The following is a 144,179-nucleotide window of genomic DNA, read 5'->3' as shown; positions in this document are numbered from 1 at the left end:
ATAAAGAGACAAAGACAAAAACATGTTCCACCAGTGAAGTGTGAGAACCCAACTATCACTCTGATTACCGCCGTACCCCCCCTTCTATCCGAGAGCAAAAGCAAACCTGATGCTGATTTCTACATCAAACAAGCGGTGGAACAAGCATGTCTGTCGAATGATGAAAGGTGGCAGCTCTCCCAGATGTTGGACATGAACAGTGAGGTCTGTACTCTTACACTCGGCCGTACAACCGTCCTCAAACACAAAATCTATACCCGGCATGAGGTCCCCATTAAGCAGCGTCCCTACAGGTTGTCCCCCGCCAAACTGGCAATTCTCAATGAACAGCTCAAAGGCATTTTGGAGAATGGAATTGTGGAACCTTCTTTTTCCGGATGGGCTTCTCCGGTTGTCCTGATTCCTAAGAAAGATGGTGGATATCGATTCTGTGTGGACTACAGGAAGCCGAATGCCATAACAGAAAGCGATGCTTACCCTCTACTAAACATAAATGACATACTGGAATCTCTGGCAGGAGCATCCATCTTTAGTAATCTTGATCTGAACAGTGGCTATTGGCAGGTGTCAATGGATCCTGCTAGTCAGGACAAGACTGCCTTTGTCACCCCTGCTGGTTTGTACTCCTTCAAAGTCATGCCTTTTGGTTTGAAGAATGCTCCAGCAACCTTCCAGCCGTGCAGGAATTCCCACATCCCTCAAGGCTGTTCAACGGTTTCTGGGTATGGCTGGATGGTACCACAGGTTTGTGCCTGACTTCTCAAAGGTCGCCGAACCCCTCAACCACCTTAAGAAGAAAGGTGTGAAATTCCAATGGACCCATGCATGCCAAAGTGCATTTGAAGCACTCAAAAACAGTCTTATTACTCCTCCAGTGCTTGGACATCCTAACCTGAATGCTAATTTCATTGTGTACACGGAAGCAAGTCAGACAGGACTTGGAGCAGTCTTGGCTCAACAAACAGGACTTGGAACAGAAGAAGTTCTTGCTTATGCAAGTCGCACCCTTAATTCAGCCGAGAGGAATTATTCAACGACTGAAAGGGAGTGCCTCGCTGTGGTCTGGGCTTTGGAGAAATGGAGCTACTACTTGGAGGCCAAGATCTTCACAGTTGTCACAGTCCACGCTGCTCTGCAGTGGGTTCTGGCATCAGGCAAGACCAACAGCCGTCTTATTTGCTGGCCTATCAGACTGCAGAAGTTTGACTTCATCATTGAGTATCGCAAAGGAAAACTGAACGTTGTACTAGATGCCCTTTCTCGGATTACAGAGACTGCCAATGTTTGTCCTCCCTTGTGCAGTACTTATACTACCGCTAAATGTCTGGATGATTCCTTTCCTCTGGATGATGAGCGTATGGAGAGCAAAGCAGAAGGATGCTGCCATCATGGCGATCCACAAGAGTCTGTCTGAAGAAGACTTCAAGAGTCGCTTCAATGATAAGTAGAACATAATTCAGGATAAAGTGTATCGAAAAACTCCAAGAGGAGATGGAATACACAGCACCCATCATTGCATCTTCATTCCTTCTACATTAAGTGACCAGATAATCCAAGTTTATCATGATAATCCCATGAGTGGCCCTCTTGGAGTTAAGACTTATCAAAGACTACAAGAGGTGGTTTACAGGCCAGGCATGTGGGTTGATACCTGGGAAGTTTGTACAGCACTGTGAAGTCTGCCAGAAATGCAAACCAGACATTGGCAGCAGACCGTGGTGAACCATCCAAATGAAATGTTGGGAAATTTCCTCCCAGCCGGGGGACCCGGAATTAATTTTTATTGGTGGTAGTGGACTACTACACACACTGGGTGGAGTTGTTTCCAATCCGCAAAGCCACTGCATCAGCCATTGCTCTAATTCTGCGAATGCAGGTCTTAACCAGATTCGGGATTCCAGACCAAATCCTCTCTGACCGAGGTCTGCAGTTCATATCAGGAATCTACAAAGAGCTCTGTACCTACTGGGGTGTAATTGCCAAGCTGACCACAGCCTACCATCCTCAGACCAACCTGACCGAGAGGGTAAACCGAACCCTGAAGGGGATGATTGCTTCATTCGTGGGGGATCAGCACACAAGGTGGGATCAGTATCTTCCAGATTTTCGCTTTGCACTGAACTCTGCCGTGCAGGAGACTTCTGGGGTCACTCCCGCCGATCTCCACCTGGGAAGACCACTAAAAGGTCCGATGGAAAGAGTCTTGCAAAGTTCGAATGTTTCACCTGACTGCCCAGCGTTTGATGCCGTACAACACCACCACACCTTGCTAGCCAGAGTGGAGGCCAGCAAAACCAAAGCCAAACAATGACAACTGAGAAACTATGACAAACATAGACGAGACGTGTGTTTTCCACCCCAGTCTCGTGTATGGGTACGGTCACATCATCTGTCAAAGGCGTCTAAGAAGTTCACTGCCAAGCTAGCTTCGAGATGGAAAGGTCCATACCGTATAGTGCAGCAGTTGGGACCAGTGAACTACTTGGTCTATTTGGAGGACACTGGGGAAGATGTCAGGACAGTGCATGTTGTTGACCTAAAGCCCTGCTACCCTACGGCAGAAGAGCTGGATCGCAGGCAAAAGCAAGACCTGCAGGACCTCTTCGTGGAGGACACTAATGAGGAGGCCTTCCCTGGTTTTGTGTAGCAGGAACATGAACCTGTCAAAGCCTGCATCCTCTCTGTTTCTGCAGGCTTCGTTTTTTCATGGGGGGAGGAGTGTGGTGAAATCCTGTACGGAGCCTTAAAGTGCGCTGCCACTTTAAGAGAGCATCAGCAGTAAGGAAGGAGGAAATAAAGACCGCTTTTTCAGCTCTTTGGGGAGGAGCTCTTGGTTGGCGCGACAGTTTGATTGTGTGTGCTATGTTGCAGAAGTTTGGTTTATTTTCAGCGTGTGTAGTTTATAAAGTATTTAACTCATTCATCGGTGTGACAGTTCTAGGTCGTGGTTGTTATCATTTGGTACCTCGCCGGTTATGGATCGCATGGATTAGTAGCAACATTGTTGCGAAGCTTTGACATACAAACCATCTGTTGATGACTGGGTTCTTTCTTGTATGAAGTTGCTGTTCAATTGCTCTGCCATTTATTATTATTGTATGAGGTATACTTGGTGGGGTTACCCCTGTGATGTGGGTTTTATAGGGTGTGTATTATCTTTTCTCTAAACTGGCTATCTGGTAAACAGGCTACACTCTAGGCAGTCTCTTCTGCTGAGTCTGGTAGTGGTACTCTCTCTATTCTACTCTTTTCCTTTCGGCATGGTTAATACCTGCCCGGCGCCCGAACAAAATCTTTATATTTACCCCTCTCAAATAATTACCGCGACAATAGTATCTCCTGTACTGTATCTCTTTATCTTCTGTATCTGTGTAGGAGTATTTCTGTCTGATACCCTTTGATCTCTGGGCTCGCTTTGCTGTCCTGTGATCTGTCCTACGATCTGACGAATTCTCCAGTCCCTATAGCACACGGAGAATTTATTTCAGTGCTACTGTAACAAGATATTATTTCATTCATCTCTTTCATTCTCTCTCCATCTCTCACTAGTCTCAGAACGCTGGAGCTCGACTTCTCTTCCTCCCTCACTCCCTTTTAACCATCTTTCTCCCGCTCTTTCCTCTCTCTCTCTCTCTCTCTCTCTCTCTCTCCTCTCTTTCCCAGCCCCCAGGTTTCCTCTCCTATGCGTCTCAGTGACGCTGATTGTAACTGGGCTGAACATGTCACCAAGTCAGTGTGAGAGATGAACATATTAAACAGGCGTTTAGATTCATGAGAGAGTGGAGAGATATCTACATCTCCCGTAGACTCCTGGCTGTAACAGCTCTACCGATGCCACTACATCTTTCTGTTGTGTCACAATCCATAACTGGAAACATTATTTAGCCACATCAGCGTTGTGTGAATATGTAGATTGATTGGTTTCTTGTGAAAGCACTACGTTTTGTGATACATATTTACTCATGTATGACTCGTCCTGTATATTTATAAGCAAGCTGTATGTCTATATCTAGATGACTCCTGATATCTCCAGGAGTGATAATTATAAATGTTGTCTTTATCTGTTGTCTAGTACTTGTCTTTTTGCTAGCTAGGGCCATCAACTTTTAGTGCTGCCTGTCTTCCCAGTGTCCTACTTGGTGTGTGAACTGCTGACTGCTTATAACTTCCATCTCATTGTTGACACATCGATCAGGATTAAGGGGCAGGGCAATTTGTGATTGTTGTTGTTTTCGTAATCAGTGGCTGTATTGGAGGGGGAGTGGTTTCTCCTCTCCTAGGCAATTAGCAATTAGTGTTTGTACTTCAGTCTCCCCTGTTTTCTCAGTGGCAGCTGTAAATGGCGGTCGTGTCGGCGGCGGTCTCGTGGTCAAAACTAAGATGGTTCTGCTGAGTTGCTCTGTGGAGTTATTTACAGAAGGAATGAGTGGAAGGCTCCACAACAGTCTCTGACTTGAATATCTTACAACAGTTATTTTCATATGATCTAATTTGGCAACTATGTGTGTGTTTTGTATACCTGTTCGCTCCTCTCCCTGTAGACTTTTTAATTTATTGATTTTTTTTTAATAGGCTTTAGACACTCACCACCCCTTGGCTGCAACCCTTCTAATTTAGTGAACCCTGCGCGCACAACCCATGTGGAAGTCCTGGTCTCCAGCGGTATTTGGAACTGTCAATCTGTGGCCAAGATCACCGAGTTCATCTCAGCCTATGCTGCCCTTCAGTCTGTATACTTTTTGGTCCTGATGGAGAGACATGGATCACCCCAGAGAACACTGCTTTTCCAGCGGTTCTCTCTTGATCTGAGTACGTGTTTTCTCATAGTCCGAGAGCACCTGGTCGTCGCTCCTAAGTGGAGATTTTCTCTTCTCCCTCACTCACCTGTACACCTCATTTGAATTCCATGCTATCACTGTGTCTGCACCACGTACTCTCACTGCTGGTGTCCCCTAGGGCTCGGTTCTAGGCCCTCTCTTCTTCTCTCTGTACCATTGGCTCTGTCATATCCTCACATGATCTCTCCTATCATTGCTATGCGGATGACACTTGACTACTTTTCTCCTTTCCCCCTTCTGACACTCAGGTGGTGACACGCATCTCTGTGTGCCTGACAGATATCTCAACTTGGACGTCAGCCCACCACCTCAAGCTCAACCTCGACAAGATGGAGCTGCTCTTCCTCCTGGGGAAGGCCTGCCCGCTCTATGACCTCTCCGTCATGGTTGACAACTCCAGTGTCCCCCTCCCAGAGTGCAAACCACATTGGCGTGACCCTGGACAACACCCTATCGATTTTCTGCAAATATCAAAGCTATGACTCGCTCCTGCAGGTTAATGATCTACAACATCCATAGAGTATGACCCTACCTCACACAGGAAGTGGTGCAGGTCCTAATCCAGTCACTTGTCCTCTCCCATCTGGACTACTGCAACTCGCTGTCAGTTGAGCTCCCCGGTTGTACCATCAAACCCCTGCAATTTATCCAGAATGCTGCAGCCCACCTGTTGTTCAGCCTTCCCAAGTTCTCCCATGTCACCCCAATCCTCCACACACTCGCATCCTCTACAAGACCATGGTACTTGCCTATGGAGCATACCCCCCCCCCCCATGACTGAGATTAATGTGGTTGTCCCACCTAGCTATCTTAAGATGAATGCAATAACTGTCAGTCGCTCTGGATAAGAGAGTCTGTTAAAATGTAAATGAATGTTTCCAACACGTGTGTATGTATGCATGTGACTGAGTGAACAAACGTGCACTCATTAGTGTGCATGTGAGCGTTTCTCCTCCTGTCGACTCCCTTCCACAGATTCTTTGTCTTCGGAAGAGGGGAGATTATTTCTGCAGATTCTCTTTTCCCATCAAAAGTGGTTATCGACAAAGCTAACATTAGTAAAGAATTGAAGGGAGGGAAGGTGGGAGGAGAGGGAGGGAGGGAAATATAATTATTCCCTAGGCGGAGGTGTCTGCAGAGCGGTGAGTAGCAGGGAGAGAGAGGCCCGGATCCTGTGGCTGTCTGAAAGAGTGTCAGATGATTATCTGGGAGACAGAAGAGATACCAGACACAGCCTTGGATCCCTCCACTATCCCCCCCAACCCCCTCCCGCCCTTTGTCCTCCTTGCTGCATCACACCCTTCCACCTCTCCCCTCATGCCCCCCTGTCTCCTGATTCAACTCCCATCTCCACTGTGTCATTCTCACTTAGTTTAGTCCTCAGTGCGTAGGACAGCGTCAGTCGTCCCAGCAGCTCTTCGCTCCCTCCACGCACAGCCGAGGTAATCAGCAGACTCATATTATTACTAACCAGGGAGAGTGATGGGAGAATCACTCAGGCCAATTTAAGTGTGGACACAGCCTGTTCATAAAGGAGAAACATATTAATACATTGTAATGAACAAACCACACTCGTATCAGGAGCTGGAACAAATTGTCAGAATGGGTCACGGGGGATTGGTGTGTGAGAGGGGGTGTGTGTGTTAGAGCGACTCCATTGTCCATGAAGGACTCCACTGTTCAATAAATATGATTTGCACATAAATCATTGGCGGCAGAGAAGGGAGAGGAGGGCAGATTGAATGTTATAATGATGAGTGTATAGTGGGGTCGTAGTCCACTTGAGTGTTTAGTCAGGGGAAGTAATCCTTTCCATTCGGCTCCTACAGTATATGAGGCTGCATGACTCCTTCCCTCTGTGGAACGGAATGTAGTAGGATCCTCCTTCATACCTCTCTCTCTCTCCTCTACCCCCTCTCTTCATTCTTCACCCTTCTCTTTCCATCCCCCCTCTCTCTCCTCTACCCCCTCTCTTCATTCTTCACCCTTCTCTTTCCATCCCCCCTCTCTCTCCTCTACCCCCTCTCGTCATTCTTCACCCTTCTCTTTCCATCCTTCTCTCTCTCTCCTCTACCCCCTCTTGTCATTCTTCACCCTTCTCTTTCCATCACCCTCTCTCTCACCTCTACCCCCTCTCGTCAATCTTCACCCTTCTCTTTCCATCCTTCTCTCTCTCTCTCTCTCTCTCTCTCCTCTACCCCCTCTCGTCATTCTTCACCCTTCTCTTTCCATCCCCCTCTCTCTCTCCCCCTCTCCTCCCTCTCTCCTTCCCCTCCTTCTCTCCCAACTCTCTCTCAGGATGATCAATGAATCCTGTCCCGTAGTATCGGCTGCTCGACAAACGCTGACATGGTTGTTATTCTGTCAGGATGAATCCAACATGGCAGCATTTCATGAACGCCCTGAACACATTTCATAAATCTTAGCTGGCCTCGCTGCTGACTAGATGTGAACTGCAGAGGAAGCAGAACCTTTGTGTGAGCAGAACAGGACTGTCTTTCTCTCTGTCTGACTGCTATGAGCCTCACCTAGGCTGAGTACAAAATGTCACCCTATGCCCTTTGAAGTGCACTACCTTTGATGAGAGCCCGGGTCAAAAATAGTACACTAAATAGGGAATAGGGTGCTATTTGGGACACAACCCTAGCCTCCTGTCGGTGGGTACGGAGCTGGGTTAAAAGACACTGGGCTGCTGAGAGCCTGGCTGGTGTTTTACTGCTATAGATGAAATACATAGCTAGAGATAGCAGGGAGCTGAAGGTGATAATGAATGCTGTCAGTCCGACAGCACTGGGCTGTTTGTCATTTGAACAGTACAGTATGTGCCGCAGTGGTTTATTCTAATAAATAGAAAAACTCCAGTGCCCCGTATGTATTGTATATCTGATTTGTTTGTGTACTAGATAGGGACTGGTTTACTCTGTGGCTGTAAGTGTAGGCCTGCAGTTGTGAATTGATGTGTTCAATGGTTTCCCACGGTTGCTTTTCAATAATTCAGCTCCAACCTAAGAAATAGAGAGGTGTAGTTTATCTGAATCTGCTGCAGGAATATACTCTGCACCACTAACTCTCGTCTTATTACTCAGACCATGTAAGGGGTGCTTAGCTGGTGGCAGGGAAGTCAGACGCAGGAGAGAAGAACAGGGTAATAACCGGCGCAGTTTAATTATCCAAACCAGCAGCATCCAGAATAACAAAATATGGGTAAAAAACCCATCGCGCACCAGTCAAAATGTGCACAAGCACTTACAACAAACAATTCCACACACAGACATGGGGGGAACAGAGGGTTAAATACACGACAAGTAATGAGGGAAATGTAAACCAGGTGTGTGGGAAGACAAGACAAAACAAATGGAAAATGAAAGGTGGATCGGTGATGGCTAGAAGACCGGTGACGTCGACCGCTGAACACCGCCCGAACAAGGAGAGGAACAGACTTCGGCGGAAGTCGTGACAGACCATTGTTTCACATACACTTCATGTATGTACATAGTAGCAGTAAAGACATTATACACAGACACACTATACATACACATATTCAAAAAAAAAATATATATGTACATACGAAAAGGTAGCACACACACACACACACTGTCAAAAACAGTGGTCCATTAATCCCACAGGGACATCAGACACCCTCTACTCCCATGTGTCTGTTCCTTCAACACGATGAAAGTGCTGTGAGGATGTTATGTGGAATCACTGATGGCTCTGCTAGCTGAATAAACTACAACCTGTTTCCTGGTGGTTGGATCTGGCCTACTGGGGTGTTGAGAAAGTACTTGGCTGAAGGGTGTGTTGGGTGTGTTTTCTGGTTCCCGTCCGTAGTGTCTGTGCTGCTTGGTGAGATGCTGGAGAGTTAATGAGGAACTGGGGATTTCAGGTGCTGGCTGGCCCTGTGAGAGAGGAGAGGAGAGGTGAGGATAGGAGAGGAGACGTGAGGAGAGGAGAGGTGACTGACAGGTCTCATGAATAGTGATGTTCAACAGCTGCTCATTAACCGCGAGACTGTCAGCTAGCAGACTGAAGGAGCACACAGACACACACACCTGTCCATAGTCCCTTCATCTCTGTCCCCTGTGCCTGCTCCACATCCTGGGTAGAACCATACCTGGGTAGAACCATACCCCCCCACCACCACCACCAGGGCAGGCCCCTCATTGAATATGGAACGGCCTATCATGCCAGCTGTAAATTCTTAATAAAACTCTCATTGCAATAGGTAAGGGTATGCCTGGAAACCATTCCACATTCCCCTGCTAAGAATACCAAGTTAGTGAGCTGGCTGCTATGGGACCATGCTTTCAGAGAGTAGTGTCTCTTCTCTGGTTAACAGACTCTGATGGAATGCACCTTTTGGTTGTAATCGATGTAGAAGCAGAGGCATCCACCACGTAATTAAAGGCCCATTTGATCTCTAATAAAGTGTCTGTTCCTCTCCCACCCAGGGGAGAGCAGAACCTGTCATGTATTGTCATGTTGTGTCTTTCTGTCCTTTCCTTTCACCCTGTCTCCCTCTGCTGGTCGTATTAGGTTACCTTTTCTCCCCCGCTTTCCCCCAGCTGTTCCTTGTCTCCTCTTGACTACCTCGTCACCCCTTCTCCCACCTGTTCCCCTTTTCCCTCTGATTAGTCCCCTATATCTCTCTCTGTTTTTGTTCCTGTCCTTGTCGGATTCTTGTTTGTTGTGTTTCATGCCTGAGCCAGACTATCGTCATGTTTGCTGTAACCTTGTCCTGTCCTGTCGGAATCTGCCGGTCTATCTGAGCCTACCTATGTTTGGTTATTAAAGAAGCTCTGTTTAAGTTAGTTCGCTTTTGGGTCCTCATTCACTCACCGTAACAGAAGAATCCGACCAAGAATGGACCCAGCGACTTCGGATCCTCTCCACTCAGCCGTCGAGATCCAGGGAGCGATGCTAGGCAGACACGAGCAGGAATTGTCTGCTGCTCGACATGCCGTTGAGACCCTGGCCACCCAAGTCTCCAACCTCACAGAACAGGTTCACCATCTCCGCCTCGATCCACCGGCCACTTCCAGGGCTTTCGAATCTCCGGAGCCCAGAATCAATAACCCGCCGTGTTACTCTGGGGAGCCCACTGAATGCCGCTCGTTCCTCACCCAGTGTGATATTGTGTTTTCTCTCCAGCCCAACACTTACTCCAGGAGCACTGCTCGTGTCGCCTACGTCATATCTCTCCTTATTGGACGGGCTCGTGAGTGGGGCACGGCAATCTGGGAGGCAAGGGCTGAGTGTACTAACCAGTATCAGGACTTTAAGGAGGAGATGATACGGGTTTTTGATCGATCTGTTTTTGGGGAGGAGGCTTCCAGGGCCCTGTCTTCCCTATGTCAAGGCAATCGATCCATAACAGACTACTCTATTGAGTTTCGCACTCTTGCTGCCTCCAGTGGCTGGAACGAGCCGGCTTTGCTCGCTCGTCTTCTGGAGGGTCTCCGCGCAGAGGTAAAGGATGAGATTCTCTCCCGGGAGGTTCCTTCCAGCGTGGATTCCTTGATTGAACTCGCTATTCGCATTGAGCGACGGGTTGATCTTCGTCACCGAGCTCGTGGAAAGGAGCTCGCGTTCTCCGTTGCCCCCCTCTCCGCATCACTACCATCTTCCTCTGCTGGCTCGGGAGCTGAGCCTATGCAGCTGGGAGGTATCCGCATCTCGACTAAGGAGAGGGAACGGAGAATCACCAACCGCCTCTGTCTCTATTGCGGTTCTGCTGGTCATTTTGTCACTTCATGTCCAGTAAAAGCCAGAGCTCATCAGTAAGCGGAGGGCTACTGGTGAGCGCTACTACTCCTGTCTCTCCTTCAAGATCCTGCACTACCTTGTCGGTCCATCTACGCTGGACCGGTTCGTCAGCTTCCTGCAGTGCCTTAATAGACTCTGGGGCGGAGGGCTGTTTTATGGACGAGACCTGGGCTCGGGAACATGACATTCCTCTCAGACAGTTAAGGGAGTCCACGGCCTTGTTCGCCCTGGATGGTAGCCCTCTCCCCAGGATTCAGCGTGAGACGCTACCTTTAACCCTCACTGTTTCTGGTAATCATAGCGAAACCATTTCTTTTTTGATTTTTCGTTCACCTTTTACACCTGTTGTTTTGGGCCATCCCTGGCTAGTTTGTCATAATCCTTCCATTAATTGGTCTAGTAATTCTATCCTCTCCTGGAACGTCTCTTGTCATGTGAAATGTTTAATGTCTGCTATCCCTCCTGTTTCCTCTGTCTCTTCTTCACAGGAGGAGCCTGGTGATTTGACAGGGGTGCCGGAGGAATATCACGATCTGCGCACGGTGTTCAGTCGGTCCAGGGCCACCTCTCTTCCTCCACACCGGTCGTATGATTGTAGTATTGATCTCCTTCCGGGAACCACTCCCCCCCGGGGTAGACTATACTCTCTGTCGGCTCCCGAACGTAAGGCTCTCGAGGATTATTTGTCTGTAGCTCTTGACGCCGGTACCATAGTCCCCTCCTCCTCTCCCGCCGGAGCGGGGTTTTTTTTTGTCAAGAAGAAGGACGGGTCTCTGCGCCCCTGCATAGATTATCGAGGGCTGAATGACATAACAGTGAAGAATCGTTATCCGCTTCCTCTTATGTCTTCAGCCTTCGAGATCCTGCAGGGAGCCAGGTTTTTCACTAAGTTGGACCTTCGTAACGCTTACCATCTCGTGCGCATCAGGGAGGGGGACGAGTGGAAGACGGCGTTTAACACTCCGTTAGGGCACTTTGAATACCGGGTTCTTCCTTTCGGCCTCGCTAACGCTCCAGCTGTCTTTCAGGCATTAGTCAATGATGTCCTGAGAGACATGCTGAACATCTTTGTTTTCGTTTACCTTGACGATATCCTGATTTTTTCACCGTCACTCCAGATTCATGTTCAGCACGTTCGACGTGTCCTCCAGTGCCTTTTAGAGAATTGTCTTTTTGTGAAGGCTGAGAAGTGCACTTTTCATGCCTCCTCCGTCACATTTCTCGGTTCTGTTATTTCCGCTGAAGGCATTAAGATGGATCCCGCTAAGGTCCAAGCTGTCATTGATTGGCCCGCCCCTAAGTCACGCGTCGAGCTGCAGCGCTTTCTCGGCTTCGCGAACTTCTATCGTCGTTTCATCCGTAATTTCGGTCAGGTGGCAGCTCCTCTCACAGCCCTTACTTCTGTCAAGACGTGCTTTAAGTGGTCCGTTTCCGCCCAGGGAGCTTTTGATCTCCTCAAGAATCGTTTTACATCCGCTCCTATCCTTGTTACACCTGACGTCTCTAGACAGTTCGTTGTCGAGGTTGACGCGTCAGAGGTGGGCGTGGGAGCCATTCTTTCTCAGCGCTCCCTCTCTGACGACAAGGTCCACCCATGCGCGTATTTTTCTCATCGCCTGTCGCCGTCGGAACGTAACTATGATGTGGGAAACCGCGAACTGCTCGCCATCCGGTTAGCCCTAGGCGAATGGCGACAGTGGTTGGAGGGGGCGACCGTTCCTTTTGTCGTTTGGACTGACCATAGGAACCTTGAGTACATCCGTTCTGCCAAACGACTTAATGCGCGTCAGGCGCGTTGGGCGCTGTTTTTCGCTCGTTTCGAGTTCGTGATTTCTTATCGTCCGGGCTCTAAGAACACCAAGCCTGATGCTTTATCTCGTCTCTTCAGTTCTTCAGTAGCCTCCACTGACCCCGAGGGGATTCTCCCTGAGGGGCGTGTTGTCGGGTTGACTGTCTGGGGAATTGAGAGGCAGGTAAAGCAAGCGCTCACTCACACTCCGTCGCCGCGCGCTTGTCCTAGGAACCTTCTTTTCGTTCCCGTTCCTACTCGTCTGGCCGTTCTTCAGTGGGCTCACTCTGCCAAGTTAGCCGGCCACCCTGGCGTTCGGGGTACGCTTGCTTCCATTCGCCAGCGTTTTTGGTGGCCCACCCGGGAGCATGACACGCGTCGTTTCGTGGCTGCTTGTTCGGTCTGCGCGCAGACTAAGTCCGGTAACTCTCCTCCTGCCGGCCGTCTCAGGCCGCTTCCTATTCCCTCTCGACCGTGGTCTCACATCGCCTTAGATTTTGTCACCGGACTGCCTTCGTCAGCGGGGAAGACTGTTATTCTTACGGTTGTCGATAGGTTCTCTAAGGCGGCTCATTTCATTCCCCTTGCTAAGCTTCCTTCTGCTAAAGAGACGGCACAAATCATCATCGAGAATGTTTTCAGAATTCATGGCCTTCCGTCAGACGTCGTTTCGGACAGAGGTCCGCAATTCACGTCTCAATTTTGGAGGGAGTTTTGCCGTTTGATTGGGGCTTCCGTCAGTCTCTCTTCCGGCTTTCACCCCCAGTCTAACGGTCAAGCAGAACGGGCCAATCAGACTATTGGTCGCATCTTACGCAGTCTTTCTTTTCGCAACCCTGCGTCTTGGTCAGAACAGCTCCCCTGGGCAGAATACGCCCACAACTCGCTTCCTTCGTCTGCGACCGGGCTATCTCCTTTTCAGAGTAGCCTCGGGTACCAGCCTCCGCTGTTCTCATCTCAGTTCGCCGAGTCCAGCGTCCCCTCCGCTCAGGCTTTTGTCCAACGTTGCGAGCGCACCTGGAAGAGGGTCAGGTCTGCACTTTGCCGTTATAGGACGCAGACTGTGAGGGCTGCTAATAAGCGTAGAACTAAGAGTCCTAGATATTGTCGCGGTCAGAGAGTTTGGCTCTCCACTCAGAACCTTCCCCTTAAGACGGCTTCTCGCAAGTTGACCCCGCGGTTCATTGGTCCGTTCCGTATTTCTCGGGTCATTAATCCTGTCGCAGTTCGACTTCTTCTTCCGCGATACCTTCGTCGCGTCCACCCGGTCTTCCATGTCTCCTGTATTAAGCCCGTTCTTCGCGCCCCCGCTCGTCTCCCCCCCCCCCCCCCCCCCCCATCCTTGTCGAGGGCGCACCCATCTACAGGGTCCGCAGGATTTTGGACATGCGTCCTCGGGGCCGTGGTCACCAGTACCTCGTTGATTGGGAGGGGTACGGTCCTGAGGAGAGGAGTTGGGTTCCCTCTCGGGACGTGCTGGACCGTGCGCTGATCGAGGATTTCCTCCGTTGCCGCCAGGTTTCCTCCTCGAGTGCGCCAGGAGGCGCTCGGTGAGTGGGGGGGTACTGTCATGTATTGTCATGTTGTGTCTTTCTGTCCTTTCCTTTCACCCTGTCTCCCTCTGCTGGTCGTATTAGGTTACCTTTTCTCCCCCGCTTTCCCCCAGCTGTTCCTTGTCTCCTCTTGACTACCTCGTCACCCCTTCTCCCACCTGTTCCCCTTTTCCCTCTGATTAGTCCCCTATATCTCTCTCTGTTTTTGTTCCTGTCCTTGTCGGATTCTTGTTTGTTGTGTTTCATGCCTGAGCCAGACTATCGTCATGTTTGCTGTAACCTTGTCCTGTCCTGTCGGAATCTGCCGGTCTATCTGAGCCTACCTATGTTTGGTTATTAAAGAAGCTCTGTTTAAGTTAGTTCGCTTTTGGGTCCTCATTCACTCACCGTAACAGAACCAGGGACAAGCATGCCTTCATTACTACACAGCATTCTCTGCCTTGACGTCTGCCTCCTACAAACACTCACAAACACACATACTCATGACCATTAACAGATACAGTAACGTGCGGAACACACTGTGAATCACCAGATCTCCATATCGCACATCTTCTCCAATCACACACACACACACACATATACACTCACATGAGAACACATACAGTGAAAGAGAGAAAGTGGCTCTCCTGCAATGAGGCTGGGATTGATTCTAGTCACACAGAGCTGGGGCGAGATGAGCAGTCACTCTGAATAGGCCCGGCAGTCAAATAATACAGATACGAACATCAGAGGAATAATTGAAGAAAGTGTTTTATATGTAAAAGACAGAGAGGGATGAAGTGGAATTGAATCCCAGAGGAAATGAGGAGGGAGGTGTGTCCCAGGAGACAGACTCACAAAGGCTCCGGCATGTTTGAAGAAAATAGAGGATAATTAAAGTGGTCACTGCCTTCCACAGGCCAGGACAACACTCAATCGCTCTCTTTTTTCTCTATCTACCTTTTTCTCTCTTTCTATTTTCTATCTGCACCCCTCTCTCCCCCTATCTTTTCCTACTTCCCATATCTCTCCTTCTGTTTCTCAATCTCTCTCTATGTGTCTCCCTCTATGTCTGTCTCTCTCTCTCCCCTCTTACTCTCCCACACATCCTCTACACACGCACAGCTGGTCCTAGCTCCAATGTCAACCCAGACCTCCACCTCCCTCGTTGCACACAGGATTTCACTCAGTCGTTCTACCACGTTCATCCTTATACGGCCCAATGCGTGAGCAGTGGCACTTCTCCTGACCCCTCCACTATCTGTCTCTGTGGAAGATGGGATGGAGAGAAGAGGCAACCGGTTTTCAAATGGGACTTGAACCCACAGGCACTCCATTGAGTAAACAATGGAAAAAAGTTTTCTGACTGAATCTCCCTTTTTCGCTCTCTCTCTCTCTCTCTCCCTCCCTCTCTCTCTCTCTCGTTCTTTCTTTCTCTCTCGCTACATTCTATCAAGCGTGTCGGCATGACAACAACAGGTCTCCATGGCGACGGTGTTCCCAGGCGATTCCTGTGCTGCTGGTCTGTCCCAGCGCTCCAGGCCTCCCCAGATCCTCTGCCTGGTGGGCTAGCCGCTCCAAATCAATAACTCACTCAAGGAACTCACTCATGGCCAGAATAATTCATACATGAATCCTGTATGGCTCTGCTTTTTAAAGAACCCAACCCATATAACCCATATTGCAAACAACCATTTGTGTAAATGCATGACTGGAAAGTCCCCAAGACATTTCAAACATAGAAAATAAATGTGAATTTAGAAAACCCACGTGCAATCCCAAATGGTAAACATTTCCTGCTCTTTCACAGACCATAATTTTAGCTGAAAACCAATCATCAACAAATAAACATTATCACTGACTAATCCATATTACTAAATCAATGCCTTACAAAACCAATAATCATTACAAAAGTCCTCCATGTGGTCCATTTAAACCCTTCAGATTCCCCAGCCTTCCTTTCCATTACCATAGCATGTCCATTACTCTCCCCCGTGCCGTGTGTGGCCGACGCAGCCTGACAGGAGAGCACAAATAAATCCCATGTTCCTCTCTGTCCTCTCTGCTCTGCTCAGTCGCCATAGATGATTTCTCCTCCGTCTCCCCCTCTCGCTCTCTCTCTCTCTCTCTCTCTCTCGCTCTTCCCCTCTCTGTCTCTCTTGGTCCCAGTGTATTGATTGGTCTCTGAGTGTACGGAGCAGGAAGATAGGATAAATACTGAGTCAGTGGCCATGAACAGCTCTCTCAGTCACCCTGACATGAAGGGAAGGATAATCATCTGCCAGCCATGAGAAAGAGCCCGTGCAGTCCTCCTAACCACAATGCACCTGACACACCTCCCCTGGTAAAAACACTGGCTCCTTCCTTCGGGCCCTAGACATCTCTGGTCTGAACCCTTTAAGACATGAGCCCCAGAGAGTTTTTCTCTTTCTGTTTATCTGTTGGCTTTGGAGATGGCTCGCCTGAGCTACACTAGGCTGGTTGTGGTTCCAGACCTTCAGAGGTGAATCATTTGGGAACTGAGAAATAAATGGTTGACGCAAGACATGTTGAATGGGGAGGAGTTGGCTGAAGTAGAAACAGATCTTCCACCAGTCTAAACCCCCCGACCTACATATTGCATCTTTTCTTGAACGTGACTATTATTTCTGAATTAAGCCTGTCTTATCCTGTCACTAACCCGTTAAGTTTGGTGTCTACACATCCTTGTATACAGTGATAATGTGCTTAAACAAGTGCTGTACTGTGTGCCCTCAGATGGAGAATCACAAGCCACAATGTATTGTAGCACATCAACATTCACACCATACAGAATACAAATGCACACACAAACACACATTTGCCTGCCAATCCACATTTACAGGCACACATGCATGGCCACCATCACTCAACAAACAGTTGAGCACACACACAGGGGCTAAATGAGGGCTGCTGGCATCTCTTGCGGCGTTAGGAGCACTGGCGCGGGTCTTCCTCTTCGATTCTGAAAGCCGTATCTGTATCAGGAACAGCAAGCTGAAAAAGCAATTTGCTTTGTCACACAGAGACATGCCTGACTACACTGAATAATTGCACTGTAGCTCTGGAAAGAGCAGATCTCCTTTTATCTAATGAAGGCCTTAAGGGGAGGGAGGGAGGTTGTGTGTGTGTGTGTGTGTGTGTGTGTGTGTGTGTGTGTGTGTGTGTGTGTGTGTGTGTGTGTGTGTGTGTGTGTGTGTGTGTGTGTGTGTGTAGGATAAGGTTAAGGAGCTGGTCCATATAATGGTCGCTGGTGATAATGGCTGACCCTGGCCACGACCCCACTCTCTGTCTCAGGGGGAGTTGGGATATGCAAAATCACATTTCCATTTCATGTGTATAATTCACACTTTTACATGTGTGAAATAGGACAATTATAAGCACTCACTTAATTTTGATTTGTGTGTTTGCATTTGTGTGTGTTTGTATTTGTGTGTGTGTGTGTAGGATAAGGGTTAAGGAGTTGGTCCATATAATGGTCGCTGGTGATAATGGCTGACCCTGGCCACGACCCCACTCTCTGTCTCAGGGGGAGTTGGGATATGCAAAATCACATTTCCATTTCATGTGTATCATTCACACTTTTACATGTGTGAAATAGGACAATTATAATCACTCACTTGATTTTGTGTGTGTGTGTGTGTGTGTGTGTGTGTAGGATAAGGTTAAGGAGCTGGTCCATATAATGGTCGCTGGTGATAATGGCTGACCCTGGCCACGACCCCACTCTCTGTCTCAGGGGGAGTTGGGATATGCAAAATCACATTTCCATTTCATGTGTATCATTCACACTTTTACATGTGTGAAATAGGACAATTATAAGCACTCACTTGATTTTGTGTGTGTGTGTGTGTGTGTGTGTGTGTGTGTGTGTGTGTGTGTGTGTGTGTGTGTGTGTGTGTGGGATAAGGGTTAAGGAGCTGGTCCATATAATGTGTGTGTGTGTGTGTGTGTGTGTGTGTGGGGGATAAGGGTTAAGGAGCTGGTCCATATAATGTGTGTGTGTGTGTGTGTGTGTGTGTGTGTGTGTGGGATAAGGGTTAAGGAGCTGGTCCATATAATGTGTGTGTGTGTGAACATAATCAAGAAAGAAGTGTGTAAAGGCAGATAAGGAAGCGAGGGAAGCAGCTCCATTGTATCGGTTCCAATCACGATAATGTCCCTTGCTGCACCCTCTCCTCTCCACACGGTTGCATTGTAATATTTTTGATTCATCAAATCTGCATGTTGCCTCTGGGCCAGGGCTGTCCAGTCGCAGGTTTGGAGAAGGGCCCTGATTCAATAATGCAAAAGTAGGCTGAAGAATAAAAGCCCTGGTGCGTGGTCTCAGACAGCTCCAGATAAGTGCTGAGTCCACACTCCACACTCTGTGGTCTAGCTGCTCCCTGTGTGGAGGCAGACAGCCAGCCAGATAGCCAGACAGCCAGCCAGGCAGGTTCTGGAGCACCTGCAGACTGGGACAACACTTCAGAGGCCAGGGCAGAGATAGGAGACCCACAGAGGGCACACACCCACGAGGGGCTGCAGGGAGAGGTTAAAGACACTGTAAGACTGGGTCACTCTCAGTTGTATGGCCAGTGTTCTTCTCCTGGCTTCCAACAGGGGAGGCACATTTTGTTACTGTAATCACCAACGTTTTAGCTCCAGGGCTGGAGAGGAGGGACATTTTGTCACTGTAATCACCAGCGTTTTAGCTCCAGGGCTGGAGAGGAGGGATTTTGTTACTGTAATCACCTGCGTTTTAGCTCCAGGGCTGGAGAGGAGGGATTTTGTTACTGTAATCACCTGCGTTTTAGCTCCAGGGCTGGAGAGGAGGGACATTTTGTTACTGTAATCACCAGCGTTTTAGCTCCAGGGCTGGAGAGTAGGGAGAGGGGGAGACAGAAGGAGCAAAGGCAGTGTGTTCTCTTCTTATTCAGTCATGTCTGTGTGTTTAGGAGCAGGTTTGTGGATGGTGGCTGTAAAGCTGTAAATCGATTGTTCCGGGAGGAGCGTAAGTAAGCCGTCAGTGACAGTTTGGAGTATTTAACTTCATAATGAGGCTGAATGTGAAGCAGTTCACTGCTCCGCAGCTAAGCTGCTGTAATCGCTTCTATCTGCTTCATTATGTAAAAAACATTCCTTATCCGCCGTCTGTCACTCCCTCTCTCTACTCCCTCCCCTCCCCTCTCTTGCTCTCTCCATAGGCCCCCTGCAATGTGACCGGCACGGTGCACGGAACTGCAGTGTAGAATGAGAGAATGAGAAGAGGAGACGTGCTGGGAGGAACCAACCTGAAAGACAGCTGCTGCTAGAGGGTTTCAGTCCAAATGGCTGAGAGAGGGAGAATCCTGAGAGATGGAGCACTGAGAGACGGAGCACTGAGAGACGGAGCACTGAGAGACGGAGCACTGAGAGACGGAGCACTGAGAGACGGAGCACTGAGAGAAAGAGCACTGAGAGGCGGAGCACTGAGAGACGGAGCACTGAGAGAGGGAGAATCCTGAGAGACGGAGCACTGAGAGACGGAGCACTGAGAGACGGAGCACTGAGAGAAAGAGCACTGAGAGGCGGAGCACTGAGAGGCGGAGCACTGAGAGAGTGTATGTTAGAAGCAGGAACTCAGTGTTCTTGGTACTGTGTGCTCTATATAGTAGCAGACAATGTAAGACTCACTCCTTCACCTTGCCCTTCCAAGGCCACTTATGTGACCTCGCATCAATGGTTCATGTTCATACCTATGTATAGGCTGTGTGTGTAGGTGACATACATTATATGGACCAGCTCCTTAACCCTTATCCTACACACACACACACACACACACACACACACACACACACACACACACACACACACACACACACACACACACACACACACACACACACACACAGAGAAGGGTATGCATGCATGCGCTGGTTGAGAAACACACTGTCATGCGCAGGAACTCTGCTCTGAGCTGGGAGAGGAAAAAGCTTCAGATACATGACAAACCATGAGGCTACTGCTGTTTCAATGGAGCAGGGAAAAACAGGGGAGAAAAATGCCAACAACAATTAGCTGCTGGTTTCTGTTGCCGTGGGCGACATGGACTTTGGTTCCTACATGTTTCTCTCTTCCTGCATTATGCATCATCTTTTCATCCAATTAAACACAAACACAGGCTACAGAGCACAACACAGGTAGCATCTCCCAGCTCTGCATATTCTGCAAGAATTTGTGTGTGTGTGTGTGTGTGTGTGTGTGTGTGTGTGTGTATATGTGTATATGTGTGTGTATATATGTGTGTGTGTGTATATATGTGTGTGTGTGTGTGTACTGTATAGTGTGTGTGTGTGTGTGTGTGTGTGTGTGTGTGTGTGTGTGTGTGTGTGTGTGTGTGTGTGTGTGTGTGTGTGTGTGTGTGTCTGGGATGTTTGAACTTGAGATGATGGACTGTTTGGCAGTCTGTGTCTCTCCTCATTTCTCCATGTGTCTGGGAGGTAGATGGTAGAGGACAACGTTTGGTTTTGATCCACAGCAGCTTAGCTCTGACCAGAATTCTGTCTTGACTGGTCTGGGCTGGACTCTGAGACAAAGCATTACAGCACCACTGTATTACACCTCCCTGTGAACCTGGCGTGTCCTTACCCCGGTTTCTGTGGTAACGTGCAGGTAGTGCATGACAAACAGCCGAGGGGAAGGTGTGAAACACCATGTTTAATTCTCTCTTCAGCCGGCCAATGAGCAATCCGGCTTTCACACCTTTCCCTTCCTGCCCCTTGCAGACCGCCATCGCTATGGCAACCAAGCACTCTATAACCTCCTGCCCCAGAAGATTTTGGAGAGACTTATGGACTCATTTCCGGTGCATTCAAGTTAATATCTCATACTCTGTATGTGAATATTATAATGGAACAACAGGGCTGATATGGCAGTATTCAGTATTTCAGCTGAGATACGAGCGGTGAGGAAAATAAATAAAATATCAAATAAAATAAATAAATACGCCCATTTTTCAATGGCTGTGTAGTAGGCACCCTAGAATGCCTGGAGAGGTACAGCCATAGATAGCGTGACCTTGTTCAGCTCTTTACACTGCTGGGTGAGTTTGACCTTGAAGTAAAGGACACGACTCTGGGGCTGAAGAATATGGCCTCAAGAAAACAATTACTAGGTCTGTAAGGAAACAATTTGAACTTAAGGGAAAATAGTAGAAGGGAGGTTTTGAATATCAATAATGTAACAGCAAACTATTTTCCTTCAGAAGGTGTGTGTCTGTGCGTGTGTGTGTGGCTGGCATCATGAGGCCATGTTATGTTGCATCCTGTTGGCAGCAGGATGACAGAAAATCCATGCCAAAGATTTGAGTTCTCCATCAGATTATCTTGATCCTCTTCATACCCATTGGAAAACTTAATAACGTTGATGGAACACTGTGGAAACTCTTAGCAGGCATATGGTTCTCTAGCTCCCATTGCGTAATGACTCCACAGTAGCCACATCACAATAGTGATTTAATATCAAAGGACAGACAGACTGATTCAGGGTTGGGATCAGTTCAGTTTTCCATTCAGTCAATTCCTGAATTCTCTCTCTGACACAGGAAAGCACAAATAAATCCCATTTCATGTCTGTCCTTGTGCTCTGCTCTGCTCTCTCTCAATCTCTCTCTCACTCTGTCTCTGTCACGCCCTGACCTTAGAGAGACGTTTTATTTCTCTATTTGGTTAGGTCGGGTGTGATTTGGGGTGGGCATTCTATGTTGTGTATTTCTATGTTGGCCTGATATGGTTCCCAATCAGAGACAGCTGGTTATAGTTGTCTCTGATTGGGGATCTTTTTTAGGCAGCCCTTTTTCCCACTTTCTGGTGTGGGATCTTGTCTACATTTAGTTGCCTGAGTGCACAACAGTAGCGTCACGGTTGGTTGTTGGTTGTTGGTTGTTGGTTGTTGGTTGTTGGTTGTTGGTTGTTGGTTGTTGGTTGTTGGTTGTTGGTTGTTGGTTGTTGGTTGTTGGTTGTTGGTTGTTGGTTGTTGGTCGTTGGTCGTTGGTCGTTGGTCGTTGGTTGTTTTTGTTTAGTGAGTTTTGGTTTATTAAAATTATGTGGAACTCTACTCACGCTGCACCTTGGTCTCATCATTACAACGAGCGTGACACAAGATCCCACCAAAAATGGACCAAGCAGCGTGTACAGAAGGAGTGGACTTGGGAGGAGATCCTGGATGGAAAAGGACCCTGGATGCAGGCCGGGGAGTATCGCCGTCCTCAGGAGGAGATGTAGGCAGCGAAAGCGGAATGGTGACATTACGAGGAGTAGTACCAACGAGGCAAGCACGAGGGGGGTGGGGGCACATGGGGAGATTGGCAGAGTCAGGGTTCAGACCTGAGCCAACTCCCTGTGCTTCCCGTGGGGAGCGTGTGACCGGTCGGGCACGGTGTTACGCGGTGATGCGCACCATGTCTCTAGTGCGCTATATTCCAGCTCCCCGCATTGGCCGGGCTAGACTGGGCATCCAGCCAGGGCGGATGGTGCCGGCTCAGCGCTCCTGGCCTCCAGTACGCCTCCTCGGATCAGGATATCCTGCGCCGGCTCTGCGCACTGTGTCTCCGGTGCGTCTGCACAGCCCAGTGCTCCTGTGCCAGCGCCCTGCATTTGCCGGGCGGAAATAAACATCCAGCCAGGACGGGTTGTGTCAGCTCTACGCTCCAGACCTCGAGTACGCCTCCACAGTCCAGTACGTCCTGTGCCTCCTCCCCGCACTCGTCCTGAGGTGCGTGTCATCAGCCCGGTGGCACCTGTACCGGTCCCACGCATCAGGTCTCCAGTGCGCCTCCCCAGTCCAGAGCTTCCGGCGACAGTTCCCAGTCCAGAGCTTCCGGCGACAGTTCCCAGTCCAGAGCTTCCGACGACAGTTCCCAGTCCGGAACCTCCAGCGACGGTCCACAGTCCGGAACCTCCAGCGACGGTCCACAGTCCGGAACCTCCAGCGACGGTCCACAGTCCGGAACCTCCAGCGACGGTCCGGAGCCTTCAGCGGCGGTCCCCGGTCCGGGGCCTCCAGCGGAGGTCCCCAATCCGGGGTCTCCAGCGACAAGCTGCAGTCCAGAGCCTCCAGCGGTGGTTCCCAGTTCTGAGCCTCTGGCGACGTTCCAGTTCCTCCGGCAACGATCTACGGTCCGGTTCCACAGAAGAGGCGGGATCAGTGTAGGGAGCGGGGACTACGCCCCGAGCCGCCACCGAGGGTAGATGCCCACCCGTACCCTCCCCTATAGGTTCAGGTTTGCGGCCGGGAGTCGGCACCTTTGGGGGGGGGGGGTACTGTCACGCCCTGACCTTAGAGAGCCGTTTTATTTTTCTATTTGGTTAAGTCAGGGTGTGATTTGGGGTGGGCATTATATGTTGTGTATTTCTATGTTGGCCTGATATGGTTCCCAATCAGAGACAGCTTTTTATTGTTGTCTCTGATTGGGGATCATATTTAGGCAGCCATTTTTCCCACTTTCTGGTGTAGGATCTTATCTACATTTAGTTGCCTGAGTGCACAACAGTAGCTTCGTTTGGTTGTTTATGTTCAGTGAGTTTTGTTTTATTAAAATTATGTGTAACTCTACTCACGCTGCGCCTTGGTCTCATCATTATGACGAGTGTGACAGTCTCTCTCTCTCTCTGGAGATCTATAGACCTCTCCCTTACTGACTCAATTCTCTAGTTTCTTCACCTCCTTTCCAGCTTATAGTACAGTCCCTAACCCTTCATTCTCCTGCTTCCGGTCATCCTTCTTATCCTCATAAGAGATTTTAAATTCTCCTCACTTTCCCATTTACAGAATATCAACTCCTAAAAATGTTAAATCTATATAATGATATGGTTGGCAGCGCTGGTTCAGTACAAATAGGCCCACCTGGACTGCTAAGTTTTAATGCTTGAGACCCATGGTTGTTGAGACCTATCGTTATACACAGGCACACACACACACACACACACACACACTCATAAACATGTTCACAGACTAAATTGACAAAATAACCATGATTCAAAATGAACATCAGAGGGTGATGCTATGGGTTAGTCATTTTAGACAAATTCAAAGAGCATGAACCTTCTGGCCAGAGGGAGAGAAGGGGAAAATGCCCATTTCAGCTCCGTATCTACTTCAGAGTGCAGCAGAGCATGAGAGGGAGAGAGAGAGGGATGGAAAAAGAGGTGGAGAGACACAGGCTGACCGACCAGCTCTATGCCTGAGGACTTCCGGTAACTGTTTTTTCCCTTCTCTTTTCTCTTGACTTGCCTAGTCTGGCTTGGAGATAAAACGGAAACATGCTGCCTCCTTGACAAATGGGTCATGTATTGTCTTCACCTCCCTCAGAAATATCCTCCAGCCCCCAGGACTGTGGATGGTGACAGGGGAGTGAGTGGAGAGATGGAGAGACGTGGAGAGAGAGAAGAGAGCCTTAGATGAATGTGTTAATACAGTATATTTCCTCAGCATTGCCATTAGCCACTTTGCTGCTGCCACTATGACCGCACTCAATGACTCAACATCACTTTGACTCTCCCTTTCAGGCAGGAAGGAGCCTAAGCTATTATTCACAACCACATGCCATACTGTATGTATCCAGGGTAAGGCTTGAAGGAGAACTGTACCGTACCCTGATGGTACTGTTACTTGGATGCATGGTTAATTGGGTAATGACAAAGAGACACAGTAACAATGACAGAGCTTCCTTGTGGTCTTTAATGCTCTGTTCTACTGTACACTCTCTCGATCACACTCTCTCTCCCTTTCTTTCTTTCTCTCTCTCTCTTAACCACAAGCTCTTTCCATGCCTCTGTGTGCTCCTGCTGGGTAAATGGAGGGGTGTGCACTGTGCATCTGAGGGCAACAGCAGCTCTGAGGAGGCCGGAACTCCAACTCTCCACTTTGCTGTAAGAGGGATGTCTTACACTGGTTTTACCCTATACAGTAACCTACTGTACCCTGTACATGGCACTCATAATGATAGGTATAATGTTCCACACACCATGTCATGTGTTGATATTGATGTATCATAAACAATTGGGGTTAGTGAAGAGGATACAGCATGTGCCAAGTGCAATAGACTGCCAAGGTTCCAGCCCTATCATATGCAGTTAAGTAACACTTGAGCCATTCATAGGTAATTATAGGCAAGGACGTGAAGTGGCTTGTTGTTGGATGTAACTTTGGAAAACGGTGAAATTTAAAACTGAAGTTGAGCGCTATTACCGAGGAGGAAGAGCGGAGCGGGTTCTATTATTCATACCGTGTTCAGGATGGCCAGAGGCCACTAGCTCTGGCTGTCAAAAACTAGGAGAATCCGAAGCGCGCACACTCATACACACACACACACACAATTAGCAACATAATTAAAATATTTGCATGCTTATTTCTCTAAACCCCAATTCTGGGAAATTCATTTAAATTACATTGGCACCTTAATTTACGATTTAGAAGCGGATGAGAGCTAAATTGATGGCATTATGTGGTTTTCACAATCACCATCCGGCTCTTACACAACGCAATATCAGCCCCAATCAGCGTTGGTGTGCAGATAACAAGGAAGTCGATTATGACAATGCCTTCCGTTAAATGTCACCCCTCTCTCGCGTTCCGTGTATCTGTCATTCTACTGAAAATCCATACAGAGTAGCAAACAACACAGTCTAGTCAATGAAGCCCCCCCCCCCTCTCTCTCTCTCTCTCTCTCTCTTTCTCTCTCTCTCTCTCTCTCTCACGCTTTCTCTCTCTCACGCACACATGCACGCACGGGCGAGCTGGGCTGCAGCAGAGTGGTAACTTCTTTGAATCAGTTGCCAACGCATCGATGTGCTGCTCCTAGCGTCGTCACCTTGCAAGTACAGAAGTCACCTTCCAACCTCTGCGACTTTCTGCCCCTGTCATTAGCTACTATACCATTGAGTCCCGTGTTCATTTACAGGTTAAAGGCATTGCCCTTTTCTAACAAACATATCGTGCGTGAAATATTTTGGATTTGATTCAGCGTTCACTGGCAAAAATCTGCGGTCCACTGATCTGTGTTGGTCATAAGGAGGAGGCGCAAGTCCAAACCGCACATCGCTGATCATTGTAGCCTACCGAGCTAGAGGGCTACTCTGCGTCCGTGTGTGGAATTAACCCAGCGCACAGACTGGCTGGTGATGAGGTTCGTCGTGTACACTCGACAGAGCATTGACAGAATCCCTCTCGAGCTGAAGAAACCGCCCCAATAAGGACACAGGCAAGAGGGGAAGAGCAACAGAGGAGCTTGTGTCGGCTGGAACGCTGTCATTTCGGCAAGAATGCATCTCTTCAGTGCCATGTTCCTACTAGTGATGTTAGCTGCCATGCCCTGTGAGGTAAGAACACGCGTACATCTCATATTTAAAGTGCTCTTTATTCGTTAACGTTGTATAAATGCCGCCCATTGGGGGTACAGAATACATATTCGAGGACTTGCTTGTGTCTATTAGACATATGCCAATGTGCTTAAAATCAATACTTGAGCAAGTGTGAAGAAAATCATGTTTAGTGGAATGAGTGTGAAATACACAAATGTGTTAGTGCGAACAATGACACAATGACTCCAAATATGATTTTAGATGATTCATCTGTATTATTATTATTCCCCAGTCCTAAGGAAAATGTGTAGGCTAGTCGAATCTCACATCTGCGGCCGTCTGGCCTGGAATACAGCAGCTTGGATTCAGAGGGGCAGGACAGAGAGAAAGTTGAGAGAGGAAGCGACAGAAAGGCTCTGGGGCTTCTCTGAGCAACAGAAGTCTATATTATGCCGGCACTGTACATCACGCTCGAGCGAGCTTCTGCACAATCCAAGTGTGATTTGCGAATGTGTGGACACACGTGTCAGGTTCAGTGTTAGTAAGAGGATTGTAATGAGTGCTTTTCTAATGCCCCTTCAAACGCTAACCCATGTTCCCTGGTGAGTGTACATATCTGTAGGCCTATGTCCTGGAGTCATGTATTTGCACCTACGTTGGACCAGAGAAGCACTAAGCACAGACCTTTCCATGAAACGATAAGCTCTGAAGTGACAGTTGTAAATTGAAGTGAAGGAAGGTAAATTATCTGACCCAGAAAACATTTGAAAGTCCAAGACACGTGAATAATTTGTTATTGCGTCTTCAGCTGTCAGACAAAATAAGTTCTAGAACATGTTTACATGCTTAATTCAAAAGTCAAATATTTAAAAAGGTGGACATTTCAAAAGTATGTCTGCTCTAACTGATACTGTAGCTCATTTAAAAAAAAACAGTTACGTTCGATTTGACGTTGAAGTCTATGCGGCCTGTTTCAGCCCCATGGACAGCGCTTCAAAGTGCCTCTGCCTAAAAACAGGGTTAGAGCTATTCGGTAATCCTCGGGTTGACCCTAAACCCTTAACCCCAACCCTTAACCCTTCATCTTAATAATAACCCCTACCTAACACTAATAGTTGGGACTTCCCAAGGATCCCGGGTTTTAGTTGGGACTTCCCAAGTATCCCAGTTGTACTGTGTAACAGTTTCCAAACCCTTTGTTTTCTTCTCACAATCACCGGGTAACACATTAATGGTCAATAATAAATTTTGGGATGGACCTACAGTTGAAATAATATTCTCTGGCATGCCAGGCCTGACCCCCAAGTGTAGAATGTTATGTGCATCGTTTTGCTGAATAGATATGCCCCCTGGGAGTATCCTGACAATCACTCATGTTTGGGCAGGATTGATCAAATATCTTTTGAGCCCCCAAGAATGTTCTGAGAATGATATGACTGTGTTAACCATATTGATCAATAGCTGCAGATTTATACAGTATTCTGACTGTGTGCAAACCATGAAATGAAAATGTCTGCTGTAGTTCATTTCTAATACACAGTAGCACTGAGAGAACATCCTGCTCTACAGAATGAGTATGTTGTCTACTACTGAAGTGTGCCATGTTTACTGCCATGTGCTACGTGCTGCGTTGAGACTTGAGCTGACCTTTTCCCAGAAATGGATACGATGCTACCTGTCCTGAGGCCATGCTCCTTTCAAACGGTGGCGGTGACAATGAGACCCTACTGAGAGGAGCAGGTGGTGCTGTCAGTGACAGGAATGAATGTGCAGAGCACAGCCAGTGGTATCTCAGTGTAACACAAGACTTCATCTCTGTCCTCGTGCTCTCTCTCTCTCACTCTCTGTCTGTCTGTCTGTCTGTATGTCTGTCTGTCTGTGTGTGTGTGACCTACTGATGGAGAACTCGGTCCTGTTCACTAGTGACAAAACGTTTAGAAAGAGACTGAAATGGGGACCTACTACCTGGACCTGTCCTAATTTCCTTTGGAAAAATATTTTGCTATGTTATGCCCCCCAGTACCAGGAAAACCCTGGTTTGCTTATCATATGAAACCACCTGCGGAGAGACTTATTTAGCCGTCTGTTTTGTCTGTCTAGCGCTGACGCTCATTGGAGTCACAGGGCAGGAGACAGTAGGCAGGTGAGCACCCAACCATAAGGCATAAGGACCTAGCCTCCCGGGAGGCGCAGTGGTTAAGGGCGCTGTACTGCAGCGCCAGCTGTGCCACCAGAGACTCTGGGTTTGCGCCCAGGTTCTGTCGTAACTGGCCGCGACCGGGAGGCCCGTGGGGCGACGCACAATTGGCCTAGCGTCGTCCGGGTTAGGGAGGGTTTGGCTGGTAGGGATATCCATGTCTCATTGCGCACCAGCAACTCCTGTGCGCGCTAACCAAGGTTGCCAGGTGCACAGTGTTTCCTCCAACACATTGGTGCGGCTGGCTTCCGGGTTGGATGCGCGCTGTGTTAAGAAGCAGTGCGGCTTGGTTGGCTTGTGTATCGGAGGACGCATGACTTTCAACCTTCGTCTCTCCCGAGCCCGTACGGGAGTTGTAGCGATGAGACAAGATAGTAGCTACTAACAATTGGATACCACGAAATTGGGGCATAAGGACCTGACGATGTGTGTGTGTCCCAGACTTACTCTCAAGAGATACAATCATCTCTCTATCAGTGGAGCTGTTTCCCCGCCTCCAATGGCTCATAATTGGCCTTGGGGGACAATTTGTTGTAAGTGTTTACATTAAATATTTATCAACCCTACAGAGGGAAAAAAATATGGCGCCACCCATTTCCCTAATGTAGCCTAGCTCTGCAGACATAAAGAATTTATGAACTCTTCTGGCCATATCTTCCGACTGATAGGACGTCTCTCTACACTGCAGGAGTTTGGATATCTCACTCATATGTACACATCTTCTCCACACACAGTCTGGGCACGGGCCCTACATTAAATATGCACTATGCTTTAATGAGACACATGCACTCGCTGGCATGTGTTTGTTAAGTACCCACAATACCCCAGGAGTCCTGACAGCCAGTGATACAGACGGACACCTGCTCGACCTTGGCGCCACCTCTGTATGTACGCCGTTGTTATGGGGTATGTTGCATCACAAGACGACTGACCCCATGCATGCACTTTGCAAATGTGCGTCTGTGTAGCAGTTCATATTTATGCATGATAATCTTTGAATTATACTTGTGGGCTGAGCAGAGAATACATGTGTATTTTAGTAGATAAAATGGATGGTAATTATGCTGTTTAGAGAAGATTTCACAGCAATGAAATATAATTGAAAATGACAGCACAATACATATATATTTAAGGTTTATTTTAAATTGGACACATTTGCAGCTAAAAGCTGAATAGGATACATAGGTCTACGTAAGTAAATCAAACAAAACATGTGAGATGCAGTACACAATATCACAGTTAAGGCAAGGCACCACACCCTAATAGGGTCATGTTTTCCCTTATTCATATCACAATGAACTTCTACCATTTTAAATAAAAACACCAATCTACATTTGTTTGTGTGTTACAACGTTTCTGAAATATTGTATTAAAATATGCAAACTGAGGCAATGTCTAATTAGATCTGCTCATATTTCCAGGACTGGACATTGAGCAGATTGTGGATATATACACTTTTTAAATTCTCTCTATTTGTAAATTACTAAACCATGTGGGTAAAAAGCATTTTTGGTGAAAAGGAAAGAAGAAAATGTTATCTAAAATCTATATTTGACAACATATGAACAATTCCCTCTGTACAAGTCTGGGGAATATATCTCAGTATAACCACACAACATTTGGTGAATGCAGGTGCGTCTAAAGCTGAGATGAACTAAGGCTGAGATAAATTACTTAGCGTGTGGGAAGAGTCTGACTTTCAGGAAATGGTAGTTCAAGAGAAGTACAAGGAATTTAGTCTACCAATCACCGAACACCTATTTAGAACTAATCATGATCTCTTCAAAGTAAGTTACTACATGTAAAAAAGTTTAGAACGTTCTCTATGAAATGGGCTTTTAAATTATGTGTGATGTCCATTTTAAATCTCAAAATGTACACTACCTTTCAAAAGGCTCTAACAAGAATAGAAAGGGGAGTGGGAGGCCCCAGTGCACAACTGAGCAAGATGACAAGTACTTTAGAGTGTCACAAGTCCTCAACTGGCAGCTTCATTAAATAGTATCCGCAAAACACTAGTCTCAACAGTGACGAGGCGACTCCGGGATGCTGGCCTTCTAGGCAGAGTTCCTCTGTCCAGTGTCTGTGTTCTTTTTCCCATCTTAATATTTTCTTTTTATTGGCCAGTCTGAGATATGGCTTTTTCTTTGCAACTCTGCCTAGAAGGCCAGCATCCCGGAGTCGCCTCTTCACTGTTGACGTTGAGACTAGTGTTTTGTGGGTACTATTTAATGTTTGTTTCTCAAACTGGACACTCTAATGTACTTGTCCTTTTGCTCAGTTGTGCACCGGGGCCTCCCACTCCTTATATTCTGGTTAGAGCCAGTTTGCGCTATTCTGTGAAGGGAGTAGTACACAGCGTTGTACGAAATCTTCAGTTTCTTGCCAATTTCTCGCATGGAAGAGCCTTTATTTCTCAGAACAAGAATAGACTGACACGTTTCAGAAGAAAGTTCTTTGTTTCTGTCCATTTTGAGCCTGTAATCGAGCCCACAAATGCTGATGCTCCAGATACTCAACTAGTCTAAAGAAAGCCAGTTTTATTGATTCTTTAATCAACACAACAGTTTTCAGCTGTGCTAACATAATTGCAAAAGGGTTTTCTAATTATCAATTAGCCTTTTAAAATGATAAACTTGGAAAGCTAACACAACGTGCCATTGGAACACAGGAGTGATGGTTGCTGACAATGGGCCTCTGCGAGCCTATGTAGATATTCCATAACAAATCAGCCGTTTCCAGCTACAATAGTCATTTACAACATTAACAATGTCTACACTGTATTTCTGATCAATTTGATGTTATTTTAATGGACAAAAAATGTTTTTCTTTCAAAAACAAGGACATTTCTAAGTGACCCCAAACTTTTGAATGGTAGTGAATCAGTTGATGGAAACATTTCATTTCAACATGTGGTGCCTCACCTTAAGCAGCATTAAGCAGTCTCACAAAGTAAGCCATAGGGCTGTTGTAGTACCTGTCAGGCAGAGTAGGGGGACGGTTCAGTTTGTGACTGGATCGGGTAGATCTGCCACTGACATGGCCTCTTGTCTGAGGCAGCCATTTGTTGTAATCCTGGAATTTTGCAAGCTTCTAGGCAAAGGATCTGGAAAGGTGGTTGTGGCGGGACTGCAAGGACAGGTCATTGCATCCAGAGTCGTAGGAGGTGTAGGTGGGGCCCATGATGATTTTGGTTGCATGTCATTGGATGTTCTCCAGTTGGTTGTGTTGGTGGGCTGTGAGACCTGGGTTCCATACTGGAGCGGCGTACTGGAGCACTGAATGGACAAAGCAGGTGTTTACTGTCAGAAGGCCTCAGAAGGCCATTGAAGTGGCAAAGATGATTCATCATGAAAAGCCTTTGGTGGAGATGTGGAGAAGTGTTTGTCCCGTTTTAGGTTTATTGTTATTATTATTATTTTTAAATGTTGTCCTTATTGTAGGTTAGCTTGGAATGTCACACCAAGCTCTTTGGCGCTGGACACCAACTCAAGTGTGTGGCCGGATATGGATAATGGTGGACGTGGGTCAGGATTGTGACATGTTTCCATGTAAAAATGTCAATTTATATAATAATGGGAATATTTTCTCAATTATATTTAATATTATGTAAATACTTTGTTCTAATTTGTATGGTTCTTTGATTTGCTAAATATCGTTTGACATTTGACCTTGGTCATTGCCAACAAAGGGTATATAACAAAGTATTGAGATAAACTTTTGTTATTGACCAAATACTTATTTTCCACCATAATTTGCAAATAGATTCATAAAAAATCCTACAATGTGATTTTCTGATTTTTTTCCCCTCATTTTGTCTGTCATAGTTGAAGTGTACCTATGATGAAAATTACAGGCCTCTCATCTTTTTAAGTGGGAGAACTTGCACAATTGATGGCTGACTAAATACTTTTTTGCCCCACTGTATGTGAAAACAGAGCGTTTTGTACAAAAATATTTAAAGTTCTATTCGATAACATCATTTAAAAAAAAGTGATTTTCAAACAATAGGAGATTCGTGGTGACGTGGGGCGCAAGAACATACAGTACCGTCCCTCTGGCTAGAAACTCCTATAATAAAAAATAAAAAAACTTTTAATCGGACCCTGTGAAGTCACAGAGAAGCATGTTTTTGTGACCTTGTCTTTTTATCCACAGACATTAGAAACGCACACGTATAAATGTAGGTGCTGGAGATAGTGAATATTGTAACGTGGATGCTGGGAGTCAAGAAGCAGGTGGTAAGTTTAATTTAACAAGAAACATGGAATGATCCAACGTAGGCGTAGCGTCTTGACATGAACAAAACCACACTACCGAGGGAAAGAACCTAAGGGAGTGCCAGATTAAGGGGAGGTAATGGAGTCTAGGTGTGCCTAATGAAGCGCAGGTGCGCGTGATGATGGTTCCCAGGACTGGTGGTTAGTACACCAGCGGACACCGAAGGGGAGGAGCAGGAGTAGACGTGACAAATATGAGGTTGAAAAGTGGCATAAATCACTCTGCCATTTCCTGGTTGCTAAAATTTGAGTTGTTTGGCTAATTTCAGTTTATGTAACAAAACAAGAAATGGATAGTATAGAGAATCATTGTACCATCTAAACTGTTGGGAAATATAGTTGAATTAAAACACAAATATTGTGTATTCAACTGTTTGAAACTTATGTACAAAATGTAAAGTAAAACTAAACCTAAGAACGGGAAGCATAGAAATAGAGTGCCTAGAACTTATATATCACTATTTAGACTGGCTTTCAATGAGAATGACAGAAAAATGATTTATAGATCCATGTGAATTTGGTCAGGTCTTCCAAAAAGTGACATATTGCAGCTTTAAGGCAGCAGCCATGATTTATGTTCCTATAGGTAATGCAGGTTTATGAATCATTTCGATAGCTATAGGTAAATGCAGGTTTAGGGATCATTTCAGTAGCTAGAGGCAATGAGTTTTAGCATAGTTTCTGTACCTAAAGATAATGTTGGTATAAGAATCATGTGTTTCTAGAGGCAATGCAGGTTTAAGGATCACTTCTGTTTCTAGAGGTAATGCAGGTTTAGGGATAATTTCATTAGCTAGAGTTAATGCAGGTCTAGGGATCATTTCAGTAGCTTGAGTTAATGCAGGTTTAGGGATCATTTCAGTAGCTTGAGTTAATGCAGGTTTAGGGATCATTTCAGAAGCTTGAGTTAATGCAGGTTTAGGGATAATTTCAGAGGCTAGAGTCAGGTTTTCAAGATAATTTCAGTAAATCAAATCAAATCAAATGTATTTATATAGCCATCAGCTGATATCTCTAAGTGCTGTACAGAAACCCAGCCTAAAACCCCAAACAGCAAGCAATGCAGGTGTAGAAGCACGGTGGCTAGGAAAAACTCCCTAGAAAGGCCAAAACCTACGAAGAAACCTAGAGAGGAACCAGGCTATGAGGGGTGGCCAGTCCTCTTCTGGCTGTGCCGGGTGGAGATTATAACAGAACATGGCCAAGATGTTCAAATGCTAAAACTCATTGCCTCTAGCAATAATAATAATCACAGTAGTTGTCGAGGGTCCAGCAAGTCAGCACCTCAGGAATAAATGTCAGTTGGCTTTTCATAGCTGATCATTAAGAGTATCTCTACCATTCCTACAACTCTCTAGAGAGTTGAAATCAGCAGGTCTGGGACAGGTAGCACGTCCGGTGAACAGGTCAGGATTCCATAGCCGCAGGCAGAACAGTTGAAACTGGAGCAGCAGCACGGCCAGGTGGACTGGGGACAGCAAGGAGTCATCATGCCGGGTAGTCCTGAGGCTTGGTCCTAGGGCTCAGGGCCTCCGAGAGAAAGAGAGAATTAAAGAGAGCATACTTAAATTCACACAGGACACCGGATAAGACAGGAGAAGTACTCAAGATATAACAAACTGACCCTAGCCCCCGACACAAACTACTGCAGCATAAATACTGGAGGCTGAGCCAGGAGGGGTCAGGAGACACTGTGGCCCCATCCAATGATACCCCCGGACAGGGCCAAACAGGAAGGATATAACCCCACCCACTTTGCCAAAGCACAACCCCCACACCACTAGAGGGATCTCTTCAACCACCAACTTACCATCCTGAGACAAGGCCGAGTATAGCCCACAAAGATCTCCGCCACGGCACAACCCAAAGGGGGGCGCCAACCCAGACAGGAAGATCACGTCAGTGACTCAACCCACTCAAGTGACGCACCGATCCTAGCGACGGCATGAAAGAGCACCAGTAAGCCAGTGACTCAGCCCCTGTGATAGGGTTAGAGGCAGAGAATCCCAGTGGAGAGAGGGGAACCGGCCAGGCAGAGACAGCAAAGGTGGTTCGTTGCTCCAGAGCTTTTCCGTTCACCTTCACACTCCTGGGCCAGACTACACTCAATCATATGACCCACTGAAGAGATGAGTCTTCAGTAAAGACTTAAAGGTTGAGACCGAGTCTGCATCTCTCACATGGGTAGGCAGACCATTCCATAAAAAATGGAGCTCTATAGGAGAAAGCTCTGCCTCCAGCTGTTTGCTTAGAAATTCTAGGGACAATTAGGAGGCCTGCGTCTTGTGACCGTAGCGTACGTGCAGGTATGTACGGCAGGACCAAGTCAGAAAGATAGGTAGGAGCAAGCCCATGTAATGCTTTGTAGGTTAGCAGTAAAACCTTGAAATCAGCCCTTGCCTTAACAGGAAGCAAGTGTAGGGAGGCTAGCACTGGAGTAATATGATCAATTCTTTTGGTTCTAGTCAGGATTCTAGCCTCTCTGGGATAGGGGGACGCAAAATGCAGAGCGCCAGATTCAAATAAAATACTATAAAATTCTAACTTTCATTAAATCACACATGCAAGATAGCAAATTAAAGCTACACTCGTTATGAATCCAGCCAAAGTGTCAGATTTCAAAAGGGCTTTTCGGCGAAAGCATAAGAAGCTATTATCTGATGATAGCACAGCAGTAAACAAAGAGGGTAGCACATTTCAACCTTGCAGGTGCTACACAAAATGCAGAAATAAAATATAAAACATTCCTTACCTTTGACGAGCTTCTTTTGTTGGCACTCCAATATGTCCCATAAACATCACAAATGGTCATTTTGTTCGATTAATTCCGTCCATATATATCCAAAATGTCAATTTATTTGGCGCGTTTGATCCAGATAAAAACAGCTTCCAATTTGCGTAAAGTCACTACAAAATATCTCAAAAGTTCCCTGTAAACTTTGCCAAAACATTTAAAAATACTTTTGTAATACAACTTTAGGTATTTTTAAACGTTAATAATCAATCAAATTGAAGACTGGTCTATCTGTTTTCAATAGAGGACGAGAGGAAACTAACGCTACTCTTCAAGTCTTGGCCAACTCTCAACAGCGTTACCCTTTTCCAGGATGGCCGTACTTCTTCATTGCACAAAGGAATAACCTCAACCAAATTCCAAAGACTGGTAACATCCAGTGGAAGCGGTAGGAATGGCAAACAAGTGCCTAAGAAATATCGTTTCCCCATGAGAACTCATTGAACAAGACAGCGACCTCAAAAATAAATCATTCTGAATGGTTAGTCTTCGGGGTTTTGCCTGCTACATAAGTTCTGTTATACTCACAGACATGATTCAAACAGTTTTGGAAACTTCAGAGTGTTTTCTATCCAAATCTATAATAATAATATGCATATCTTATATTCTTGGCATGAGTAGCAGGAAGTTGAAATTGGGCACGCTATTTATCCAAAAGTGAAAATGCTGCCTCCTATCAGAAAGTTTCTGATTTTTGCAATGTTACGTAGATGGAAAAAAGCTGAGAGTTAATGCTAGAGTTAATGCTAGAGTAAATGCTATAGTTAATGCAGGTTTAAATATGATTTTTGTTCCTAGAGGTTTTCAGCCAGTTCATGACACTTATCCAATTGAAACAATTAGGGGCTTGATTGGTGGACTGAGTGTACTGCTGACATTGGGGTGAGGTCTATGTGAGAAATATGATTGCATGGAAATGTACGACAACAGAAAGCCAAAAAATACACTGATCCCTTATTGTTGTCACTTATTATTGTTGTCACTTGTTAAATCCACTTAAGTCAGTGTAGATGAAGGGGAGGAGACGGGTTAAATAAGGATTGTTTAATCCTCGAGACAATTGAGACATGGATTGTGTATGTGTGCCATTCAGAGAGTGAATGGGCAAGACAAAAGTGCCTTAGAACAGGGAATGGTAGTAGGTACCAGGCGCACTGGTTTGAGTGTGACAAGAACTGCAATGATGCTGGGTTTTTCACAGTCAACAGTTTCCCGTGTGTATCAAGAATGGTCCACCACCCAAAGGACATCCAGCCAACTTGACACAACTGTGGGAAACATTGGAGTCAACATGGGCCAGCATCCCTGTGGAAAGCTTCCGACACCTCGAGTCCATGCCCCGACGAATTGAGGCTGTTCTGAGTGCAACTCAATATTTGGAAAGTGTTCCTAATGTTTGGTATACTCAGCTCAGTGTATGTTCCTTCATTAAAATGTTTCATTTGAAACGTTATCAAAAACACAGTAAGCACTTAGCAAGTCTTTGCAGATCTAAAATCCAGATCAGAGTCGTCGACACCACAATCAAATCTAAATATTACATTACTTTGAACTAAACAGAGGGCTTGGGAAGTAGAGCTTTGGGGGGTCTTGAGAGACTTCAGTGTTTCTATAATTATTTTTGTTTAATCAGTGGCTGTCTGCTGAGGGCAGGACATTTTACATGTACTTGAAACAACCTGTGAACACAACACTGCTTACTTACTGATATGAGAGCATGAGTGCAGTGCAGTGTTCCCATAGCAAAGACTGGTGCAGACAGTGGGGTGTACTTACTGTTTGAAACCGTCTGGCCTTGAAGGCTGTGAGTGATGGAAGTTACCACTTGCTTTGGTGTTTTTCCCTGTTCAAACGCCGAGCTCAGTGGGCGAGAACGCCTAATTGGTTGTCATTCTCAAAGAGGAAGACAAAACTTCTGTAAATAATTCAAAAGCTTTATTTCCATCTGTAATTTGTTCTATCCCCTTGCACCAGGGAGGCTGATAAACAATTGGCTGAAATAAACTGGCTGTTTGAGACTATTTAAAATGCTCCTCCTTGTTTGAGATGGAAATAATGTTTGCAACAGAAACTATACCCACAGTTGGAGTCATTTGATTGTAAATAGTTAGTTACACATTAGAGTGAAGATAGCAGTTCACAGAAATGTACAGTATGTCTCACTTTACTTCACAAATAAGTTGAGTTATTATATTTAAGAAGCCAATTTCAATTGAATTGAAATGCAGATTACGCTGCAAAGGAGTGGAAAAGCAGAGTAGAAAAGCAATGGTGATTTAGTGCAATTTTCTGTGTGCAGCCTTTGTCTGCAGAGTCACATTCAGGGTTTTCTATTACCCTGGCATTTTGAGCAGAGACAAAACTCACACAGAGCCAATCATAGCTGTACAGGACAATCTTTTGGTGTTAAATTGCTCCAACACAGACATTGAGAGGACACGCAGGACAGAACTTGGCCCAATCATAGGGCAGCAGGACAAACAGCTGGCATGGCTGTCGTCCAATCCCGATCAGCTCCCAGCTGACCTGGTAGTGGGACCCCGTGCCGGGAAATCTCCTTTTTTGGTGCTTGTCCAATGAGAGGAAGCAGCATGACGACCATTTAAACCCCTCCCTGGGCTCTGCGGAGGCTGCTGTGATTGAACCACTCACAGGCTAAATTCCTGTCCTTGTCCCCCGGCCAGGAGGCGACTACACAATCATCTTACCAAAACAACACGGACACATAAACCTTATAATACCACTCCTTTTTAACTTTCCTGGGCAATGAAATGGTTTACAATCAGTGAACCTGGGCTGTTAAAATTCCTATAAATTGAGGTGGAAGTGACAGAGGGAGGAGTTGGACAGCATTCAAATAGAGAGCGAGAGTGAGAGAGAGGGAAGGGGCATTGAAGTAAGAGAGAGAGTCCTCCTTGCATTGCTCTGGGGACCCAAGGACGCTGGTAGGCAGGCCGCGCAGGGCGGATGGACAGTACGTGCTCTGCCTAGCAGCAGCCTAAACCTCCCAGCCAGCCACACAGGGAATTAGACAAATGAAAAGCTGCGGGAGAGAGGGGTGTAAATCTCCCAGGGAGAGGAGAGGACACGCACAAGGCTCGGCCTGCATCATGGCTCCTCAACCTGGAGAAGACGACACCCCGGACACTGACACTGGACCCACACTGAATCCTCTCTCCATCCTCCATCCCCCTCTGTATGGGCTGTGCCAATGGAAGTGGATGGAGTGGAATAAAATGTCTAGTAGGCACATACACACAGACAATTAGAGAGACATATAGTATACAGCTAACACACATACTTACTGATTGGTGCCTCTTGTCCTGTGCAGTGGTACGTACACCTAATTATAATGTTGTGGTGGGTGACAGACAGAAACAATCATGTTGAGCAGCATGTGGGCGAACAAACAGGCAGTGATAGATTGATTAGTCTCACGCCCGCCACCACATTCACGTGCTCTCTCCATTTAGAGTCATATATGGAAGTATACCGCTTCACAGTCTGTGGCGGATAATGAGCTAGCATTGTGTTTGATTCATGGCTGCTTGAGGAGATTGAATAGTGTGTGTGTTTTAGTGTCCTAACTGATTACTGTAGAGCTTGAAGCAGCGCCAGCTAATGAGACTGTATTGTGTGTGTTGTAGTGTATGGAGGTTATGTCACAAGGAGAGTCTGTTCAAGGAGGGGTGGGAGGAGAAGGTGTTGTGCTGGCTACTCCTCCATTCCTCCTAATGTCTCAGGCTCTTTCATGTCTTCTTATCCACCCTGAGAGGAGTGTGTGTGTTTGTGTGCGTGCGTGCACGCTTGTGTATGTGTGTTCACTTGTGTGTCTGTGGGTGCACCTCTTCTACAAAGTAGGTCAGTAGACGGAATGGACACTGCTGACCAGGGTGTGATATCAGTGTGACGCTGGGCTGAGGTACAGGAAGGGCAGTGATATTAGTGTGACGCTAAGGTACAGGAAGGGGTGTGATATCAGTGTGACGCTGGGCTGAGGTACAGGAAGGGGAGTGATATCAATGTGATGCTGGGCTGAGGTACAGGAAGGGCAGTGATATCAGTGTGATGCTGGGCTGAGGTACAGTAAGTGCAGTGATATCAGTGTGATGCTGGACTGAGGTACAGGAAGGGGAGTGATATCAATGTGATGCTGGGCTGAGGTACAGAAAGGGGAATGATATCAGTGTGACGCTGGGCTGAGGTACAGGAAGGGTAGTGATATTAGTGTGACGGGGGGGCTGAGGTACAGGAAGGGGAGTGATATTAGTGTGACGGGGGGCTGAGGTACAGAAAGGGGAGTGATATCAGTGTGATGCTGGACTGAGGTACAGAAAGGGTAGTGATATTAGTGTGACGGGGGGCTGAGGTACAGGAAGGGTAGTGATATTAGTGTGACGTGGGGCTGAGGTACAGGAAGGGCAGGGATATTAGTGTGACGGGGGGCTGAGGTACAGGAAGGGCAGGGATATTAGTGTGACGGGGGGCTGAGGTACAGGAAGGGCAGGGATATTAGTGTGACGGGGGGCTGAGGTACAGGAAGGGCAGGGATATTAGTGTGACGGGGGGCTGAGGTACAGGAAGGGCAGTGATATTAGTGTGCCGGGGGGCTGAGGTACAGGAAGGGCAGTGATATTAGTGTGACGGGGGGCTGAGGTACAGGAAGGGCAGTGATATTAGTGTGACGGGGGGCTGAGGTACAGAAAGGGCAGTGATATTAGTGTGATGCTGGGCTGAGGTACAGGAAGGGCAGTGATATTAGTGTGGTCCTGGGTACAGGAAGGGCAGTGATATTAGTGTGATACTGGGCTGAGGTACAGGAAGGGCAGTGATATTAGTGTGGTCCTGGGTACAGGAAGGGCAGTGATATTAGTGTGGTCCTGGGTACAGGAAGGGGTGGGATTTTGCTGTGAGGCAGTGGTTAAACAGGTGAGGGATGGGCACTGAACAGCACAGGTCTTGGCAGGTCTTGACCACCAGAACTGATGGAATGCTGGGTGGAGTGTGCATGTGGTCATGAGCCTCCTCGTCCTTCACACTGACACACTGTCCCTGTATGGCGCTCCGAGACGGGGTTGTCCCACAATGTTTCTGCCTTTCTAACTGGTGGTCCAGTGTGGCTCAGTTGATAGAGCATAGTGCTTGAAATGCCAGGGTTGTGGCTTCAAATCCCACTGGGGACCGGTACCAAAGCGAATATGAAAATGTATGCACTCACTACTTACTGTAAGTCGCTCTGAATAAGTGACCAACATGCAAATGTAACTACCTGGAGAGAATGTGTCCTAAACTGACTGTCACACTCAGTATTCTAGATCCGTATCTATCTGGTCTACAGCAGCTCTGAGTTTAATATCATTTTTCAGTTATGCTTGATTGAACTTACCTGGCCACAATTGAGCAAATTAAGTAGTCTTAAAAGTGCAAACTCCACCCATCTGGCAAAGTATACACATTTAAAACCCAGGTCTGGTCCCCAGTATGTCCTGAGTTACCGGCTGTCTGGTCATTCTACAGACCAGATTGTTTGCTCCAGACTGACCACTACTGACCCCCTGGGAGTTTCTGAGCTCTCACTGACCTTTTGGTTGTTCGGTTACCGCCATGACAGTGCAGCTCAGAGGCCCACTGCTGGCTCCTGAGTGAACCACTGACCAATGACTTTACTGTGTGTCTCTGACCGTCTCCTCAGGGTGATCCTTATTGGGAGTTTAGCTTCAGAAGGGGTCTACATGCAAAACATGAAAACCAGAGCTGTATCTTACAGCACATACTGTCTCTTACAGCACATACTGTCTCTTACGTACTGTCTCTTACAACACGTACTGTCTCTTACAGCACATACTGTCTCTTACAGCACATACTGTCTCTTACAGCGCATACTGTCTCTTACAACACATACTGTCTCTTACAGCACGTACTGCCTCTTACAGCACGTACTGTCTCTTACAGCACGTACTGTCTCTTACTCTTAAAACACGTACTGTCTCTTAAAACACGTACTGTCTCTTACAGCTAATACTGTCTCTTACAGCGCGTACTGTCTCTTAAAACACGTACTGTCTCTTACAGCACATACTGTCTCTTACAGCACATACTGTCTCACAGCACGTACTGTGTCTTACAGCACGTACTGTCTCTTACAGCACGTACTGTCTCTTACAGCACGTACTGTCTCTTACAGCACGTACTGTCTCTTACAGCACGTACTGTCTCTTACAGCACGTACTGTCTCTTACAGCACGTACTGTCTCTTACAGCACGTACTGCCTCTTACAGCACGTACTGTCTCTTACAGCACGTACTGTCTCTTACAGCACGTACTGTCTCTTACAGAACGTACTGTCTCTTACAACACATACCTTCTCTTACAGCACGCACTTTCTCTTACAGCACATACTGTCTCTTACAGCACGTACTGTCTCTTACAGCACGTACTGTCTCTTACAGCACGTACTGTCTCTTACAGCGCGCACTTTCTCTTACAGCACGCACTTTCTCTTACAGCACGTACTGTCTCTTACAGCACGTACTGTCTCTTACAGCACGTACTGTCTCTTACAGCACGTACTGTCTCTTACAGCACGTACTGTCTCTTACAGCACATACTGTATCTTACAGCACGTACTGTCTCTTAAAACACGTACTGTATCTTACAACACATACTGTCTCTTACAGCACGTACTGGTCTCTTACAGCACGTACTGTCTCTTACAGCACGTACTATATCTTACAACGCGTACTGTCTCTTACAACACGTACTGTCTCTTACAGCACGTACTGTATATTACAACACGTACTTCCTCTTACAGTACGTACTGTCTCTTACAGGACGTACTGTCTCTTACAGGACGTACTGTCTCTTACAGCACGTACTGTCTCTTACAGCACGTACCGTCTCGTACAGCACGTACCGTCTCGTACAGCACGTACCGTCTCTTACAGCACGTACTGTCTCTTACAGCACGTACTGTCTCTTACAGCACGTACTGTCTCTTACAGCACGTACTATATCTTACAACGCGTACTGTCTCTTACAACACGTACTGTCTCTTACAGCACGTACTGTATATTACAACACGTACTTCCTCTTACAGCACGTACTGTATATTACAGCACGTACTGTCTCTTACAGGACGTACTGTCTCTTACAGGACGTACTGTCTCTTACAGCACGTACTGTCTCTTACAGCACGTACCGTCTCTTACAGCACGTACTGTATCTTACAACACGTACTGTCTCTTACAACACATACTGTATATTACAGCACGTACTGTCTCTTACAGCACGTACTGTATATTACAGCACGTACCGTCTCTTACAGCACGTACCGTCTCTTACAGCACGTACTATATATTACAACACATACTGTATATTACGGTATATACTGTCTTTAACAGCACGTACTGTATATTACAACACATGCTGTATATTACAACACATGCTGTATATTACAGCACATACTGTATATTACAACACATACTGTATAATACAACACATACTGTATAATACAACACATACTGTATAATACAACACATACTGTATAATACAACACATATGGTGTATTACAACACATGCTGTATATTACAACACGCTGTCTCTTACAGCACATACTATTTATTACAACACATACTGTGTATTACAGCACATACTGTATATTACAACACATACTGTATAATACAACACATACTGTATACTACAACACATATGGTGTATTACAACACATGCTGTATATTACAACACACTGTCTCTTACAGCACATACTATTTATTACAACACATACTGTGTATTACAGCACATACTGTATATTACAACACATACTGTATAATACAACACATACTGTATAATACAACACATACTGTATAATACAACACATATGGTGTATTACAACACATGCTGTATATTACAACACGCTGTCTCTTACAGCACATACTATTTATTACAACACATACTGTGTATTACAGCACATACTGTATATTACAACACATACTGTGTATTACAGCACATACTGTATATTACAACACATACTGTGTATTACAGCACATACTGCATGTTACAACACATACTGTGTATTACAGCACATACTGCAATATTTGGACCCATACTGCATATTACACTTAAAAATATATGTACAGTGATCTTTGGTGGTCCTTTTATTTTACATTATTTTGTGCATTTTTCACAGACACGTTTATAGCAGGCAATCCTTTTTACAGACAACCTTGCTTCTTGGACCACATTCAAATAACAAATGGTAAACTCTAGAAGTAATTCTGGCCAGTCCTGTATGGTTGGTGTCGACACAACAGCAACACCTAAAGAGGACTGTCATCATCATTCCATCATACTGTATATTACCTGTCATTGGTTTGTTTTTTCCAGGTGCAGTAACATAATGATTCTAGTCAGTGTAAGCGAATAATTTTTCCCACCCCAATTATATTGATTGAATATCGGCTTACAGAGGGGAGGTTGAGGTTGTGTAGTATCTTTATTCATATGCTCATGTCTCCCCTCAGCTTAGCTGACCAGGCAGGTCAGGCTGGCTGGTGCTGGTGGGATGATTATCAGCCTTACCAGATAGTCTCTCCCTCTGCGCTGCAGGCTGCACTGCTCTCAGAGGTCTGTGGAGGGTGACTCTAACCCAATGTGACATCCCTCTGACAACACCCTTCCAGAGCTGGGCTGGGCCTCGGCTACACGCCATACACACTGTGTCCTCTGCTATCTACTGCTAATACACAAATAGATGTGTTTCTCTGGAGACGCAGAGAGGATTTAACATGAATAGATGAATATTAACAAACGTTTGAGAGGCGTGCGGCGTAATAACAAGATGTTGTACTGTCACGTACGCTAGATAGGTGCCATTTTACATGGTCAACATAGTACAGAGCTCCTGGAGGAAATGAGGGTTAAGTGCCTTTCAGTTACTGGCCCAACGCTCTAACCGCTAGGCTACTTATACCTGTGTTGGGGTGAGAGTGACAGCTGATGGACAGACAGACAGACAGTCAGGGCGTGGAGGTGTGCGGTCAGCATCGTAGGACAGGCTGACGACCGTGAAAAGGGCAACGTGAGGAGTAACCGTAGTAACTACAGCCATGGGGATCACACAGCCTTTTTTTAATGTTGCGGTAAGCAGTAAGCACCTCCTGACCAGTTTTCTGTACGACCTTGCTTTCCCCTGCTCAATGAATCTTTTATGAGCTTGGCGATGTGGGTTTCTGTGAAGAAGATTGGAATATAAATATGGCAGTTGCGCCTAAAGCCCACAGCTTCCCTCTGTGATACAAAGCTTTCATACTCACTTGGAGACGGAGCAGATTGGGCTGCTGCTGTGTGTACCTGACTGCACTGCAGTGCTCTCCTACAAAAACCCTCCTCTTTTATCACAAGACACACATCAGAGTGCTCTCACATACCCAATCACAAGACAACGTTTCATTTTAAAGTGAAAAGATGTCATCATTGGAATGGATAGTAGACACACATTACATTCCAGACAGCTCATTCAGTACAGTTTTCCACAATGGGCACACATTCACAGTACACAGGTTCCATGTCAGAATGTCAGAGAGAAGCTGCTTGATATCAGGCAATTTGCAACCGGTACAATGGCCACCAGTCAGCTGAGGATGAGTTCTCTAGTGCTGTCTGACTCGGGAATCAAAAGAAATCAAAACGGTACATCCAGACACAAGGAGGAAATCTAAACTGAAACCCCCCGTGAATGCTGCCTCTCCTTTTCTTTCTCTTTCTCTCTCCCTCCATCCCTCCCTCTCATAGTACTTCTACCTTTCTTCCCTGGGATTTCTGTCTTCTTCACCTTCCATTGTGAGTGTGACAGCGCTTCCCCTCCTGCTGAAAGATAACTGTCGGAGAGCTTTCATCTTGTGGATGACCGGCGAGTGCTGCGTGGCGCTGCGGAGGCGGGCGGGTGGCGAGAGGAACCTTTTTATCAATGTGTTTCAGCAGCGGGCGCTCTGTCACAGCCACTCAGTAGGGTCATTGATGAGGGGAGCCTCCCTGACGGAGCCGTGGCCTGAAAGTCGCTAGTCAGGGGAGTTAGCGCCTGAGCTGTAGCCTGACGGCGCATATCAAGCAGCTCCTCCAGGCTCTTCTCTTCTCCTCTCTGTAGGCCCATGGTGGGGAAGGTAAAGTGGTAGCTAGTAGCTATACAGTCAAAGCATATGTTTGATATAGGCATAGAGATAACAAGATGTAGCCAGCAGCGTAAACACACTAGCCTATTCTCTCTGATTTCAACTCTTTGGGACTTCCTCAACATGATAAAACACAGATATTCCCATGTAGCGGTCACTGGCCATGCATACCATAACAGAGAATGCAGCAGCGACAGCCGACTTGTAATGATGAAGTGAGAACTATTTATCTGCACTGTGGTGTGTGGACAAAAGCTGGACGTTGGACCAAAACAAATACTGTACTAGACATTCATCATATCTTACAACTAGGGACTGCAAATATGAACAAAATGTTGTCCCCAGTGGTGTGTTTTCATGGATGCCAAAGGAAGCCAGGCTTCCCCCAAACAATTACTAACATGCTGACCAGACCGGACATGTCGAGTGCACGAGCGTTGCAAAATAAGAAATCCATGTTATTCAAAAAAAAAAATAATAATAATAATAATAATTCCTATTTCTGACGCAGATCGTGTTGCAAGTCCTGCCTCTCCCATCTCCTCTTTGGTTTATAGAAGCACGTGCTATCTCCTCATTGGTTATACCCACGTGGGGGATTGAAAGACGAACTGCTTTGCCGGTTGTCTTGGCAATACTATGAAAGTGTAGATGCAATCACCATATAAGTTCAAAGATGAAAAAGCCTGGAAGGAGGAGAGATGACTAGAAACAATTCGGTTGGCCGTTTTATGTGTGGATTAATTGTCGGAGTAGAGGACCTTGTGCATTTCAGGTAAAATAACAACTCAATGTTTATATCCGAGTACAAATTAGCTAGCATCAGCAAGTTAGCTAAATAGGACAAATTAGCTTGCACTTGCTAGCTAACTAGCTAAATTGCCATACATGTTAGATGCTTTTTGAAATGTCCCCAAATTAATGTCATTGATTCAGAGTTTGTTTTGACATTTTAACCTGCGTGTTGTGATCGCGTTTGGTGTAAGGGGACAAAATAAATGTATGCACGATGGCGCACGCGCGCTGCCGGTTTGGGTTCAGTGTAAGACTTTTTTTTTTAAACATAGACAATTATTTTTCTTTCGTCTCTCTGTTCCATAAATGGCCCTCAATTCACATGGAGAAAGTATCACAGCGAGTGAAACAGCGCCCCTCTGTCTCAGTATGTGTAGCCTGATGCTACCTGATGCTGTCTGGTCAAAAAGAGTATGACATTGTTGCCGCCCATAGCATTGATTGCAAGGGGAGCCAGGGAGCATTTGGCCTCCCTTGATAATAAAAAAATAAATAATATTAGCCAATCAGATAAACTGAGAGAGCTCAGCTGTGACTGGTCCTGGCACACCAAAAAAAAGCCTGTTTGGATTTGGCTTCACACCAATCACATCAGAAGTCAAACGTCATTGACAGAAAACTCATTGTCTCGTTGTCCTCTGGTGGCTAGCTAGCTAGCTAAAATCATCCCTTTCCTAAATTACTAAATTACCCATGGATGGAAATAGGGATTTGAACTTGGGGTTTTACTTAATTCTACGTACTGGACAATGATTATGACGGCAATTCTGATCCAATCATTAATTCACACTTGTCTGAGAGGATGGAAGTACAACATTTCGCTACATTAGACGTCGTAGGCTAATGTCAACTAGCTGGCCTGGCGCATCGTTGCCCATGAAAGGAAGCTGAGCTTGCGAGCAAGCATTGGTGTTTCTCTACAAGTAGGGTGAGATAACATGTTCTGTCTAATTGCACACACACACATCCACACACCCACACACACACACAGAGAGAGACAGAAATCAGTACCATGGACAGCCACATCATATTTAGCTTCTATTGATTGGACTAAATAGGTTTTGGTATCTTTTAGTTGTTACTGTATTAGACTAAGCAGAGGTGATTTGATGATGTTGAAGTTGATATGGTGCTGGATTAGTGGAGGCAGCTCCTGTTTTCTTAGTGACTTGCGATAACTGTCTGTGGTTCTAAATCAATAGTTGTTTAGCAGTCCAAAAATGTTACAAACATTAACTTGCTTGACCATGCTGTAGGTCATGTAACTGTTTGTTTCATGCAATATGCTTTGTGGACTTTATCGGACAGATATTGCTCTCCCGTTTTGTGATGAAACAAAGGTGTGGTTGAATTTATTCTGCCACTGTGTCTTCTTATTGTCTCGGCCTTTAGGCCTATATATCACAGTGGCAAGGCTTATGAACTAACTAACATGTTATAGAGCAAACATCACAATTATCACAACACATCGGTTGTTATATGGCTTTTTTTCCCCGGCTTGACTTCTCAGGGGATTTTACCCAAGCACCCCTACTGTTTGGCCCCGAGTTTAACCCGCCCCTCTAAAACCTCAACTCAGTTCCCTATTGACATTTCCATAGTCCTTGAGGCCCAGCAAACCTCCAGGAAGAAACACTTAACCTGCTCCACTGAGGGCATATTTGCTTCACTAACCAAGAGATAATACCTCACATTCTGGGCATTTATTTTACTCACTCTGACTCAATCCCTATCCCAGTCTGCTGTTCCCACATGCTTCAAGAGGGCCACCATTGTTCCTGTTCCCAAGAAAGCTAAGGTAACTGAGCTAAACGACTACCGCCCCGTAGCACTCACTTCCGTCATCATGAAGTGCTTTGAGAGACTAGTCAAGGACCATATCACCTCCACCCTACCTGACACCCTAGACCCACTCCAATTTGCTTACCGCCCAAATAGGTCCACAGACGATGCAATCTCAACCACACTGCACACTGCCCTAACCCACCTGGACAAGAGGAATACCTATGTGAGAATGCTGTTCATCGACTACAGCTCAGCATTTAACACCATAGTACCCTCCAAACTCGTCATCAAGCTCGAGACCCCGCCCTGTGCAACTGGGTACTGGACTTCCTGACGGGCCGCCCCCAGGTGGTGAGGGTAGGTAACAACATCTCCACCCCGCTGATCCTCAACACTGGGGCCCCACAAGGGTGCGTTCTGAGCCCTCTCCTGTACTCCCTGTTCACCCACGACTGCGTGGCCACGCACGCCTCCAACTCAATCATCAAGTTTGCGGACGACACAACAGTGGTAGGCTTGATTACCAACAACGACAAGAAGGCCTACAGGGAGGAGGGGAGGGCCCTCGGAGTGTGGTGTCAGGAAAATAACTTCACACTCAACGTCAACAAAACTAAGGAGATGATTGTGGACTTCAGGAAACAGCAGAGGGAACACCCCCCTATCCACATCGATGGAACAGTAGTGGAGAGGGTAGTAAGTTTTAAGTTCCTCGGCGTACACATCACAGACAAACTGAATTGGTCCACCCACACAGACAGCATCGTGAAGAAGGCGCAGCAGCGCCTCTTCAACCTCAGGAGGCTGAAGAAATTCGGCTTGTCACCAAAAGCACTCACAAACTTCTACAGATGCACAATCGAGAGCATCCTGTCGGGCTGTATCACCGCCTGGCACGGCAACTGCTCCGCCCACAACCGTAAGGCTCTCCAGAGGGTAGTGAGGTCTGCACAACGCATCACCGGGGGCAAGCTACCTGCCCTCCAGGACAACAACCACCCGAGCCACTGCCTGTTCACCCCGCTATCATCCAGAAGGTGAGGTCAGTACAGGTGCATCAAAGCTGGGACCGAGAGACTGGGACCATCAGTCTGTTAAACAGCCACCACTAACATTGAGTGGCTGCTGCCAACACACTGACTCAACTCCAGCCACTTTAATAATTGGAATTGATGTAAAATATATCACTAGCCACTTTAAACAATGCTACTTAATATAATGTTTACATACCCTAAATTATTCATCTCATATGTCTACGTATATACTGTACTCTATATCATCTACTTCATCTTTATGTAATACATGTATCACTAGCCACTTTAAACTATGCCACTTTGTTTATATACTCATCTCATATGTATATACTGTACTCGATACCATCTACTGCATCTTGCCTATGCCGTTCTGTACCATTACTCATTCATATATCTTTATGTACATATTCTTTATCCCTTTACACTTGTGTGTATAAGGTAGTCGTTTTGGAATTGTTAGTTAGATTACTCGTTGGTTATTACTGCATTGTCGGAACTAGAAGCACAAGCATTTCGCTACACTCGCATTAACATCTGCTAACCATGTGTATGTGACAAATCAAATTTGATTCGATTTGATTTGACACTCACTCACTCACTCACTCACTCACTCACTCACTCACACAGGAACCAACACAATGAGAGGCATGTTGTGGTATGAATAGCAATGATCAGTGGTGGTGTGCAGGCAGGCAGGATGAGGCAGAGTTCGAGTACACAGTGGGCGGATGTGCAGTGGGTTTGAATCAATGCCCAGTGGACTACTACTGAGAGACAGGGTGCAACGGAGAGCAGAAGGAGAGGCAGAGAAGGAAATTGGGGAGGGAGAGGGTGGGGTGGAAAGAGAGTGAGGAAGATAGACTGAGGGAGGGAGGGAGATATGTAAACTGCCTGGTGCTCTGCCTGCAGGGTTATTCTATTCTCCATCCTCTAATGACAAAGAAAGGAATAATTACCCCCCCATCGCTCCATCACTCTCATTCCATTCCCCTCATTCCCCTGACTGTCTGCCTGCCGCCTAGCTCACACTCCTCTCCTGACAGATTGGTTGTAATTAGGCCTCTAGTGTTAAATCAATATGGCCACAAGTATGGCCAAACAATGGCGTGTGAATCTGCCAACATACTGTATACCTGGGCAAGATGCACGCTAGTGTAGGAAACACCGTGCAGAGAGGAGGAAGTGGGAAAGATGTAGAGATGGAAGAGAGGGGAAGAGAATGTGATGGGTCTTGACTTTTTCTCTGATTGCTTCACACACTGATCCATCCGGTGCTTTCGATATAATTACAGCCCCCTCTCTTCTTCTCTCGTATGTGTGTGTGGAGAGTGTGAACTAGCCTCATGAGCGGTATGCAACTGTGCATGAGGAGAGGAATAATGTGGAATTGGCTAATTGGATTAAGGACATAACATGCCTGCCAACACATCATCTGCTATGAGAGAGAGGTGTAGCTAGTCTACCCATTACAGCATGGTCTGTCACATGGACCATGACAGATCCTTGATACTACAGTCACCAGCTAATAATGATGAGTTACAGTTTAGGATGCAATGGGACCTGGAGCAATAACCCTCACCTGTATTTAAGCTGGAGACATAGAGGCTAACATGCTGACCAGACCACCCGTGCGCGTGCGTCTGTGCGCGCATGTTGATTTTTGTACAGACGCAATCAGGACACGCAGGTCGAAATATCAAAACAAACTCTGAAGCAATTATATTAATTTGGGGACAGGTCGTAAAGTATTACGTCAATTTAGCTAGCTAGCTTAGTGTTGCTAGCTAATTTGACCTGTGATATAAACATTGGGTTGTTATTTTACCTGAAATGCACACGGTCCTCTACACTGACAATTAATCCACAGATAAACTGTCAACTGAGTTTGTTTCTAGTAATCTCTTCTCCTTCCTGAAGGCTTCTTCTTCTTTGGACTTTATATAACGGTTGGCAACCAACTTTAAGGCGCATTACCACAACCAACTGGAGTGTGGACCTCAGATCATCTTTTAATCACCCACGTGGGCATATGCTCCTAAAATCCAATGAGGAGATAGGAGAGGCAGGACTTGCAAGGGTGGTTGAGGGTAACAAATAGAACCAAGTTGTATTTTAGCGCCTGGCTACGCAGACGCTCGCTGACGCACACGAGCAGTGTGGGTGAACTGAGGTCCACACTCCAGTCAATCAAATTCAATCAAATATATTTATAAAGCACTGCTATACAGAAACCCAGCCTAAAACCCCAAACAGAAAGCAATGCAGATGTAGAAGTTGGTTGTAGTAATGCTGTAAAGTTGGTTGCCAACCATCATGTAAAGTCAAAAGAAGAATAAGACGCCTGAAGGAGGAGAGATTACTTGAAACAAACTCAGTTTACCCTTTTATCTGTGGATTAATTGTCGGAGTAGAGGACCTTGTGCACTTCAGGTAAAATAACAACCCAATGTTTATATCCCAGGTTAAATTAGCTAGCAACAGCAAGCTAGCAACAGCAAGCTAGCTAGCTCAATTGCCATGAATGTTTAATACTTTCGACCTGTCCCCAAATTAATATAGTTGGTTCAGAGTTCATTTTGATATTTCAACCTGATCGCGTCCGGTGTGGACAAAATCAACATGCGCGCGAAGGCAGACGCACGCACGTGTGCAGTCTGGTCAGCATGTAAAAGTCACTTACTGCCAATTGAATGAACAAATATTCAGGAAAGGTCCCTTTAAGCTACATTGCCCTAGGCTGCTGGTCTCGGTCTCCCTCTGGCTCTCTCTCGGTTCCTCCCTCTGTCCTGTCTCTCTCTCTCACTCCTTAGTGAGAGGTGGACTGGAAGAGACATAGCTGAGGGAGAGGAGTGCTTCTCACTTGTCAGACACATTTTTCTACTCGGTTTGTTGGCGATCGATATTTGCAGCCAGCCTGATATCTGTGTTGATCATAGTGAGACCGGGCTCTATTAAAAATGACTAGACAGACCCAGCTAGTGGGGACTGCACCTCTCTGTGTGCCTGGTGTTGTAATGATGGAGAGTTAGCTCTATATCAGATATGCTGGGGGGCTTTGGTACGTTGTCTAAGTATCAGAAATATCAGTCTTTAAAATTGTTCAGTCTTTAAAATTGTTCACCAATCAGAAATGATGCAGAATGGTATCCAAGTTGGATCACATCAATATCTACAAGATACAGTATATCTATATTGTCACGCCCTGACCATAGAGAGCCCTTGTTTCTATATGGTGTAGTGGGTCAGGGTGTGACTAGGGGGTGTTCTAGTTTAATATTTCTATGTTGGCGTTTTGTATGATTCCCAATTAGAGGCAGCTGGTAATCGTTGTCTCTAATTGGAGATCATATTTAAGTAGCTATTTTTCCCACCTGTGTTTGTGGGATATCGTTTTGTGTTTGTGCATGTGCACCACTTAGTCACGTTTCTGTTAGAGGAATTTAATTCCTATATGTTGATTTAACCAATTCAATTGTAACAAAGCAAAACACTTTGTCTGTTTTTAATCATTTGTAAGGTTCTTATTTGCATATAATAGACAAAGATCAGTCTCAAAATGAATCAATTAGCGTTTATTCCCGAGAGCTGTGGTCATAATACCATGTACATTGGTTTATATACCTCACATTTCGTCATAAATGTCTCTCCTCCTCTCAGATACAATGGCAATATAGTTGACAAGCATTGTCTGCCACCTGTTAAACAATCTACTACAAGCCCAAGGTCTTTCCCCTCCCTGGGTAGGGACAGAATGTCCTGGGTAGGGACAGAATGTCCTGGGTAGGGACAGAATGTCCTGGGTGGGGACAGAATGTCCTGGGTGGGGACAGAATGTCCTGGGTGGGGACAGAATGTCCTGGGTGGGGACAGAATGTCCTGGGTAGGGACAGAATGTCCTGGGTAGGGACAGAATGTCCTGGATAGGGACAGAATGTCCTTTAAGGAACACGGTATTACAGCTGGTCTGACGATAGCTCCATTCGTTTCTAACAAGGAACAGAAAGTCCTTGTTCTAATTCTTGACTAAAACTACACACATTATATTCAGTATTATGATTATAATAAGATTCATACATTCATACAGTAACATAGTAGTATTCAGTTTAGTTATAGTTCTAAGTTAAATGTCTACATAATTTAGTCATTATTCATAAAAATCCCATAACAGTTTCGTTGTTTGTTTATTGACTTATTGTTTTTGCTTTAAGTTTCACTTTTGAAATAAATATGTGGAACTCAACATCCGCTGCGCCTTGGTCCCGTTCTCACGACAACCGTGACAGAATATCCCACCAACCAAGGACCAAGCAGCGGACAGGAGACCCTTCCTTGGCAGGAGTCACAGAGGGCGCAAGAAGGACGGCGATGACGCCGGGGACCGCGGCCACAGAGACCCCAATCTTTTTGGGGGGGAGGCACATGGAGCTGGTGGCTGAGCAAGGTGAAGATCCAGAGAACATCTGGGAAGAGATAGAGAGGTGGTCGGTCAACCAAAGGAGAGTACCAGAGCCAGCCTGGGAGTCGATGGAACAGTGTGAGGAGGGATACCGGAGAATGGAGTTGACTAGGAGGTTGACTAGGTATACGGCAACGCAGGCGTTTGGAGGAGCGTGTCATCAGTCTGGTGAAACCTGGGCCGGCTCCACGCATCTGGCCTCCAGTGCACCTCCCCAGTCCGGTACGTCCTGTGTCTCCTCCTCGCACTCTCCCTGAAGTGCGTGTCCCCAGCCCGATACGTCCTGTGCCTGCTTCCTGCGCTCGCCCTGAAGTGCCAGAGACGGTCAGGGAGGCATTGGGGAAGTTAGGAGAGAGAGATGAGAGAGATGCAATTGTGTTCTGCTCAACATCCAACCAGGGGATCTGGTTAGCAGTCTGGTGCAACTTGGGCTGGCTCCACCCTTCTGGTCTCCAGTGCGCCTCCCCAGTCCGGTACGCCTGTATCTCCTCCTCGCACTAGCCCTGAAGTACAGGTCCCCAGCCCGGTACATCCTGTGCCTACTTCTCGCACTCGCCCTGAAGTGAGTGTCACCAGTCCGGTGCCACCTGTGCCGGCTCCTCGCACCAGGCCACCAGTGCGCTTCCCCAGTCCGGAACGTCCTCTGCCTGCTCCCCGCACTCGTCCTGAAGTGCGAGTCACCAGTCCGGTGCCCCCTGTACCGGCTCCATGCACTAGGCCTCCAGTGCCCATTCACAGTCAGGTATGTCCTGTGCCTGCTCCCCGCACTCGCCCTGAAGTGCGTGTCACCAGACCGGTGCCCCCTGTACCGTCTCCATGCACTAGGCCTCCAGTGCGCATTCATAGTCCAGAGCTTCCGGCGACAGTCCCCAGTCCCGAGCTTCCGGCGACGGTCCCCAGTCCAGAGCTTCCGGCGACGGTCCCCGGTCCAGAGCTTCCAGCGACAGTCCCCGGTCCAGAGCTTCCGGCGACGGTCCCCGGTCCAGAGCTTCCGGCGACGGTCCCCGGTCCAGAGCTTCTGGCGACGGTCCACAACCTCCTGCGACGGTCCACGGTCCGGAACCTCCTGCGAAGGGCCACGGTCCGGAACCTCCAGCGAGGGTCAACGGCCGGAGCTTCCAGGCAAGGCGTCCAGTCCAGCTCCAAGGCCGGAGTCTTCCTCTGCGCCGGGGCCCAGTCCAGGCACGGTGTCCAGTCCCGCTCCCTGGCAGGAGCCTCCCTCTGCGCCGGTGCCCAGTCTAGGCACGGTGTCCAGTCCCGCTCCATGGTAAGAGCCTCCCTCTGCGCCGGTGCCCTGTCCAGGCACGGCGTCCAGTCCCGCTCCAAGGCTGGTGCCCTCCTCTGCGCCGGTGCCCAGTCCAAGCACGGCGTTCAGTCCCGCTCCAAGGCCGGAGCCTTCCTCTGCGCTGGTGCTCAGTCCAGGCACGGCGTCCAGTCCCGCTCCAAGGCTGGTGCCCTCCTCTGCGCCGGTGCCCAGTCCAAGCACAGCGTTCAGTCCCGCTCCAAGGCTGGAGCCTTCCTCTGCGCCGGTTCCCGGTTCAGGCACGGCAGCCATTCCAGCTCCAAAGCCGGAGCCTTCCTCTGCGCCGGTTCCCAGTCCAGGCATGGCGTCCAACCCATCTCCATGGCCGGAGTCCTCCTTTGTGCCGATGCCCAGTCCAGGCACGGCGTTCAGCCCGACGCGATGGCAGGATACGGGGTCTTGGAGGGAGCTACAACCTACACCGGAGCCGCCACCGACACTAATCACCCCCCCTACCCTCCCCATTTTTCTATGTTGGTGTTTTGTATGATTCCCAATTAGAGGCAGCTGGTAATCATAGTCTCTAATTGGGGATCATAAGTAGCTATTTTTCCCACCTGTGTTTGTGAGATATTGTTTTGTGTTTGTGCATGTGCACCACTTAGTCACATTTTGTTGTGCGCTTATTGATTTCTTGTTTTTGCTTTAAGTTTCACTTTTGAAATAAATATGTGGAACTCAACATCCGCTGTACCTTGGTCCCATTCTTACGACAACCATGACATACATTTGATATTATTGTAATGCAGAGAAGGGTGGCTGTCATCAAGGTTTGCGTTGCTGTTTTGTATTGTTGGGAGGAAATATCCACCAGCTTTTTGACTTTCCATACATATTATTTCTAATAATGATATGAAATATCCTTTACAATGTAATCTCTCCCCCATCCTTAGGGGTTGAAACTATTCTCTAATTGGTTCCTTCCCGCTTCATTGTAACCTCTGGCCGTCATGCTATACACTCAACAGTGATGCGACCCAGGAGGTGAAAGCACTGCTGAGATGTCTTAGGGAGAGAAAATAGAGTGAATATTTATGTTAACGATTAGTATAGGAAGCATCTCCTTAAGGGACAAATCATTGTCCATTCCTGGCTCATGTATGAATGGAATATTCATTTGGAAGATGGTCTTTTCCGATTTCTCATGTCTTCAAGGCTCCTGCACAAATATCATCATTAAGGACTGTCGTTTTCCTTCGTGACAGGACTGGATAACAGACACACATATTGTAACTACAGAACATGCCTATAAACATTACACACACACACACACACACACACACACACACACACACTTGCAAAGAGGGAAAGGAACGTGGGCAGCAGGTAGCCTAGTGGTTAAGAGTATTGGGCCTGTAACAACTCCCCCTGAGCAGACTTAAGTGAAAGATCTGCCGATGTGCCCTTGAGCAAGGCAGTTAGCCCTAATTGCTCCAGGGTTGCTGTCAATAATGGCTGTGACCCCACTCTCAGGGGGAGTTGGATATGCTAAAAACTAATTTCCTATTCACATGTGTATAATACACACTTGTACATGTCTGAAATAGGACAAAAGGAAGCACCCACCTAATTATTATATCGTTATTACAGGTAGTGTAAATATCATGGAATGCTTAATTCCGACAAAATTTCATTTTTTTCGATGTCCACAACCTACTGTATGTAGTACATAATACTTCAGTCATACATCAGCTCAACCTATTAGCTATACTGTAGTATGTATCATTGAAAGGACAACTTGTGTCCTCTACCACTGTTTGATGATTCAAACAGATCCCCTGTTGTGTAAATGATAGAGTGCACAGTAGCCCCCGCTGTGGCCCCTGCTAGAGTCCCCGCTGTAGCCCCCGCTGTAGCTCCCCACTTTAGCCCCCTACTCCTCACACATGGCCAGCTCCCATTTCTACAGCTGAAAACTCATTTGATCCTGTTGGTGTGCTTGTTTTTCTCTGTGTGTTTGTGTAATAACTGAATGGCTCAATGACTCCACTCTGTTTCCATAAGTATAGTATTGCTGGCCCCAAACACAGCGGCTGTGAAGAGACTACCATGAGTCTATCCAGGAAACTACAGTAAGACTATGCTGTACAGTGTACTGCATATGAACCTGACTGGTGTGTGGTTCTAGGCCAGGCTTTTCACCCAGCAGCCTTCCCAAGCCCCTCCACAGGCTAAAAAGAGTCAAGACGCTATTACCCGGAAAAACAAATACATTAGGCAGTTAGGGGATGTGTTGGGACTGCTCTGCTCCATATTACAATAATAAACTCTAATTAAATGTAACAGCTTCCCTGAACACTAATGACCTGCAGCCGGAACACAACCACAGAGGCAGAGCTAGGAGACGGAACGCTCACTAGTATTCCTTAGTTAGAGCTACAGTATATAGCCCTCACAGAACCACATAGCCTATAGTCACAGAACTACAAAGCCCATAGTCACAGAACTACATAGCCCATAGTCACAGAACTACATAGCCCTTAGTCACAGAACTACATAGCCCTTAGTCACAGAACTACATAGCCCTTAGTCACAGAACTACATAGCCCTTAGTCACAGAACTACATAGCCCTTAGTCACAGAACTACATAGCCCTTAGTCACAGAACTACATAGCCCAGAGTCACAGAACTACATAGCCCAGAGTCACAGAACTGCAGTGAGCTCCAAAAGTATTGGGACAGTGACAAATTGTGGTTGTTGTGGTTCTGTACTCCAGCACTTTGGATTTGAAATAATACAATGACTATGACGTTCTAGTGGAGACAGTCAGCTTTAATGTGGGGTATTTTGGATAATCCTCAATGAATCGTGAATAATGATGAGTGAGAAAGTTACAGACGCACAAATATCATAGTACCCCCAAAATGCTAACCTCCCCTGTTATTGTAATGGTGAGAGGTTAGCATGTCTTGGGGGTATGATATTTGTGCATCTGTAAATTTCTCCCTCATCATTATTCACGATTCATTCAGGATTATCCATAATCATGGTAGCGTTCACATTAATGTACAGGTGTATATTTTATTCTGCACCACACTGGGGGTCTAAGCATTGCATCTCAGTGCTAGAGGCATCACTACAGACCCTGGTTCAATTCCAGGCTGTATCACAACCGGCCATGATTGGGAGTCCCATAGGGCGTTAAATAAAAGTGACTCCAAAATGACACAATACATTATTTACCATGTATTTATATTGGGCACAAAATAATCTGAAACACAACCAAAACAAACAGAAAATGCATCCAACAAATTTGTCGTTACAAGTTGGATGCAGTCATTGCGTTCTTGTAACGGTTGTCGTCGGGAGAAAGAGAGGAGGACCAAAGCGCAGCGTGGTAAGTGTTCACGATGATGTTTAATTAAAACTCAGAACACTAAACAATAAAGGACACCGTGAATTTACAAAAACCGAAACAGTACCGTGTGGCCCAAACACTCACACGGAAACAAACACCCACAAACCAAAAGTGAAACTCAGGCTACCTAAGTATGATTCTCAATCAGGGACAACAATTGACAGCTGCCTCTGATTGAGAACCATACTAGGTAACTCAAAAACCAACATAGAAAAACAAACATAGACTGCCCACCCCAACTCACGCCCTGACCATACTAAAACAAAGACAAAAACAAAGGAACTAAGGTCAGAACGTGACAGTTCTACTACTACTTACTACTTTAATACACATAAGGGAATTTGTTCCAATACTTTGGGTCGCCTAAAATGGGGGACTATGTACAGTACAAGAAGTGCTGTAATTTCACCCGATATGGAGGAAAAAACCCTCCAATGAAAGCTGACCGTCTCCACTTTAACCTCAGCCATTGTATCATTTCAAATCCAAAGTGCTGGAGTACAGAGCCACAACAACCATAAAATGTGTCACTGTCCCAATACTTTGAGCTCAGTGTACATAGCCTATAGTCAAAGAACTACATAGCCTATAGTACCAGAACCCCGTAGGCAACTAGAATAATCTGTAGGCCGATTTTTTTTGTCAGAATGGATGGTCGTGGAGCCAGAACATATTTAATAATTTGTACACTGCAAATTGACCACAACGAAGCCCAAAGAGTGATGGTATTTGAAAATAACATTCATTTCATATCTTGATTTACATTGAGACACGATCAAGTCTTTTTTTTATTTGTGGCAATACTTGGGAACAGATTTCCTAAACCAAACACATTTTTTGCTGAATTCCTGGTGAATTTAGTCTTTTTTTTACCCCCAATATAGCACATAGTCACAGAACTACAGTATATAGCACATAGTCACAGAAATACAGTACATAGCCCATAGTAACAGAACTATTGAGTAGTAGGTGACATCTAGATTATTGAGTAATAGGTGACATCTAGATGGTTATCAATATTAGTTATTTCTTGTGTAGGTTGCTATCCTACTTGAAATAAAATCATGTGAGAGAAAACAATTGCCACGTAGCTCCCGCCGGCGTACTATTGACTTGTAGTGCAGCCCAATCAGCCACGCAAAACGGTCTTGAGTGGCAACAAATCTGCCCAATTAGCTTTCCCATACACCCACTCCTTTCGACACACCCACTCACCCATACTCCGGTTGCCATATTGGATTGCCGATACACATACTTGCACTCTCCTTCCCTGTCTTTCTCTTTTATTTGCCTTCTCTGTGTAATGCCCCATAGTGATTAGCTAATCACTTCAATACCTTCACTTTGCTCTTGGTTGACATGTGTGAACATTGACTCAGGTGGAGAGGGAATGAGGTACTACAGACAGACAGGAAACCGTTGGCCCATCAGCTGTCTGAGGAGATGCCTGACTGGCACGGTGGTAGGCTTTTAAAATAATCCCCAGGCTTTTATATTAAATGTTCTGTATATGAAAAGGTTGCTGAAAGAAAGCTTCTAGTCATTACAGTACAATCGCCCTCTATTATAACGTTTTAGGGAAGACCCAGATGCAGACAGTGTCGAAGTAACAAGACTTTAGGCAGAGGTCAGTAATCCAGATAGGATGCAAAAGGTCCAGAACAGCAGGCAGTCTCAGGGTCAGGGCAGGCAGCGGTCAATAATCCAGATCAGAGTCAAAAGGTACCGAACGGCAGGCAGTCTCAGGGACAGGGCAGGCAGCGGTCAATAATCCAGATCAGAGTCAAAAGGTACCGAACGGCAGGCAGTCTCAGGGTCAGGGCAGGGAGCGGTCAATAATCCAGGGCGGTGTGACAAGGTACAGAGCGGCAGGCAGACTCAGGGCAGGCAGAATGGTAAAAATCGTGAAAACTATAGAAAAAGACAGGAGCAAGGGGAAACCCGCTGGTAGGCTTGACGGACAAAACGAACTGGCAACAGACAAACAGAGAATACAGGTATTAATACACTGGGGATAATGAGGAAGATGGGCGACACCTGGAGGGGGGTGGAGATTAGATAGGTGAAACAGATCAGGGTGTGACACTCTATGATATCCACGATTTCACAACAATAATGAACAGATACTTTGAAGAGTCCTCTCTGTAACAACACAGGTGGGTTGAGAGTATCGAGAGAGTATTGTAGGCCTATAAACATTAGCCGGGCGGGAGACGATGCACTTCAGATCGCGGATTGTCTAAAAAATGTCACACCATTTGGACTAGAGAAGCAAGCTGGGCCTCTCCTGAAAGAGGAAAGGAGTGATCTATCGTTGGGGCTTTGAATGGGAAAGACAATTATTCTGAGAGATAGCAGTGACAACGCCAGCGCCACAAGCGGTGAGCGGGAGTGAAGGGAGTTTTTGATGGGGCAGAGTGAGAGGCCATGGGGGGGCAGCCTCAATTATCAGCTTTTCTTTTCAGACTCAGCTACCTTTCAGTCAGTCAGGCTTAAGACTCCCAATTCGCTGCCAGTAATTACTACATTTACTAGAATATCCCCCCCCCCCCCCCCGACCAAACGCCACAGAGTCAGTGTTTGATTAGCTGGATGCAGGGAAAGGTCAGCACGTGCCACTGGCTTTTCTCCCTGTTCTGATGCGCCACAGCGAGTGTTCTGTGGTTCCGTGTCCCGGGCTGATGGCTGGATGGTAATTGGGTCATGGAGGTGCAGTGAATAGGGAGGTGATCCTGGTAATTGTGTGTGGGATGGATACATGCAGGCAGGGACATTAGCTGCTACAGTAAGTGGTTGCATTGAGCCTGCTCCAATGGGCATGGGGCATAAGTAGGTAGCTTATACAGGATGACGGGCAGTGCCACTGTAGCAAGTGAAGCAGGATACATGGCGGCTGATTGCATTGCCATGATTGCATCTCTTTTCATGGCTTACGTCATAGCTTTTCACTGGCTGATGCAGGGTTTGACACGTGAGTTCATGACACGTGAGTGACATGATTTCCCTGATAACCCACTGAAAACTCCCACTAATAGTAACCATGGAGTTATGAGCCTATCATGTGAATCCTACCCCACATTGGTCAGTAGGAGCAGTCATCAACAGACAGCAATACAAATCTGTCATAGTCAATAACACAATTCAGACACGTTTACTGATGACTCTCCCACAACCCACCTCAGTCTACTCTGTCTACAGTAGGCCTATATACAGATACAGAGACTATTGTGGTGATGTATGCTTGTATTGGCCAGCTCTCTCCTTCACACGCCACTGTGGCAACAATGATTACAGGATACATACTTCATAGCTCAATGGAGAGGCACAGACACTCATGCATGTGCATCAGAGGAGGCTGGTGGGATGATCTATAGGAGGACGGGCTTATTTTAATGGCTGGAATGGACTAAATGGAACGGTATCACGCACATCAAACATATGGGAACCACATCTGACTGTTCCATTTAATCCATTCCAGCCATTACAATGAGCCATTCTCCTATAGCTCCTCCAACCAGCCTCTTCTAGTGTGCACACACACACACACACACACACACGCGCACACATGGACACACACACGCGCACACGGACACGCACACGGACACACACGGACACACACATGGAAACGCAGACACATTCACATTCCAAACTAGGCATATCCATAAAATCTTTATGAGAACCTTTCAGGAGGACGGTCACGTGTGCTAGCAAGGCAGAGGTCCCAAGCTCTCGCCAGGTATGGGCTGAATCGTGAGGAAGTGGTACTTGCAAAGCAAGCATGACGTCCTTTACACACGCATACGCACACATACATGGTCATTCCAAACTAGGCATATCCATAGAACCTTTCCAGTCCTCCCTCGTCTTTTACCCTGCCTCTGATGCCTCTGAGAAATTGCTGATGCAGGCTGTACATACAGTACCTTGCGAAAGTATTCGGCCCCCTTGAAATTTGCGACCTTTTGCCACATTTCAGGCTTCAAACATAAAGATATAAAACTGTATTTTTTTGTGAAGAATCAACAACAAGTGGGACACAATCATGAAGTGGAACGACATTTAGTGGATATTTCAAACTTTTTTAACAAATCAAAAATTGAAAAATTGGGCGTGCAAAATTATTCAGCCCCCTTAAGTTAATACTTTGTAGTGCCACCTTTTGCTGCGATTACAGCTGTAAGTCGCTTGGGGTATGTCTATCAGTTTTGCACATCGAGAGACTGACATTTTTTCCCATTCCTCCTTGCAAAACAGCTCCAGCTCAGTGAGGTTGGATGGAGAGCATTTGTGAACAGCAGTTTTCAGTTCTTTCCACAGATTCTCGATTGGATTCAGGTCTGGACTTTGACTTGGCCATTCTAACACCTGGATATGTTTATTTTTGAACCATTCCATTGTAGATTTTGCTTTATGTTTTGGATCATTGTCTTGTTGGAAGACAAATCTCCGTCCCAGTCTCAGGTCTTTTGCAGACTCCATCAGGTTTTCTTCCAGAATGGTCCTGTATTTGGCTCCATCCATCTTCCCATCAATTTTAACCATCTTCCCTGTCCCTGCTGAAGAAAAGCAGGCCCAAACCATGATGCTGCCACCACCATGTTTGACAGTGGGGATGGTGTGTTCAGGGTGATGAGCTGTGTTGCTTTTACGCCAAACATAACGTTTTGCATTGTTGCCAAAAAGTTCAATTTTGGTTTCATCTGACCAGAGCACCTTCTTCCACATGTTTGGTGTGTCTCCCAGGTGGCTTGTGGCAAACTTTAAACTACATTTTTTATGGATATCTTTAAGAAATGGCTTTCTTCTTGCCACTCTTCCATAAAGGCCAGATTTGTGCAATATACGACTGATTGTTGTCCTATGGACAGAGTCTCCCACCTCAGCTGTAGATCTCTGCAGTTCATCCAGAGTGATCATGGGCCTCTTGGCTGCATCTCTGATCAGTCTTCTCCTTGTATGAGCTGAAAGTTTAGAGGGACGGCCAGGTCTTGGTAGATTTGCAGTGGTCTGATACTCCTTCCATTTCAATATTATCGCTTGCACAGTGCTCCTTGGGATGTTTAAAGCTTGGGAAATCTTTTTGTATCCAAATCCGGCTTTAAACTTCTTCACAACAGTGTCTCGGACCTGCCTGGTGTGTTCCTTGTTCTTCATGATGCTCTCTGAGCTTTTAACGGACCTCTGAGACTCACAGTGCAGGTGCATTTATACGGAGACTTGATTACACACAGGTGGATTGTATTTATCATCATTAGTCATTTAGGTCAACATTGGATCATTCAGAGATCCTCACTGAACTTCTGGAGAGAGTTTGCTGCACTGAAAGTAAAGGGGCTGAATAATTTTGCACCCCCAATTTTTCAGTTTTTGATTTGTTAAAAAAGTTTGAAATATCCAATAAATGTCGTTCCACTTCCTGATTGTGTCCCACTTGTTGTTGATTCTTCACAAAAAAATACAGTTTTATATCTTTATGTTTGAAGCCTGAAATGTGGCAAAAGGTCGCAAAGTTCAAGGGGGCCGAATACTTTCGCAAGGCACTGTATATACATGCATTCAATGTCTTGTCATATATCAGTTGATGCTTTGCGGTCTGCGTGTGACATGACTGCACTTCCTCTGTGGTGACATTTTGCTGCTTGCATTATTGAATGAGTTCAATATGATGTGGTTGCAGGGGTCAATGCATGATGCATGTAAGCATGGTCCCCTTGTGGTCCCTGTGTGGTTTTAAATGCCATGGTTGTTAAATAGGGATAGTTCACTATCCACTCTGTCTTAAAAACTCACCAAGCATGCCATCCTCTCTGAACTTTGGCTATATTTATGCCGTTTGAAACCGTTGCTATGGAAATGAGATCATGCTTAGTTTGGACTGATGTTGATCGTGATTTCGTAGGAAGGCAAGTAGGCCTCCATGGCTGTGATCAAATTAATGACTAGTAGGACTAGCTCCTTGCTATACTGTAGCTCCTAGCTATACTGTAGCTCTGTAGCTCCTTGCTATACTGTAGCTCCTTGCTATACTGTAGCTCATAGCTATACTGTAGCTCTGTAGCTCCTTGCTATACTGTAGCTCCTAGCTATACTGTAGCTCTGTAGCTCCTTGCTATACTGTGGCTCCTTGCTATACTGTAGCTCCTTGCTATACTGTAGCTCCTAGCTATACTGTAGCTCCTTGCTATACTGTAGCTCCTAGCTATACTGTACTGTACCTCCTTGCTGTACTGTAGCTCCTTGCTATACTGTAGCTCTGTAGCTCCTTGCTATACTGTAGCTCCTTGCTATACTGTTAGCTCCTAGCTATACTGTACTGTAGCTCCTTGCTATACTGTAGCTCCTTGCTATACTGTAGCACCTAGCTATACTGTAGCTCTGTAGCTCCTTGCTATACTGTAGCTCCTAGCTATACTGTAGCTCATAGCTATACTGTAGCTCTGTAGCTCCTTGCTATACTGTAGCTCCTTGCTATACTGTAGCTCCTAGCTATACTGTAGCTCTGTAGCTCCTTGCTATATGTAGCTCCTTGCTATACTGTAGCTTCTAGCTATACTGTAGCACCTAGCTATACTGTAGCTCTGTAGCTCCTTGCTATACTGTAGCTCCTAGCTATACTGTAGCTCCTAGTTATACTGTAGCTCTGTAGCTCCTTGCTATTCTGTAGCTCCTAGCTATACTGTAGCTCCTAGCTATACTGTAGCTCCTAGCTATACTGTAGCACTTAGCTATATTGTAGCTCTTAGCTATACTGTAGCTCCTAGATATACTGTAGCTCCTAGATATACTGTAGCTCCTAAATATACTGTATCTCCTAAATATACTGTAGCTCTTAGCTATACTGTAGCTCCTAGATATACTGTAGCTCCTTCCTATACTGTAGCTCCTTCCTATACTGTAACTCCTAGATATACTGTAGCTCCTAGATATACTGTAGCACGTAGCTCTTAGCTTTACTGTAGCTCCTAGATATACTGTAGCACTTAGCTATATTGTAGCTCTTAGCTATACTGTAGCTCCTAGATGTACTGTAGTGCCTAGATATACTGTAGCTTTTAGCTATACTGTAGCTCTTAGCTATATTGTAGCTCCTAGATATACTGTAGCTCTTAGCTATACTGTAGCCCCTAGATGTACTGTAGCTCCTAGCTATACTGTAGCTCTTAGCTATAGTGTAGCTCCTTGCTATACTGTAGCTCCTAGCTATACTGTAGCACCTAGCTATACTGTAGCTCCTTCCTATACTGTAGCGCCTAGATATACTGTAGCTCCTAGATATACTGTAGCTCTTAGCGATACTGTAGCTCCTTCCTATACTGTAGCTCCTAGATATACTGTAGCTCCTTAAAATACTGTAGCTCCTAAATATACTGTAGCTCCTAGCTATACTGTAGCTCTTAGCTATACTGTAGCTCCTAGTTATACTGTAGCTCCTAGATATACTGTAGCTCCTTCCTATAATGTAGCTCCTTCCTATAATGTAGCTCCTTCCTATAGTGTAGCTCCTAGATATACTGTGGCTCCTAGATATACTGTGGCACGTAGCTCTTAGCTCTACTGTAGCTCTTAGCTATACTGTAGCTCCTAGTTATACTGTAGCTCCTAGATATATTGCAGCTCCTAGATATACTGTAGCTCTTAGCTTTACTGTAGCTCCTAGATATGCTGTAGCACTTAGCTATATTGTAGCTCTTAGCTATACTGTAGCTCCTAGATATACTGTAGCTCCTAGATATACTGTAGCTCTTAGCTATATTGTAGCTCCTAGATATACTGTAGCTCTTAGCTATATTGTAGCTCCTAGCTATACTGTAACTCTTAGCTATACTGTAGCTCTTAGCTATAGTGTAGCTCCTAGCTATACTGTAGCACCTAGCGATACTGTAGCTCCTTCCTATACTGTGCGCCTAGATATACTGTAGCTCCTAGCTATACTGTAGCTCTTAGCTATAGTGTAGCTCCTTGCTATACTGTAGCTCCTAGATATACTGTAGCACCTAGCTATACTGTAGCTCCTTCCTATAATGTAGCGCCTAGATATACTGTAGCTCCTAGATATACTGTAGCTCTTAGCGATACTGTAGCTCCTTCCTATACTGTAGCTCCTAGATATACTGTAGCTCCTAAATATACTGTAGCTCCTAAATATACTGTAGCTCCTAAATATACTGTAGCTCTTAGCTATACTGTAGCTCCTAGTTATACTGTAGCTCCTAGATATACTGTAGCTCCTTCCTATAATGTAGCTCCTTCCTATACTGTAGCTCCTAGATATACTGTGGCTCCTAGATATACTGTGGCACATAGCTCTTAGCTCTACTGTAGCTCTTAGCTATACTGTAGCTCCTAGTTATACTGTAGCTCCTAGATATATTGCAGCTCCTAGATATACTGTAGCTCCTAAATATACTGTAGCTCCTAAATATACTGTAGCTCCTAGCTATACTGTAGCTCCTAAATATACTGTAGCTCTTAGCTATACTGTAGCTCCTAGTTATACTGTAGCTCCTAGATATATTGCAGCTCCTAGATATACTGTAGCTCTTAGCTTTACTGTAGCTCCTAGATATGCTGTAGCACTTAGCTATATTGTAGCTCTTAGCTATACTGTAGCTCCTAGATATACTGTAGTGCCTAGATATACTGTAGCTCTTAGCTATACTGTAGCTCCTAGATATACTGTAGTGCCTAGATATACTGTAGCTCTTAGCTATACTGTAGCTCTTAGCTATATTGTAGCTCCTAGATATACTGTAGCTCTTAGCTATATTGTAGCTCCTAGCTATACTGTAACTCTTAGCTATACTGTAGCTCTTAGCTATAGTGTAGCTCGCCTAGCTCCTAGATATACTGTAGCTCCTAGCTGGGGTAATGAGTCTTGGGATGTGGCCAAATGGCCACATTTGCATTACTTTTGATCAGGGCCCATAGGGAATAGGATTCCATTTTGGACAAAGCATTGGTCTCTAGTACTGTTGCTTGGATTGAGTTTGTTTCAACAGAAGAAGTGTGAGGTGATATTCAAGCTATGACTGACAGAGTGGAGCTGGACAGAAGCTGTGTTTATGGTGCATGTGTAACTAGTCAATATGTGTGATTGATGCAGTTGTCGGCAGTCTAAACCGCAGCGAGGCAGTAGTGAGTGTTGTTGTCTCAGAAAGTTTATAGCTCGGGGCTCAGCAGTGCTTTGCTGCCCTCCATGGGCGATACACAGAGACCGCCATTTCTGTTGTTGGTGGGCATTCTCACAGTAGGAACTGATTAAAAATGCCCTTTATAGAAAATCGCCATGGGCAACGACTACAATGTAATTTTCCATTAGATGTGTATCACCCTATTTAGTCTTGTTGCGTGTGGGAAGACATCAAAAGACATGAGTTGGCTGTCGTGGTATGTACATTAAGTATGTATGCAGACATGTATTGGAGGATGTAGATGTGAGAGAATATGGCTAATATCATTAATGAGAGTTTTAGAGCTCTGGACAGAAATAGAAGGAATGAGAGGCCTACAGGACACAAGCCGAATACAGGGATGTGATGCCATTTCACCATTGCCACAGGGCAGAGAGAGACAGGGAGGGAGAGAGGGAGGGAGCGAGAGGGGAGATTGCCTGATGACTCAAATATAATTATTCCTCTGCTCTGTGTTTGCTACATACTGTACTCCAGTCTGAGACTGCCATGGTTGAAGCCGTTTGTGCTGACGTCAAAATCAGGGGTGTTGTACAAACCAAAGTCCTCAGCGATTGGATCATCTCTTACCAGAGTATCAAAGCCAAAGACACATTTTCCAAACGTCGCTTTACCCATGTGTGTTCTGGCTCTGACTCAATCCACCGGTTTATGGGACCAATCAGAACGGTTAAAATGTGTTTGCGTTCTAGAAATTGTCAGTGGTGGTGGCGTTTGGCCTAGCAAGAAGTTTGGGTAGCCAGGCAAGGGGGGGAGGGAACAAGAGAGAGAAGGAGAGAGCGAAAGGTCAGTAGAGAAAGATAAAATCTGGGAAAAATATAGAGAAAGAAAGAAGAGAGATCGAGAGAAGGAGAGTACAAGAAATGGAGGAGAGTAGAGAAATGGAGAGAACGGGAGGAGAGGAGAGAAATGGAGAGAAAGGGAGAAGGGAGAGTAGAGAAATGGAGAGAAAGGTAAAAGGAGGTAAAATGTCAGATTGGCTTTACGTTACATTTAGAATACTTTTTTATCCAGAGCCACTGACAGTTAGTGCATTCATGTTAAGATACATTCATGTTAAGATACATTCATGTTAAGATAGCTTGATGGGACAACCAAGCACAGTCATAGTACATTTGTACTCAATCAAGTAGCTATCAGTAGAGATGGGTGGGATGGGCTGTCGGGTGCAAGTGTTATTTTACAAAAGGCACTGGGGGGATTATTTTAAGATGCCCTTTGAAGAGGTAGGGTTTCAAATGTTTTATGTTTTTGGGAGATGGGCAGGGACTCTCAGGAGGAAGCTGGTTCCACCATTGGGGTGCCAGGACAGAGAAGAGCTTGAACTGGGCAGCCCAGCCAACAGCGAGTTGCAGTAGTCCAGACGGGAGACAATATTTGCTTAAAGCTTGTCGGATCATAAAAGTGCCAACTTTAGTCTAACAGTGGGTTTACTGAAATGCATAGATTCTCCTCTAGTAGATATGGCAGATGTTATTGTGTTCCCAGTAAATCTTGCTTTCTCCAATACTGTCTCTAGTTCATCTTGCGTATCTGTTTTACAAACTAGAGATCAGTAGAGATTTGATAGATCAGTTCTGTAGAAACATGTACTAGTATCACAAGGTGAGATACTGTATGGTTGTCAGTGGTGATACATCCGTCACTTTATTTACATCATCTCTTTAAACCTCTGCTGCCATCCGGTGGCCATTGACGCTAACACATGTATGATGTGTTGCTTAAACATGCTGTATTACACACAATACATAACCCCAAAAATAGTGAGCCAACATGCTTTCAGCACTTTTATTTCCATTATTGATCAAAACTAATTTTATCATGCTCTCTCCTCTCTCTCTGCAGCCAGTGGAGGCTCCTCAGAGGAGGAAGGGGAGGACCATCCTCCTCAGAGAATTTCAGAAAAATGTAAAGTGAAACATTACAAAAGTTTAACTTTTTTGATAAAAATATATTAAAATATATTCACCAAATAATTTATTAAAACAAACTGTTTAGTAATGAAGGTCTACAGTAGCCTCAGCAGGGCTTTGTAGGGTAGCACCATGGTGTAGCCGGAGGACGGCTAGCTTCTGTCCTCCTCCGGGTACATTGACTTCAATAGGAAACCTAGGATGCTCATGGTTCTCATCCCTTTCCATAGACTTACACAGTAATTATGATAACTTCCGGAGGACATCCTTCAACGTATCAGAACTCTTGCAGCATGAACTGATATGTTGTCCACCCAATCAAAGGATCAGAGAATTAATCTAGTACTGAAAGCATAAGCTACAGGTAGGTAGCAGTGCAGTCCATAACATTCACCCAAAGAGAGAGAAAGACAATAGTTGAACAGTTTAACAAATTCATTTATTCTAAAATTAAGGAGAAGCAAAAGAGAGAGACTTATTTTTTAGTATATATTTTTTACTTTCACTTTCACTGACTTAGCTAGCGAATGCTAGTTTAGCCTACTCAAACACCCGGGTCAAACAAGGGGATGCTATGTTAGCTAGCTGGCTATGGCTTTCCAACAATGGAACTCTTCTAAGAGTTGCCACCAGGACCCCCAAGTTTAACTGCTAAACTGCTTGCTGTACACTGTACTGTATGATTGTAGCGGGTTTACTAACGAGTTAGTTCCAGTAGCTATGTTGACTATGACATTAATATGGTGACAATGATGTAGGCTATGTGTAGCGGATATGGTAGGAACGTTTGGCTTGTAAAGGTTTTTTTCGCCTGTTCACAGACAACTGTTGTATTGTGCACTGAAGTCCACAAGCGAAGGGAAAAGGTGAGAGGAGAGAAGGAATTATACTGAACAAAAATATAAATGCAACATGTAAAGTGTTGGTCCCATGTTTCATGAGCTGAAATAAAAGATCCCCAAAATTTTAGACAAGCACAAAAAGCTTATTTCTCTCAAATGTTATGCGCAAACTTGTTTACATCCCTGTTAGTGAGCTTTTCTCCTTTGCCAAGATAATCCAAAGCCACTCTCAAATGTGTAGTTTTGCCAAACAACACAATACCATCGATTTCTTAAGTTTTGAGGGTGAGTGTAATTGGCCTGCTGACTGCAGGAATGTCCACCAGAGCTGTTGCCAGATAATTGAAGGTTCATTTCTCTACCACAAGCCGCCTGCAACATTGTTTTATGGAATTTGGCAGTACGTACAACTGGCCTCACAACCTTAGACCACATGTAACCAGTCCAGCCCAGGACCTCCACATCCGGCTTCTTCACCTGTGGGATTGTCTGAGATCAGTCACCCGGACAGCTGATGAAACTGTGCATTTCCACAACCAAAGAATTTCTGCACAAACTGTCAGAAACTGTATGCTCGTCATCCTCACCAGGGTGTTGACCTGACTGGAGTTCAGCGTTGTAACCGACTTCCGTGGGCAAATGCTCACCTTCAATGGCAGCTGGCATGCTGGAAAAGTGTGCTCTACACAGATTAATCCTGGGTTTCAACTATACCGCCAGAAGGCAGACAGCGTGTGGGCGAGTGGTTTGCTGATGTCAACGTTGTGAACAGAGTGCCCCATGGTGGTGTTGGGGTTACGGTGTGGGCAGGCATAAGCTACGGACAACGGACACAATTGCATTTTATTGATTTGAATGCACAGATATACCTTGACGAGATCCTGAGGCCCATTGTCGTGCCATTCATTTGCCGCCATTTCAGCAGGATTATGCACGGCCCCATGTTGGAAGGAGCTGTACACAATTCCTGGAAGATGAAACATGCCCCAGTTTTTCCATGGCCTGCATACTCACGAGACATGTCACCCATTGAGCATGTTTGGGAATGCTGTGGATCGACGTGTTCCATTTCCCGCCAATATCCAGCAAGAAGAAGAAATGGCAGCAGTTTTACGGGCGCCTAACCAATTGTGCTATTATGTGGGGTGTTTTCGCGTTATTTGTAACTTATTTTGTACATATTGTTTCTGCAACCGTATCTTACGGCAGAAAAGAGCTGCTGGATATCAGGACAGCTGTCATGGCCCTTTTTGGAATGAGGATCGGACCAAAGCGCAGCGTGGTAAGTGTTCATGATATTTTACTACTCAAAAAACACTCGAACAAAATAACAAAGTGAAAGGGGGAAAAAAACTTCTGTCAGGTGCTGACACTAAACAGAAACTAACTACACACAAAACACAGGTGGGAAAAATGCTGCCTAAGTATGATTCCCAATCAGAGACAACGATAGACAGCTGCCTCTGATTGGGAACAACACTCGGCCAAAAACAAAGAAATAGAAAACAAAGAAATAAAGAACCTAGAATGCCCACCCTAGTCACACCCTGGCCTAACCAAAATAGAGAATAAAAGCCTCTCTATGACCAGGGCGTGACAACAGAGATCACTCACCTCGGATTAGAAGAAGATTTTTTTCAACAACAAGCAAGAATCACATGATATTCTCCAAACCAAAGAGTTATTCACAAGAGGAAGCGACGCAGGTACAGAGGACGAAGAGCCAGATGCCTCTTCAGGACCCGCAGAAGACGAGTAGGAAAGCTGCCGTTACCGTCAATATTACTCGCCAACATACAATCATTGGACAATAAATTAGACAAGGTACGATCATGAATATCCTACCAACAAGACATTAAAAACTGTAATATCCTATGTTTCACGGAATCGTGGCTGAATGACGACATGGATATTCAGCTAGCGGGATATACGCTGCACCGGCAGGATAGAACAGCACACTCCGGTAAAACGAGGGTTGGGCGGTCTGTGCATATTTGTAAACAACAGCTGGTGCACGAAATCTAAGGAAGTTTCTAGATTTTGCTCGCCTGAAGTAGAGGATATTGTGATAAATTGCAGGACACACTACTCGCCTCCACAAACAGATGCTGGCACGAAGACCGCACTCAGTCAGCTGTGTAAGGAAATAAGCAAACAGGAACCCACTCACCCAGTGGCGGCGCTCCTAGTGGCCGGAGACTTTAATGCAGGGAAACTTAAATCAGTTCTACCAAATCTCTATCAACATGTTAAATGTGCAACCAAAGGGAAAACAATTCTAGATCACCTATACTTCACACACAAAGTCGCGTACAAAGCTCTCCCTCCCCTCCATTTGGTAAATCTGACCACAACTCTATCCTCCTGATTCCTGCTTACAAGCAAAAATTTAATCAGGAAGCACCAGTGACTCGGTCTATAAAAAAAGTGGTCAGATGAAGCAGATGCTAAACTACAGGACTGTTTTGCTATCACAGACTGGAACATGTTCCGGGACTCTTCAGATGACATTGAGGAATACACCACATCAGTCACTGGCTTTATCAATAAGTACATCGAGGACGTTGCCCTCACAGTGACTGTACGTACATACCCCAACCAGAAGCCATGGATTACAGGCAACATTCGCACTGAGCTAAAGGGTAGAGCTGCCGCTTTCACGGTGCGGGACTCTAACCCGGAAACTTACAACAAATCCCGCTATGCCCTGCGACGAACCAGCAAACAGGCAAAGCGTCAATACAGGGCTAAGATTGAATCATACTACACCTGCTCCGACGCTCTTCGGATGTGGCAGGGCTTGCAAACTATTACAGACTACAAAGGGAAGCACAGCCATGAGCTGCCCAGTGACACGAGCCTACCAGACGAGCTAAATCACTTCTATGCTCGCTTCGAGGAAAGCAACACTGAGGCATGCATGAGAGCATCAGCTGTTCCGGACGACTGTGTAATCACGCTCTCCGTAGCCGACATGAGTAAGACCTTTAAACAGGTCAACGTACACAAGGCTGCGGGGCCTTTTAACAGGACGGGTGCTCCAGGCATGTGCTGACCAACTGGCAGGTGTCTTCACTGACATTTTCAACATGTCCCTGATTGAGTCTGCAATACCAACATGTTTCAAGCAGACCACCATAGTCCCTGAGCCCAAGAACATAAAGGAAACCTGCCTAAATGACTACAGACCCGTAGCACTCATGTCCGTAGCCATGAAGTGCTTTGAAATGCTGGTAATGGCTCACATCAACACCATTATCCCAGAAACCCTAGACCCAATCCAATTTGCATACAGCCCAAACAGATCCACAGATGATGCAATCTCTATTGCACTCCACACTGCCCTTTCCCACCTGGACAAAAGGAACAGCTACAGTGCCTTGCGAAAGTATTCGGCCCCCTTGAACTTTGTGACCTTTTGCCACATTTCAGTCTTCAAACATAAAGATATGAAACTGTATTTTTTTGTGAAGAATCAACAACAAGTGGGACACAATCATGAAGTGGAACGACATTTATTGGATACTTCAAACTTTAACAAATCAAAAACTGAAGAATTGGGCGTGCAAAATTATTCAGCCCCTTTACTTTCAGTGCAGCAAACTCTCTCCAGAAGTTCAGTGAGGATCTCTGAATGATCCAATGTTGACCTAAATGACTAATGATGATAAATACAATCCACCTGTGTGTAATCAAGTCTCCGTATAAATGCACCTGCACTGTGATAGTCTCAGAGGTCCGTTAAAAGCGCAGAGAGCATCATGAAGAACAAGAAACACACCAGGCAGGTCCGAGACACTGTTGTGAAGAAGTTTAAAGCTGGATGTGGATACAAAATTTTTTCCCAAGCTTTAAACATCCCAAGGAGCACTGTGCAAGCGATAATATTGAAATGGAAGGAGTATCAGACCACTGCAAATCTACCAAGACCTGGCCGTCCCTCTAAACTTTCAGCTCATACAAGGAGAAGACTGATCAGAGATGCAGCCAAGAGGCCCATGATCACTCTGGATGAACTGCAGAGATCTACAGCTGAGGTGGGAGACTCTGTCCATAGGACAACAATCAGTCGTATATTGCACAAATCTGGCCTTTATGGAAGAGTGGCAAGAAGAAAGCCATTTCTTAAAGATATCCATAAAAAGTGTCGGTTAAAGTTTGCCACAAGACACCTGGGAGACACACCAAACATGTGGAAGAAGGTGCTCTGGTCAGATGAAACCAAAATTGAACTTTTTGGCAACAATGCAAAACGTTATGTTTGGCGTAAAAGCAACACAGCTCATCACCCTGAACACACCATCTCCACTGTCAAACATGGTGGTGGCAGCATCATGGTTTGGGCCTGCTTTTCTTCAGCAGGGACAGGGAAGATGGTTAAAATTGATGGGAAGATGGATGGAGCCAAATACAGGACCATTCTGGAAGAAAACCTGATGGAGTCTGCAAAAGACCTGAGACTGGGACGGAGATTTGTCTTCCAACAAGACAATGATCCAAAACATAAAGCAAAATCTACAATGGAATGGTTCAAAAATAAACATATCCAGGTGTTAGAATGGCCAAGTCAAAGTCCAGACCTGAATCCAATCGAGAATCTGTGGAAAGAACTGAAAACTGCGGTCCACAAATGCTCTCCATCCAACCTCACTGAGCTCGAGCTGTTTTGCAAGGAGGAATGGGAAAAAATTTCAGTCTCTCGATGTGCAAAACTGATAGAGACATAACCCAAGCGACTTACAGCTGTAATCGCAGCAAAAGGTGGCGCTACAAAGTAATAACTTAAGGGGGCTGAATAATTTTGCACGCCCAATTTTTCAGTTTTTGATTTGTTAAAAAAGTTTGAAATATCCAATAAATGTCGTTCCACTTCATGATTGTGTCCCACTTGTTGTTGATTATTCACAAAAAAATACAGTTTTATATATTTATGTTTGAAGCCTGAAATGTGGCAAAAGGTCGCAAAGTTCAAGGGGGCCGAATACTTTCGCAAGGCACTGTATGTGAGAATGCTATTCATTGACTACAGCTCAGCGTTCAACACCATAGTACCCTCAAAGCTCATCACTAAGCTAAGGAACCTGGGACTAAACACCTCCCTCTGTAACTGGATCCTGGACATCCTGACGGGCCGCCCCCAGGTGGTGAGGGTAGGTGGTGGTGAGGTGGTGAGGGTAGGACCGAGCACGCTCCCATTCTCATCGACGGGGCTGTAGTTGGACAGGTTGAGAGCTTCAAGTTCCTTGGTGTCCCCATCAACAACATACTAGAATGGTCCAAACACACCAAGACAGTCGTGAAGAGGGCACGACAAAGCCTATTCCCCCTCAGGACACTAAAAAGATTTGGCATGGGTCCTGAGATCCTGAAAAGATTCTACAGCTGCAACATCGAGAGCATCCTGACCGGTTGCATCACTGCCTGGTACGGCAATTGCTCTGTCTCCGACCGCAAGGCACTTCAGAGGGTAGTGCGTACGGCCCAGTACATCACTGGGGCTAAGCTGCCTGCCATCCAGGACCTCTACACCAGGCGGTGTCAGAGGAAGGCCCTAAAAATTGTCAAAGACCCCAGCCACGCCAGTCATAGACTGTTCTCTCTACTACCGCATGGCAAGCGGTTCCGGAATGCCAAGTCTAAGACAAAAAGGCTTCTCAACAGATTTTACCCCCAGGCCATAAGAATCCTGAACAGGTAACCAAACGGCATGAGGGACAAGGTGGTCACACCAGATACTGACTGGTTTTCTGATCCACGCCCCTACCTTTTTTTTTTAAAGGTATCTGTGACCAACAGATGCATATCTGTATTCTCAGTCATGTGAAATCCATAGATTAGGGCCTAATGAATTTATTTAAATTGACTGATTTCAATGTATGAACTGTAACTCAGTAAAATCTTTGATATTGTTGCATGTTGCATTTTATATTTTTGTTCAGAGTATATATAGGCTACATCGAGCTAAGGGATCATGCGGTTTATATGTGGCTGTTAATTCTGTGTTTGCATGTGATCAGGGGTGTATTCATTCTGCCGATTCTGTTGAAAAGCCTTTCTTAAACAGAAACAAAACGGAAAGAAACGGGGATAAACATACCTGAATATGTCCAATAGAAACTCTCGTCTGCAACTGTTGGACTCATTTTTACAACCTAGATCAGCTAGATGCAGGCAAGAGTGTGCATGGCGGTGTTGAATGTGTCACTGTCTGTCACCTTCATTACTCTGATTTCTCTGGACCTGTGCGCCTACATGTAGTAGCCTAAGCCTCTCCATGTTACATTGAGCAGGGTGAAGTATGAATGACAGTTATCCAATATGCTGTAATAGAAATAAGGCCACGCTCATAAAAACATTGAAATAAAGTCCTCCCTCATCATAAATGGCATCTACCGCCACTGTCTGCACATGGTGAGCAATATTTTTGTAACATCAAAGCACAATATCGAATCACATGCATATCGTGTCGGCACCTAAGTAATAATCATTTAATGGGTGCTTAGTCTTGTTCCACACATGTTCAAGTGTGTATTAGTGTGTATGAAATGGAAATGTGATTATTGCATTTCCCGCTCTCCCTGAGATAGTGGGTTCATAGCCATTATCAACGGCAACATTGGAAAGGTAAGGATTGAGTGCCTTTCTCAAGGGCACATCAACAGATGTTTTACCTCGTCGGCTCAGGGATTTGAACTAGCGACCGTTGGGTTACAGGCCCAACACTCTAACATCTAGGCTACCTGCCAACGTATCAGGACAATATCGTTTTGTGAGGTCCCTGGCAATTCAGAGTCCACTCGTACTCAGGTTCAACTAGACTAGGGGTATTTCTGTCTGCTTTGCTGTGATCTTTTACTCTTTCATATCCAGGGTAAGGCAAGGATCCTGCAGGGATGTGCGTGTTTGTGTGTGTGTGTGTGATCTGTGAATAGTCTATCTACATGTATGAATGCATCATACGACAGCCTAGAAGGGAAAGCATAGAAAATACAGAACCATTACAACAGATGATTGTAAAGAGAGGATGTATGACTAAATTATTCCTTGACATGCCATCATGATACTAAACTGTGACAATCGTGTGTCACCACCATCGGGTAAACGCCGGCGAGGCAGTAATTGCCAAAGGCTGATTGGCCTCAAGCGAATTAATGTGAGCTGAACAGCTGTAATGCTCCTACTGACCACTTGAGGGAAGCCTTGTCACTGCAATAGGCTGGAGAGGCAGAGTGGAAGAGAGAGAGAGCCAGCAGGTGAGCTGAGGAGGCCTGACATGTCTTGGATAGAGCTCAGCAAGCTGTCTCCTCTCATAACATGTCAACCCATGGCCCTACACAGAAAGCCCCATATCACTCACCATCTCCCCAGCCCCTGCCCAGTGTCGGTATCTGGGTAGGAGAGGCTTGTCTGACAATATCAATCAGTCACCATACACAAAGAGGAGAGGGGATGACATGGGCATACTGTCACACCCAGGCAGTCTGTCATCATTATGAGTGGCTGCTGTTTTAGAGGGTCATTTGATGCTGACGCAATATCCCTACAGGGTAAATTGACACCATCTTCTATGGGCAGAGTAAGCAGAAGGTCTGAAACATGACACTATTGCCTGGTTCAAGAAACACTTTCACAAGAACAAGAGACAGTAATGATGATAACAACCACCACCTGATGACGACGATGATAATCAACTGCTTTGCACATACTCACTCCACCACCCCCACTCTGTAGCATCCACCTGGGTGATGCACGACATGGCAGCCATTTTGCTCCATGAAAAGCCTATTAATTCCCACTTCATTTCACAGTCAGATCCATTAGGCTTCCAATTTTCTCCACTTCTATAATTACCTTCCTATTATTGATTTAACTTTCTATTTCATCAACTCGTTTAGATAGGTCCACACTGAAAGCTCCTCGCATGGCCAGTACTTTGAGAGAGGGGGTTCATTCAGCTTGAGTTAAAAGATAGCTGTGTGTGTGTGTGTGTGTGTGTGTGTGGTGGCGAGCGGGGCTGTAGCGGTTGAGTGTGCATATTACAGGGTGATTAAGGAGGAGTCAGGAAGCAGGGTAACTGATGGGCTTTCAGGAGAAGAGGAGAGGAGAGGAGGAGAAGAGGAGCTGTGGGCTGGAACACCTCGTTCCTCTTCCTCATTAATACCCATCCCACACAGCCTGCCTACTCACTACTCCTCTTCCTCATTATACCCTCACCATGCAGCCTGCTCCTTCTCCTCCTCTCCCTCTTCTTACTCTCCCTCATATTCCTCATTAAGACCCACCCTGATTGCATCTTCCTCCTCCTCCTCCTCCAGTCCATCTGAGTAGAGAGGGGGTGTGTATGAGGTGATTTTTCTGAACAGGCTGCAGGCTAGCTGTGAGTTGGACAGAGTAGTGGAACCCAACACAGTCATGGTGTTGAACACTGAATGTCCTGTCCTGTCTTGTCTGCACTCATCTACATACCCTTGCAGCCTCCCTCACAGTCTCATCGTCTCTCTCTGTGACTGTGTGCTTTTCAATGAACACACTAAAGAGTCAGGAGAGAACTGCGACAGAAGGCGTGAAAGAGAGGGAGAGACTGAAAATAAAGGAGGGACGTAAGCATGTAAAGAAAGGCTAAGGGAAGTAAGGGAGGAGACGCTGACAGCCAGGGATTAGAGAGGGAGGCAGCCAGGGAGGGGACGAGAGAGAGGGAGAGAGAGGGAGGCAGCCAGGGAGGAGAGAGAGAGAGAGGGAGGCAGCCAGGGAGGAGAGAGAGAGAGGGAGGCAGCCAGGGAGGAGAGAGAGAGAGGGAGGCAGCCAGGGAGGGGATGAGAGAGGGAGGCAGCCAATGCGCAGCTCTGCATCTTGAGAGAGAGCGAGTGAGGGAGAGAGAGGCTCTGGCAGGCAGTTGCTCTCAAACGGATAGACCCAGTGTGATGCTGCTGCTGGATGTGAGCTCCTGTCTTCCTCTGCCCCGCTCTCTGGTTCTAGCTCTAGCTGACTGATTGACTAAGCCTGGGTCTGTGGTTTTCAGAGCTGCTCTAGTTTTTTCCCTGGGCTGAGCAGAGAGCCACCGTGCTGGGGCTGTGTCTCTGGCTAACTGCCTGTCCTCCTGGTTCTCTGCTCCTGCCTGGCTGACTAACTGGTCCCGGTGCAGGCAGAGTGGGGTGGAAGTGTGCAGGGCAGAGGGGCGGTAGGGGCTGAGGAGCGAGGAGCGGTGTGGAGGTGGGGGGACAGGCGAAATGAGCGTGCCGCTGCTGAAGATCGGGGCGGTGCTCAGCACCATGGCCATGGTGACCAACTGGATGTCCCAGACACTGCCCTCTCTGGTGGGACTCAACGGGACCACCGTCTCCCGAGGGGGCACCTCCGAGAGGATCGTCAGCGTGCGTACAGTAGACGGCTCTTTTCCCATCCTTTCTACCTGTCTGCTGGGTGGATGAGTTGGAGACCGGGAGAGGGGTCTCAGAGCGGTAGGGTGGTTGAAGTAGGGTTGGTGGGGGTGGAGACCGGGTGAGGGGTCTCAGAGCGATAGGGTGGTTGAAGTGGGGTTGGGGGGTGGGTATCGGAGAGGGTCTGTCTGCTGGGTGGATGAGTTGGAGACCGGGAGAAGGGTCTCAGAGCAGTAGGGTGGTTGAAGTGGGGTTGGTGGGGGTGGAGACCGGGAGAGGGGTCTCAGAGCGATAGTGGGGTTGGGGGGTGGGTATCGGAGAGGGTCTGTCTCACGGGGGCGGCGCTAAGAGAAATGGTAGAGGATGAAAGCGGTGCATGTGAGAGCGATGCTGCTGGGAGTCAGACGAAGTGGGAATGATGTTCAGGGTCTTGTGTGAGTGATGCTCCCAGGGAACTGATCCAGAATGATTTTGCTGTGTTGATTGCTGGGAGGAGATGGAGAATCAGGGGAGAACTGCCCTGCTGGTAAATCCTCTGTGTGCTGTGGGTGATCAGAGCTGGGATACTGCTGCTGTAGTGAGGGATGAGGATGTTGACTGATATGTCAGAGAGCTGGATGGTGTAACTGATGATATGCCAACTCTGAGGTGATGATGAAGATGATGATGATGAGGGGAGATTTGGGCTCCAGCTCCTACACACCCTATTCCAGTTGGATGCGTATCTCGTTCCCCCATCTCTCTTTCCTTCGTCCCCGGTGTCAAAATCCACCGACTCTGTAAAGGTGTATGCGTTCAGAATCCAAGCCAGGGACCTTCATTTTGTTATCTCCTTGAAAGGTACATTATGTTGGGTCTCATGTGAGGAGCGTGTTAAAAGATTGAGATGTGAAGGTTTGTGTAGCTTGTTGTGGATGTACACCTGTGTACACTGTGATGCATGTGTGGTGTGACTGTGCATATGGGTGCTCCATATGGATGAGATGAGAGGTGTTGAGAAGTGTCAAGCAGAGGAATGAATCTGTCATGTTCAGGATCATTAGTAGCGAGTGATAGCCTTTGGTTCTTTCCTGAGTTTATTTTCATGGCATCTGCTCCCTTATTAAACGCCCAGCCCTGATGAAATGTGTGTCCAGCACTGTCCATCTGTGTGTGTCCAACTCTGTCCGTGTGTGTGTGTCCAGCTCTGTCCGTGTGTGTGTGTGTCCAGCACTGTCCATCTGTGTGTGTCCAGCTCTGTCCGTGTGTGTGTGTCCAGCTCTGTCCGTGTGTGTGTGTCCAGCTCTGTCCGTGTGTGTGTGTCCAGCTCTGTCCGTGTGTGTGTGTCCAGCTCTGTCCGTGTGTGTGTGTCCAGCACTGTCCATCTGTGTGTGTCCAGCACTGTCCATCTGTGTGTGTCCAGCACTGTCCATCTGTGTGTCCAGCTCTGTCCGTGTGTGTGTGTCCAGCACTGTCCATCTGTGTGTGTCCAGCACTGTCCGTGTGTGTGTGTCCAGCTCTGTCCGTGTGTGTGTGTCCAGCTCTGTCCGTGTGTGTGTGTCCAGCTCTGTCCGTGTGTGTGTGTCCAGCTCTGTCCGTGTGTGTGTGTGTTTGTGTGCGCGCATGCCTGCCTCATTGCCTGCCTTCCTTAGTGTGTGTGTGTGTGTGTGTGTGTGTGTGTGTGTGTGTGTGTGTGTGCACGCGCACTTACAGGTGTGTATTTATTGGTCATTTCTCCCTATGGTCTCAAGAGCTTGGGTCCATCTGTCCAGAGAATTATGACTCTATCTTCCCAATCTTTCCTCAATCACAGAGCCCTATCCTCAATCAGTCCAGTCATATCATAAAAGTCTGCTGCACCAACAAATACCACTTTATTGCACTGAGGCACCCAGCTGTAATAACTGTCTCAACGGCTCACTGGAGGAAACATTGTTGATGTTTTCACGGTTCAGGCTGAGCTCTATGAAGGTGTTGACCTTGTAGAGAGAGGTCTAGCTAAACATTCCCTGAGATGTATTTATCTATTCTACAAGCGCAGCTCAAGACAGGTATTTCTCTTCAAGTTCAATATCAATATAGCTTGTCTGATCTGTGTGTTTTTCAGAGTTTTATCTTTTGAGGAACTAGGAAGGATGATATTCCCATAGTGTCCCTGAATGAGTGGTACAGGAGTGGTTCTACCTCCTGCCTGGGTGGGTGTGGTCTAAGTGGACTTCTTCTCCAGTGGACATGGACTGCAGGACCTGGCTGCTGATTGGAGGACGGCTTATAATAATGGCTAAAACGGACCATGTTTGATGTATTTGATAGCATTCCACTAATTCCACTCCAGCCATTACCTCAAGCCCGTCCTACCCAATTAAGGTGCCACCAACCTCCTGTGGTCCCAATGTCCATACCAGCATCCCACTTAGAATTCATGGCCAGTACATGACATCATTTGAAGTAGATGGTATATTAGTATTGATAGTAGTGTGGCTATTGAAACAGAGCCATGGTCTGGAAGAGCTACTTCAGGAGGGGCATTGACAGTTCTGCTTCCATGGTTGATGTGGTGAATCTGGACTTGATGTTGTGGTGATGGAGTCATCAGAGAGGAGGACTATTTCTCTTTTACCATTTCACATGTTCTGGTTCAACAAAGAGCCAATTAGTGTTGCTCCTTATTTTTCATCACTCTCAAAGCAACATCGAAGGCTTCCATCAACAACATTTTCATATATTAAAGTCCCAATGACAAATACTATGAGACATGATAGATTGGGTGGAATCTAAACACATAAAACGTTCTAAGGTTCAGCCATGCAGATGAGCTGGAGGTTAAACCTATGGAAGCCATGGGGGTTAAAGCATTAGAGGAACATTTGACTAACGTTGTTGTTTAGGTTCATTTCAAACCCGCTAGTCCTTTCTTGGGTCGTCTTGTGATGTTGTGGCACCAGTGTCCCGATGGCCATGTATGACTGCTCCTCACCCTAGTGTCCCCATGATCAGTGTCCCGATGGCCATGTATGACTGCTCCTCACCCTAGTGTCCCCATGATCAGTGTCCCACATTCACACTCCTCTGAGCTACAATCAGTCTGCTCCACTTGCTTTCGTTCCCTTTCTAACAACCATCTGAGCTGAGCTGGTCCAAGCGCGTGTGGCACTGCACTCACCATCTAAAGAAGTTCACCATAGTGAGTTCTTCAAAAGGACTGAGCAACACGTGCCTGAGTCCAAACATGGCAAGCCTGGGTATGGTTAGCCTGGGTATGGTTAGCCTGGGTATGGTTAGCCTGGGTATGGTTAGCATGGGTATGGTTAGCATGGGTATGGTTAGCCTGGGTAGTGCAAAACCAAACCGTGAATAATCCAATAAAACAAGACACAACCTTGAGACCAGACGGTATGGCAGAACTCTATTACACTATCAAACAAGAAACAAGTGTGTGTGTGGGCAGTCTGTCAGACACACACTCCACACAGTGCTGTTGTCCCTTTGATCTCTTGTATTAATAATAAAGCCATGCAGAAGGCTGAAGAAGGGAAATATCAAAAGAGCTGAAGGAACAAACAATGGTCCCACACAAAGAGAGAGAGGCCTGCCACTCAGATTGGCCGTCTCTACGCTAGTCTGGCTGCATGGTGTCCATGACTGTAAACTTTATCACGTCCCAAGACCAATCTAATAAATCTGACTCCATGATTGATTTATGACGGCAGATGAAAGGGCCAACTCAGATTAAAGTCGCTCTGTGGTCTTTTATCCATATTCATACATAGTTATTTTATGTTTGATGGTAGAACCTCTTCTCTTGTTATTTGAAGCTCTTAGATCCTCTGTATGAATGAATATTTAGATCTCTATGATGAATATGTATGAGGTATGATATAGCATGGAGTTAGAAGTTATAGATATACATCAGATAGATAGATCACTTGTGGAGATGCTCCACTGGACACATTCACCAATCATCCTGACTGCAAACACACACACACATACAGTTGAAGTCGGAAGTTTACATACACTTAGGTTGGTGTCATTAAAACTCGTTTTTAAACCACTCCACACATTTCTTGTTAACAAACTATTGTTTTGGCAAGTTGGTTAGGACATCTACTTTGTGCATGACACAAGTCAATTTTCCAACAATTGTTTACAGACAGATTATTTCACTTATAATTCACTGTATCACAATTCCAGTGGGTCAGAAGTTTACACACACTAAGTTGACTGTGCCTTTAAACAGCTTGGAAAATTCCAGAAAATGATGTCATGGCTTTAGAAGCTTCTGATAGGCTAATTGACATAATTTGAGTCAATTGGAGGTGTACCTATGGATGTATTTAAAGGCCTTCCTTCAAACTCAGTGCCTCTTTGCTTGACATCATGGGAAAATCAAAATAAATCAGCCAAGACCTCAGAAAAAACATTGTAGACCTCCACAAGTCTGGTTCATCCTTTGGAGCAATTTCCCAATGCCTGAAGGTACCACGTTCATCTGTACAAACAATAGTACGCAAGTATAAACACCATGGGATCACACAGCCGTCATACCGCTCAGGAAGGAGACGCGTTCTGTCTCCTGGAGACTAACGTACTTGGGTGCGAAAAGTGCAAAACAATCCCAGAACAACATTAAAGGACCTTGTGAAGCTTGTGGAAGGCTACCTGAAACGTTTGATCCAAGTTAAACAATTTAAAGGCAATTCTACCTTATACTAATTGAGTGTATGTAAACTTCTAACCCACTGGGAATGTGATGAAATAAATAAAAGTGTAAATAAATTATTCTCTCTAAAATTATCCTGATATTTTACTCTGATTAAATGTCAAGAATTGTGAAAAACTGAGTTTAAATGTATTTGGCTAAGGTGTATGGAAACTTCAACTGTATACACTGAATGTACAAAACATGAGGAACACCTTCCTAATATTGAGTTGCACACCCTTTTGCCCTCAGAACAGCCTCAATTTGCCAGGGCATGGACTCTACGTTCCACAGGGATGCTGGCCCATTTTGACTCCAATGCATCCTACGGTTGTGTTACGTTGGCTGGATGTCCTTTGGGTGATGGACCATTCTTGATACACACAGGAAACTGGTGGCCGTGAAATACCTTGCAGCGTTGCAGTTCTTGCCACACTCAAACCAGTGCGCCTGGCAGCTACTACCATACCCCGTTCAAAGGCACTGAAAACATTTGTCTTACCCAATTCGCCCTCTGAATGGCACACATACACAGCCCATGTCTCGATTGTCTCAAGGGTTAAAAATCCTTGTTTTAACCGGTTTCCTCCCCTTCGTCTACACTGATTGAAGTGGATTTAACAAGTAACATCAATATAGGATGATATCTTTTGCCTGGATGCACCTGGTCAGTCTCCAGTATATCATGGAAAGAGCTTGATCCTTATGTTTTGTACACTCAGTGTAAATATATATACAGTGTTCTAGTGAAAAGTTTGGACACACCTACTCATTCAAGGCTTTTTCTTGATTTTTTTACTATTTTCTACATTGTAGAATCATAGTGAAGACATCAAAATTATGAAGTAACACATATGGAATCATGTAGTAACCAAAAAAGTGGTAAACGAATCAGAGATTCTTCAAAGTATCCACCCTTTGCTTTGATGACACCTTTGCACATTCTTTTGTTGTGGAAATTCTTCCCTTACATTCTCAACCAGCTTCATGAGGTTGGCACCTGGAATGCATTTCAATTAACAGGTGTGCCTTTCTTTCCTTCTTAATGCGCTTGAGCCAATCAGTTGTGTTGTCACAAGGTAGGGGTGCTATACAGACAACAGCCCTATTTGGTGAAAGACCAAGTCCATATTATGGCAAGAACAGTTCAAATAAGCAAAGAGAAACGACAGTCCATCATTACTTTTATTTATTTCATTGTTTTATTTATTTAAATCAGTTAAGAACAAATTCTTATTTACAATGATGGTCTACCAAAAGGCCTCCTGCAGGGACAGGGGCTGGGATTTAAAAATATATATATATATATACAATATAAATATAGGACAAAAGACACATCATGACAAGAGAGACAACACAACACTACATAAAGAGAGACCTAAGACAGCAACACATGACAACACAACATGGTAGCAACACAATATAACAACAACATGGTAGCAACACAACATGGTAGCAGCACAAAACATGGTACAAACATTATTTGGCACAGACAACGGCCCAAAAGGCAAGAAGCTAGAGACAACAATACATCACACAAAGCAGCCACACCTGTCAGTAAGAGTGTCCATGATTGAGTCTTTGAATGAAGAGACAGATAAAACTGTCCAATTTGAGTGTTTGTTGCAGCTTGTTCCAGTCGCTAGCTGCAGTGAACTGAAAAGAGGAGCGACCCAGGGATGTGGGCTTTAGGGACCTTTAACAGAGTGTGACTGGCAGAACGGGTGTTGTATGTGGAGGATGAGGGGTGTAGTAGATATCTCAAATAGGGGGGATTGAGGCCTTAGAGGGTTTTATTAATAAGCATCAACCAGTGGGTCTTGAGACGGGTATACAGAGAGGACCAGTTTACAGAGTAGTATAGAGTGCAGTGATGTGTCCTATAAGGAGCATTGGTGGAAAATCTGATGGCCGAATGGTAAAGAACATCTAGCCGCTCGAGAGCGCCCTTACCTACCGATCTATAAATTATCTGTAAATTATGTCTCCATACTCTAGCATAGGTAGGATGATCTTCTCAATCAGGGTTAGTTTGGCAGCTGGGGTGAAAGAGGAGCGATTACGATAGAGGAAACCAAGTCTAGATTTAACTTTAGCCTGCAGCTTTGATATGAGCTGAGAGAAGGACAGTGCACCGTCTAGCCATACTCCCAAGTACTTGTATGAGGTGATTACCTCAAGCTCTAATCCCTCAGAGGTAGTAATCACACCTGTGGGGAGAGGTGCATTCTTCTTACCAAACCACATTACGTTTGTTTTGGAGGTGTTCAGAACAAGGGTAGAGAAAGCTTGTTGGACACTAAGAAAGCTTTGTTGTAGAGCATTTAACACAACATCCAGGGAGGGGCCAGCTAAGTATAAGACTGTATCATCTTCATATAAATTGATGAGAGAGCTTCCTACTGCCTGAGCTATGTTGTTGATGTAAATTGAGAAGAGCTTGGGGCCTAGGATCGAGCCTTGGGGTACTCCCTTGGTGACAGGCAGTGGCTGAGACAGCAGATTTTCAGGCTTTATGCACTGCACTCCTTGAGAGAGGTAATTAACAAACCAGGCCAAAGACCCCTCAGAGATTTCAATACTCCTTAGCCGGCCTACAAGAATGGAATGGTCTACTGTATCAAAAGCTTTGGCCAAGTCAATAAAAATAGCAGCACCACATTGCATACCCGAGAGAATACTATAGAGATCAAGAAAGCCAGTCAGTTGATTATCGACAAGTTTTTCCAGCACTTTTGATAAACAGGGTAAAATAGAAATATGCCTATAACAGTTAGGATCAGCTTGATCTCCTCCTTTCAATAAAGGATGAACCGTGGCTACCATCCAAGCAATGGGAACCTTCCCAGAAAGGAGAGATCGGCTTGGCGATATTAGGGGCAGCAACCTTAAAGAAGAAAGGGTCTAAGCCATTTGAACCAGATGTTTTTCAGAGTCAAGTTTAAGGAGCTCATTTAGCACCTCGGAGTCAGTGACTGCCTGCAGGGAGAAACTTTGTAGCTGGGCTGGGGAAAAATAGGGAGAAGCATTGGGGATAGTCGCATTAGAAGGGGTGGGAGATGAGGAAATGTTGGACGGGCAAGGAGGCATATCTGAGTCAAATAGGAATCCTGACTTAATGAAGTGGTGATTAAAGTGCTCAGCCATCTGCTTCTTGTCAGCAACCACATCATCAACATTAAGGAATATGGGCAGCTGTGAGGAGGAGAGTTTATTCTCCAGGTCTTTAACCATTTTCCAGAACTTCTTGGGGTTAGACCCACAGAGAGGGAATTGCTCTTTAAAGTAACCAACTTTGGCCTTCCGGATAGCCTGAGTGCACTTATTTCTCATATGCCTGAACGAGAGCCAGTCAGCCTGAGTATGCGTGTGCTGAGCCTTTCGCCAAATGCAATACTTGAGGTGGAGTAACTCTGCAAAATCACGGTTGAACCAGGTGCTCTTTTTAATTCTCATTTTCTTTATGGGGGGCTTGTTTGTTAACAATACCTCTGAAAATATCAAAAAAGAAGGTCCAAGAGTCTTCGGCAGAGGGGATCAAGCTGATTCTATACCATTTTATAGAGGCCAGTTCATGAAGGAAAGCTTGCTCATTCAAGTTTTTTAGCAAGCATCTATGACAAATCAGAACAGGTCATTTCACTGAGCAGCCATTACGAACACAGGCTGTAAAACAGTGATAACTAGGGTCATTACAGATAACATCAAGGAGAGTAGCCTTTTCTGTGTGTTTGGAGTCATACCTTGTGGGATTGGTAATAATCTGAGAAAGATTTAGGGAGTCCCATTGCTTTAGGACTTGGTCAGGTGGTTTAAGCATGTCCCAGTTTAAGTCACCTAGCAGGACAAATTCAGACTTAGTGTAAGGGGCCAGGAGAGCGCTTAGGGCTGGTAGGGTACAGGCCGGTGCTGATGGTGGACGATAACGCCCATCAACAGTCAACAAAGAGCTATTTGAAAGTTTAATGCATAAAACCAGCAAATCAAATTGTTTGGGGACAGACTTGGTGGAGACAACCGAGCACTGAAGGTGATCCTTGGTAAAGATTACCACTCCCCCACGTTTGGAAGATCTGTCTTGCTGAAAAACACCTCACAAGTACTCAACTGTCATCTTCATTAAATAATACCCGCAAAACACAAGTCTCAGCGTCAACAGTGTAGAGGGGACTCCGAGATGCTGGCCTTCTAGGCAGAGTTGAGAAAAAAAAGCCATATCTCAGACTTGCCAATAAAAATAAAAGATTAAGATGGGCAAAATAACACACACTGGACAGAGGAACTCTGCCTAGAACGACAGCATCCCGGAGTCGCCTCTTCACTGTTGACGATGAGACTGGTGTTTTGCGGGTACTATTTATTGAAGCTGCCAGTTGAGGACTTTGTGAGGCGTTTATTTCTCAAACTAGACACTCTAATGTACTTGTCCTCTTGCTCAGTTGTGCACTGGGGCCGCCCACACCTCTTTCTATTCTGGTTAGCGCCAGTTTGCGCTGTTCTGTGAAGAGAGCATTGTTTTTATTCATTGTATTCTCTTCCTGTCCTTACTTTACCAATGGTTGCGGGTGTTCATTTCATAAGGAGTTAGTTCACTAACACAGGATGTAAAGTTGGCCCATGTTCCTCACTAGGAATTTTGTATGGGTGTGCCAGGGCCTGGTGCCAGGCTGGTCAGGGTAAGAAAGGGCAGGGCAAGTTACACTCCGACACCATTTTATAGACAGGAGCAAAGCCACGTGCCTTAATAGCACTTCAGGCCCTTCCACTGAGAAGAGCAGTATGTGACAGGAGCAAGAGCAAGAGCAAGAGAGAGGGAGGGAGGGAGGGAGATCGGCACAAGAAGCACATACTGTACGTATAGAGAGTAGAAGCAATAGGGACCTTTTAAAGAGGGACCGGGGGGAGGAGGGAGAGAAGAGAGTGATGAGTTTATGAGTCATATTATTGGCCAGTAGCCATGCTGTGCTGATTGTGGTAATCCGTTTTACTCTGGACTGCATGGGGAGACCAGGGGCCCTGCTGCTGCTGTGTTGCTGTGATTGTGTGATTCTTCATTGAGTTATATTTAAGACCAGCAGCTGGCCTGCGTGCATTCAGAGGTTGTGGGACTACTGCTCATTTGAGGTAGGAGTGTGTGTGTGTGTGTGTGTGTGTGTGTGTGTGTATGTATATACAGTGCCTTGCGAAAATATTCGGCCCCCTTGAACTTTGCGACCTTTTGCCACATTTCAGGCTTCAAACATAAAGATATAAAACTGTATTTTTTTGTGAAGAATCAACAACAAGTGGGACACAATCATGAAGTGGAACGACATTTATTGGATATTTCAAACTTTTTTAACAAATCAAAAACAGAAAAATTGGGCGTGCAAAATTATTCAGCCCCTTTACTTTCAGTGCAGCAAACTCTCTCCAGAAGTTCAGTGAGGATCTCTGAATGATCCAATGTTGACCTAAATGACTAATGATGATAAATACAATCCACCTGTGTGTAATCAAGTCTCTGTATAAATGCACCTGCACTGTGATAGTCTCAGAGGTCCGTTAAAAGCGCAGAGAGCATCATGAAGAACAAGGAACACACCAGGCAGGTCCGAGATACTGTTGTGAAGAAGTTTAAAGCCGGATTTGGATACAAAAAGATTTCCCAAGCTTTAAACATCCCAAGGAGCACTGTGCAAGCGATAATATTGAAATGGAAGGAGTATCAGACCACTGCAAATCTACCAAGACCTGGCCGTCCCTCTAAACTTTCAGCTCATACAAGGAGAAGACTGATCAGAGATGCAGCCAAGAGGCCTATGATCACTCTGGATGAACTGCAGAGATCTACAGCTGAGGTGGGAGACTCTGTCCATAGGACAACAATCAGTCGTATATTGCACAAATCTGGCCTTTATGGAAGAGTGGCAAGAAGAAAGCCATTTCTTAAAGATATCCATAAAAAGTGTTGTTTAAAGTTTTCCACAAGCCACCTGGGAGACACACCAAACGTGGAAGAAGGTGCTCTGGTCAGATGAAACCAAAATTGAACTTTTTGGCAACAATGCAAAACGTTATGTTTGGCGTAAAAGCAACACAGTTGAACACACCATCCCCACTGTCAAACATGGTGGTGGCAGCATCATGGTTTGGGCCTTTTCTTCAGCAGGGACAGGGAAGATGGTTAAAATTGATGGGAAGATGGATGGAGCCAAATACAGGACCATTCTGGAAGAAAACCTGATTGGAGTCTGCAAAAGACCTGAGACTGGGACGGAGATTTGTCTTCCAACAAGACAATGATCCAAAACATAAAGCAAAATCTACAATGGAATGGTTCAAAAATAAACATATTCAGGTGTTAGAATGGCCAAGTCAAAGTCCAGACCTGAATCCAATCGAGAATCTGTGGAAAGAACTGAAAACTGCTGTTCACAAATGCTCTCCATCCAACCTCACTGAGCTCGAGCTGTTTTGCAAGGAGGAATGGGAAAAAATGTCAGTCTCTCGATGTGCAAAACTGATAGACATACCCCAAGCGACTTACAGCTGTAATCGCAGCAAAAGGTGGCGCTACTAAGTATTAACTTAAGGGGGCTGAATAATTTTGCACGCCCAATTTTTCAGTTTTTGATTTGTTAAAAAAGTTTGAAATATCCAATAAATGTCGTTCCACTTCATGATTGTGTCCCACTTGTTGTTGATTCTTCACAAAAAATACAGTTTTATATCTTTATGTTTGAAGCCTGAAATGTGGCAAAAGGTTGCAAAGTTCAAGGGGGCCGAATACTTTCACAAGGCACTGTATGTGTATATATATATATATATATATATATATATATATATATATATATATATATATATATATATATATATATATACTAGCTCATCATGGCAGGCCGGTAATGAGGGAGAGGTTCAGGTGATCTTTTAACCCAGCAGATAGAGACAGATGTTTCCTGCCTGGCTGTGGGCATCGCTGGGCAGGCAGCGGCTAAAGACGGAAACACCAAGTAGGCTACATCACGTTGCAGAGAGACACACTCACTGCTCACTTTCCCTCAAATACTGTACTCCAGGCTTGGAGACCCCTATTCTCGCTTTCATCTGTCCTTCAACTCCCTCTCTGACTCGTTGTCTCTCTTCTTCATCTTCCTCTCTCAGACCCCTTTTTATCCCCTCTTGCCCTTCTCTCAGACCCAATCTCTCTCTTCTTCCCCCCCTCTCTCTCTCTCTTCTTCCCTCTCTCTCTCTCTCTCTCTCTCTCTCTCTCTCTCTCTTCTTCCCCCTCTCTCTCTCTCTCTCTTCTTCCCCTCTCTCTCTCTCTCTGCTTATGAAAGTTGCAATAGACTTCCCGGCATGCTCATAAAGTGGGATAGCTGTAGATTTCTAATCTAATTTATCCCAGCTTTACAGCGCTCCGCTCAGCTCTGCTCCGCTCCAGGGTCGGCCTAATGAAACACTGGAGGAAGTCAATCCTGCAGGCGTGAGCCCGCAGCGTAGCCCAGCCGCGAACACCTAATTGGTTAATCCCCACGGTAGTTAGTTAGTTGGGGCTCTACTTGTAATGAGGCTGGCTGTGAGCTGATGGGTGAGGCGGTGGATAGCTGTTGAGATATAGTAGAGGTTTGAGGAGGTAGAGATGCCAGTGGCAGGGTGGTGGTACTGCAGGAGATTGGGTCACCACGATAGAGACACTGTGATATCACCCACAGGTGTGTTGAGCTCTCAATTCATCAGTCTTTATGGTCATTGGTCAGTTTGTGATCAAAGATTGATCATTGGTTACTTATTTGGCCATTGATTACCTATCTCCCGATTCGTCAATCACCTGACCATTGATCACTTGTCTGAGCATTTATCACTCATCTGTTTATCCACTCAGCTCCTAGCGTTCAATCTCAATCTAAACTCAGCTAACTGTTTCTCTTTAGGACAATGTTTAGAGGTTAGAAAGAAACACAATCACCCCATAGTTCAATGATGAGTGAGCTCAGTGATGGCCACAGAATTCAGCCTTCTCCCCTCATCTCATCTCACCTCTCCTCACCTCTCCTCTCCTCACCTCATCTCAACTCTCCTCATCTCAACTCTCCTCTCCTCATCTCTCCTCTCCTCATCTCAACTCTCCTCTCCTCATCTCTCCTCTCCTAATTTCACCTCTCCTCTCCTCATCTCTCCTCTCCTAATCTCACCTCTCCTCATCTCTCCTCTCGTCATTTCACCTCTCCTCATCTCTCCTCATCTCACCTCTCCTCATCTCACCAGTTCTCTCCTCACCTCACCTCTCCTCATTTCAGCTCTCCTCACCTCATCTGTCCTCTCCTAATCTCACCTCTACTCATCTCTCCTCATCTTACCTCTCCTCATCTCACCAGTTCTCTCCTCACCTCACCTCTCCTCATTTCACCTCTCCTCACCTCACCTCTCCTCATCTCTCATTTCCTCATCTCTCCACTCCTCTTCCCCGCCTCCAGCAGGTATGGTACTGAATGTGTCACTCACTCTTCTGACTGTGCAGAGATAGAGACAGAGATAGAGACAGAGACAAGCCACCGGCTCAGCAGCTAGAGGAAATTGCTTCCCTCTCACTGAAATTAGACCCCTTTCCTATTTTCTCTGTCAGCCTTTCTTTAACCGCATGTCTCTCTCTACTTCCTTCACTCTCGGTCTGGAGTGCCAGATGGGTGGGATTTGCACTTTGGGATTTCCTCCATTGGTTCCATTATGCCAGACGAGCTTAATCAAGCACCGTTCAAGCATTCAATAGAAAACAAATACTATTTGAGCCCAGGTCTGATAGATACGCCCGAGGAGAGAGGAGCGATCCTAGTGATGATTCATGTGGAGGGGGCAGGTCAGACGTCTTAAGAGCAATGTAATTTTCATTTGACAAACTAAGCCCCATTTGATTTGTAATCCCCCGTTGTTTTTTATTACCGTTGTCATCTCCTTAATGGGCTTTCGCATGGCAGCATTGACTGTGACATCCCCAAATCTGCCGCTTTACATATTCTATGTCATCTGCAGTTCCTAATGGAGCCATTTCTGGGACACCAGCAGCACCTCTCTCCTCTCCTCAAACACCCGTCTGGATCTGTCTGTGACTGTGTCGACTGTGGCAGAATAGGATTATAGTCAGGACTTGCTTTGCTGCCTCTACAAACCTTGCTGAACGTTCAGTAGTTTCAGAGGTATTTTATCCTGAAGCCTAAGTTAACATACATGTTGTACTACATACACAGTTCTCCATTCAACTCTCTGTCTGTCTCAGTCAGTCAGATACTATTCAAGCTTGGCATTTGAAGTTTATAGCTGTTCCCTTGATGCTCAGGAGATTGCTGTTAAAATGCTAATGAGAGGCTGGGAGCATGCATGCATGGTGTGAGTGTGTACTGTGTGTACAGATGCTAGATGAACCATTGTAAATGTGCCTGTTCTCGTCCCGGGAGAGGGAATTTAATAACAATCATATTTACATAAATGAGTGGGTGTTGTGTAACAAAATGTCAATTCACTTAGATCAGACTCCTACACACCACTACTGCTGCTTATGGGGGCTGATGTTTACATGGATATAGATCTGCAGCTCCTGTGTGTGTGTGTGTGTGCGGGTGTGCGTGCGCGTGTGTGTGCGCGTGTGTGTGTATGTGTGCGCGTGTGTGTTTATACACGTATATCGACAGTATCTGCGCTCCTGAAGCTGCGAGACAAATTAGCGCAGCTGCACCTCTACCCCCAGTTTCCTCCTCCTCCTTGCAGTCACCTACTCCCTCCTTTGCCATTACGGGGAGATGAGGGAAATTACTTCCAGAAGTAATAGGTGGGTGGTAATGAAATTGGGTCTGATTTTAATAAGCTCTTCATTTAAAAGTCAGTGTTATGAAACATTAATGAACAGGTGATGTCTCTCTCTGCACGAACCTTCTCAGCACCAGTGAATTGGCTGGAGAACACAGTCACCGTATGGGTGAAGATGTGACGATAAGAGGATATGAGGGCAATGGTGGAGCATGTGTTGTACATGTGTTGCTGCCCCAGATGTTTTGCATATTCGTTTCATGATCATTAGGCTGATTATATACAGCTGGAGCATGTATGGTAGGCTGCATCATGTGCTGTGTGTAATATTACTGCGCATAATGTTTTGCATATTGCTTTGTAGTGTTAATAACTAGTGACGGGGGGGAAAAAACGGATACAGTTTCATATCGAGATATTTGCTTGTTAGTATTGGCCTACTTTAAATACATTTTTAGTGAGGGAAACATTGCTTTGTAGTGTTAATGCTAGTGACGGGGGGAAAACAGATACTGGTTCATATCGGGATATTTATTCAGACAATATATTGTATTGAGGCCTTTTGACAATATCTCAATATCATTTTTTCATTGGCTGTACCTGCACCAAACTCCAGTATTTCTCCATCATCAATTTGTTTACTGCACTTTTATTTCCATGACTGATCACAAGTCGTTTCCTCCTGGCTCCCTCTTGTCCCCCTCTTGTCCCTCTGCAGAAGACATATGGTGAGCAATATGTTTGGAACATTGAAACACAATGAAATCTCAGTATCAAATTGCAATACATACAGAATTGTGAGAATCACAATATATATCGTATCGGCGCCTAAGTATCGTGATAATATCGTTTTGTGAGTTCCCGGGCAATTCCCAGCCCTATAATTGATCTGACATTTAGGCAGAGGAATACTGAAAATTAGGAACGGATCAGTAACATGCAAACCACACCGGCCACGTTGCGTGCGCATAAATGTCCACCTGCATGTTATTCAGTCATTTCAGCCACACCACTCAGGCCAGGAACGTGCGTAATGTCTGTGTAGCCAAGCGCTAAACTAGATGGTTGGTTCTAATTGAGATACTTAATGACCAGCCTCTCCTTTCTACTCATTGGTGTTCAGGAGCATCCAACCCCACCTGGGTATTTGAATGATGAACGAGGAGATATTAATCATAGATAACTAACAAAAAACTCCAAGAGCATAATTTGGATCATTTTTGTTGCAATAGCATAAATGAAATGTGTTTATTAAACTGTTAGAATGCATTGGCTCAGAACGGGATTGCTAGATGACCAGCTTTTCTAGTGTTAATAGTCAGAGTAAAGAAACGTGATTTTGTAAGACTGCCGGTCAAAATCATGCAAAGATCCTGCAAAGATCCTGCAAAGATCCTGCAAAAAAAAAGGAACAAATTTTATTCAGGTGAAATAACAATCTCCCAGGACAAATTTGCTAGCAACAGCAAGATATCTAAATGTCCATGAATGTTTCATGTGTGTTTGACACGCCCCCATATGAATATAGTTGTTTCAATGTTGGTTTGGATATTTTAACCTGTGTGTGATGATCGCGTCTGGTGTGGATGGACAAAATCAACATGCGCATGATGGAAGATGCACTCTAGTGGCCGGTGTAGTTAGTATGTGGACACCCCTTCAAATTAGTGGATTCGGCTATTTCAGCCACACCCGTTGCTGACAGGTGTATGAAATCAAGCACACCGCCATGCAATCTCCATATTCAAACATTGGCAGGGAATGGCCTTACTGAAGAGCTCAGTGACTTTCAACGTGGCACCTTCATAGGATGCCACCTTTCCAACAAGTCAGTTTGTCAAGATTCTGCTCTGCTAGCGCTGCCCCGGTCAAGTGCTGCTATTGTGAAGTTGAAAAGTCTAGGAGCAACAACGGCTCAGCTGCGAAGTGGCAGGCCACACAAGCTCACAGAACTGGACTGCCGAGTGCTGAAGTGAGTAAAAATCGTCTGTCCTCAGTTTCAACACTCACTACTGAGTTCCAAACTGCCTCTGGAAGCAACATCAGCACAATAACTGTACATTCGGGAGCTTCATGAAATTTCCATGGCCAAGCAGCCGGACACAAGCCCAAGATCACCATGTGCAATACCAAGCGTCGGCTGAAGTGGTTTAAAGTTTGCCGCCATTGTAGTCTGGAGCAGTGTAAACACGTTCTCTGGAGTGATGAATCACACTTCACCATCTGGCAGTCCGTCGGACTAATCTGGGTTTGGCAAATGCCAGGAGAACGCTACCTGCCCTAATACATAGTGCCAACTGTAAAGTTTGGTGGAGGAGGTTTAATGGTCTGTGGCTGTTTTTCATGGTTCGGCCTAGGCCCCTAAGTTCCAGTGAATGGAAATGATAATCTAGACGATTCTGTGCTTCCAACTTTGTGGCAACAGTTTGGGAAGGCTCTTTCCTGTTTCAGCATGACAATTCCGCTGTGCTCAAAGCGAGCTCCATAAAGAAATGATTTGTTAAGATCAGTGTGGAAGAACTTGACTTCCCTGCACAGAGCCTTGACCTCAACCCCATCAAACACCTTTGGGAGGAACTGAAACAGCGACTGCGAACCAGGCCAAATTGCCCAACATCCGTGCTCGACCTCACTACTGCTTTTGTGGCTGAATGGAAGCAAGTTCCCGCAGCAATGTTACAACATCTAGTGGAAAGCCTTCCCAGAAGTGTGGAGGATATTATTGCAGCAAACAGGGGACCAACTCCATATTAATGCCCATGATTTTGGAACGAGATGTTCAGCGAGCAGGTGTCCACATACTTTTGTTCATGTAGTGTAAGTAGTGTGTTTTTCTAGTGTAAGTTGTGTGTTTGAAGATAAAACAGGATCATGCATGAAGAAGAGAATCAGATTAATGGTTCTGAGATTGAACCAGTAAATGTGTCTGAGATTGAGGAGCCAGTTAAGACCTGCCACGCTCTGTCATGCCCCAGAACCCTCTCTTCTCCTCTCTGTGTCTCAGACTGATCAGACACACACATGCTCCACCCTAATTCTCATTTAGGCAGCCGACAGAGAGAAGGGAACGGGAAAGGAGAGAGGGAGGGGGAGAGAGACGGAGAGAGGTAGGGAGAGAGCGAGAGAGACGGAGAGCGAGAGAGATTAGCCTCAGACTAGAGAATAGAGAGATTGAGTTGGAGGAAACTCTGTGCAACTTGACAATGTAAAGGTGGAATGATAAAGAGCACAGACAGGAATATTGCTCACAGTAACCGGCTAGACAGGCCACTGTGACATAAAGACATGACTGCCTGTTTGAATAACATTGACACCCAAAGCACCTTGAAAAATGAATGTGTAACAATACTTATCAGAAGTCATGTTGCTTGTTGCTGTTTGCCATCATGTTTCTGTCATCATTTAGAGTTAATGTACTGAATCTTGTTTAACGTTTACCACGTGCATTAGATGTGAGCTTTGGTAGCATGCATTAAAATTCACAGAGAGAGAAAGAGAGAGAGAGAGAGAGAGAGAGAGAAAGGGAGAGAGAGAACATTGGCTCCCAGGGTGGCTGCTACTTTATACTCTAAACACATAGTCCTCTTGTCTGTCCCCCAAGCCATTCTAATCTGATCGTCTTTCTCTCCACTTTCGATGGGCTTGTGTCCTTAATTGCATTGCTCTTCTCTCTCTCATTACAATTGACTTTGTATTCTGTGTGAGGGGTTTTTGTCCATATGTGTGTGTGTTGTACTAAAGCCATGTTTGCATGTGTGTACGTGTCTTTTACAGGCGTGTGTGTGTGTGTGTTTCTGTACAGTATGTCAATGTGTGTGTGTGTGTGTGTGTGTACACTACTTCTCCTGATTGGATTATTAAGAGAGACATCCATCCTCTCAGCCCCTCAATGGTGCTCTGGTAAAGAGCAGCGCTATCGATCCCAATACAGTTCCATTTCCTCTCTGTGTCCAAACTTATTAGATCCTCTCCTCTCACCAGCCCTTTGATCCCTACCTCCCTTTCTCTACTTTGTAAGCCCCGCTCTCTCTTCCCCCCCATTATCTTGTTCTTTCTCTACATCCTCTCGTCTCTTTCTCCTTCTTACCTTTCTTTACGGCATCTGTCTCGATTCCATTCTCCCTCCCTACCCCTCCCTCTCTCCCCGACTCAATCTCCTCTTTCTATGTCGCTTTCATCCGACCCCCTCTCTCTACCCCTCCCTCTCTCCCCCTCTCCCCCTCTCTCTCTCTCCCGCTCTCTCTCTCCCCCTCTCTCTTTCTATCACTAACTCACCCCTCTCTCTCTGTGTCTCCGTGCAGGCTCTCTATCCTAGCCCAGAGGAGGGCTGGCAGATCTACAGTTCAGCTCAGGATGCAGATGGGAAGTGTATCTGTACAGTGGTGGCCCCGGCCCAGAACATGTGTAACCGAGACCCACGCAGTCGGCAGCTCCGCCAGCTCATGGAGAAGGTAACAGCCGTCAACAACTCACACATTTTGTTACCCACGTCTGGTACAATCACACACGCACGCACACACACGACGCAGGCATAGAAACGAATCCACACCATGGCTCTTTCTGTTGTAAACCAATTAGACTCTTAGAGATGAACAGTCACATTATGACAGTCACTATGACAGTCCCACTATGACAGTCACACTCACTCTATCCCGCTGAGGTTTGATCAGTCATGCATGCAAACAGTGTGTGTCATAATACTTAGTTTGTTAGTCAAGACGATTGCAGTAGCATGAGAGAGACAAAGGTACCCATGAAGATTGGATTCATTGAGCCTTTGCCTTGTAGTGTTGTTCCAATTGGATCCATTAGGCTGAAAAACAAAGTCAAGAAAAAGCAGTGAGGAAAAAGAATATGAACCAGATCAGTAAATGGAGCAGCCAGCCGACTGCTGCAGCTGCACTCGAACTGTTCACACACAATGTCAGTTTAAATAAGCAGTCAAACACACCATCTCTCCACACTCTCTACACCATCTCTCTACACTCTCTACACTCTCTACACCATCTCTCTACACTCTCTACACTCTCTACACCATCTCTCTACACTCTCTCCACTCTCTACACCATCTCGCTACACTCTCTACACCATCTCTCCACACACATACACTCTCTACACCAGCTCTCCACACTCATACACTCACTACACCATCTCTCTACACTCTCTACACTCATACACTCTCTACACTCATACACGCTCTACACCATCTCTCCACACTCATACACTCTTTACACCATCTCTCTGCACTCTCTACACCATCTCTCAACACTCTCTACACTCTCTACACCATCTCTCTACACTCTCTACACACTCTACACTCTCTACACCATCTCTCTACACCCAAACACTCTCTACACTCTCTACACCATATCTCTACAGTCTCTACACTCTCTCCACCATCTCCCCACACTCTCTACACTCATACACTCTCTACAGCATCTCTCTACACTCATATACTCTCTACAGCATCTCTCTACACTCATATACTCTCTACACCATCTCTCCACACTAATACACTCTCTACAGCATCTCTCCACACTCATACACTCTCTACAGCATCTCTCCACACTCATACACTCTTTACACCATCTCTCTACACTCTCTACACTCTCTACACCATCTCTCTACACTCTCTACACTCTCTACACCATCTCTCTACACTCTCTACACCATCTCTCTACAATCTCCACACTCTCTACACCATCTCTCTACACTCTCTACACTCTCTACACCATCTCTCTACACTCTCTCCACTCTCTACACCATCTCGCTACACTCTCTACACCATCTCTCCACACACATACACTCTCTACACCAGCTCTCCACACTCATACACTCACTACACCATCTCTCTACACTCTCTACACTCATACACGCTCTACACCATCTCTCCACACTCATACACTCTTTACACCATCTCTCTGCACTCTCTACACCATCTCTCCACACTCATACATTCTCTACACCATCTCTCTACACTCTCTACACCATCTCTCTATACTCTATACACTCTCTACACCATCTCTCGACACTCTCTACACTCTCTACACCATCTCTCTACACTCTCTACACACTCTACACTCTCTACACCATCTCTCTACACCCAAACACTCTCTACACCATCTATCTACACTCTCTACACTCTCTACACTCTCTACACTCTCTACACCATATCTCTACAGTCTCTACACTCTCTCCACCATCTCCCCACACTCTCTACACTCATACACTCTCTACAGCATCTCTCTACACTCATATACTCTCTACAGCATCTCTCTACACTCATATACTCTCTACACCATCTCTCCACACTAATACACTCTCTACAGCATCTCTCCACACTCATACACTCTCTACACCATCTCTCCACACTCATACACTCTTTACACCATCTCTCTACACTCTCTACACTCTCTACACCATCTCTCTACACTCTCTACACTCTCTACACCATCTCTCTACACTCTCTACACCATCTCTCTACAATCTCTACACTCTCTACACCATCTCTCCACACTCATACACTCTTTACACCATCTCTCTACACTCTATACACTCTCTACACCATCTCTCCACACTCATACACTCTGCACCATCTCTCTACACTCTCTACACTCTCTACACCATCTCTCTACACTCTCTACACCATCTCTCTACACTCTCTACACTCTCCACACTCTCTACACCATCTCTCCACACCCATACACTCTCTACACCATCTCTCTACACTCTCTACACCATATCTCTACAGTCTCTACACTCTCTCCACCATCTCCCCACACTCTCTACACTCATACACTCTCTACAGCATCTCTCTACACTCATATACTCTCTACAGCATCTCTCTACACTCATATACTCTCTACACCATCTCTCCACACTAATACTCTCTACAGCATCTCTCCACACTCATACACTCTCTACACCATCTCTCCACACTCATACACTCTTTACACCATCTCTCTACACTCTCTACACTCTCTACACCATCTCTCCACACTCATACACCCTTTACACCATCTCTCTACAGTCTATACTCTCTCTACACCATCTCTCCACACTCATACACTCTGCACCATCTCTACACTCTCTACACTCTCTACACCATCTCTCTACACTCTCTACACTCTCTACACCATCTCTCTACACTCTCCACACCATCTCTCCACACCCATACACTCTCTACACCATCTCTCTACACTCTCTACACCATCTCTCTACACTCTATACACTCTCTACACCATCTCTCCACACTCATACACTCTGCACCATCTCTCTACACTCTCTACACCATCTCTCTACACTCTCTACACTCTCTACACCATCTCTCCACACTCTCTACACTCTCCACACTCTCTACACTCTCTACAGCATCTCTCCACACTCATACACTCTCTACACCATCTCTCCACACTCATACACTCTCTACACCATCTCTCCACACTCATACACTCTCTACACCATCTCTACACACTCATACACTCTCTACACCATCTCTCCACACTCATACACTCTTTACACCATCTCTCTACACTCTCTACACTCTCTACACCATCTCTCCACACTCTCTACACTCTCTACACTCTCTACACCATCTCTCTACACTCTACACTATCTCTCTACACTCTCTACACCATCTCTCTACACACTCTACACTCTCTACACCATCTCTCTACACTCTCTACACCATCTCTCTACACCATCTCTCTACACTCTCTACACTCATACACTCTCTACACTCATACACTCTCTACACCATCTCTCCACACTCATACACGCTCTACACCATCTCTCCACACTCATACACTCTTTACACCATCTCTTTACACTCTCTACACCATCTCTCCACACTCATACACTCTGCACCATCTCTCTACACTCTCTACACCATCTCTCCACACACATACACTCTCTACACTCTCTACACCATCTCTCTATACTCTATACACCATCTCTCGACACTCTCTACACTCTCTACACCATCTCTCTACACTCTCTACACACTCTACACTCTCTACACCATCTCTCTACACCCAAACACTCTCTACACCATCTATCTACACTCTCTACACTCTCTACACCATATCTCTACAGTCTCTACACTCTCTCCACCATTTCCCGACACTCTCTACACTCATACACTCTCTACAGCATCTCTCTACACTCATACACTCTCTACAGCATCTCTCTACACTCATATACTCTCTACAGCATCTCTCCACGCTCATACACTCTCTACAGCATCTCTCCACACTCATACACTCTCTACACCATCTCTCTACACTCTCTACACACTCTACACTCTCTACACCATCTCTCTACACCCAAACACTCTCTACACCATCTATCTACACTCTCTACACCATATCTCTACAGTCTCCCGACACTCTCTACACTCATACACTCTCTACAGCATCTCTCTACACTCATATACTCTCTACACCATCTCTCCACGCTCATACACTCTCTACAGCATCTCTCCACACTCATACACTCTCTACACCATCTCTCCACACTCATACACTCTTTACACCATCTCTCTACACTCTATACACTCTCTACACCATCTCTCCACACTCATACACTCTGCACCATCTCTCTACACTCTCTACACTCTCTACACCATCTCTCTACACTCTCTACACCATCTCTCTACACTCTCTACACTCTCCACACTCTCTACACTCTCTACACTCTCTACACCATCTCTCCACACCCATACACTCTCTACACCATCTCTCTACACTCTCTACACCATGTCTCTACACTCTCTCCACCATCTCCCCACACTCTACACTCATACACTCTCTACAGCATCTCTCTACACTCATATACTCTCTACAGCATCTCTCTACACTCATATACGCTCTACACCATCTCTCCACACTAATACACTCTCTACAGCATCTCTCTACACGCTCTACACTCTCTACACCATCTCTCCACACTCATACACTCTTTACACCATCTCTCTACACTCTATACACTCTCTACACCATCTCTCCACACTCATACACTCTGCACCATCTCTCTACACTCTCTACACCATCTCTCTACACTCTCTACACTCTCTACACCATCTCTCTACACTCTCCACACTCTCTACACTCTCTACACTCTCTACACCATCTCTCCACACCCATACACTCTCTACACCATCTCTCTACACTCTCTACACCATCTCTCCACACTCATACACTCTTTACACCATCTCTCTACACTCTCTACACCATCTCTCCACACCCATACACTCTCTACACCATCTCTCTACACTCTCTACACCATCTCTCCACACTCATACACTCTTTACACCATCTCTCTACACTCTCTACACCATCTCTCCACACTCATACACTCTGCACCATCTCTCTACACTCTCTACACCATCTCTCTACACTCTCTACACTCTCTACACCATCTCTCTACACTCTCCACACTCTCTACACTCTCTACACTCTCTACACCATCTCTCCACACCCATACACTCTCTACACCATCTCTCTACACTCTCTACACCATCTCTCCACACTCATACACTCTTTACACCATCTCTCTACACTCTCTACACCATCTCTCCACACTCATACACTCTGCACCATCTCTCTACACTCTCTACACTCTCTACACCATCTCTCCACACTCATACACTCTTTACACCATCTCTCCACACTCATACACTCTTTACACCATCTCTCTACACTCTCTACACTCTCTACACCATCTCTCCACACTCTCTACACTCTCTACACCATCTCTCTACACTCTCTACACTCTCTACACACTCTACACTCTCTACACTATCTCTCTACACTCTCTACACCATCTCTCTACACACTCTACACTCTCTACACCATCTCTCTACACTCTCTACACCATCTCTCTACACTCTATACACTCTCTACACCATCTCTCCACACTCATACACTCTGCACCATCTCTCTACACTCTCTACACTCTCTACACCATCTCTCTACACTCTCTACACTCTCTACACCATCTCTCTACACTCTCTACACTCTCCACACTCTCTACACTCTCTATACTCTCTACACCATCTCTCCACACCCATACACTCTCTACACCATCTCTCTACACTCTCTACACCATGTCTCTACACTCTCTCCACCATCTCCCCACACTCTCTACACTCATACACTCTCTACAGCATCTCTCTACACTCATATACTCTCTACAGCATCTCTCTACACTCATATACGCTCTACACCATCTCTCCACACTAATACACTCTCTACAGCATCTCTCTACACGCTCTACACTCTCTACACCATCTCTCCACACTCATACACTCTTTACACCATCTCTCTACACTCTATACACTCTCTACACCATCTCTCCACACTCATACACTCTGCACCATCTCTCTACACTCTCTACACCATCTCTCTACACTCTCTACACCATGTCTCTACACTCTCTCCAACATCTCCCCACACTCTCTACACTCATACACTCTCTACAGCATCTCTCTACACTCATATACTCTCTACAGCATCTCTCTACACTCATATACGCTCTACACCATCTCTCCACACTAATACACTCTCTACAGCATCTCTCTACACGCTCTACACTCTCTACACCATCTCTCCACACTCATACACTCTTTACACCATCTCTCTACACTCTATACACTCTCTACACCATCTCTCCACACTCATACACTCTGCACCATCTCTTTACACTCTCTACACCATCTCTCTACACCCAAACACTCTCTACACCATCTATCTACACTCTCTACACCATATCTCTACAGTCTCCCGACACTCTCTACACTCATACACTCTCTACAGCATCTCTCTACACTCATATACTCTCTACACCATCTCTCCACGCTCATACACTCTCTACAGCATCTCTCCACACTCATACACTCTCTACACCATCTCTCCACACTCATACACTCTTTACACCATCTCTCTACACTCTATACACTCTCTACACCATCTCTCCACACTCATACACTCTGCACCATCTCTCTACACTCTCTACACTCTCTACACCATCTCTCTACACTCTCTACACCATCTCTCTACACTCTCTACACTCTCCACACTCTCTACACTCTCTACACTCTCTACACCATCTCTCCACACCCATACACTCTCTACACCATCTCTCTACACTCTCTACACCATGTCTCTACACTCTCTCCACCATCTCCCCACACTCTACACTCATACACTCTCTACAGCATCTCTCTACACTCATATACTCTCTACAGCATCTCTCTACACTCATATACGCTCTACACCATCTCTCCACACTAATACACTCTCTACAGCATCTCTCTACACGCTCTACACTCTCTACACCATCTCTCCACACTCATACACTCTTTACACCATCTCTCTACACTCTATACACTCTCTACACCATCTCTCCACACTCATACACTCTGCACCATCTCTCTACACTCTCTACACCATCTCTCTACACTCTCTACACTCTCTACACCATCTCTCTACACTCTCCACACTCTCTACACTCTCTACACTCTCTACACCATCTCTCCACACCCATACACTCTCTACACCATCTCTCTACACTCTCTACACCATCTCTCCACACTCATACACTCTTTACACCATCTCTCTACACTCTCTACACCATCTCTCCACACCCATACACTCTCTACACCATCTCTCTACACTCTCTACACCATCTCTCCACACTCATACACTCTTTACACCATCTCTCTACACTCTCTACACCATCTCTCCACACTCATACACTCTGCACCATCTCTCTACACTCTCTACACCATCTCTCTACACTCTCTTCACTCTCTACACCATCTCTCTACACTCTCCACACTCTCTACACTCTCTACACTCTCTACACCATCTCTCCACACCCATACACTCTCTACACCATCTCTCTACACTCTCTACACCATCTCTCCACACTCATACACTCTGCACCATCTCTCTACACTCTCTACACTCTCTACACCATCTCTCCACACTCATACACTCTTTACACCATCTCTCCACACTCATACACTCTTTACACCATCTCTCTACACTCTCTACACTCTCTACACCATCTCTCCACACTCTCTACACTCTCTACACCATCTCTCTACACTCTCTACACTCTCTACACACTCTACACTCTCTACACTATCTCTCTACACTCTCTACACCATCTCTCTACACACTCTACACTCTCTACACCATCTCTCTACACTCTCTACACCATCTCTCTACACTCTATACACTCTCTACACCATCTCTCCACACTCATACACTCTGCACCATCTCTCTACACTCTCTACACTCTCTACACCATCTCTCTACACTCTCTACACTCTCTACACCATCTCTCTACACTCTCTACACTCTCCACACTCTCTACACTCTCTATACTCTCTACACCATCTCTCCACACCCATACACTCTCTACACCATCTCTCTACACTCTCTACACCATGTCTCTACACTCTCTCCACCATCTCCCCACACTCTCTACACTCATACACTCTCTACAGCATCTCTCTACACTCATATACTCTCTACAGCATCTCTCTACACTCATATACGCTCTACACCATCTCTCCACACTAATACACTCTCTACAGCATCTCTCTACACGCTCTACACTCTCTACACCATCTCTCCACACTCATACACTCTTTACACCATCTCTCTACACTCTATACACTCTCTACACCATCTCTCCACACTCATACACTCTGCACCATCTCTCTACACTCTCTACACCATCTCTCTACACTCTCTACACTCTCTACACCATCTCTCTACACTCTCCACACTCTCTACACTCTCTACACTCTCTACACCATCTCTCCACACCCATACACTCTCTACACCATCTCTCTACACTCTCTACACCATCTCTCCACACTCATACACTCTTTACACCATCTCTCTACACTCTCTACACCATCTCTCCACACCCATACACTCTCTACACCATCTCTCTACACTCTCTACACCATCTCTCCACACTCATACACTCTTTACACCATCTCTATACACTCTCTACACCATCTCTCCACACTCATACACTCTGCACCATCTCTCTACACTCTCTACACCATCTCTCTACACTCTCTACACCATCTCTCTACACTCTCCACACTCTCTACACTCTCTACACTCTCTACACCATCTCTCCACACCCATACACTCTCTACACCATCTCTCTACACTCTCTACACCATCTCTCCACACTCATACACTCTTTACACCATCTCTCTACACTCTCTACACCATCTCTCCACACTCATACACTCTGCACCATCTCTCTACACTCTCTACACTCTCTACACCATCTCTCCACACTCATACACTCTTTACACCATCTCTCCACACTCATACACTCTTTACACCATCTCTCTACACTCTCTACACTCTCTACACCATCTCTCCACACTCTCTACACTCTCTACACCATCTCTCTACACTCTCTACACTCTCTACACTATCTCTCTACACTCTCTACACCATCTCTCTACACACTCTACACTCTCTACACCATCTCTCTACACTCTCTACACCATCTCTCTACACTCTATACACTCTCTACACCATCTCTCCACACTCATACACTCTGCACCATCTCTCTACACTCTCTACACTCTCTACACCATCTCTCTACACTCTCTACACTCTCTACACCATCTCTCTACACTCTCTACACTCTCCACACTCTCTACACTCTCTATACTCTCTACACCATCTCTCCACACCCATACACTCTCTACACCATCTCTCTACACTCTCTACACCATGTCTCTACACTCTCTCCACCATCTCCCCACACTCTCTACACTCATACACTCTCTACAGCATCTCTCTACACTCATATACTCTCTACAGCATCTCTCTACACTCATATACGCTCTACACCATCTCTCCACACTAATACACTCTCTACAGCATCTCTCTACACGCTCTACACTCTCTACACCATCTCTCCACACTCATACACTCTTTACACCATCTCTCTACACTCTATACACTCTCTACACCATCTCTCCACACTCATACACTCTGCACCATCTCTCTACACTCTCTACACCATCTCTCTACACTCTCTACACCATCTCTCTACACTCTCCACACTCTCTACACTCTCTACACCATCTCTCCACACCCATACACTCTCTACACCATCTCTCTACACTCTCTACACCATCTCTCCACACTCATACACTCTGCACCATCTCTCTACACTCTCTACACTCTCTACACTCTCTACACCATCTCTCCACACTCATACACTCTTTACACCATCTCTCCACACTCATACACTCTTTACACCATCTCTCTACACTCTCTACACTCTCTACACCATCTCTCCACACTCTCTACACTCTCTACACCATCTCTCTACACTCTCTACACTCTCTACACTCTCTACACCATCTCTCTACACTCTCTACACTCTCTACACCATCTCTCTACACACTCTACACTCTCTACACCATCTCTCTACACTCTCTACACTCTCTACACCATCTCTCTACACTCTCTACACTCATACTCTCTACACTCATACACTCTCTACACCATCTCTCCACACTCATACACGCTCTACACAATCTCTCCACACTCATACACTCTTTACACCATCTCTCTACACTCTCTACACCATCTCTCCACACTCATACACTCTGCACCATCTCTCTACACTCTCTACACCATCTCTCCACACTCATACACTCTCTACACCATCTCTCTATACTCTATACACCATCTCTCGACACTCTCTACACTCTCTACACCATCTCTCTACACTCTCTACACTCTCTACACCATCTCTTTACACCATCTCTCTACACTCTCTACACCATCTCTCCACACTCATACACTCTGCACCATCTCTCTACACTCTCTACACCATCTCTCCACACTCATACACTCTCTACACCACATATGTCAGAGTCAAGGCCCGCGGGCCACATCCGGCCCGCAAGAAGGTTTTTTACGGCCCCTGGGATGATCTTGATTTATTATTAGAACCGGCCCGCAGCAAGCCGGCAGCCCGCAGATCTTTTACACGCACCAATACTACATTTCCCACAATGCAAAGGTGACGCACCGAGCAGTAGGCTGCTTCATTTCAATATTTATTGGCACAGCAGTCGTCAGCATCACAGTAAAATTAACTTTCAGATACCCATCAAAAATGGCAAAACGGAAGGTGGATACTGAGAACCGGGGGTTTCAAACAAGGTGGGAGTCGGAGTATATGTTCACGAAGGTAGCTGGAAAACCTGTGTGTCTTCTGTGTGGAGAAAGTGTGGCGGTACTGAAAGAGTATAATCTGAGACGACATTATGAAACGAAACACGCGGACAAAAACAAGAATATGGACATGGAACAAAGGCTACAAAAGGCCAGTTTTATTTTGGCAGAAGAGATCGCTAAATCAGCCCGGCCATTTACGGAGGGGGATTTCATCAAAAACTGCATGATTAAAGTTTGTGACGAAGTTTGCCCAGAAAAAAGGCAACTCTTTTTAAATGTGAGTCTGAGCAGAAACACCATTGCCGAGAGAGTAGACCAGTTGTCCATCAATCTAAAAGAGCAGCTTGTGAAAAAGGGAAAAGATTTTATTGCATATTCCTTGGCTGTGGATGAGAGCACCGACATTTCTGACATTGCCCAGTTGTCAATTTTCATCCGCGGAGTGGACTCCAACCTAAGCGTGACAGAGGAGTTTTTGGCTTTACGTCCTATGCATGGCACAACTACGGGGCATGATTTGTATGAAGAGGTGTCAAGATGTGTAAATGAGATGGAGCTGCCTTGGGAAAAACTCGTGGGTTTGACAACCGACGGAGCACCTGCGATGTGTGGACACAGGAGCGGACTGGTGGCGAAGATACGGGAAAAGATGCAAGAGGAAAACGCGACAGGTGAGCTGACAGCTTATCATTGTATCATACACCAGGAAGCGTTGTGCGGTAAAGCCTTGAAAATGGAGCATGTAATGAGCATCATCACGCGCACAGTTAACTTTATCAGAGCCAAAGGTTTGAATCACCGCCAGTTCAAGGCATTTCTGACGGAGTTAGAAACGGAGCATGGTGATTTGCCTTATCACACAGAGGTGCGATGGCTAAGCCAGGGAAAGGTGCTTCAAAGATGTTTCGAGCTTCGTGAGGAGATTTGTCTGTTCTTGGACAGCAAAGGGAAAGACACAACACAACTCCGAGACGAAATGTTTCTGTGTGAAATGGCTTTTCTGTGTGACATTACGAGTCATCTGAATGCAATAAACTTGCAGCTGCAGGGTCGGGATCGTGTCATCTCTGATATGTACAGTACAGTGAAGGCATTTAAAACCAAACTGACTCTGTGGGAGACGCAGATGCGGAAAGAAAATTTGAGCCACTTTCCCAGCTGCCAGACCATGAAAGAGAAGCTCTCTACCAGTGCGTTCCCGAGCACACAGTTGGCTGATAAAATAGGTATGCTTGCCGCTGACTTTCGACGCCGATTTGCTGACTTTGAAGCACAAAAAAGCAGGTTGGAACTGCTCGGTAACCCATTTGCTGTTGACGTGGAAAGCTCACCACCAAACCTCCAAATGGAGTTGATTGACCTCCAATGCAATGATGCACTGAGGGCAAAATATGCGGCAGTGGGTGCTGCGGAGTTCGCCCGTTTCCTCCCCGGCACAATGCCCCAGCTGCGCATCCAGGCTGCTCAAACGTTGTCTATGTTTGGCAGCACATACCTGTGTGAACAACTGTTTTCTTTGATGAACCTGAACAAAACATCACACAGAAGTCGACTTACTGCTGAACACCTCCACTCAATTCTGAGGATTTCTTCAGCTCAGAGCCTTACCCCGAACATTGATGAACTTGTGGAAAAGATGGGACACCACCAAGTATCACCCTCAACCTCAAACAAGTGAACATTACTGTGCAATCACATATTTAGAGTTTTTACTCAGTTCAAGTTTAAAAGTTAAAATTTAATATTTGTTTTCACTGCATGTTACTTCTCCTTAAACAAAGTGTTGTTTTTGATTAATAGATTTTTGCACTTTATTTTTTTGTATTTCAATCCAATTATATTTTAAAAATATTTCAGTTGAGTGGATGATAGAAAATTGCTATTATTGTTTTTTCTTTGAAGTAAATTTAGCCCACTTTTGCTAAAATAGAAAATATAGTCTACTGATGGTGCCTTGAATACCGGTTTCTTTCATTTAATGTTCATGTTATGGGGATATTTATATAAAGGAAATTTGTCTTTTGTGTCTGTTGAAAATTAAAGATTACTGACAGAGCCATAAGAAAATATTGCTTTATTTATCTGATCATATTGTAATATATTTGTTAGGTTTTCAGTAGGTTCAATTAGGTTCACTAGACCTAATTATGCGTCATTTAAAAATTTTTCAATGAACATTCGAACAGTCCGGCCCTCGTCTTGTAGCTGATTTTTTTATTTGGCCCTCCGTCCATTTGACTTTGACACCCCTGCTCTACACCATCTCTCTATACTCTATACACCATCTCTCGACACTCTCTACACTCTCTCCACACTCTCTACACTCTCTACACTCTCTACACCATCTCTCCACACCCATACACTCTCTACACCATCTCTCTACACTCTCTACACCATGTCTCTACACTCTCTCCACCATCTCCCCACACTCTACACTCATACACTCTCTACAGCATCTCTCTACACTCATATACTCTCTACAGCATCTCTCTACACTCATATACGCTCTACACCATCTCTCCACACTAATACACTCTCTACAGCATCTCTCTACACGCTCTACACTCTCTACACCATCTCTCCACACTCATACACTCTTTACACCATCTCTCTACACTCTATACACTCTCTACACCATCTCTCCACACTCATACACTCTGCACCATCTCTCTACACTCTCTACACCATCTCTCTACACTCTCTACACTCTCTACACCATCTCTCTACACTCTCCACACTCTCTACACTCTCTACACTCTCTACACCATCTCTCCACACCCATACACTCTCTACACCATCTCTCTACACTCTCTACACCATCTCTCCACACTCATACACTCTTTACACCATCTCTCTACACTCTCTACACCATCTCTCCACACTCATACACTCTGCACCATCTCTCTACACTCTCTACACTCTCTACACTCTCTACACCATCTCTCCACACTCATACACTCTTTACACCATCTCTCCACACTCATACACTCTTTACACCATCTCTCTACACTCTCTACACTCTCTACACCATCTCTCCACACTCTCTACACTCTCTACACCATCTCTCTACACTCTCTACACTCTCTACACCATCTCTCTACACTCTCTACACTCTCTACACCATCTCTCTACACACTCTACACTCTCTACACTCTCTACACCATCTCTCTACACCATCTCTCTACACTCTCTACACTCATACTCTCTACACTCATACACTCTCTACACCATCTCTCCACACTCATACACGCTCTACACAATCTCTCCACACTCATACACTCTTTACACCATCTCTCTACACTCTCTACACCATCTCTCCACACTCATACACTCTGCACCATCTCTCTACACTCTCTACACCATCTCTCCACACTCATACACTCTCTACACCATCTCTCTATACTCTATACACCATCTCTCGACACTCTCTACACCATCTCTCTACACTCTCTACACTCTCTACACCATCTCTTTACACCATCTCTCTACACTCTCTACACCATCTCTCCACACTCATACACTCTGCACCATCTCTCTACACTCTCTACACCATCTCTCCACACTCATACACTCTCTACACCATCTCTCTATACTCTATACACCATCTCTCGACACTCTCTACACTCTCTCCACACTCTCTACACTCTCTACACTCTCTACACCATCTCTCCACACCCATACACTCTCTACACCATCTCTCTACACTCTCTACACCATGTCTCTACACTCTCTCCACCATCTCCCCACACTCTACACTCATACACTCTCTACAGCATCTCTCTACACTCATATACTCTCTACAGCATCTCTCTACACTCATATACGCTCTACACCATCTCTCCACACTAATACACTCTCTACAGCATCTCTCTACACGCTCTACACTCTCTACACCATCTCTCCACACTCATACACTCTTTACACCATCTCTCTACACTCTATACACTCTCTACACCATCTCTCCACACTCATACACTCTGCACCATCTCTCTACACTCTCTACACCATCTCTCTACACTCTCTACACTCTCTACACCATCTCTCTACACTCTCCACACTCTCTACACTCTCTACACTCTCTACACCATCTCTCCACACCCATACACTCTCTACACCATCTCTCTACACTCTCTACACCATCTCTCCACACTCATACACTCTTTACACCATCTCTCTACACTCTCTACACCATCTCTCCACACTCATACACTCTGCACCATCTCTCTACACTCTCTACACTCTCTACACTCTCTACACCATCTCTCCACACTCATACACTCTTTACACCATCTCTCCACACTCATACACTCTTTACACCATCTCTCTACACTCTCTACACCATCTCTCCACACTCTCTACACTCTCTACACCATCTCTCTACACTCTCTACACTCTCTACACCATCTCTCTACACTCTCTACACTCTCTACACCATCTCTCTACACACTCTACACTCTCTACACCATCTCTCTACACTCTCTACACTCTCTACACCATCTCTCTACACCACATATGTCAGAGTCAAGGCCCGCGGGCCACATCCGGCCCGCAAGAAGGTTTTTTACGGCCCCTGGGATGATCTTGATTTATTATTAGAACCGGCCCGCAGCAAGCCGGCAGCCCGCAGATCTTTTACACGCACCAATACTACATTTCCCACAATGCAAAGGTGACGCACCGAGCAGTAGGCTGCTTCATTTCAATATTTATTGGCACAGCAGTCGTCAGCATCACAGTAAAATTAACTTTCAGATACCCATCAAAAATGGCAAAACGGAAGGTGGATACTGAGAACCGGGGGTTTCAAACAAGGTGGGAGTCGGAGTATATGTTCACGAAGGTAGCTGGAAAACCTGTGTGTCTTCTGTGTGGAGAAAGTGTGGCGGTACTGAAAGAGTATAATCTGAGACGACATTATGAAACGAAACACGCGGACAAAAACAAGAATATGGACATGGAACAAAGGCTACAAAAGGCAGAGGAATTAAAACGAGGCCTCAAATCTCGACAGGCTCTGTTCAAAAAAGCCAAATCACAAGGCCAGGCTGCTGTCAAGGCCAGTTTTATTTTGGCAGAAGAGATCGCTAAATCAGCCCGGCCATTTACGGAGGGGGATTTCATCAAAAACTGCATGATTAAAGTTTGTGACGAAGTTTGCCCAGAAAAAAGGCAACTCTTTTTAAATGTGAGTCTGAGCAGAAACACCATTGCCGAGAGAGTAGACCAGTTGTCCATCAATCTAAAAGAGCAGCTTGTGAAAAAGGGAAAAGATTTTATTGCATATTCCTTGGCTGTGGATGAGAGCACCGACATTTCTGACATTGCCCAGTTGTCAATTTTCATCCGCGGAGTGGACTCCAACCTAAGCGTGACAGAGGAGTTTTTGGCTTTACGTCCTATGCATGGCACAACTACGGGGCATGATTTGTATGAAGAGGTGTCAAGATGTGTAAATGAGATGGAGCTGCCTTGGGAAAAACTCGTGGGTTTGACAACCGACGGAGCACCTGCGATGTGTGGACACAGGAGCGGACTGGTGGCGAAGATACGGGAAAAGATGCAAGAGGAAAACGCGACAGGTGAGCTGACAGCTTATCATTGTATCATACACCAGGAAGCGTTGTGCGGTAAAGCCTTGAAAATGGAGCATGTAATGAGCATCATCACGCGCACAGTTAACTTTATCAGAGCCAAAGGTTTGAATCACCGCCAGTTCAAGGCATTTCTGACGGAGTTAGAAACGGAGCATGGTGATTTGCCTTATCACACAGAGGTGCGATGGCTAAGCCAGGGAAAGGTGCTTCAAAGATGTTTCGAGCTTCGTGAGGAGATTTGTCTGTTCTTGGACAGCAAAGGGAAAGACACAACACAACTCCGAGACGAAATGTTTCTGTGTGAAATGGCTTTTCTGTGTGACATTACGAGTCATCTGAATGCAATAAACTTGCAGCTGCAGGGTCGGGATCGTGTCATCTCTGATATGTACAGTACAGTGAAGGCATTTAAAACCAAACTGACTCTGTGGGAGACGCAGATGCGGAAAGAAAATTTGAGCCACTTTCCCAGCTGCCAGACCATGAAAGAGAAGCTCTCTACCAGTGCGTTCCCGAGCACACAGTTGGCTGATAAAATAGGTATGCTTGCCGCTGACTTTCGACGCCGATTTGCTGACTTTGAAGCACAAAAAAGCAGGTTGGAACTGCTCGGTAACCCATTTGCTGTTGACGTGGAAAGCTCACCACCAAACCTCCAAATGGAGTTGATTGACCTCCAATGCAATGATGCACTGAGGGCAAAATATGCGGCAGTGGGTGCTGCGGAGTTTGCCCGTTTCCTCCCCGGCACAATGCCCCAGCTGCGCATCCAGGCTGCTCAAACGTTGTCTATGTTTGGCAGCACATACCTGTGTGAACAACTGTTTTCTTTGATGAACCTGAACAAAACATCACACAGAAGTCGACTTACTGCTGAACACCTCCACTCAATTCTGAGGATTTCTTCAGCTCAGAGCCTTACCCCGAACATTGATGAACTTGTGGAAAAGATGGGACACCACCAAGTATCACCCTCAACCTCAAACAAGTGAACATTACTGTGCAATCACATATTTAGAGTTTTTACTCAGTTCAAGTTTAAAAGTTAAAATTTAATATTTGTTTTCACTGCATGTTACTTCTCCTTAAACAAAGTGTTGTTTTTGATTAATAGATTTTTGCACTTTATTTTTTTGTATTTCAATCCAATTATATTTTAAAAATATTTCAGTTGAGTGGATGATAGAAAATTGCTATTATTGTTTTTTCTTTGAAGTAAATTTAGCCCACTTTTGCTAAAATAGAAAATATAGTCTACTGATGGTGCCTTGAATACCGGTTTCTTTCATTTAATGTTCATGTTATGGGGATATTTATATAAAGGAAATTTGTCTTTTGTGTCTGTTGAAAATTAAAGATTACTGACAGAGCCATAAGAAAATATTGCTTTATTTATCTGATCATATTGTAATATATTTGTTAGGTTTTCAGTAGGTTCAATTAGGTTCACTAGACCTAATTATGCGTCATTTAAAAAATTTTCAATGAACATTCGAACAGTCCGGCCCTCGTCTTGTAGCTGATTTTTTTTATTTGGCCCTCCGTCCATTTGACTTTGACACCCCTGCTCTACACCATCTCTCTACACTCTCTACACTCATACTCTCTACACTCATACACTCTCTACACCATCTCTCCACACTCATACACGCTCTACACAATCTCTCCACACTCATACACTCTTTACACCATCTCTCTACACTCTCTACACCATCTCTCCACACTCATACACTCTCTACACCATCTCTCTATACTCTATACACCATCTCTCGACACTCTCTACACTCTCTACACCATCTCTCTACACTCTCTACACTCTCTACACCATCTCTTTACACCATCTCGCTACACTCTCTACACCATCTCTCCACACTCATACACTCTGCACCATCTCTCTACACTCTCTACACCATCTCTCCACACTCATACACTCTCTACACCATCTCTCTATACTCTATACACCATCTCTCGACACTCTCTACACTCTCTCCACACTCTCTACACTCTCTACACTCTCTACACCATCTCTCCACACCCATACACTCTCTACACCATCTCTCTACACTCTCTACACCATGTCTCTACACTCTCTCCAGCATCTCCCCACACTCTACACTCATACACTCTCTACAGCATCTCTCTACACTCATATACTCTCTACAGCATCTCTCTACACTCATATACGCTCTACACCATCTCTCCACACTAATACACTCTCTACAGCATCTCTCTACACGCTCTACACTCTCTACACCATCTCTCCACACTCATACACTCTTTACACCATCTCTCTACACTCTATACACTCTCTACACCATCTCTCCACACTCATACACTCTGCACCATCTCTCTACACTCTCTACACCATCTCTCTACACTCTCTACACTCTCTACACCATCTCTCTACACTCTCCACACTCTCTACACTCTCTACACTCTCTACACCATCTCTCCACACCCATACACTCTCTACACCATCTCTCTACACTCTCTACACCATCTCTCCACACTCATACACTCTTTACACCATCTCTCTACACTCTCTACACCATCTCTCCACACTCATACACTCTGCACCATCTCTCTACACTCTCTACACCATCTCTCTACACTCTCTACACTCTCTACACCATCTCTCTACACTCTCCACACTCTCTACACTCTCTACACTCTCTACACCATCTCTCCACACCCATACACTCTCTACACCATCTCTCTACACTCTCTACACCATCTCTCCACACTCATACACTCTTTACACCATCTCTCTACACTCTCTACACCATCTCTCCACACTCATACACTCTGCACCATCTCTCTACACTCTCTACACTCTCTACACTCTCTACACCATCTCTCCACACTCATACACCCTTTACACCATCTCTCCACACTCATACACTCTTTACACCATCTCTCTACACTCTCTACACTCTCTACACCATCTCTCCACACTCTCTACACTCTCTACACCATCTCTCTACACTCTCTACACTCTCTACACTCTCTACACTATCTCTCTACACTCTCTACACCATCTCTCTACACACTCTACACTCTCTACACTATCTCTCTACACTCTCTACACCATCTCTCTACACACTCTACACTCTCTACACCATCTCTCTACACTCTCTACACCATCTCTCTACACTCTATACACTCTCTACACCATCTCTCCACACTCATACACTCTGCACCATCTCTCTACACTCTCTACACTCTCTACACCATCTCTCTACACTCTCTACACTCTCTACACCATCTCTCTACACTCTCTACACTCTCCACACTCTCTACACTCTCTATACTCTCTACACCATCTCTCCACACCCATACACTCTCTACACCATCTCTCTACACTCTCTACACCATGTCTCTACACTCTCTCCACCATCTCCCCACACTCTCTACACTCATACACTCTCTACAGCATCTCTCTACACTCATATACTCTCTACAGCATCTCTCTACACTCATATACGCTCTACACCATCTCTCCACACTAATACACTCTCTACAGCATCTCTCTACACGCTCTACACTCTCTACACCATCTCTCCACACTCATACACTCTTTACACCATCTCTCTACACTCTATACACTCTCTACACCATCTCTCCACACTCATACACTCTGCACCATCTCTCTACACTCTCTACACCATCTCTCTACACTCTCTACACTCTCTACACCATCTCTCTACACTCTCCACACTCTCTACACTCTCTACACTCTCTACACCATCTCTCCACACCCATACACTCTCTACACCATCTCTCTACACTCTCTACACCATCTCTCCACACTCATACACTCTTTACACCATCTCTCTACACTCTCTACACCATCTCTCCACACTCATACACTCTGCACCATCTCTCTACACTCTCTACACCATCTCTCCACACTCATACACTCTTTACACCATCTCTCCACACTCATACACTCTTTACACCATCTCTCTACACTCTCTACACTCTCTACACCATCTCTCCACACTCTCTACACTCTCTACACCATCTCTCTACACTCTCTACACTCTCTACACTCTCTACACCATCTCTCTACACTCTCTACAATCTCTACACCATCTCTCTACACACTCTACACTCTCTACACATCTCTCTACACTCTCTACACTCTCTACACCATCTCTCTACACCATCTCTCTACACTCTCTACACTCATACTCTCTACACTCATACACTCTCTACACCATCTCTCCACACTCATACACGCTCTACACAATCTCTCCACACTCATACACTCTTTACACCATCTCTCTACACTCTCTACACCATCTCTCCACACTCATACACTCTGCACCATCTCTCTACACTCTCTACACCATCTCTCCACACTCATACACTCTCTACACCATCTCTCTATACTCTATACACCATCTCTCGACACTCTCTACACTCTCTACACCATCTCTCTACACTCTCTACACTCTCTACACCATCTCTCTACACCATCTCTCTACACTCTCTACACTCATACTCTCTACACTCATACACTCTCTACACCATCTCTCCACACTCATACACTCTTTACACCATCTCTCTACACTCTCTACACCATCTCTCCACACTCATACACTCTGCACCATCTCTCTACACTCTCTACACCATCTCTCCACACTCATACACTCTCTACACCATCTCTCTATACTCTATACACCATCTCTCGACACTCTCTACACTCTCTACACCATCTCTCTACACTCTCTACACACTCTACACTCTCTACACCATCTCTCTACACCCAAACACTCTCTACACCATCTATCTACACTCTCTACACTCTCTACACTCTCTACACCATATCTCTACAGTCTCTACACTCTCTCCACCATCTCCCGACACTCTCTACACTCATACACTCTCTACAGCATCTCTCTACACTCATACACTCTCTACAGCATCTCTCTACACTCATATACTCTCTACAGCATCTCTCCACGCTCATACACTCTCTACAGCATCTCTCCACACTCATACACTCTCTACACCATCTCTCTACACTCTCTACACACTCTACACTCTCTACACCATCTCTCTACACCCAAACACTCTCTACACCATCTATCTACACTCTCTACACCATATCTCTACAGTCTCCCGACACTCTCTACACTCATACACTCTCTACAGCATCTCTCTACACTCATATACTCTCTACACCATCTCTCCACGCTCATACACTCTCTACAGCATCTCTCCACACTCATACACTCTCTACACCATCTCTCCACACTCATACACTCTTTACACCATCTCTCTACACTCTATACACTCTCTACACCATCTCTCCACACTCATACACTCTGCACCATCTCTCTACACTCTCTACACTCTCTACACCATCTCTCTACACTCTCCACACTCTCTACACTCTCTACACCATATCTCTACAGTCTCTACACTCTCTCCACCATCTCCCCACACTCTCTACACTCATACACTCTCTACAGCATCTCTCTACACTCATATACTCTCTACAGCATCTCTCTACACTCATATACGCTCTACACCATCTCTCCACACTAATACACTCTCTACAGCATCTCTCTACACTCTCTACACTCTCTACACCATCTCTCCACACTCATACACTCTTTACACCATCTCTCTACACTCTATACACTCTCTACACCATCTCTCCACACTCATACACTCTGCACCATCTCTCTACACTCTCTACACCATCTCTCTACACTCTCTACACTCTCTACACCATCTCTCTACACTCTCCACACTCTCTACACTCTCTACACTCTCTACACCATCTCTCCACACTCATACACTCTCTACACCATCTCTCTATACTCTATACACCATCTCTCGACACTCTCTACACTCTCTACACCATCTCTCTACACCATCTCTCTACACTCTCTACACTCATACTCTCTACACTCATACACTCTCTACACCATCTCTCCACACTCATACACTCTTTACACCATCTCTCTACACTCTCTACACCATCTCTCCACACTCATACACTCTGCACCATCTCTCTACACTCTCTACACCATCTCTCCACACTCATACACTCTCTACACCATCTCTCTATACTCTATACACCATCTCTCGACACTCTCTACACTCTCTACACCATCTCTCTACACTCTCTACACACTCTACACTCTCTACACCATCTCTCTACACCCAAACACTCTCTACACCATCTATCTACACTCTCTACACTCTCTACACTCTCTACACCATATCTCTACAGTCTCTACACTCTCTCCACCATCTCCCGACACTCTCTACACTCATACACTCTCTACAGCATCTCTCTACACTCATACACTCTCTACAGCATCTCTCTACACTCATATACTCTCTACAGCATCTCTCCACGCTCATACACTCTCTACAGCATCTCTCCACACTCATACACTCTCTACACCATCTCTCTACACTCTCTACACACTCTACACTCTCTACACCATCTCTCTACACCCAAACACTCTCTACACCATCTATCTACACTCTCTACACCATATCTCTACAGTCTCCCGACACTCTCTACACTCATACACTCTCTACAGCATCTCTCTACACTCATATACTCTCTACACCATCTCTCCACGCTCATACACTCTCTACAGCATCTCTCCACACTCATACACTCTCTACACCATCTCTCCACACTCATACACTCTTTACACCATCTCTCTACACTCTATACACTCTCTACACCATCTCTCCACACTCATACACTCTGCACCATCTCTCTACACTCTCTACACTCTCTACACCATCTCTCTACACTCTCTACACTCTCTACACCATCTCTCTACACTCTCCACACTCTCTACACTCTCTACACCATATCTCTACAGTCTCTACACTCTCTCCACCATCTCCCCACACTCTCTACACTCATACACTCTCTACAGCATCTCTCTACACTCATATACTCTCTACAGCATCTCTCTACACTCATATACGCTCTACACCATCTCTCCACACTAATACACTCTCTACAGCATCTCTCTACACTCTCTACACTCTCTACACCATCTCTCCACACTCATACACTCTTTACACCATCTCTCTACACTCTATACACTCTCTACACCATCTCTCCACACTCATACACTCTGCACCATCTCTCTACACTCTCTACACCATCTCTCTACACTCTCTACACTCTCTACACCATCTCTCTACACTCTCCACACTCTCTACACTCTCTACACTCTCTACACCATCTCTCCACACTCATACACTCTCTACACCATCTCTCTATACTCTATACACCATCTCTCGACACTCTCTACACTCTCTACACCATCTCTCTACACTCTCTACACTCTACACCATCTCTCTACACCATCTCTCTACACTCTCTACACTCATACTCTCTACACTCATACACTCTCTACACCATCTCTCCACACTCATACACGCTCTACACCATCTCTCCACACTCATACACTCTTTACACCATCTCTCTACACTCTCTACACCATCTCTCCACACTCATACACTCTGCACCATCTCTCTACACTCTCTACACCATCTCTCCACACTCATACACTCTCTACACCATCTCTCTATACTCTATACACCATCTCTCGACACTCTCTACACTCTCTACACCATCTCTCTACACTCTCTACACACTCTACACTCTCTACACCATCTCTCTACACCCAAACACTCTCTACACCATCTATCTACACTCTCTACACCATATCTCTACAGTCTCCCGACACTCTCTACACTCATACACTCTCTACAGCATCTCTCTACACTCATATACTCTCTACACCATCTCTCCACGCTCATACACTCTCTACAGCATCTCTCCACACTCATACACTCTCTACACCATCTCTCCACGCTCATACACTCTCTACAGCATCTCTCCACGCTCATACACTCTCTACAGCATCTCTCCACACTCATACACTCTCTACACCATCTCTCCACACTCATACACTCTTTACACCATCTCTCTACACTCTCTACACTCTCTACAGCATCTCTCTACACTCATACACTCTCTACAGCATCTCTCTACACTCATATACTCTCTACAGCATCTCTCCACGCTCATACACTCTCTACAGCATCTCTCCACACTCATATACTCTCTACAGCATCTCTCCACGCTCATACACTCTCTCCACCATCTCCCGACACTCTCTACACTCATACACTCTCTACAGCATCTCTCTACACTCATACACTCTCTACAGCATCTCTCTACACTCATATACTCTCTACAGCATCTCTCCACGCTCATACACTCTCTACAGCATCTCTCCACACTCATACACTCTCTACACCATCTCTCTACACTCTCTACACACTCTACACTCTCTACACCATCTCTCTACACCCAAACACTCTCTACACCATCTATCTACACTCTCTACACCATATCTCTACAGTCTCCCGACACTCTCTACACTCATACACTCTCTACAGCATCTCTCTACACTCATATACTCTCTACACCATCTCTCCACGCTCATACACTCTCTACAGCATCTCTCCACACTCATACACTCTCTACACCATCTATCCACACTCATACACTCTTTACACCATCTCTCTACACTCTATACACTCTACACCATCTCTCCACACTCATACACTCTGCACCATCTCTCTACACTCTCTACACTCTCTACACCATCTCTCTACACTCTCCACACTCTCTACACTCTCTACACCATCTCTCCACACCCATACACTCTCTACACCATCTCTCTACACTCTCTACACCATATCTCTACAGTCTCTACACTCTCTCCACCATCTCCCCACACTCTCTACACTCATACACTCTCTACAGCATCTCTCTACACTCATATACTCTCTACAGCATCTCTCTACACTCATATACGCTCTACACCATCTCTACAGTCTCTACACTCTCTCCACCATCTCCCCACACTCTCTACACTCATACACTCTCTACAGCATCTCTCTACACTCTCTACACTCTCTACACCATCTCTCCACACTCATACACTCTTTACACCATCTCTCTACACTCTATACACTCTCTACACCATCTCTCCACACTCATACACTCTGCACCATCTCTCTACACTCTCTACACCATCTCTCTACACTCTCTACACTCTCTACACCATCTCTCTACACTATCCACACACGCTACACTCTCTACACTCTCTACACCATCTCTCCACACCCATACACTCTCTACACCATCTCTCTACACTCTCTACACCATCTCTCTACACTCTATACACTCTATACACCATCTCTCTACACTCTCTACACCATCTCTCCACACTCATACACTCTTTACACCATCTCTCTACACTCTCTACACCATCTCTCCACACTCATACACTCTGCACCATCTCTCTACACTCTCTTCACTCTCTACACTCTCTACACCATCTCTCTACACTCTCTACACTCTCTACACCATCTCTCCACACTCTCTACACTCTCCACACTCTCTACACTCTCTACACTCTCTACACCATCTCTCCACACCCATACACTCTCTACACCATCTCTCTACACTCTCTACACCATCTCTCTACACTCTCTACACTCTCTACACCATCTCTCTACACTCATACACTCTCTACACCATCTCTCTACAGTCTCTACACTCATACACTCTCTACACCATCTCTCTACACTCTCTACACCATCTCCCCACATTCTCTACACTCATACACTCTCTACACCATCTCTCTACACTCATACTCTCTACAGCATCTCTCTACACTCATACACTCTCTAACCATCTCTCTACACTCATACACTCTCTACAGCATCTCTCTACACTCATATACTCTCTACAGCATCTCTCTACACTAATACGCTCTCTACACCATCTCTCCACACTCATACACTCTCTACACCATCTCTCCACACTCATACACTCCCTACACCATCTCTCTACACTCTCTAAACCATCTCTCTACACTCTCTACACTCTCTACACCATCTCTCCACACTAATACACTCTTTACACCATCTCTCTACACTCTATACACTCTCTACACCATCTCTCCACACTCATACACTCTGCACCATCTCTCTACACTCTCTACACTCTCTACACCATCTCTCTACACTCTCTACACTCTCTACACCATCTCTCTACACTCTCCACACTCTCTACACCATCTCTCTACACTCATACTCTCTACAGCATCTCTCTATACTCATACACTCTCTAACCATCTCTCTACACTCATACACTCTCTACAGCATCTCTCTACACTCATATACTCTCTACAGCATCTCTCTACACTAATACGCTCTCTACACCATCTCTCCACACTCATACACTCTCTACACCATCTCTCCACACTCATACACTCTCTACACCATCTCTCTACACTCTCTAAACCATCTCTCTACACTCTCTACACTCTCTACACCATCTCTCCACACTCATACACTCTTTACACCATCTCTCTACACTCTATACACTCTCTACACCATCTCTCCACACTCATACACTCTGCACCATCTCTCTACACTCTCTACACTCTCTACACCATCTCTCTACACTCTCTACACTCTCTACACCATCTCTCTACACTCTCCACACTCTCTACACTCTCTACACCATCTCTCCACACCCATACACTCTCTACACCATCTCTCTACACTCTCTACACCATATCTCTACAGTCTCTACACTCTCTCCACCATCTCCCCACACTCTCTACACTCATACACTCTCTACAGCATCTCTCTACACTCATATACGCTCTACACCATCTCTCCACACTAATACACTCTACAGCATCTCTCCACACTCATACACTCTCTACACCATCTCTCCACACTGATACACTCTTTACACCATCTCTCTACACTCTCTACACCATCTCTACAGTCTCTACACTCTCTCCACCATCTCCCCACACTCTCTACACTCATACACTCTCTACAGCATCTCTCTACACTCATATACTCTCTACAGCATCTCTCTACACTCATATACGCTCTACACCATCTCTCTACACTCTATACACTCTCTACACCATCTCTCTACACTCATACACTCTGCACCATCTCTCTACACTCTCTACACTCTCTACACCATCTCTCTACACTCTCCACACTCTCTACACTCTCTACACTCTCTACACCATCTCTCCACACCCATACACTCTCTACACCATCTCTCTACACTCTCTACACCATCTCTCTACACTCTCTACACCATCTCTCTACACTCTCTACACTCTCTACACCATCTCTCTACACTCATACACTCTCTACACCATCTCTCCACAGTCTCTACACTCATACACTCTCTACACCATCTCTCTACACTCTCTCCACCATCTCCCCACACTCTCTACACTCATACACTCTCTAACCATCTCTCTACACTCATACACTCTCTACAGCATCTCTCTACACTCATATACTCTCTACAGCATCTCTCTACACTAATACGCTCTCTACACCATCTCTCCACACTCATACACTCTCTACACCATCTCTCCACACTCATACACTCTCTACACCATCTCTCTACACTCATACATTCTCTACAGCATCTCTCTACACTCATTTCTGCTTATTTATTTCCCCTTGTGTACTTTAACCATTTGTACATTGTTACAACACTGTATATATATATATATATAATATGACATTTGTAATGTCTTTATTGTTTTGAAACTTTTGTATGTGTAATGTTTACTGTTAATTGTTATTGGTTATTTCACCTCACTTGCTTTGGCAATGTTAACACATGTTTCCCATACCAATAAAGCCAATTTAATTTTGAGAGCGAGAGAGAGCGAGAGCGAGAGAGCGAGAGAGAGCGAGAGCGAGAGAGAGAGAGAGAGAGAGAGAGAGAGAGAGAGAGAGAGAGAGAGAGAGAGAGAGAGAGAGAGAGAGAGAGAGAGAGAGAGAGAGAGAGAGAGAGAGAGAGAGAGAGAGAGAGAGAGAGAGAGAGAGAGAGAGAGAGAGAGAGAGAGAGAGAGAGAGAGAGAGAGAGAGAGAGAGAGAGAGAGAGAGACTCTCTGCAGTTGCATCAATCGACATATAGATGCTGAGCGTCAGTCTGACTCCATCTCTCCACCTCCAGTGGTTGTATTGTGGCTAATAATTTGGCTTGCTGAGTGAGACTTCTCATAGACACATCTCCAGCTCTACGTACTAGACCACTGGAGCCTGGCAGGAGGCAGTATTGAGTTAGGGCTGGTGAGGGAAGTCCATTGGTGAGAAAAAGATAGAGAGAGAGAGATAGGAAGGTCGACATTGATAGGGTGCTGAGAGAAGAGGAGAGCTGAGGTAAATTGAGATGCTGAATGGGCTGTGGAAGCCTCAGTGGATCAATGAGACACCTGAATTCTCTGATCTCATTCACACTGATAGACATCTTTTCCCCTTCCTCTCACGCTGTGTGTCTCCTCCGCTCAGGTTTTTGACTGACACACACACACACACACACACACATTTGTGCCCACACACACACACACACACTTTTTTGATGAATGCACAAACATGTGTGGGGGCATGGTGTGTGTGCGCTTGTAAGACAGCAGCTGTGGGCTGAATGGAGCCACTCTGTCATCCAATATCACATCCTCTTTTAAAACGCACTAGACCTGATCTTCACCTCAGACAGCCAAGGATATGCTAACAATGTACCGTACAAAGTTCAATTCTATCCAGAGATGGTAAAATACCACAATAAAATGCCACAATATCTAGCATCATTTGTAAAGTTGTACAAATTCCATACCCATGGTCATGGTTAGGGCTGTTGCGGTGGCCATATTTCCGCCACACCGGCAGTCATGAGTCACAAACACAGTAAAAATCCTTGTGACAGAACAGTTGAAAAATGTATTGCAAATAGAAATCAAAACTGGATAGTCTTTAGAGATATATGGGATGGGTTGAGGAGAGCTGAAGGATAGGACTGGATAGTCTTTAGAGATAGATGGGAGGGGTTGAGGGTAGGCTGGGACTGGATAGTCTTTAGAGATAGATGGGAGGGGTTGAGGAGAGCTGAAGGATAGGACTGGATAGTCTTTAGATATAGATGGGAGGGGTTGAGGAGAGCTGAAGGATGGGACTGGATAGTCTTTAGAGATAGATGGGAGGGGTTGAGGGTAGCTGAAGGATAGGACTGGATAGTCTTTAGAGATAGATGGGAGGGGTTGAGGAGAGCTGAAGGATAAGACTGGATAGTCTTTAGAGATAGATGGGAGGGGTTGAGGGTAGGCTGGGACTGGATAGTCTTTAGAGATAGATGGGAGGGGTTGAGGAGAGCTGAAGGATGGGACTGGATAGTCTTTAGAGATAGATGGGAGTGGTTGAGGAGAGCTGAAGGATGGGACTGGATAGTCTTTAGAGATAGATGAGAGTGGTTGAGGAGAGCTGAAGGATGGGACTGGATAGTCTTTAGAGATAGATGAGAGTGGTTGAGGAGAGCTGAAGGATGGGACTGGATAGTCTTTAGAGATAGATGGGAGTGGTTGAGGAGAGCTGAAGGATGGGACTGGATAGTCTTTAGAGATAGATGGGAGGGGTTGAGGGTAAGCTGGGACTGGATAGTCTTTAGAGATAGATGAGAGGGGTTGAGGAGAGCTGAAGGATGGGACTGGATAGTCTTTAGAGATAGATGGGAGGGGTTGAGGGTAAGCTGGGATTGGATAGTCTTTAGAGATAGATGAGAGGGGTTGAGGAGAGCTGAAGGATGGGATTGGATAGTCTTTAGAGATAGATGGGAGGGGTTGAGGGTAAGCTGGGACTGGATAGTCTTTAGAGATAGATGGGAGGGGTTGAGGAGAGCTGAAGGATGGGATTGGATAGTCTTTAGAGATAGATGGGAGGGGTTGAGGGTAGCTGAAGGATGGGATTGGATAGTCTTTAGATATAGATGGGAGGGGTTGAGGGTAGCTGAAGGATGGGATTGGATAGTCTTTAGATATAGATGGGAGGGGTTGAGGGTAGCTGAAGGATGGGAGTAAAAACAAACAAAAGTAACTGTTGTATAATATACTGTGTCAATAAAATGTATATAGTATGTACAGTACCATTCAAAAGTTTGGACACGCCTTCTCATTCCAGGGTTTTTCTATAGTTGTACTATTTTCTACAGTCTAGAATAAGACATCAAAACTATGAAATAACACATATGTAATCATGTAGTAACCAAAAAAAGTGTTCAATCAAAATACATTTTTGATTTACAGTATATATTCTTTGCCGTGATGACTCCCTTTGCCTTGATGACAGCTTTGTACACTTTTGGCATTCTCCCAAGCAGCTTTATGAGGTAGTCACCTGGAATGCATTCCAATTAACAGGTGTGCCTTGTTAATTGAAATACAATAATAATAATGATAATAATAATTCCATCTGACTGTTGAGTAATTTCCTCTTATGCACTCTGGACATGCATGTACCCAACTCACTAACTTGATCATCAGGTCCTAATGGCCTGGTACTCAGGACTCGTTGTCCCTCTCAAATGCATTCAAAAGTTACATCAAACACTTATATTCAAAACAGTCCCATGCTTTTAAAACTCATGATCAATTTGAAGAAAGAAGTTCAACAGCAGGTTGAAACTGAGTGCTTGTTGTGCTCGTTGTGGATGTTGTTTCAAAGCCGAACCCATCAAAATGGACTTTCTAAGGTGTTGATTCATTCAAAACGCCCATACTATTAGAGCTTGTAAATACCATAGGCCTATATATGGACATAATTAAATTAATGATTGTGCAATACATAGCCAATACTCCAAAATTCTCCAAATTCTAGTAATCGTCTTTGAGTTTGGACTGTAGTACTATGCATACTGGATGGTCAGGTTACCTTATGCTACGCTCCAAAATGTCTATCCATTAATCTAGGAGAGAATGTATAGGCCTAGGCAATGCTATTGGTTAATTGATTGTGCAGGGTGGCTTCCAGAGTTAGCCTACAATTATAGTGAATTTGAATTTGATTTGGAATAGCATAGTAATAGGGCCTTTTTTATATGTTCATAATGAATAGGCTGACACATTACCTTTAGCTGGAAGCCTATCTCACCACAGTGCATTTCCATCTCCTCCTCTCGCTCCTTCATTCCTTCGATATGCAATCCTGTGTGAAAGCAGAGTTTTGATGGTTGCCACTAACAAGAGGAGGATGAAATTATGATCACTAGATGAGAGAACAGCGCGTGCAGCCTGAGGCAAAGAACAAAGCTCAAGTTCTTTTTGCAACTTTCTCAAATCATCAATAGCCTGTTGTCACATCATGCAGCCCATATTTGTTTTGATTTAAGACATTCTAAGGTTTGTATCATTCACAGCTAAAGTTGCCAAATAACTCTAAATCTAGCATGTGTCTACTGTAGCAAATTGTTTTACGCTCAAGATAGCCACTTCATATGCCCACTGGCTATCCTTTATTGTATTCAGCTAAGTTCAATTATATTCTTTATACTATAATATCATATAATATAAAATAATGACATGGGACTTACAGTTGAAGTCGGAAGTTTACATACACTTAGGTTGGAGTCATTAAAACCAGTTTTTTAACTACTCCACAAATTTCTTGTTAACGAACTATAGTTTTGGCAAGTCGGTTAGGACATCTACTTTGCGCGTGACACAAGTAATTTTTCCAGCAATTGTTTACAGACAGATTACTTCACTTATAATTCACTATATCACAATTCCAGTGGGTCAGAAGATTACATACACTAAGTTGACTGTGCCTTTAAACAGCTTGGAAAATTCCAGAAAATTATGTCATGGCTTTAGAAGCTTCTGATAGGCCAATTGACATCATTTTAGTCAATTGGAGGTGTACCTCTTGATGTATTTAAAGGCCTACCTTCAAACTCAGTGCCTCTTTGCTTGACATCATGGGAAAACCAAAAGAAATCAGCCGACCACAGAAAAAACATTGTAGACTTCCACAAATGTCTGGTTCATCCTTGGGAGCAATTTCCAAACGCCTGAAGGTACCACGTTCATCTGTACAAACAATAGTACGCAAGTATAAACACCATGGGACCACGCAGCCATCATACCGCTCAGGAAGGAGATGCGTTCGTAGAGATTCCTTCCTAGGCGCGTTCCTGTCTCCTAGAGATTAACGTACTTTGGTGCGAAAAGTGCAAATCAATCCCAGAACAACAGCAAAGGACCTTGTGGAGTTGTTGGAGGAAACATGTACAAACGTTTCTATATCCACAGTCCTATATAACGAGTCCCATATTGACATAACCTGAAAGGCCACTCAGCCATGAAGAAGCCACTGCTCCAAAACCGCCATAAACAAGCCAGACTACGGTTTGCAACTGCACATGGGAACAAAGATCGTACTTTTTGAGAAATGTCCTCTGGTCTGATGAAACAAAAATAGAAGTGTTTGGCCATAATGACCATCGTTATGTTTGGAGGAAAAAAGGGGAGGCTTGCAAGCTGAAGAACGCCATTCCAATCGTGAAGCACGGGGGTGGCAGTATCATGTTGTGGGGGTGCTTTGCTGCAGGAGGGACTGGTGCACTTCACAAAATAGATGGCATCATGACGAAGGAACATTATGTGGATATATTGAAGCAACATCTCAAGACAAGTTAAAGCTTGGAAGTTAAAGCTTGGTCTCAAATGGGTCTTCCAAATGGACAATGACCCCAAGCATACTTCCAATGTTGTGGCAAAATGGCTTAAGGACAACAAAGTCAAGGTATTGGAGTGTCCATCACAAAGCCCTGACCTAAATCCTATAGAAAATTTGTGTGCAGAACTGAAAAAGCGTGTGCGAGCAAGGAGGCCTACAAATCCCATTCAGTTACACCAGCTCTGTCAGGAGGAATGGACCAAAATTCACCCAACGTATTGTGGGAAGCTTGTGGAAGGCTACCTGAAATGTTTGACCGAAGTTAAACAATTTAAAGGCAATGCTACCAAATACTAATTGAGTGTATGTAAACTTCTGACCCACTGGGAATGTGATGAAAGAAATAAAAGCTGAAATATATAATTCTCTCTACTATTATTCTGACATTTCACAATCTTAAAATAAAGTGGAGATCCTAACTGACCTAAGACAGGGAATTTTTACAAGGTTTAAATGTCAGGAATTGTGAAAAACTCAGTTTAAATGTGTTTGGCTAAGGTGTAAACTTCCGACTTCAACTGTATAAACATATCTTGTCTGCTAAATGAACTAGCCTACAGTCTATGTCATGGACGCACAGCAAGATAACATACAGTAGGCCAACTCATTTTCAGTTCTTCTGAAAAATATTTTCTTCATATCATAGTGTTTCTTTAGCCCTGCCTAAAATAATAATGGACAGACAGACAGACTAACATTTAAACAGACACATTTAAACAGACTGATATTTAAACAGACATTTAAACAGACAGACAGAAAGACAGACTAACATTTAAACAGACAGACATTTAAACAGACTAACATTTAAACAGACAGACATTTAAACAGCATAAAAATGCACACCTCCCTCAGTGTGATAAGGAGGAGATATGGAGCAGCATGACTCATTGTGCTGGACCGCCAGACAGCAGAAGCAGATTGGACTAGAACATGTATCTAAACCAGCCAGGAGAAGGAATATGGAACTAGCTAGCAGTCTGTGGTTAGCATTAGCTAATGTTAGTGTTACCTCAAAGCCTCTCTGGGGATGGAGCTACCTGTCTGTCACACCTGCCAGGACACAGTGTGTCTACACAGTCACACACAACCGGAGGCTTCATAATACATACTACATGACCAAAACTATGTGAACACCTGTTCATTGAATATTTCATTCCAAAATCATGGGCATTAATATGGATTTGGTCTCCCCTTTGCTGCTATAACAGCCTCCACTACCCTGGGAAGGCTTTCAATGGATGTTGGACATTGTTGCAGGGACTTGCTTCCATTCAACCACAAGAGCATTAGTGAGGTCGGGCACTGATGTTGGGCGATTAGGCCTGGCTCGCAGTCGGTATACCATTTCATCCCAAAGGTGTTCGAGGGGGTTGAGGTCAGGGCTCTGTGCAGGCCAGTCAAGTTCTTCCACACCGATCTCAACAAACCATTTCTTTATGGACCTCGCTTTATGCATGGGGAAATTGTCATGCTGAAACAGGAAAGGGTCTTCCCCAAACTGTTGCCACAAAGTTGGAAGCATAAAATAGTCTAGATTCTAGAATGTCATTGTATGTTCTAGCATTAAGATTTCCCTTCACTGGAACTAAGGGGCCTAGCTACCATGAAATAAAACCCCAGATCACTATTCCTCCTCCACCAAACTTTACATTTGGCGGTATGCATTGGGGAAGGTAGCATTCGCCAAACCCAGATCTGTCCGTCGGACTACCAGATGGTGAAGCATCACTCCAGAGAACAGGTGATCTTAGTCTTGTGTGGGGCTGCTCGGCCATGGAAACCCGTTTCATGAAGCCCCCTGACGAACAGTTCTTGTGCTGATGTTGCTCCCAGAGGCAGTTTGGAACTCTGTAGGGAGTGTTGCAAACAAGGACAGATGATTTTGTGCTCCTAGACATTTCACTTCACAATAACAGCACTTTCATTTATCTGTTATTTTACCAGGTAAGTTGCCTGAGAACACATTCTCATTTACAGCAACGACCTGGGGAATAGTTACAGGGGAGAGAGATGAATGAACCAATTCTAAACTGGGGATTATTAGGTGACTGGTTTGAGAGCCAGATTGGGAATTTAGCCAGGACACCAGGGTTAACACCCCTACTATTATGATACGTGCCATGGGATCTTCAATGACCTCAGAGAGTCAGGAGTCAGGACACCCATTTAACGTCCCACCCGAAAGACGGCACCCTACACAGGGCAATGGGGGATTGGCCCTGGGAGATTGGGATATTTTTTAGTCCAGAGGAAAGAGTGCCTCCTACGTGCCCTCCAACACCACTTCCAGCAGCATCTGGTCTCCCATCCAGGGACTGACCAATACCAACCCTGCTTATCTTCAGAAGTAAGCCAGCAGTGGTATGCAGGGTGGTATGCTGCTGGCCCAATTACAGTTGAATGGCTCTAGCAGGACAGAAATTTGACGAACTTGCTTGTTGGAAAGGTGGCATCCTATGACGGTGCCATGTTGGAAGTCACTGAGCTCTTCAGTAAGGCAATTCCACTGCCAATGTTTGTTTATGGAGATTGCATGGCTCTGTGCTCAGGTGTGGCTGAAATAACCAAATCCACCTATCATACTTTTGTATATATAGTGTAATTCATGTACAGTACATACTTTAATACACAAATTGAATGAACTACAAACTTCATAATAATTCATGTACATAAATGAATACACAAATGAATATTTCATTCTGTTAATTAGTTACATAAGGTTTGGCCAGTTGAACCCTGGCCAGTATGTGTGTGGGAGAGTGGGTGTAGTGTGTGGGTGGAATAGAGCAGTAGCAGAGTGTGTAGTGAGTGGGTGGATCCAGTGGGAGGATGTCTCAGTGGGTGGGATGGACAGCTGGTGGTGGGAGGAGGAAGACACAACTAACTTCAGATTAGAGGAAGTGAAGGCAAAGTGCTGTGGGAGTACGGCACAGCACACTCATTGTAATAAAAAGGAAAACACAAGCCACTGAATAAACATTTAGTGTGTGTCTGACTGCGTGTGTCTGTCTGTGAGTCTGTGTGTCTGATTCCGGGTGGGTCTGACTCTAGCCCCGTTAATATATGGTGCTGACATGGGTCCGTCCGGATCTTGTCTACATACTGATTGTGCCCACATGTCCAGAAATGTGTCTACACATGGTATAATAATGTGTCTGTTATCCGTCTGCATTGTCACAAGAGTTCCTGGTCCCTTCATTTATGCAAATGATTTCACAGCTATTCCTTCAAAATAATATTTATTTATTGTAAGACACATATTGATGTAGTCAGTCAATGGTGCCACCTCTCAATGATTTGAGAGGGAGGAATAATGATGATTTAAATGGTTTCTTTGTACAGATCGGTCTACGCTAGTAAGATATCCAGACACAATGTGTGTCTGACTACCTCTGGAGTTGGGCAGCATGATCTGTGTCTTTTGAGTGTCTACACCTGTCAAAAAATGTGGGCACAATCGGGAATGTGGACAAGATCAGGACAAAGGACTCAAGTTAGAACCAGGTATAAACGGGGCTTCTGTATCTATCTATCTGTCTGTCTGTGCGTCTGTGCGTCTAACAGCATGTGTGCGTTTGACTGACAGGTCCAGAACATCACCCAGTCCATGGAGTTGCTGGACCTGCGGACCAACAGGGACCTTCAGTATGTGAAGAACACAGAGAGCCTGATGAAGGCTGTAGACGTCAAGCTGAAGACTGCCTCAGACAACCCCCGAAGCCTCAACCCCAAGAGCTTACAGGTAACGCACATGACATGCGTGCATGTGTCCTATTCATCTGTACTGAAAAACAATCACACAGGTTTCTAGCATATTTCTAAACTGTGTATGTGAACTTTCTGATAAGAACTTTCTATAGGAACGTCCTGGACTCTTAGCACAGCCTTTGTAACGTATACTTACTACAGCTTCCTCTACATCACAACACACACTAACAATCACATAGCTTATCTTCATCTGCTATTTCAGTGTAATTGAGTCATGTACAGGAGGCAATTTGAGCACAATCAAATGTACCTACATTATTAAAACCCCACTACCAAGCGCAAGTGTTTCTCTCTCTCTCTCTCTCTCTCTCTCTCTCTCTCTCTCTCTCTCTCTCTCTCTCTCTCTCTCTCTCTCTCTCTCTTTTTAGTTAACAGCCATATATATTCACATTTATCTAATCCTTATCTTCCTACAAGCGGAATCTCAGGCTCCATTATCAGACAGCGTTTCTGTCTTGCTGTCAGCTGGTCCTTCTCACGCGTTTCTTACACTCTGCGGGTATTAGATGGACCATAAAATGTTTTGATTAAAAGATGCTTTGATAAATGCCTAATGCATAAAGTCTGATTTACTGCTGGGACTCTGCACGGCAACAGGGATGAGCCTGGGGAATGGCCCTGTCGGTGTTTCTCTCTCAACACGTTTTACTATTAACATCACTGCAATGTTTACAAAATCCCCCCCCATTCATCAACACATCTTAATATCACTAGCATATGCCAAGTCATGCAAATTCCAATAGCTTTCCAAGTGTGAATAAATACTCGTTCACAATCCAATGGGTCCAGAACAAACTGCGTAAGTCTAAAAGCTGCATTTGACTTTCTGTGAGACAGCCTGATGAATGTGTGGGGCTCAACGTCGCCGATGGCAGGGCACGGGAGATTAACGAGAGGGAATTTTCGCGGCTCGAACGGGGGAAAATGAGATTTATAATGTGGCGCTGTGAGGCTGAGAGCTGCTCCATCACCAGATTTACGATAAACCTCAACAAGGAGAAAACAGCCCCCCCTGTGGTGGACTAGGTTTATTGATGTGCCTGCTGCTCCTAACAGCCTCACAGCACAGGACTGCATCCACGCACCATAGCAGGCTACCTTTCCTCTCCTGCTGCCCCCTTCATCAATACACCACTGGCCTATGAGAAATCAGCCCCACCACCTCCCTGACAGCAGATCAGTCATGGATGTGGAGCTGAGGCTAGGATAGGATAGATGGCGTAGGTCCCCGGATGAGGAAGAATGCATTGGAGAATGAAACAATAGAGTCCAGGATCAACAATGTGTATGAAAACACATTTGGGGATTCGTCATGAGAACGGTAACTAGTTCTGACATTGGAATGCAGTCGGCACCAGCACGCACACAAATCTGCCCTTCTGTTTGCTATGAGTGTGGCTCCTCTCTCTCACTCGTCTTTCTGCTGTTTTTCTAATCTAATTTTCCTCTTTGTCACCCCTCTCTCCCTCTCTCCATCCAACCCACAGGAGTTGAAGGACAAGGTGACCCAGCTGCTCCCCCTACTGCCGGTGTTGGAGCAGTACAAGACGGACGCCCGTCAGATCAGCCGGGTGAGGGAGGAGGTGAGGAACCTGTCGCTGGTGCTCATGGCCATCCAGGAGGAGATGGGAGCCTACGACTACGAGGAGCTCAGACACAGGGTCCTGCTGCTGGAGACCAGACTCCACTCCTGCATGCAGAAACTGGGTGAGGAGAGTGGAGGGGGGGGTTTGGTATCTGTGGAGATCCATAAATATCCATAAAGGTAAAGATCCAGGATGACATTATACTGATAGAAAGATGCTGACATCCCAACAGCATTGAATGTCTCCTGGCTTGTCATGGACTACTCTACTATGACTGGTTAGAGGTAGTCTTTGTGTACATAATACTGTGAGGGCTATTCACATTGACGAGGCAATGTAAGAAAAACCTAATACAGATTATTTGGAATATGTTCAGGCTAAACGTATTTGTTCACAACCTGAGATGCTGTTGGATTTAGAATAAAGGACGTACTGTTTTTCTCAATGAATAGTCAAGCAGTGCTCTCTGAAAGCACTATTATAAAGGTCATAGGTTGCCACCTTTCCACCAGAGTACGATCACCAAGAGCAATGTGAAATGTAGCTACAGTAGCTGAGACGCAGGCGATTAATGGTCAACATTCTAGTGATGTTCATGTTCAGTACTAGTATTAAGCTGGATAAATGATCCAGTAATGGCCTAGAGATGCCCAGATAAAGTATCATTCTCATGTAATATGTGGAGCTAAACTGATGATTTTACAAAATCCTGCATATATAAACTGATGATTTAACAGAAAAGGGGATTGCAGCTGAAATGTTGCCTTTAGCTGTTTAATATTTCACGATATTCCCTCTCTCTGTGTGTGTGTGTGTGTGTGTGTGTGTGTGTGTGTGTGTGTGTGTGTGTGTGTGTCGCAGGCTGTGGGAAGTTGACCGGCGTCAGTAACCCCATCACCATCCGTGCGTCAGGGTCAAGATTCGGCTCCTGGATGACTGACACCATGATCCCTAGTTCAGACAACCGGGTAAGTTTTCCTCATGAACACCATGCACGAACACACGTTGGATTCACTACCCTTGTGGGGACCAAAACATTGATTCCCATTCAAAATCCTATTTACTCTAACCCCTAAACCTAACCCCAACCCTTAACCTAACCTTAACCCTTACCTTAACCCCTAAAACTAAACCTAACCCTAATTATAACCCTAATTGTAACCCTAAGCCTACTCCTTAAACCTAAAAAAGCCCTTTTCCTTGTGGGGACCGGCAAAATGTCCCCACTCAGAATTGTCCTTGTTTTACTATCCTTGTGAAGTCTTCTGGTCACCAGAAGGATAGTAAACACCAAACCACACACACACACTGACTCCTGACCCCCAAAACAGAGTGTATCACATGGCTTAGACTACAGCTCCACAGGACCCTCACAGGGGGGTTGTATGCTGTAATGCTACTTTGGTGACAGACTATTTTGCCTACAGTCTGTCACTCCTGAGAGTCACTGAGAGCTGAGTCACTGATGGATGGCAGCCCTCCCTCCTCTCTCTCTCTCTCTCTCTCCCCCTCCCTCTCTCTCTCCCTCCCTCCCTCCCTCCCTCCCTCCCTCCCTCCCTCCTGTCCCACCCCGTCACAGCCACAGTACGCCTGCTGATTAATCATTCTGTCATGGGTGAAGAAATGAACGAGTTGTTTAAAGCAGAAGTTTCTCCAATCACCTGGGTAATTACCAGCAGTGTGACTGCCAGCCGAGCAGCAGAGACTGAGACAAGGCTGAGAGCCTGGACACAGATGATATAGTAATGGGTTTTCCTAATTGGAGATGACATGTGGTCGCACGTTAACAAGACCCTCTGGTGTAGAGTGGAGAGGAAAGGAGAGGAGAGGAGGACGGGGGGAAAGGAGAGGGAGGACAGGGGAAGAGGAGAGGGAGGACAGGGAGAGGACAGGGAGAGGACAGGGAGAGAAGAGGAGAGGAGGTGGTAGAAGGGAAGAGGAGAGGAAGAAAAGGTGGAAGCGGAGGGAGGAGGAAGAGAGGGGAGGGGATGTGTGGAGGGGAGAGGAATGGGGGATAGAAGAAATGAGGTAAGAGAGAGATGAGGGGAGGAGAGGACAGACATTTTGTTCCGTGGGGGAAAAATGAAGATGGCCTTTCTCATCTAAACACTGTCATCATGTCCCAGACTAAATAGATGGAATGTTGTGTTGTAGGTCATCGTCTCCCCCATGCAGACTACTGTGTTTAATGATCACGTTGCTCACTGACATCACGTTAGAATTCACATCAGTCACTGATCCTATAGCCCATATACTGTACATCCAAGGAGTATCACATTAACGCCCATATCCATCACTGTGATCACATTTGGGAGCGGAAATGTCATTGGCTCCTGAGAGTGAAATGTCATTTGCGCCATACTGCCTCCCAAATGCTACATGACAAAAAACCTCTCTCTCAGACATGCCTGTCTGCCTGTGCGTGTCCCAACTAGGGCTCAAGCAAAGCCCCTCCATGCTCTAGGGACTCATTTAACAGTGAAAACGGGAAATAATACTTAATGCTCCATAATCTTCCCTCCTCCATAATTCAGCTGCTATTCCAGCACCACCACTCCTGTCCTCCCTCCCTCCCTCCCTCCCTCCCTCCCTCCCTCCCTCCCTCCCTCCGGGGATCAGCCTGAAAGCAAGTAGTTAGGACCTAAATCCTTGCCTGATACATGAAGAGCAAAAAGTACATATGTGAGCTGACTGTGGTTTAATTGAATCAATTAATAGTGGAGAGGCCAGGGGATGAGTGGAGATTGGGTCATAAAGGGGGCTGATCTGTCAATGTCCTGATCCAGTCATTCTCAGTAGAGAGAGAAAAGACAGAAAGAGACGCTAAAAGGATTGATTTTCTGTAAGTGTGGACTGGAAAAGGGCAGAGAGCAGAGAGCAGTGTGGTTGGCTGGGCTGACTGCAGAGCAGAGAATACAAACAACTTCTTCACTCCCACACACACACACACACACACACAGTGTACAGCTAACATTGTGGGGACACACAATTCAGTCCCATTCAAAATGGTATTCTTACCCATCCCTAACCCTAACCTTATTTCTAACCTTAACCCAAAAACGGAACCTTAACATTAACCTTAACCCTAAACCTAACCCTAGCTCCTAACCCTAACCTTAACCCAAAAACCTAACCTTAACCCTAACCCTAATCCTAACCCTATCTCCTAACCTTTACCGTAACCCAAAACACTAACCTTAACCCTAACCCTCAACCTAACCCTAGCTAGCTCCTAACCCTAAAACTAACCCTAGCTCCTAACCCTAACCATAAAACTAACCCTATCTCCTAACCCTAAAACTAACCCTATCTCCTAACCCTAACTTTAACCCAAAAACCTAACCCTAAACCTAACCCTAGCTCCTAACCCTAAAACTAACCTTAGCTCCTAACCCTAACCCTAAAACTAACCCTAGCTCCTAACCCTAACCCTAACCTTAGTTCCTAACCCTAAAACTAACCCTAGCTCCTAACCCTAACCCTAAAACTAACCCTAGCTCCTAACCCTAACCAGAAAACTAACCCTAGCTCCTAACCCTAACCCTAACCCTAAAACTAACCCTAGCTCCTAACCCTAACCCTAAAACTAACCCTAACCCACTAACCCTTCACCCTTAACCTTCACTCCCACACACACACACACACACAGTGTACAGCTAACATTGTGGGGACACACAATTCAGTCCCATTCAAAATGGTATTCTTACCCATCCCTAACCCTAACCTTATTTCTAACCTTAACCCAAAAACGGAACCTTAACATTAACCTTAACCCTAAACCTAACCCTAGCTCCTAACCCTAACCTTAACCCAAAAACCTAACCTTAACCCTAACCCTAATCCTAACCCTATCTCCTAACCTTTACCGTAACCCAAAACACTAACCTTAACCCTAACCCTCAACCTAACCCTAGCTAGCTCCTAACCCTAAAACTAACCCTAGCTCCTAACCCTAACCATAAAACTAACCCTATCTCCTAACCCTAAAACTAACCCTATCTCCTAACCCTAACTTTAACCCAAAAACCTAACCCTAAACCTAACCCTAGCTCCTAACCCTAAAACTAACCTTAGCTCCTAACCCTAACCCTAAAACTAACCCTAGCTCCTAACCCTAACCCTAACCTTAGTTCCTAACCCTAAAACTAACCCTAGCTCCTAACCCTAACCCTAAAACTAACCCTAGCTCCTAACCCTAACCAGAAAACTAACCCTAGCTCCTAACCCTAACCCTAAAACTAACCCTAGCTCCTAACCCTAACCCTAAAACTAACCCTAGCTCCTAACCCTAAAACTAACCCTAGCTCCTAACCCTAACCCTAAAACTAACCCTAGCTCCTAACCCTAACCCTAAAACTAAACCTAGCTCCTAACCCTAACCCTAGCTCCTAACCCTAGCTCCTAACCCTAACCCTAAAACTAACCCTAGCTCCTAACCCTAAACCTTAACGTAATTCTAACCCTAACACTCATTCTAATCTTAACCCTAAACCCCCTAGAAATAGAATTTGACCTTGTGGGGACTAAAGAAATGTCCCCAGTTGGTCAAATTTTTGTTTGTGGGGACTTCTGAATAGTTAAACATGTCCACACACACACACACGCACGCACACACACACAGGAGATCAATAGCACTGTACGCACTGCACGTACACCACACAAACACACTCAAATGCACACTCCTACGCTCGCTCATATGAACACACACACACACTTTGCTCAGGGCACCGCCGTAGGCAGGTTATCCAGGAAGAAAGACCACACTGACACTCCATGCCTGAAGATCAGACACATCTGATGTAATGGAGCACAACGTTATCACTATGTTTTCACCCTCTCTGTCTCTCTAGGTGTGGTCCATGGATGGCTACTTTAAAGGTCGTCGTGTCCTGGAGTACCGCACCCTAAACGACTTCATGAAAGGCCAGAACTTCGTTCAGCACCTGCTGCCCCACCCCTGGGCGGGGACCGGCCACGTGGTCTACAACGGCTCCCTGTACTACAACAAGTACCAGAGCAACATCATCATCAAGTACCACTTCAGGTCCCGCAGTGTTCTGGTGCAGCGCAGTCTCAGTGGGGCCGGCTACAACAACACCTTCCCCTACTCCTGGGGGGGTTCTTCAGACATCGACCTGATGGCAGACGAGAACGGCCTGTGGGCCGTCTACACCACCATCCCCAACGCCGGCAACATCGTCATCAGCCGCCTGGAGCCGCAGAGCCTGGAGGTGCTGCAGACGTGGGACACAGGGTTCCCCAAGCGCAGCGCCGGAGAGTCTTTCATGATCTGTAGCACGCTGTACGTCACCAACTCCCACCTGGCCGGGGCTAAGATCTACTTCGCCTACTACACCAACTCCTCTAGCTACGAGTACACAGACATCCCCTTCCATAACCAGTACTCCCACATCTCCATGATGGACTATAACCCCAGGGAGAGGGTGCTGTACACCTGGAACAACGGACACCAGGTGCTCTACAACGTCACTCTGTTCCAGGTCGTTAAGACCGCTGGGGACTAGAGACACCAGGGGTGGCTGGTGTCACTTTACATCGGAGGACGGGCCTATTGTAATGGACGGAATGGAATGAATGGAACGATATCAAACAAGCATTCCATTGATTCCATTCCAGTCATTGCTATGAGCCGTCCTCCGTTCACAAGCCTCCAGAGACACCCCGAGCTAGCCTGGTCTCGGGTCTGTTGTGCTGTCTTGACAACTCCTAGTGTGACATTGACCATATGTGTTGGAAAGATAGCACAGATCTGGGACCAGGCTAACCCAGAGGCAGAGTCAGACCGAACACACAACAGAACTATAATGCTGTTATGGAGGGGGGGGGGGCAGGCAGATGGACGGAAGGAGGCTTGGACTTTTTTAAAGCATTTCAATCTTCTTCATAGACTGCTGTTATTCATTCAGAAAAAATACACTCCGACAGCAAGGTCAGTAAATATATAGACTGGGCGAGACTTTCTGATTTCCTTTTCTGTGATGAGTAAGCATGGTTCTTTTTATTTGTGATGAGAAATAAATATCAACCTTTACCATTTAAAACGTTGTCCTTTATTGTGGCTCCTGCCTCTTGGGTAGAGTACGTCCACCAGTATTCTCTTTGTTGTGGCTCCTGACTCTTGGGTAGAGTACGTCCACCAGTACTCTCTTTGTTGTGGCTCCTGACTCTTGGGTAGAGTACGTCCACCAGTACTCTCTTTGTTGTGGCTCCTGACTCTTGGGTAGAGTACGTCCACCAGTACTCTCTTTGAGAGCTGAAATAGCTCATTTTTAAAATTGATTTTCATTATGAAAGCTCCATTTCCTTCAATAATCATCCTAACGGGACAGAAGAAACAACACTCAAAATGCCATGTCCATCTTGAGCTCTCACTACCTGAAGATCTCAAAGTTTGAATACAGCCACAATGTTGTTGTTTCCAAGGTGATCACTCTGTGAAAGAACAATAGTGGTCATAAACAGTGTGGATGAAAAGGAAAGAGGTGTGAAGGGATTGGAGAGTGTGAGAGCGAGAGAGAGATATGAAAATTGTAAAGATAAATGTGACAACATTAGCATTGAGGCAGAGAACTGAGGTCCCAGGCAACACTGACACCAACTGTTGCTGTTTGCGTTTGGCTCTCTCCATCTCTTTAAAAGTGCATAGCTCTTCTCCAGCCCCCACTGCACAACAATGGACAGACACACTCAGTATGACACCACCTGCATAAACAGTGACATTTTCACTGTGTTCCTGTTCATTCAATGACACATAAAATCAAAACTCCCAACAAAATATTCTAAAATCCCCCTTGGCATTTCAGGTTTATCTCTGAAAGGCAGAGGAGTTTGGATAGAGACAATTTTATTTTCATTTTATTCATTTATACAGGTTGAGACGAAATCAGATCTCTTTTTGGAAGAGACCCAGGAGAAAAAAACAGGAGGATGAGGTGGTGAGGGGAAGCCCTGGGTTACCATGGTGATCTGATTCTCTGGTAGGTGACCTTTCTATTGGTCAGCCTTCATGCAGTCCAGGACCCTGATGAGTTCACAGACAAGAGCAAGGCTGACATTTCACTAGCAGAAGGATGTGTGGGAACGCAGGACAATACGAAAACTCAGACGATGAACTCAAA

At 45.5% G+C, this 144,179-nt stretch overlaps 1 protein-coding gene across 2 annotated transcripts; it reads left to right on the top strand.

Annotated features, from left to right (window-relative positions):
- Positions 1-25,707: 25,707 nt before the first annotated feature.
- On the top strand, positions 25,708-143,102 carry LOC110485175 (noelin-2-like). 2 transcript variants are annotated; one of them, XM_036941102.1, is made up of 6 exons: positions 25,708-26,281; positions 98,520-98,669; positions 135,273-135,428; positions 136,942-137,161; positions 137,902-138,008; positions 141,891-143,102. In XM_036941102.1, exons 1-6 carry the CDS (start codon positions 26,225-26,227, stop codon positions 142,563-142,565), a joined length of 1,365 nt encoding a protein of 454 aa, XP_036796997.1. In that variant the 5' UTR covers positions 25,708-26,224; the 3' UTR covers positions 142,566-143,102. The 2 variants fall into 2 exon arrangements, with proteins under 2 accessions (XP_036796997.1, XP_036796996.1); XM_036941101.1 differs by lacking the exon at positions 25,708-26,281 and adding an exon at positions 79,290-79,751.
- Positions 143,103-144,179: the final 1,077 nt, after the last annotated feature.

This window comes from Oncorhynchus mykiss, chromosome 13 (assembly GCF_013265735.2).
Source record: "Oncorhynchus mykiss isolate Arlee chromosome 13, USDA_OmykA_1.1, whole genome shotgun sequence".
NCBI classification, from domain to species: domain Eukaryota; kingdom Metazoa; phylum Chordata; class Actinopteri; order Salmoniformes; family Salmonidae; genus Oncorhynchus; species Oncorhynchus mykiss.
The sequence above is the reverse complement of the archived record's forward strand: the minus strand, read 5'-3'. Positions and strand labels throughout refer to the sequence as shown.

Coding starts and splice junctions, on each gene's coding strand:
- LOC110485175 (XM_036941101.1), top strand. CDS start 79,608: ATGAGCGTGCCGCTGCTGAAGATCGGGGCGGTGCTCAGCACCATGGCC. Junction 98,670..135,272: donor TCCGCCAGCTCATGGAGAAG/GTAACAGCCGTC, acceptor TTTGACTGACAG/GTCCAGAACATCACCCAGTC. Junction 138,009..141,890: donor TCCCTAGTTCAGACAACCGG/GTAAGTTTTCCT, acceptor CTGTCTCTCTAG/GTGTGGTCCATGGATGGCTA.